Source organism: Limanda limanda, chromosome 8 (assembly GCF_963576545.1).
Source record: "Limanda limanda chromosome 8, fLimLim1.1, whole genome shotgun sequence".
NCBI classification, from domain to species: domain Eukaryota; kingdom Metazoa; phylum Chordata; class Actinopteri; order Pleuronectiformes; family Pleuronectidae; genus Limanda; species Limanda limanda.
Genome location: NC_083643.1, coordinates 12,653,687 through 12,773,227, shown reverse-complemented (window position 1 = coordinate 12,773,227; position 119,541 = coordinate 12,653,687). Strand labels below are relative to the sequence as shown.

The following is a 119,541-nucleotide window of genomic DNA, read 5'->3' as shown; positions in this document are numbered from 1 at the left end:
AACAATCCGCCATGAGTCAGATACTTTCACTGGAGCGCAGCACTAATCTCCTCTTCTCTTCTTCTCCCCCTACCTTACATGCAACAAATCCACATATACTTTCTCCTGAAAGGCACTCACACTTCTTCTCTGTCTCTTCTACACGCACGCACACAAACACGCATGCCCGCACATAATGAGCAGCAGATGACTGGATGACCTTCACCAGTTTGAGCGCGCCACAATAAGCCCTCATCGCCACAATCTCATTACTGACTCTCCGAGCAAGAATCCAGTGGGTGTTTCTGAGAGCGAGGGCTTCTGCCCAGACGGCAGAAAATGAGAGAGAGAGAGACGCAGTTGCCCGCTGGCCTGCTCACATGAGGGCTGTCACCATTGGAGAGTCCTCACATCTGTGCCTGGTTATACCAGAAACTTCATATCTTCATACGGCTGGTCATAGAGGCAGGAAGTCCAGAAAGCGATGGAGATGATATGGAGGATGAATGAGTTGATACACAGAGCGAGGGCAGATGAAGAGCAAAAGTGAGAAAAGGGGGGGATTTACTGTAGCATGGATGTACAATACAGACCAGTGTGTTCAAGGCTGCTCTGTTTGGGTGTTGGGTGTATTAATAGACTTCCTGCAGATTTGTTTGGAAGTTTGATGTGTGAGTCCTGTGTTGTGTACCGTTATCCCTCCGTGCGTGTGCGTGTACACGCGTGCATACATGCATAATATGTGCAAATCTTCAGCTGCAAGATCTTAGTTGAGCTTCACTGTGACCTCTGCTGTTCCAGCCTCTCGTCCAGATTCCGTCCATATGACCTTATGCACCAGAGATAGAGTGAGAGGGAAAATGGAAAAAAGAGGTGACGGGAACAAAGGGCATGATGGGAGGGATGAGTGAAATGGATTAGGACTCAGAGTGGGACCACAGGGCAGAGGTGGCTCAGGTATTTCACAGTGATGAGAATAGAAAACATCTCTCAGACCAATTTTCAGGAAACTTCCAAACAGAAACGTTACATGATTGAGGTTTCTTGTAGTGAAGAAATCTCCTGAATAGACCTGACATCCACTGAGGCAACACAGACACACCAGCGATACCCCCCACTGAGTGTGTTGGGTTCAGTGATGACAGTGGCGTGGATAGACGCTGTAAACACAGATACTGTGTCAAGAGATCCCGGTTTAAACAAACACACACTTCCTGTTGTCGGTACATGCGGTTGCACTCGTAATTGAGATCTGGTGACAGTTACAAGTTACACAAATAAACCGCACATACGCACAATCTGTCCGTGCAAACAATAAAAAAAATTGGCTTCTCGGATAAAGTTGTGTAAAACCGGACTTTGTGTTCGTCATTGCTGTTCTGCACGTGTTCTGCCATGGAGTCATTTGGGTTTGTCATACTAAAAGAAAGCAGGAGAGTTGCCAGGAGACAGAAATGCAAGAGAGGAGCATAACACATTGTTTCATTATCATGCACGTTAGCAGACTGACACACCAACACATCCCTGAAATAACTGTAAAGATCAAAGGATCTTGACAGACAGAAGCCGCTCAATGTGCGATTGACTTTCCTCTCAGATAATTCACTTCCTAATAGCCCACAACTGGTTTTGACATTGCCAATAACCTAATGACATAATGGCACTTAATCACTTACAGAAAGTACAGAACAAAGTTTTGTGGATGAGTCATATGCATATTTGAAGGGTGGAATTAATTATATGTTTGGGCGCAGTGGTGCTGAGTACCACAATTTGTTTAAGCAAATCACTCTTGTTTAATTTGAACTCAGTATGAAAGAAAACAAATCATTTAATGTGACCCTATATATTCAATTTAGGTCATAAAACTATATCAGAATTTAATCTGTAACTAAAAAACAGAATTTATGAGTGTGATTTGACAGTTTTGTCAACAGCAACCTTGATAAATACAAAAATTGCACAACAACAAATCACAACATACAATGGCATTAACTTCTGATGGATGGACCCACTCTCTGTCACCTTAACTCAAAGGAAATGCTAACGAAACCAGATTTTGTGATTGGGTGTTTGGGATCTTTTTATTCAACATTTTTTTTTTCAGGGTCACAGTATTTACCAGCAACTTTGTAAACTCAACTATAACTGAAAAAATTATTGTATACTTTATGTTGAGAGATACCGACTCTCACAAATCACCTCACCTTGACAGAACAGGTCCACTTCAGTGCACAGTCCTCAATCAGCCTTTTTTCTGCCCCCCCGCCTGTGTTTATGGGTGTTTACATGAACATTGGAGACAGAGCGTTGGAACAATTCATGGCCTGGTTAGTTTGTATATCCACACAAACCATAACTGTTTAAATGACATATCCTTCTGCAAACACATCTTTGACGGTGGATGTCAGTCACTCAGAAGTGCACAACACTCAAACCAGCTGGATAATACACACAAATAGGTCATGCTTACATACCCAACCTACATTGCAACTGGGGACTATGGGCTATTGTCTTGCTTTTAGATAAAATTCTCTATTTCTGAAGCAGCCTTCCTGAACCCCATGGTATACAGTCATGCTTATAGTTCCCTCTGCAACCTGTAAATTACAGGTTTAGATTTATGACAATAAAATGTCTCATTAATCACACACAACCTGACATTTGTCCTCAGCTGAAACATCATGTGACTGCAGAAGAAAACTTTCATGGTCACAGAAACCAAACACTGCTCCAGGACAAGGGGAAAGGGGAGAGCAGGTCTTAGAATAGTGCCTCAACCTGTGTTTCCTCATTTCTCACACATCTGCTAACAGTCAACTCATGTTGTCTGCTGCTCTCTGCTAATTTACCCCCGCATGACTCACAAAGAAGTGGAGACGCACAGGGGTGGGAGGGGAGTCGGCAAAATTAAAGAACGGAGGGAGCGGGAGAAAAGCTGCTCTGGGGCGGCAGGTACATTTCATCCCACGTGTGTCTGTGTCAGACCTCATACGTGTAATTAACGGGTTGATGGTGAACATAGCGCAGGGCAGGCTTGACTGCATGCCGCCCTGGTCTTCTGAGCCCACCTGAGCGATTCTCCAGACGTGCATGCAGGTAATTTGAAGCATGGACACACACAAAGCCATGCATGCAAACGCAGACACACAGAGACACACACAGACGTGCTCTGTGAGGTCCTTAGGAGACAGCTGCAAAAGTTTTACCACGCCACCCCTCTCTTAGAAAAGTTGCGAGTGGAACAACAGTCAACCAAGATCTTTACAACCAGGTGACCTGAGTTTACTTTTCACCATCTCTCTTTCAATAGTCTTGTATCACTAGGAGGTTTTCTCACTTGTTGCTTCTACCGAGAATGTATTAATAGATACATACATTTTCACACAAAATATACTAAACGGATTTCCACGAACCTCGATTGAAGATTGGGACATAATGGGCTGAAAAAGAATGAATTGAATTTTGAAATTTTCACCAATATATAAGGGAAACATTAGTCACATTCAGGGGACTGGCATCTTTGAGAATCTGCAAATAAATATATAATGAATTTTAATGTGGTTTCATCAGAGACTGTTGGGGGTCGGAGCTTAAATGGTGCTCTACCGAGCACCATTTAAGTTTTCCCAGTTTTGAAAGACGATACTTGTTTCTAGCCTGGTTATCGCCTTTAAAAACATATATATATAGTTGCCTCTATTAATATTGAAAAAAAATGTACTAATATACTATAAATCAGTATTAAACTATAATGAACCACAGCATTGGAGTCACCAGGGCACCCAACCTCTTTTTACCAGGTGTTTATCCTCCTCCAGCTCAACTTTATCTTTTTAGCCAGCAATTTAATTTACCAAATTATTTATTGTAGATGAAAAACCTTGTATTACTAATGTAATAATATTTGGTGCTGCAGCTGTATGACATCTTCGTTATGAAACTACTTTATGACCAATTAAAACTGTGATCATTAATTGAGGATATCCTTGTTTTACTTGTCCAGAAGTTAAGTGGCAATTAACTACTTTGGCAGCGGGAGGAATTCTTGTGTAAATAAGAATAGAAAAAATGACTTCACAATTAATTTTTTTATACTTTTTACAATACATGTTTTTCTAGCAACTGATCTTAACTGTTTTATAATATACAACAATTCAGCAAATATCAGTCAGCTTTTATTTACATATAAGGTATCAAACTAGACATTTTCACCCCGATGTCTCTGTTGCAATATGTGTAATGTTCCTTTGTGAAGTTTTTAATGCAATGTACAATTTAAAATGATTTATTTATCAAATTTTCTTATATTTATTTCATCTAAATGTTACATTCACATTCCCTGCAGTGCACTTCTTCCTCACCCCTGGCACGTCTATGTTTCTTACCAACTCCAACGATTAATCAATAGAAAAACTAGAAACCAGAGGCTGCAACGTCCTTGTGCACAACGCAAACAAAAGGGGATTCGGTCATAAAACTCTGCTCCACTCCACAGAGTGTCTTTAAAACCAGTTAGTTCCAATGTAATTCACAGGTATGCGAGATATTTCATAAAGAGACTGAACAAAAATACCCGACTCTATGAGAATGACATGGACTCATGTTACGAGTTGATGTATGTTAGGCCTCACTCCAGTGGCGGAGAAAATCCACAAATCAACCGCAGTGTGGGCTGGAATGACGTGTGTCCCGTTGAGACTGTTCACCTGGACCCATGTTTCCAGCATCATGCCTGCCAATGGCACTCAACACACACGCACACACACACACTTACCAACTGCATGAAGAGGAGAGACAAAAACCAAGGTAGTGAGAACAGACAAGTGTGTGGTCATGTTTATAGGTTTGGAGAAGCCTGTGGCATTTCCTGATAACCCGTGCCAAATGTGTATTCCTTCCAACCCGCAGTTTGTGTCATACACCCACCCTCCCCTCTTCTCTCTCTCTCTCTCTCTCTCTCCTTCTCTCTAACCATTTAGCAAATCTATGTGAAGGTTTGCTTTGGCTCTCTTCGGTGCCAGATTGGGCGTGAGATTGTAAGAAAAGGTGCCAGAAAGTTACAACAATAACAGAGGAACTATTTGAAGCCTATTTAGAAACCTCTTCTGTGAGTAATAGCTCAATTGACACTATCAGTGTTTTCCTTTTGTGGCAATCCAAGTTTGGGGTTAAAGAGTTTGCGACATATACAGGAAAACACACAGTAGATGTACCCAAACAGCCAGTGCACCATCAATGCAGAGAAGGGGGTTGGTTTATCTTTTTTACTGGATGTCAGAGCTCCACTACTGAACCTCAGTGACCCAGTGCCCCCCCGCCCGCTGCGTTTTATGGTGACGGAAAACTGTGACCTCGCTGTCGCAACTTACGGTAACTTTTTTGTTTTCTTATTGATAGAAAAAAGACAAATGGTGCCAATTACAAATGCTGCTGCTAATGTAAACCACATTCTAGTTTCCAGATTCAGGGAAGTTTATTCAGACTTGGGTTGATTGCCCTGAGAGGGTCATGAACCCAGAGGCTGCTGAGAGTGTTTGGGCTAATTTTAGAGCTAATGGTAGAATCAAAGTGTCTTTGAGATCCAATACCGCTCTGAAAATAGCTTTCACTGGAGAAATTTGACGTAAATGGACGTCATCCTACTATCAAATAGATGTCAGTGAACTTCAGAGGGCTTTACTAACGCTGATCCCTGCAGATCAGTCACGGGTCATGTTGTTGATGCAGCATCAATCCCATGTGTCACTTCCTGCAATTAGTGGAACAAGACCAAAGAAGCCACACTCAGACTTTAACTTTATCACAGATGAGTCATATACAGGTCCAGCAAGAGGGTTATAGACTGGGTGAAATGCTCGCCCTTGGGGAACATAACACTAATGGTGTTTTGCAGAAATAGCTGGATAGGACCAGCAGTTCAATAGAAAAGCTACTGGTGAAGAAAAACATCTGTGTTTATAAGAGGCTTTTGGCAATAATGTTTAATAAAAAAAAGTACCTGTCATTCAAATTACAAAGCTTCATTTGTGTCTGCCGTCGTTGTGTTTGACGTCAAAACAATACCAGAGACAGCTGCATCAGCATCTGGAGAAAAAATTACCAATCTGAAGTTTTACATAAATCCCCAATTCAGCCCAATTATTTAAACCATAGATTTGGATGCAGAAACAATGCTGACATTCCCGAAAGATTTATAGAAGATTACATTCCTACTTTCAGTAAATCTGTGTGTGCACGCATCTGCTGCCCTGCCAATTTGGCAAGTCAACGTTAAACAATAAGAAAATTACAGGAAAAATATGGATGTTGAACAAACAGATTAGGTAATAGTTTCAATGTTCAGTTAAGGGTTTCTGTGCAAATGAGAGTATTTTAAATATCATGATAAAATATAGACTTTCAGCCAGTGCTCAGAGACACATGCTTTAACTGCAAACCCACGGTTTGATTCTGGCCTTTATTTTCAGGTCTTCCCCTCTTACTGTTGACTGTCAACTGTCTAATATAGGAACAATAAAAGGAGAGAATAGAAAATGGAAGTAGTTGCGTGTGCTGAATTGACTCAGTTAAGCCGTAATTAGCACTGTCAGAAATGAACTTGTAAGTTGTCATAATGACTGATGCTTAGAGCAACAGAAATAAGGAAGAGTGGAGTTCTTTCTCTTATTGTGGTTTCTTCAAGTATTCCAAGTAAATTAAGAAGAGCTGTAGAACTTGTCCCTGCTTTTACTTGCGTCTGTAACTTCTTAAGCCAGGCATGCTAAAGGCTATGACCTCGTCCTCATTTACAAGAGTATCCTGTTACAACCTCGCCTCTACATTATGGCCATATAGCACTCATACAAAGACCTCCCAGTCCGACACATCTCCAAGAAAAACAAACATCTTTATGCTCTCCACCCCGAACTGTGGCCATATTGTTTCTTAGATTACCATCAGATAAACACAAATACCACCAAGTCAAGCTTGCATTATGTACAACCACTCTGAGAATCTGGCGTCAGCATCTGGCTTTCCAGTGGCTGCTCTGGGCATGAGATGGCAGAGCTGTCTGTGTCGATCAGGCCTCCAGAGGCGTCAAAAGATTAGAAACAGAGGGATCCTCAGGTCCTGGGTCTGAACTCACAGGGACACACTGTGCCGCGCCGCATGGCGTCATTCATGCAGTTAATTGCAGTTCATTCGGAGGGAGCTTCAGTTGTCTTTCTGAATCATGTGAAAAATGCACGTGTTTGTGTGTAACAGTTTGTACTCCAGAGGACGAGGAAGTCCGCAAACAGGAAATAACTCGGCCATGGATTTGTTTTTTTAAAGAGCAATTAAGTATTCTACTGGGAGCCCGTTTCTGCTGTACATTAATGTTTGTATGTACTGAATGCACTCATGTCAGTCCAGGGGGTTTAGGACTGAAATAAATTGTTTATAATAACATCATAAGAAATGTGAATTTGACATTATATAAAGTAGGCAATAGATAATAAAAATTAGCAATTTCTGTAAAGGTCCAGTGTGTAAGATCTTGGACTTTTGGCAGAAATTGAATATAAAACAATCCAAGTGATGTTTTCATAGTGTGTAATCATCTAAATCATCATCTAGAGGACACTACAGCATGAAGATGTGCATCCCCCAGTCTGTCAATAACAATCAAAGCCCTGTTAGAACAAATGAATGGGGAAATATCTTCAGGGTCGGAAGACGCACAGCTTCATATTCCATAGCACTGGTATTTATTTATTTGAGTACACAGGACTACTTTGATACATGGAAATAGTCAGATAGATGGCCATGTTCAAGGCAAAGCCTGTGTAAATACATTGTGCTTCAGTAGCAGCTCCTCTGCAAAACATATTGTTGAACTGAGAAGCTAAATATTGTGCATTGAACAGATGTTGTAAATGCAAATTGATGTCAATGTGAATATTGTGCATTGAATAGTTAAGTTGCACAACTGCCTTTCTTTGTGTATATTTATGCTCCATACATTGAGCCTTTAACAGAAATTGCAAAAATAATAAATGTGACCCTCCTACGTGTTTTTTTTTGGAAGATATCAGGGTGGTAGATCTCGGCTTCCGTTTGAAATTAAGAAAGTGATCTTGGGCTTGAAAAGGTTTGGTGACCACTGATCAAAATCGTACAAATTGTTGTTTTCTTCACCCTGGAATGGGGCTTTTATATTTAAATACTTTATCTTTACATCGGGAGCGGGTTTTCTATTCGGAGGCCACCATGTTTTTCACAGTAGCCCAGACTTGATTAACTAAACACTTTTTGAGTTTTTTTAACTTAAGGCTATCACAGGTTCTCTGTCATGTCTGGAAGGGGAGGGGTATTCAGCTGCAACATGCAACTTCACCACTAGATGTCACTAAATTCTACACACTGAACCTTTAAAACTGTAACGATTCTACACTTCCATCTGTTTTCTTAAACCTTCAGCAGTAATCCGAATATACTCAACTTCAAATTATAACTTATCAATGCCTGCAACTTTTATTTTTGCGTAAGTGCCCCTATTCAACTTCTCACCTTCCTGCAGTGATGTGGTCGAGCACCTCAGAGTGTGTGTTGACATCGCTGTTGGAAGTGGTTACAGATGCAACATGGTGAAATCACACCAATCAGAGATGCTGCTGGATGTGGTCAGATGTGGCAATGGCTTCCTTCAACCAGTGTAGTGAAACACTGACTTTTAGCCTGATGTGAGTGGAGCTCTGGCTACAATTTATTTAGACATCAGCATGTTAAAAGTTGCCCATAGAGTTAAATTTTTTTTATTAAAGTTAAAAAATACATGTGGATGGTTAAAATGCATATAATGTAATAATGTATGGTTGAAATTTCAGAATAATGGATAAAATGTTGAAAAGAGTTGTTATCTCTGCAGTTTGAAGGTCCATCTATGGAGTTCAAGCAAAATAATATAAAATCACTCAAATACTAAAATATAATGTAAGAATCGAATAGGAAGCATAAACCTTTGTTATACCTTCTTAATTATACTTGTTAATAATGGTGGTGCACTGGCGGCACCAGCAGCTACACCCCATAGTACTACTACTCATAGCAGATTTAGCTTGATTGAATTTAAGGGGACTGTGAGGCCTTGGTCTATTGAGTGCAGTTTGCATATGTATTTGAGAATCACCCCCGGTTATACTTTTTATAACACAATGAGTTTTTATATCTCTCTGCAGGAGCGACGACGTGTTTGTTCTGCTCTCTCTGGAGTCAACTGGTCCAACGTGTGATAAAAATGAAGCACCTCAGGTCATAACAATACAACACTTTTATTGTGAATATATTGTATTTGCACAATAATCAACACCGTATTATAAACATTTTTCTTTTCTTTCCATTTTATCTTTTATACAGTAAATAGTATTAGTGTACAAATGTATACAAAATTTATTCAGGCTAGTCAAGTTCCACAAAAGAGTAATTCATGTACAGTATTAAAGCACAATCAGATATCGGAGGGACACGCACATGCCTGCACATAGACACGGGATCCCCGGGGTCAAACACAAGTCAACACGCGACTTTGATAGACAGGCATAACCTGACCAGTCCATGCCAGCAGGTCACGTGAAGGTGCGGTGGAGAGAACTCAACTTCAATATGTAAAATTGCAAAAAGAAACAAGAAAAACTAGAACACTTGTGTATGATCTCTGTGACTCGTGGTGAGGTAAGGCTATATGCAGAATTACTACTGGCAGTAGTGTTTTGTTCAAAGTTCTCTCCAGCACGCCCTGATGCTGACGGAGGCATGGACGGCGTTCAAACACAGAACAAGCTCATCCCATGACATTGCAGCGTTTCGACACTGAGCACTTCAGCATCTGCTTCACAGCACTTATAGAGAAACACAAATAAGAAACAAGCATACAGAGGGGAGAAGAGGAAAGGAGAAGAAAGAAACAGTCGTTTTGATATGCTGATCTCATTCACGAGTCATCTTGGCTCCTGAGTCTGGTGATCCGGAAAGGGAACAGAAACAGGACTAATAAAGAAGAAGTGATGGAAGTGATGGAGCTCAGGTCTGGTTTAGGTTTGTTTTTGAGCGAGGAGGGACAAATGACCTTCTTCTTACATAATCCCTATCACTGGCTGTTTCTACTGTTGTCATACATTGGAATAACTGAAGCAGATTGGACCCATTTCAAAATGTCTCACTCCAAGAGCTACACTCTGCTATAATGCAGCAAGCATCAGCATAGAAGCATATCATGATAAGAATGCACCTCTGATGCATTGCTTCATTCAAACAACAACACTTCTTGAGTTACTGTTTAGGCACTGGGAATCTGATGCATCAAATTGGAGACAACCAAAGCTGTCAGACCAAGAACGAACACACGTGGCATTGCGATTTCCTAATAGATTTCAATTTAACGTGGGCGATCTATCTATCTATCTATCTATCTATCTATCTATCTATCTATCTATCTATCTATCTATCTATCTATCTATCTATCTATCTATCTATCTATCTATCTATCTATCTATCTATCTATCTATCTATCTATCTATCTATCTATCTATCTATCTATCTATCTATCTATCTATCTATCTATTCAGCTAACATTCAGACTTGAATACTGGCAAACACCCACATCTGAGTAATCCCTTAAAATAGACTGGCCTGCAGATTCTCTGTAGTATGTTTGTGTTTATCTGTGGTCCTTGTGGAGCTTTGGTGTCAGAGTACCGGTGTTGTCTTTAGCTCTGTACTGAGCACATGCTGCTACAATACAACACCTAGCTATAGTCACAAAATGCTTGTTGATTTGGAAAACAAAACAAAACGAAATACATAAATAGTTAGGTACAATACATTTCAAAATCACTCGAACGAAAATAAATATTCTTCATACTGTCATTGCACGGGTTTGTCGAAATAAACAATCATTACAGCATAAGGATTCATACGCAATATATATAATAAGCAACAAACAATACTGACAACTACACAAATCAATGCTGTCAGTGAACATACAGTCTTTGAATGGTATTTAGTTGGCATAGTGGGACAACGCTTCACCCTCCACCAAAAAAATCAAGAGAAACTAATGAGGCAGAATTAAAGGGTTTGGTTAGCTCTTACTCTTGCACCATAGGAGAGTATTAAGGAATATATCATGGACATGAGTGCAGCTGAGCACAGTAGATGTGTCTCTGTTTTTGAAACTCATGAGGAGGAAATGAATGAGCACCCTTTGGCATTGTCAAATGGAAATGCTGTTATTGGTCGTCAGAAAAAAAAAGAAACGATGAAAGGAAAGTATTCTGCAATGTCCTCTTGTGAAATGAGATCTTGATCGACGTGTGTAAATGAATGTGTGTGTGTGTGTGTGTACATGTGTGTAGGGGTCATGAGTGTCGTAAAGACGTGAAGAGCCACAGAAGCAGCAGTTGGAGCCCGAGCATTGGCCAGTGACACGGGCTTAGGCAGGTCCCTCCTCCGCACTCAGAATCATCCTCCTGTTGGACAGATCAGTTGTCAGTCAGTCGATGGATGGATGAATCAGATAAATCACTTCTACAAACAGCTCTACCACAGCACTATCACCCCTTTTAATGCTAACAACAATAAGGGGTTCAAGATAATTTTATATTATTTATATAATAACGGGCTATAGTTGGATATTTTAGAAAAATAAAGTGAGGATATTATAGTTTAACACAAAGACTGAAAGCTCTCTGGCGTAAAAAAGCATATTTTCCAAATTGAGGAATTAATTTTAAATGCCCTTTTAGTTTAAGATGTGTTCCAGACCACATTCTGCTTTCTGTGCATATCCATGTCTGTGTGTGTGTGTGTGTGTGTTTGTCCTCATACACCTGGCTATGACAGTGAGCGACTCGTGTCTAATGGGAGTATTCAGGATATCCATGCATGACAAAGGAGAAAGGAGCTGGGAATCGTCTGTCCGAAAAAGGAAAGCCATTTGAAGCTTCCTCTGTTTACTCCGGTGACAGAATGGACTGGCCTGGACACGAGGAGCTGAGCTCAAAGTTATCGGACGCATGGAAAGAGAAAAAAGAGACGCTGCCTTCTTTTTCTCTGTTCATCTACTTCCTCTGCCATTCCTACCCTTCCTTTAGCTTCCCACCACAGCATAAACACGCAGGCACATGACCTAGTGGCCTGTTATGTATGTGATCTACGCCTTCACAACACAATCAAAGGCTGAGTCCACGGAGATATGGGCAATATTTTTTCTAAATATTTAGACGGTGTAAATTGTTCAAAGTTGGGTAGTATTTTGAATTTAATCTCATTAATGATTCATGCACTGGGCTCTTTAACTGATTTATCTATTTAAAATTTCCATTAGATCTTGTTTGCTGCTGTATATTAAGGGTTAATGTTGCATTGCGATCCCTAAAACACTTAAAGGTAACTCGGAATGTGCTTTCCTATTTCTGCACTGTGTTTATTAGGGCTAAATATAATGGGAGTTTATATATATATTTAGCTTTGTGCTGATATTATTTGAGTGGTTCTGGAGATGGTGCTACTATTGAAATACTTTAACACATTTAACTGCCAAGATTCAATCTGCTCTCCATCTGTCGGGGTGTAAAAACACACAAAGAAAAAATAAAAAGATAAATAAAAAATAAATAAAACATGCCAATAGAATAAAAGATGTAGCATTCTGTTAGGAGCATGAGCATGCAACAAAGAAATACACACAGTTATTTGTTTACTTATTGTAGTGGGCCGTTAATGATCAATGCTACAGAAATATACTGTAATATATATGTATGAGTAAATGTCACTAAATATCAATGTGATTTTAAGAGTTATTTAAGTTTTACGTGAATGCAGGAAGCTTGTATGTTTATGAAATAGTTGAAATGGATAAAGATCCAACTATTAAGTGTTAAATACTTCTATAATAGGTATTAGGAGAGGCGGTGGACTAGTGGCAGAAAAACTTGGACTACTGGCAGAGAAGGGGTCTCTGGTTCGATGCTGGTTCGACTCCACGGTTCGTCTCCTCGGAGTTTCGGCGGAAACTTGCCTGGATGGTGTAACGAACCTGGACCTGTCCAAAGTTCAAAAGGACTCTTCTCCCTACCCTGTCTAGTGCCCCTGAGCAAGGCACCTTACTCCCCCAACATCTGCTCCCCGGGCACCGTACCTGGCAGCCCACTGCTCTGCTCTGCAGTGTGTCCTGCACCAGATGGGTGAAATGCAGAGGACTAATTTCCCCAATGCATGAGTGTGTCTTTGCATGTTTGCGCATGTGTGTGGGATTAATAAAGTGTATCTTCTTCTTCTTCTTCTTCTTAAGTTTACATGATATCAAACCAACTGTAAGAAACCACTGATTCACCTTTGATTAGGTTAGTGGTTAGAGTCAGGGCAGAACAAGTGGTGAAGCTCCTACAGACACCAACAGATGAAGCAGAAACAAGACGAGCGGTGCGGAGCTCAGGGCAGAACCTCTGCTGATTGGACACAAGGGCTCATCCTACCAGACCAGAGCCGCAGCCATTGGGATGCAGAACCATAAAACAAGAGTGACAGATCATGAGCAAAGGACTCATAAAAATCAAGTGAACAAAACAAACAATGCATGCAGGAAACAAAACAGAAGTTCAAATTAAATGAATAAATAAAATCATCAAATATGGATCAGAGTGGAAGAGCAGGCAGTGGAACAAAGCTCTGAATCGACGACAGACAGCCTCAGTGCTGATTAAATCCAGGCCGAAAGTGACAGAGGCCAACTGTGAAGCCTCATCTCAAAAGAGATGTTTCCAACAATACTCTCCATGAGAAGGCCCATATGTAGTTGTTCCCTTACATTTTCATTGTTGTCAAAACACGCATCCGGCCCTTTGCGGTATCTCGGGTTCTGAGCCAGCTCGCATGGATCTGGACCTTCGGCTGATCCCACATTCTCAGGAAAATGGGATTTACCAACAGCAGTGCATATTTCACACATTTCACAACAACAGTCAAGTGACACGCAGACTTTGAATCAGTTCCAACCCTGGCTAAAACTACTGCAGATTTATAGTTTTCCAGATATTCCACGGTGTATAAACATAAGAGAGACAGTCATAGAAACACTTACTAAACACTTACTGCTATGCATATTGCCTTGTGTGGTCAATCAGCATATATCTTTAAATATTAAAGCCATATAAAGATGTCTTTATATATATTCCGTGGGCCACAGCAGTATATGGAAGTAGTGGTGTATTACTAACTGGAGGCCCCCTGCTGTGACCCCATGTCGACCTCCGATGATGACACCTTTACTGTTACACCAGCAGGAAGCTTCACTCAGTCCACATCTGTCAAACAGATATCCTGAATATATATACACACATTGTACATACACACAAACACACGCCTGCTCTTAACCTTAATTCAACCTGATGGCAGCACGCAGCCCGGATGAATTTAAACAAAGAAATTTAATCTGGGAGTAACCCGAGCCCGGCTTTCATATGCCGTGCATCTGGTTTACTGTTCACCCGTGAACATTCAGGAGGGACCTACTGCAAAGACCGTAGGTGTGTGTCCTTGTATCGAGAGTTTAAAGCTCTGCTGTCATATGGGGTGATGGATGGAGGGGCTGGAGAGAAGAAGAGAAGTGTAACTCTGTGCTTTTTTTTTTAACGAGCTGAGTGGAAGGATACAGGGTTGTTCCGCCTGGCGAAGCGGTCTGGGGTCACACGACAAACACGTCGCCTTGGCATCGGTGATCAGGAACACCAGGTTGGTGTTTGGCAGCTTCTCGGCACGATACATCCTGGAGAGACACCGGACACACAGATATACATGTGACAAATATATAGTCTGTATTCATAAAGTAATATACCCGTACATGCAGCTCCAGTTGACATCCAATATATATATTCCCCCACAGAAGATTGCATTTACATACAGAGTAAACACTACCCAGTATACATGTGCAGGTGTGCGGTGCAGCACAGTTGTATACACATTCGTACCTCTTCCCTGCTCCTAGGATTGTTTTTTTATGGTAGCCATGAAAGTTTCTGTGTCTGCAGTCGTTAACATTGGGGAGTAAAGCACCGGACACGTGGGACTCATAATACCCGGTAATTACAGCCATATTTAACCCCCTCAGACAGCACAAATTGACACAAGAAAGGAGGTCAAAGCAAAGTAAATGTGCAGTGGTCCGTGAACGTGTGTATTTGTGAGTTTGAAGTGCAGCCAGAGAGAGAGAGAGAGAGACGGAAGAGAAGCAGATAAAAGAGCTTTGGTGACTCCCTCTGCAATTCCGGTCACTGACAGATCAAGGTAATCTGTGGCTGATCAGAACCCATCAGAAAACAGCTGCCAGAAAACAGGCTGGAAAACAACCAGGAGGCCAGGAAACCAACACTGTGCTGGGGCCATCCCCACAGACCATTAAACAGGAGGATGTTCAGGAAGAAGAGACAGTAAGAGATGGAAACTCTTTAAACAATGCATTCACCACCCTAGTGGACAGCACCACTGAGATGAAGCATACACTGTACACACACGTGCAGAAACATGCACTTACCTGGAGCAGTTTCCACAGTCCAGGACACCTGAGTAGGATCTTTCATCGTTGTCAAAAAAGTACTGAGTCTGCTCAGTGATACAGCTTTCCTTGAACATGTTGTCTGATATGTCTTCATCTGCTGACTCCACTGAAAATGAGAGACAGATTCAAGGAAGGGAAGGAATACTAACAATGTGTGAGGAGATTATCTAAACTGTTTTCTTCCCAAAATGAGGCTGATGGTTGTGTTTTACTCAGTCACAGCTTTTATGGCTCACCTGCTTCCAGAAAGTTGGGGAAAATCAGTCCATAGATAAGGTGCTGGAGTATCGACCTACACCCAGCAAATTAAAAAAACAAAAACAAATGAGTCTTGTATGAGTCAACACACCATCTTTAACTTATTTGAATTAAGCAACCAAACACCTGCACCTCACATCTGTTTAAGGCTGATATCACTTCTTGGGAATAATAGATCATTAGATTCTGAAAAATGATTATATTGAAGCTGGACAGACACACCATAATTGATGCATGTTACATGTTGTGTAACTGCCCTTTTGCAACTCTGACCAGGCGGTCAGCTTCATCCCTCAACAACATACAAGCAAATGCAATCTCCTACTCTAATGCACTCACGCAATCCCACTCCCACCCACAAACACAATAAAAGTGAAAGAAACAAAAGGCAGCGCTCACCAGGCAGCAGTGGATGCCCACCAGCCGACACTGAGCAAGTCTGCAATGGTAGGCTGGAGAGGAACAGGAGAAGAAAGTCATGAAGAGTAAATTCCAAGATAAAACAGACAGGAAGGTACATCATAAATAAATCGTGATCTCGCTTTCGGGTCATATCCCATCCCTTGACAAAGTTCTATGGAAATCAGTAGTAGTTTTTGCGTAATCCTTCGAACTAACAAACAAGAAACTAGAACATAACCTTGTTGGCGGAAGTAGTTACAGTATTACAAACTTCAAGAGGTAATTGTTTTCTATCACAGTTTTTTTTTGTCCCGCCAAAGTAAAAGCTGGCTTATTCTATCCATAAATGTATAAATGTGAGTGTCTTACCACATAGACGGAGCGGGTTCCGGCTGCAGCCTTGCTGTCCTTCTCCGGGTCGCAGACCGACTGGTAGTCATAGGTCTTGTTAAAGGAGTAAAGGGAAGTGTTGACCAGGTTGATCATCAGCACCGGGTCCACCTCGCCAAAGAACTGACCTATCTACATGAGTTAATGCACAAATCAGAAAACCAGTCAATAAAGGCAATATAAGAGTCTGCTTGAACACAATAAATGCATCTTTGTCTAGCCACCACCATCACCCTAGCACGTGGAGAATTTGCATGTACACGTCAATCAGGACGAGCCCAGTGAGTTGTTTTTTCGACAGCCTGCCATGCTTATGTTGTAGCGTGTGCCACTGCCATGACCTTTCACCCTTAGATCAAGTAGATTAGGTGGAGCGGGGGTTCAACAGTGTCACCATGTGTTGATGTGATGTTGCTGTCAGTGTGACAGCCGGGTTTTCAGCTCACCGAACCATGACGCCAGGTTAAAGGTGAAGCAGAGTAAGATAGAAGGAAGATTGCCAATACAAGACTTGATGATGACAATCAGAAAAGGTCACTTCAAAGTTTCAGAAGCAGCTTCAGACCAGGATGAGCAATCTGGGGTTTGTGGATGCACTTTTTGACAGGATTAACTAATTTAAAAAATATATCAAATGGAATTAATCACTTTTTCTATCAAACTGCAACGAGACAAGTTTTTGAAAAAATGTGTTGGAATGGATATTTTACAACTGTGCGACCATTGTTTTGTATAATGTTACATTCTGTCTTTTGCTTTACCTATTTTATTTTACATACATTTTTTCTTTGTAAAGTAGTTTGTAATGAGTAACATGAGGGACACCACCTTTCTGAGACCGACTTAAGCCTCAGATGAATTTAGTTTTCACCGTGAGTCTATAAGAGTGTTTTTCAAAAACTTGATGCCCTGATAAAAGCAAAGGTCTTTGATCTTTTAGCTGTAGGTAAAATATAATAATATATAGCTGTTGTTATACAATAAAGGCATAAAGGCAGCTAAATATTTTTGCATGATCCCATTGGACCCAAAACGTATAACAGGATGTGAAAATGCGATAGGACGGGGCTTATTCTAAAATTTAAAAGAGCATAAACTCTATGCCAGACAATGTGACTGTTGGAATGGATCAAAGGGAACAGATGTCCTTTCTTCACTGACATGAAATGTTGCAAAACCCTCCGTATATCCTACCTCTGACACACAGGGGCCTCCAGCAGCCTGAAAAAGTGGAGGCAACACAGCCTCCCTGACTTCCCGGATACACAGGGGACTCGGCTCACTACAGCTTCCATGACTGACTAAAACCCATCAGAGCCTCTCCTTTGATCGTCCTCCAGTGGCTAGTGCTTTACTTTACTGGAGAAATGGATGTTCTGTCGTCCTACAGGAGCTTTCAAACCGGTCTGCGCTAACAGGCCATTCTCATAATTTAGCCGAGCCATGAGCCCTTTATTTGACCTGTATGTAAGATTGATGGATTCCTGTGAAAAAGGTAAGATGATCCAGAAGTGGAGAAATGTAAGAAATATGAATGTTGGCAAAGTCTTGATTTTGACTTAATGTTTTATTGACTGATGATTTACCGATTACTGCTATCAGTGATGGTTCAGGGAAAAAGATAAGTGGTGAGTACATTGGCTATGATGAGATAAAGAGAAGGGCTGAGGGTTGCTCACCAGAGAGATGTACTCATCCTGATTGGACATGAGAAGAAATCCTCCATCGTCCAGGATCACACAGTCGACATGCTGCCGGGGAAAAAGATGAAGGCTTTAAAAATGCTACAGATCCAAGTGGTCATGATGAAGTGGAAACTGAAAATCTGTTTTTTTAGAGCAATGTATCAGTCTCGTAATCTAAAAGTCATAAATTGTAGCCTTATACAGGTCATAAGTTTATTCCATTGGCAGATACTTGGTCCACAAACCAGAAGATTGGTTGTTCGATCCCCGGTTCACACAGTCTGCAAGGACACGGACCCTACACTGCCCCTGAGAGCTGTTCTGTCGCAATGTGAGGGATGTGTAACAAAAAAGTGCTGCTGTGTGAATGTGTGAATGTGACTTGCGGTGTAAGAGCACGGTCACACATATACGCGAATGAAGCAGTGATGAACCTTCGCCCCCCTTCATTTCTATGAGCAAGCCAGGTGGCCAATAAAACAATCGCTTACTGTAGTGAAGCAAATCTGCAGCTGGCTTTGCGTGGAGTTCAATTTTGGTGAACTAGACAAGTCACAGCCTTAAACAATAGCAGCTACTTGTTTGTTGTTGATCCCACTTGGCTGTTATTGGTTGTAGTTTTCATTGTGAGCAAATGAGACCCTGATATTGGCTGTGTGGAATCAGCTGCTGCTGGATGCTCCCTGACTGGTAGTGAGTCAGGAGACTGGCAGTGAACAGACATAGACTGAAGACGTATCAATAACAAAGACTATAGAACACACCACTGATTTCTGTGTGCATCACGTCCTGCACCGCAAACATTCAGAAAGCAACGATTCGTATTTCACTTTGCAAAGGCAATTAAAAATTATAATTGCATTTGTGTATCTGTGATGGTGTTCTTAAGTGCTTTGAGTGGCCATTAAGACTAGATAAGTGTATATAGATACAGTCCATTTAGCAATACTGTAAAAAGAGATAATATTCAAACTTAAATAAGAATTAAATTGCAGGCAAAAAACTTATCCCAACTTTTCTTATTCTTTATGCAATATGAAAGTCCTAATCGAAGCTGTTAGCATTGCATAGAGAATGGTGTTGATAAACATGTTCAAAGCAAAAGTTGAAAATAGATTAGTTCCAATGAGCTGTATTTCTTTACCTTGTCATTCTTCAGGCAGCCACAGATTTCATCCTTGCACTAAGAGGTAGAAAATAAAAAGTGAACCATTGGTAGAACAAGATTTTTCTCAATTATTGTCTGTTAAGGAGCCACAACTTACACAGAGGAGTCAATTATACATCCAAAATCCATCTCCTGATTCCATGTTTCTATTCTTGTTAACTCTAAAGCTTAGAGTAAAGCTACACATCATTGAACATACTTTGAAAATTGTTGCTTGTTCAAGCATATTGTGTTTTTCAAAGATGCTTGGAAATAAAACGTAATAAATCATCATATTCATTGTTAGTAATGTAAGTGAGTAAAAAAAATACTACTGACAGGACAGACCAATGTCATTTAGCCAAGGCTAATACTAAAGGTGTCAGAATTAGCTTATACAACACAAATCACCTTTATTAACACAACTTACATTCAGTTTCAGAGTAGCATTCATGAAAGAGTTCATCCAGAAGGAGACATTGAGTTTCACTCCGACCACTGCAGAACCAAGCACAAAACAGACAGTGGGGTGAATGAGCTGTTAGATCTTTTCATTTGTTTCGCACCACAAGAGAAACTCGGCCTGGTATCAGCCAAACGGACCTGCTGGTTTGAGTGTGACTTTGTCGATGGTGAGGTCCACTGATTTGCTCACGAGAATACAGGGCTCAGAAACAGGCTCTCTTGCCTCCGCTGCAGTTCAGACAGGACACACAAAGGAAGAGAAACAGCAATCATGACAATTATTCTGAAGTTATGTTGAAAAGTACACGAAGAGAGCCAGCAGCCCCAGTTGGAATTCGGAAAATTGGTCTAATCTATTTTGGGAAATTCCGCACACTTTTAGCCTCTTGTAAGTTATGCCCGTGGAGTGGAGAGTCTGTCAGGCCGATACATGTGTTAATCCAGTCATGTGTGGCTATGGCGGCGCTACACTGACATTTGCCGGTCCTGGTGTGTGTTAGACAGATCAGTGGAGATAGCAGGAAGAATACGGAGTGGGAGGAAGGGAGGGGCGGGCAGGGATGAGTGCTGAAAGACACAGCGGGGAGAGATGAAGGATTAAAGAGAGTGATATCAGAGGCCTGAGAGTGTGATCTCTGCCAGCAGGGTTGGGATGACGTCCAAAGGCAGGAGAGCGCAGGATAGGCTCGGTGCCAGACCACACTGAGGATCATCGTGCACGGAAACGTGCGCACACATACACATCCTTTGACCCCTTTCAAAAAAAAACTTACTGTTGAAAGCTGGAGCTGTGAAAATATAAATTTCATTGTCCAGGGTCCTTTTGTAGAAACTGGACTCGTACGGCTCATGATTCTCGCTCCACTCTTCCGCAGCACTGGAAACATTAATATAGACACATACTGTTATATACGGACAGTTATATGCATTAAAAACAAGAGTGAATGTGTTTGATCTATCTGAACACTTTATATTTTAATCTGCAGCCAAATGTTAGTCATCGAAGACAGTGCAGCTGATATATGACAAGGGCGTGATCCATTAAAAGCAAGAACTATTTAGCTTTTTTTATTGTCAGGAGGAATACACATTCATCTTCTGCTGGAATGTTATATTCTGGCAAAGGGGAGGCCCCCAAATATAGTTCAGACTCAAGCAGGAAATTGAGGAAAATGAGCTGCGTTTGGCTGCTGGATTTGTGGATTTGACCCACGTCCCGTACGGGCCTGGCAAGCTCCGGGGTTTCAGCTGAAAGTGTCTAACCCTCCTTGTTCTGGAAAGTCACCCAGTGGAGCAGGTGAGTCAACGAGCCAAAAGTGCTAAACCTAAGAGCATTACAGTCGGTGTCCGTTTTCATCTCACATCACGGAGACATTTGGACAAAAGTGGCTGTGCTATTAGAAAACGTGGGAGCTAATTCAAGATGTGAAAGCCGAGAGGCGAGAGAAGAGAGTACCTTCGTGGGTAGAGCCGCGTGATTCCTCCATCTGTGGCTACAAACCTGGCGACAATCCCATCCCTGAGCGCGAGGGGAAAACAACATCCAATCAAACATCAAAGTGAATCACGCAGATGCAAAATTGCATCTCTACATCCCCTAATGTTAACCCTGTGCACATGGTGTGCAAAGAGGCAAAGCATGAGAGGAAAGACAGATGTAATAATTGTACTTTCTTGGCATGTCTTGGCAGAGCTCCGTGTGTTTGGGTGTGATATAGATTTTGTGCTTTTGCTTTCATCGCGTTTCACTCGTCGGACGTGATCAAATCACACAGAGCAGAAAAGAATGAAAGAAAACTGGCTCAGTCATGAAATAAGCATCAGTTATGGTCATATAGGTAAAGCAGAATGCTACAGAGTGAAAACATTTGTTAATAAAGTCTGAGAATGACTCTTTGCATTGCAGAGACCAGAAGAAAGGATTTACACTTACACACTCTGCTCATTCCAAAGTTTAACCAGTTCAGCCGTCAGACCTGCGTCCAGGATCAGCCGACTCACCAGGGACACGTTACCTTTAAGACACATTTTACAACACCACAATGAGAGCGCTTGATAGAGAAATATGGTAATGGAGGCGATGGCAGCCTGTTGTTTAAAATATGGACGGGGCCAAAGTGAAAAACAAATGATGTGCTTTTGGCTTGCAGAGGGATTTCTGCAGTAAATCTGTTCAACGGCCAACAGTGGGAATAATGGGAAGACTAGTGATTAAGTGAATGAAGGTGAAAGTGCGGCTCTGAGAAAGAGCAGGTGTGTTTAACCAAATCCTCTCCTCAGACACATGAGGGGGGAAAATGATATTGTCAAGAAATCATAAAGTGGGGAGACGTGAAGAACTGGCTGTTGTAGCTTTAGGAGAGAGGTGATTACAGTGTATTGAATCAAATAGAAAAGTACTCTTAGGAGAATGATATGTGCGTATTAAGTTCAAAGTAGTTCCAACACATCGTCTTTATTGAGCACTGTTCATCATCTCCATAACTCCATAACTTTTCATGAAGACTCAACATAATGCACCGGCTGTAGCAAGAAAAGCATTAACGCCTGAGTGTAAGACTTGACCTTGGGTTAAAACGGATCAAGGATACCTCAATCCATTAGCTTGATGACGGTGGTGAGCCATACCAGGCGTGGGATCCATTAGATGATGATGAATCCAACATTGTGAGTCACTGTGTGGCATGACAGCATCAGGCTTCTAGGAAACCCGGTCGATGTGGCTGATGTCACTGTGCTTATAGACAACACTAATCTAATAAGCCGAGTCACGCTTTGACCTTCAGCTGTTGACCATTGTGAGATCAGGGAAATTCTACCGAGACGGTCAATAAAACGTATCAAGCACGAGTGCATACTCAAAAACTTCCACTGCTATTTCTGGACATATCAGAAAGCAACATGACTCACATGCTTCTGGAGGGGTTCTTTCGATGTACTCATTGAAGTCGAGGAGATACTGGGTGTTGTTGAGGGACAACTTCAGATCTTTGCAGTACTCCCTGAAGAAACATTATAGATCAGTTTCAATCCATGTCCCCAGGTAGCATCTGGCCTCCTTGTGGCCCGGACAGAATGCAAGTGAACCTAAAACAGCAAATGTGGCCCACGTTTGTTGTGGGTGTGTTTGTTTTTCAGCAAACATGCAGCGCTCTCTAGGAAAAGTGTAATCCTGATGTTAACCCTGAAGTGGCCCATGGGGTAAATAGTGAATACGGCCCAAATAGCACAAAACCTTTGGCACCTTTGGGTGACATGTATTGCTATAGCTTAGCTGTGGCCCAGATCTGGCAAAGAAGAGTGGGCTGCTCCTTGTGGTATATGGGCCAGATGACAGTGTGGCAGTGTGACTGTGTGGCCCAGAACTACTTTGCTTTGTGGGATCTTATTCATTCTCAGCATTTGTTCACATTGAAAGGGGGCTGTACAGTAGAGTAAGAGTCACTCACCTCGGAGCGATGTAGGTGTGACCAAATTCATCAAACCTATCCAGCTGCATCGTCTCCATTGCTTTTGGAAACACAGAAACATCTGGTTCAGGCTTATAATTGACAGAACTGTGAAGTATCCCACTTTATATCACCGCAGTGGGTAGATCACAGTGAGTGCAATAAAGACTATTCTCGATTTATGAAATGATACAAAAAATCCCACTGGTATTCATGCTGTGAGATTTTTCGGAGTCCAGGCTCACTTGACAATTAGATGGTCATATCAAATTTTAAAGAAAATGCAGCGTGATACATGGACACACGTAGTGCACATACTCTATCATACCCCCCTGCCCCCATACATGCATACATACACATGAACGGACACATACAATATTGGCCAGATATGAGGTGATGAATGAAGGTAGAGAGAGTGGATGGAAGTGCAGATGGGGGACCATGAGAGAATAACTGACTGAGAAATACTTGCCTCCTTGCCCTGTTGTGACCCCCAGGGAGAGCGAGATGAGGGGAGGAGAAAAGGGGAGGGGGGAGACAAAGGATGATAAAAATCCATTCATCATGTTAGAAGTGATGTCATACCTCGGAAAATCTGCTGAAACTCATGAATATTTCTAAAAACTTGTAATAAGATACTAGTCTGCAGTAGAAACACAATATATCTAAAAGACAAACATTAAATACAAAGAAAGATGGAGTGCACTTTCTAGGAACATTATAAATGTAATGATAAGTAGGGGACTATATTAGGACAACAACATGTAAACATAGAGAAGTAATAAAAGGAAATTACTACAGTCAATGCGTTGTCTGCCCTGGCTCTGGATTTCATTTAAAATACTGGCTGGTAATTCTTTTCTCGTAAATGACATGACAGGCACCGATGGCCATCAGTCACTGCTCTCTTAAACTGAAGACAGTTTGGACTTGGCCTTTAAAATATATGAAGTTGTGCGGTGCAGTCTGCAAAAACAATTACGGAGCACTGAGCTTCCTCGGGGTCATGGAAATCTGGTGCAGGATGAAACAATGTCCTCCACATAAAACATAACAGGCAGATTCATTGTCCTTCTGACACTAAAGACTAAGCGGGGTGTCGATAAGTCCAATTGCTTTCCACACCATACTCTTGCTCTCTATTCTTTGCTCTTTAATTCTCTGTCAGCGTCTCTCGACAACCCCAGTATCAGGTCATTTATTCAGCAAATACTGTACTTTAACTGTATGGGTGAGAAAAAGAAAAACAACCTCTAAGTTCATCCATCACACCCTTGGCTGAGGAACCTCCCTCATGTATTAGCAGGACAGGTGGCTGCAGGAAGCACCTACTGCAGGGAAGTGGTAAGATGGATGGAGGTAGAGGTGGTCTGGCTCCAGCCTGAAACTCTACACGGCTGCACAGAGAACTCTAGAGTCCCCAAATCCCTATCGGAGCAGTCTGTGGCAGCAAGGCATGGTGTGTTACTTTCTTTAACAGGCCTGTAAACGTTCTGACAGCCTTTATGGCACAGTGACAGACTCGTTATGGCAGAGAGGGAGTGATGCACGGGCCGGAGCGCTCAGTCACAATCTCATCTGCTGGAATAACTCCGCCATCAGGAGTGTAGGCTTTGTGGAGTCACATCAAAGTTATGAAAAATTCACTAAAGCCAGATGGTTCTGTGCTGAATCCTGTGTTTTTCTGCTAATTACAGCCCTTGATCAAAGCATCCATCCGGACTTCTATAAAGGCATCATTAGCATTCATGCTCCACTGTCGTCCATCACTAAATACTTTGTGAAATACAACCATGCAAGCAAGTAAAGTAAAAAATATGCTTATGCAGGAGAACAATTAGTACTTGCCCCAAGTAGAAGCTGTAAAATCCAGAGTAGAGGCAGCAGAGATGGGAAAATGTGGCATCAGACAATGCAGAAAAAGATAGAAATTGTGACCGTTGCATGCACAGCTCAGTGTGGGTGTATATTTTTCCTTGTGATTTATGAGAAAATATTAGTTGTGTTTTGAGCTGTCAGGAGAAGCACCATCGGTGAATCATTCAGCAAGACAGCCTTGAGAGCGCAAAGAAATAAGCTGAAGTAAAAAAGACAAAAATGGAGGGAGGGAAGAGAGATGTTCGGAGAAATAAAGAGAACGAGGTGAGGACAGATTTACAGATTAGATAAAGAGACAGAGAAAAGCAGAGACCCTGGCACAGAGAGAGAAAAAATCCAAAAGTTAAGTCTGTCTGTTCCCCCTGAAGATGAGCCTGAGGACACGGAATTATAGAGACAGAATTACTGGACTATACTGAAAAAGAGTGTAGGAGAAGATAAGAGAAGTTTGGTTCTGTAGGCAAGGCGATAACGAGCAGGGAGAGGAGGTGAGGGAGGTTTCGTCTTGTCCTGCGCCAGGAGGAGGGCCAGTCGACGGGAGTGAAGACGAAGAGGAGAGCGAAATGTGGACAAGATCAAAAGAGCCACTGCTTTGGGCAGGGTCGGGCGGGGGGGGGCATGTGGATGAGTGTGTGTGGGAGTGAGGGGCCGACTGACCAGCGGGTTACACTACAAAAGAAAAGCACAGTGGGGATCTGCTGATCTGAGCAGCGAACACTAAGGAGTGGCTCCGGCGAGGAACAAGAAATACAAAGCAAGTGGAGACACTCAAGAGCACAACCCAAAGACTGAGATAGCTGCACGCGTAGGACAAATAAAACCGGATTGATTTGTTGTACTCACACATGGCTTCTTTCATGTCTTCCCCCAGTTTAGCTTGAATGAAGTGTTCACTGTATTTAGGTAGGGCGAGAGCCAGGCTGCAGAAGAGACAAACAGTGAGAGTGATGAGGATGATGATGATGCTGATGATGGCATTTTATGGAAGTTATTAGAATTATTTATTTGTTTTGGACACTCAACTCAACTCTTCTCCAGTTCAAATTCGCAATTCAATATCTTCCAAAATGTTGTGTGAAGCACTTTAAAAAGTGATGATATTCTATTTCTAGTAAAGATGCACATCCAAAGTCCAGGATTGAAATGCAAAAACAATTTCTTACTATTAATGTTTTCCCTGTTAACCAAACACAGTCTGATGTTACAAACAAAAGAGCGCCCCCTGTTGGTTCAAACTGTGTCCTCCATCAGCAGCAGAGCTCTTGCTGCTGGCAGTAGGTCGTCCTCAGTCAAGCAGCCGAATGAAGCATTACGACATATTACAGACTTGGCTCCCTCACCTGTAATCTGTTCCATTGACTGGAGCCCATGTGTAGGTCCGGTTTCCTCTATCTATGTATCTCTGCCAGAGATAACAAAACACACAAGAACTGGCATTCAGAACTGATTTGTATTGCTAATGTCACGTCATTTTTTTGTATCATTTACTTTTAAAAGCCCCAACATGATCAGTATTTATTAACATATTTCAACTTTTATTTTCGATTGAACAATAACAACCCCAAACATGATCCATATATATTTTTTAATTAAATTATTATTTTTATTTGACTTTTATTCATTTTTTATCCATTTTCAAAAGTAGAAAACATGTGAAAATCTGAAAAGTTTAATTTGTGTTTTCTTTAAGTATATTAGTGGATGGTATTCTATGGTCAAGGCAAAAAGAGCTGAATTACAAGCAGCAGTGACCTGTTCTTAAATGTGGACAAGCACATAATGCTGGTGGGAAGAATAAGGTTTACATGTTTTAAATGTAGGTTTAATGATGACATTTTGGTTAAGTAAAAAAAAAACAATAACCTTAACCTGATAAATAACATAGGTTGACAAATTGGCAAAAACATTGCATTGTAGTTACAACACTATCTACATACATATTGATGTCAACCACAGTTTGTAGACTTTACAATATCAGAGAACAATTCTCCTGGTTAATCTGCATCTGCAAAAATGTGATAGGACACCAGTAAAAGATGAAACACTTATAAAGTTCCCCAGCAGCGCATTTTCTCTTACCTCATCCTGAGTTTTAACCAGAGTATGAATGGTTCGTTCGCCTATCTCCCCATCGATCATCATTTTCCTGATCTACAAAGAGAGACAGAGACAAAGACAGTTTAGTGTCAGTCACACTGGATCTGATTCACAGAGTATCAGCTGATTTGACAACATTCTGTGTCATCACTTCATCCAAACAAGTGAGGGACACTGAGTAAATCACTAGCAGAGACTGGACATGAAGGCTTTATTGGGAGACATGAGACATCTGGTACCTGTATACCTGCCTGATGTGTATCTTGCGTATGTGTGTGGGTTTTATGTGTGTGCATGTGCTGGTATGAAGAATTCCATATATTTGCATGCTCTACCTCCACTTTGTTGTCGTTTTCAAGCTCGGCATCCAGAAGGTCAAGAGTTACAGGTTCCTGGAATTTGGGATTCTGTAGAAAGGGAAAAACACATGACACGATTTAATACGACTACACGCAAACAAATCAAATGACACATGATAGGATTGATGCCAAAGAAAGAACCCTTTACTTAAGGCTGATCACGAGCCAAGTTTGACTGGAGGCAAATTTTATGATGTAATAATAACCCACATTCAGATCGCTCCATCGAAAGCGTGCTGAGCTGATACAGTAAAATATAAAATGCAGTGGACCATTTTACTCTTGTTATTCAGCGATGGGATTATATCATGGCAATCAGCCACAGAGAGCAATATCCATCAACAACTAATAATACCATTGCATAAAATAATGTGTAGTGGACATCAATTATTTGAGCAACAGTGTTCTTTTGTGTTCAATGCTGCATGTGAATCTAATCAAATCCCAGGTGTACAGACTATAGCGGGAACCACATGGCAGCTTTTTGACAACATATCTGTGACACCAGACACAGCCGATTTGGATTTGATACAAAGTGACACTGCACCCTATTAATGTCCCCTCTTAAAAACCCTATACGTCTGAGTGGGTTTATGGTGGTATAAAATGGTAGCAGTAATCTAGTGCCTCTCTATAAAACAGCAGTACATGGAATCTGATACCAGTCTGTCCTCGAAATGTGGAGTGATGCGATGAGAACATAGTGTTGGTTACTTTCAAGAATGTATTTTGTTGCAGGTTTGCAGAATACATGGCCTTAAATGTTGGTTTAATTCTGTTAGATTTTTGAAAGTGAGTTTTTTAAACAATTAAATGCTTAAAATGTGACTCTGGATGTGCCAAGTAGACTGAAGTGAGGCGTCCCTCTCATGGTGGTGTAGTCTGGCACAAAGGATGAAGAGACTTTTTCTTTACCCTTCCTTTCCACAGCATTATGTTACAGTAAAAAAAACTGTAAACAAGACAGAAATACAACTATGTGAATTTAGAGTTCCAAAGAACATTTGCACTTTGTTGGCTTGCCAATAATCCTCCTGAACTAAAAATAGCACCAGAGAAGTTGACACCCCCTGATTTCCTAAAGCATGCAAGGAAGCCGGCACATAAACTCAAAGGTTGCACTTCTCAAAGTTTCCAGACATTTTGGTTCAGTATGACGTTATGTATATATACATTATTGGACATCAGTAATTGGCCTAACCTCCCATGTGTCGAAAATTAGTTTGTCCACCCCCGGCTAGATTAACAGGCAAATCTGCAGTCAGCTTGCAATTTGACTAAAAAGGTAGCTATACGTATAAATACTATGTTACAACATTACTTGATTTCATTTTAAAAGGAAGCTAGAGCATTAACTCGATAAAGTGTGAATCGCTACAGTGCACGAGTTGAGTTCCTTACATTTGGTGGTAAGTGAATTTAAATGGAGCAGCAAAGGAAGACGATGACGATGATGCATGTCAACAAGGAAATGAGAAGAGAAGGAATGAGAGATCAAGCGATGCGGGGCTGACACAGAATGAAACATCAAACACACACAGGCAACACGGCAGGAAACGGGAACACTGGATGGTGTGAATTGAAAAGGGAAAGAGATCAAATGAGAAATATGGAGTGAGAAAAGAAGAGCAACAAGACTAAGAAGACAGGATGAGAGGGTAAAAAGAGAGGCTTGTCAGCAAGAGATGAGGTGAGCTGAAGTGTGAGATCAAAATAAAAACACTCCTGCAACAGTGGAGGTGTGTGTGTGTGTGTGTGTGAAAATGTGTGTGTGTGTGTGTGTGTGTGTGTGGGAGAGAGAGAGAGAGACCAATGAAAGAGAAATGTTCAAATTGCTCAAGGTCAACATCAGCATTCACAAATTCTGATTCACTAAGACAGCGAGTGATTGACTCTTACACACAACGGCTGTTGGTGGTTGGTGAGTGTTTTTGTGTGTGTGTGTGTGTCTGTGTGTGTGTTTGTGATTGCATAAAAGTGGCAAATACTATCGTCAAATGTTTAAGACCATTAGAAATGACATCCGGGTAAAACCTATGGAGGTGTCTATAGGTGACTAGCAAATGACCGGGGTATCTCCCAATTTATTTTAGTGTCAAACTTGCCACAATATTTTCCAACACAAACACAAATACAAAATTCACACACACGGGAAGTTCATCCAGAACCCCTGCAAAAAGTGCTGCTGCTGCTCTACTGCTTCTATATCTACAATGAAAAGAACAGCTATGGGGAGACGACACAGTCAATTCCACACTGCGACATTTAGGGATCACTAATCCAATGCACAGCACTGTACCTCTACTTTGTCTCACCTCATGGAAAGTGACAGCATACTTATCATTGAGCCTGAGCTTCCTGTTCCCAATCCTTTTCTGGGGAAATTATAGACACAGATTCATAGTGATGCATTTGAAAGTCGACAAATGTGTCGCACTGTGCTGTGGGAAATTATCAAAGCCTAATATCACAAACACAGCACTTATCACTCGTCTACTATCTTTTTTGTTTTTTCTCCAGAGAGAGAACTAGTAGCATATTTTCATAAACAACTAGTTCTGAACCAAGATCTAAACTTAAACTTGATTAACTGTGCTTTGATTGATTACATCGTGGAGGGTTGTGAAATGATGGATGGGACGTGAGTGTGTGTCTCCAGTGTTTCAGATTGAGGAAGGTGGCCGCCTCTGAAAATCATGACCCCCCCCCTCAGTCCTGGGCAGCACATGGCCACGGAGCGGCCTGTCAGAGTTTGCATTGCCTCGGGCTGAAGGCAGTGAGAGGGATTTACTGAGGGGTGAGTTGGAAAAGCTCTCATGGGGGTCATGGCTAATTTCTTACAGGGTTGCATCTTAATACCTGCCCGTGGCTAGTTGTCCCGCTGCATTCATGTGAGGAGTTAGATGACTCAGGGGGCTTGTGGTGGTTCAACACAGGCGATACAAAGTCACCAAAGTGGCAATTTCTATATTTCAAACTTTAATGTTGCTATTAATACTGTTGAAATCGTTTAACTGCTTGAAGGTGAGCCAGACGTCTCGTACAAGTTACTCTGAATAAGTGAGAAAATACCAACAGCAGTGCCTTGATATATTCTCACAGTGGAGCAAATGAATTTAGACGGGGTGTACTATTTTCACTTTAAAACACATTATCTCCACTATATGCCACTGTGCCTCTTTTCATCCTTCATTCTTAAACATATATGCCATTCTATTGCCAAGTCTGCATATCCTTCATATCTCTTCTACCCCGCATGGTAATGAGTGACCTTCTAGCTGACGTCTGAGGACTGATGATATCAGGTCCTGCTCTAACTTGGTAATGGTTTGTCTTTATGAAGACTGATAAGGTGACAGCACATATAAAAGTTTGAAAAGATTCCGCACCATTTGCTGGCCTGTGTGCTGTTCGTTAAGTGTAAGGAGTAACCATGTGGAATTGTCAGAATATTATATAATGTTTCCAGACATTGCCACACTGCCGGGCCACACAGAGTGATGCACCAGGCCGGCTGTCATTACCTTTGGCAGGAGGTTGGGGTGCAGCAGGACGTATCCATTGGGGTCAATGGCAAAGTAGTATCCATTTGGACCAATCTGATACAAGAGATGAACAGAGGAGAGGGAAATTCAAACTTTCTGTCCAAATAAACCACTTGATGCTTGTACATGTACTGTGCTGTACTGACAACGGGTATAACAGACAATAAGGTGTCTGTAATTCATCACAACCACAACATACAGTGTCACTGCAGTCGTTACTCTTGGAGTCACTGTAGAAGCCCTTCAGAGGATCTGAGAGGAGCAGGAACATGTAGATACTCTTAAACTAAATTAGAAACCAACCTGTTTAGTCAGGATTTTATGTGGTGTTTTATATGTGTGCAGTTTTATTATTTAAAGTTATTTGTTTATCACTATTATCTATTTTTATCTGCTTTGTGTCACAATCATTTCTAAATCTCTACATCTGAATGTTTTTAATTAATTTTGAACATTCCGATGTTTTGTGAGTCACTTCATTTCTATATAAATTAAGTTTGATTGATTCATGTGAGGTTGTCAGAAGACTATAAGAAGTTGGATACGTGTTGTTGTTTGCGAGCGTGTTCTCACACGTGGGTGTAAAACTCACAGTGAAGCGTGGCGTGAGTTTCTTGATATCATCCAGAGACACGTCGATCCCCATCACACCCAGAATCAATTGGTTCTGGTGCTGAGAGAATGGGAGAAAGAGACTGATAAAAACATTGTTATCAGATCGGCTGACTCCACCCACAATGTGTGTGTCTCAGAAGGTAGAGAGTGGGTTGTCCACTGAACAGAAGTACAGCGATTCTCCCCCGTTCTTCCCCGTTCCGTGTGTCCTTGGGAAAGATACTGAGCCCCAACTTAATCCTGACAGCTATGCCGGCCGTGTGGGAGTATGTGAGATAGAGAAAGTGCTGCTCACAGATGAAATGAGTGTGTGTGAATGGGCAAGTGTTCATCAAGACTAGAAAAACGCTGTGAAAAAACAGGTCACCGTACCTCGCCATGCTTTTCATCTACGGTCATGGTTCTATTGAAGACAGGGAGTGTTCCCGTGATGACCAGACCCAGTTCCTGATGGAGATAAAAGCAAACACACGACTCCTCAACTCGGGAATCTTATCACGTTAAAACAAAAAACTATATTTCAGCGTCATTCAGCTGTTAAATATAAACGAGGGGTGATTGATAAGTTTGCGGCCACAGGAGATGAGGACTACGGCTCTAGTTACGTGTTCAGAACTTCAACTCTTTGAGAGACATGGCAAAAAGTTTCAAGTTAATCATATTTAAATTTAATATTCATGGGGTTTCTGTTACGCCCGATTGAAAATGATGGGGTCAGCCTGCAGTCATCTGCTCAGACGTCCATGAGGACATGGTGGCAACAAGGGTGGGGGGTGTCCTATCTCACAGCATGGTGAAGAAGAGGATCTGAATTAAAACATGGGCTGAGTGTGATCACCAGCATTGATAAGATCTGACTGGATTAATTGTGTGGGTGTCTAAAAAGAACTGTGTTGGGTTTTCTAAAATTCACACGTTCTAACTGGTAGGTCATGAATTAACAATCACCCCTTGGGACTTAAACAGTGATGTCCTACCAGGGCATCAAGGTACACATTGGTCCATTGGATCTGTTTGGCCTGCTTGTCTGCCAGAACCATGGGTCGGCCCAGGACATCCAGGTACTCCTACATTTGACAAACAGCAGTGTTGTATTTCCCAGATTAAGGTTTCTGTACAAACGTTAAATCATGAATGAGGAAATGAATAAATCGTCTGCTGAACGTACCTGCGTGTTTATTCTGATGGCGCCAATAGAAGGAATCTCATAGAAGTAACCTGAAAAAATGATGAGACAAAAAGCTTCTAGAATGCAACGGATAACCAGTACACATCAAGGAAATGGGAAGAAACAATGCAGGATATACATTTGTAGTGTCGACCGCTGCATCATGAGGGTCAGGTGTAATCATATTAAATTCATTTGAAATAATTAACGAATAAAATCTAATACTCAGATTATCACTAATTGACAATAACACTCACTGATGTGTAATGTGAACTGTACCTTTGTTGGAACAAGCCATCCACTGAATGGGTCCTTTGTCATAGTTGTGTTGTCCAACTGAAAAGGTGAAGATCCTCACCTGGAGCACGAGATTCAATTCAACAACATTTCCTCTTACTACAGTAAAATATATACAGACAGAAAATAGAATAACTGATGTGCTTTTCTAAACATTTTTCCTCATTTACAAACTAATTTTAGTTTGATGCTAATTTTATCCTATATACAATTTTAATACCATATTCAACAGACAAATTATGATAAAATCACAGTGTGATGCATCATTGACTTCTGATTAACAATAATTCATATTGAATCAGTCATAAATAAAATGTCTCAGATATTTTTAGTCAATATGAATGCTTACATTTTGCCTAATGTGGCCTTTTAATATTCTGTCATTGTTTTCTGAAGTGTGTGTGACCTTCTCATATTGTCTACTTTGTGCATGTGTCAGCAGATCTTTGTTTTACACAATATGCAAAAAGCCTTGTCTGCCTCTTGCATAGAGTTTTGGGTAAAGAGGAAGTGCACACGGATGTTTCAACCCAATGGGAGCTCAAAAAGGCTGAGTCTCATAAAAACTACAATGGAGCGCATCCACATAGATAAAAGCAAACGATTCACACTGCAGTTTATGTCCGTTGTGTGTGTGTGTGTGATCTAGATACCTTTTTGTCAGCATTGTATTTCTCCAGTATGGCCGAAGCTCTTTCCTCTCCTCCATCAGTAAACAGCATGATGATCTTGTTGCAGTTTGCTCTGCTCACATTTTGCTAGTCGGAGGAAATACACATTGATATTATTGCCCAGTAACCATCTGGCACAAGGCGCATACTTTCAGTCTTTTTATACACTGGGATATGTACTGTATTTTCTCATTTCTCCTTTACTTGATACTTTACTTGATAAACACCCCACATTGATGGGTTTATAATGAGGTATCTCAAAAAGCGAAATGCAATATTCCCTTAAAAAGTGCGTATGCATAGTCCCCAGTGGATGAATCCTGGTTATTTTGTTGAGCTCCACAACTTTCCTCTCTGGTCGAGGCAGATGTTCCCCACGCCCTGAGTCTGAATCTGCTCGAGATTTCTTCCTGTTGAAAGGGATTTTTTTTCATCTGCTGCCAGATGCTACTTAGGAACTGTTGGGTTCTAATTGTGCGGTCTCAGCCGTACTTTATGAAGTGCCTTGAGATAATGCATGTTTTGATTTTGGTGTATACAAATCAAATTGAATATAATTATTCCATTGGCAGTTGAAAATTAAAGTAAGCAATAGCGTCATTCAGCTTCTTGAATATCTCGAAGATAAAACCTGTTATTTTGAAGATCCTACCACCTTTCATATCATGCCTTGTTTGTTCAAAAAGAATGTGAACATTGCAGCATCATGGAAACATCAGCAGGGCTCAGACCACACAGTTTCTATTCAACACATCTAACCTACTGTCTACTACTTTACTACTTGTATCATGTAAAAGATCAGGTTTTGAGTTGATTATACATTTATATTTAGGCAGTTTTGGTATACAACTCAGTTTATTAATAAGTCTTATTCGGAATGGTCATTCATCTGTAACGTCTTAAATCTTTTTAAGTGTGTGGACTGTTGAGTCAGAATAACGCATTCAACCAGCAGATGGCAGTGAAAGACAACACTCTGAAGATATGGAGGCATCACAAGTAACATGCAATCAGGAAAGCTTCTGCTGCACGTTCACACTTCCACAACATAACGTGTTCTTTCCTTTGAAAAACAGGAAACTATCAAATCTCACCACAGACAGCTGCTCAAAAGCAAACTCAAAGCCTTTGGTGTAGTTTGTTATTCCTTTAGCTGTGATGTTCTGCACGGCGTCCTTCAGCAGCTTCTTGTTCCTCACGTTGGCCTGAACCAGGTTTTCGAAACAGGCCGTCTTCTTCACCCTGGTGTTAAACTGGGAGCAGAGGCGAAGACGTTTAATCAGACGACCACAACATGTATACATATCTAGCAAATGATATAAATGCGGCACACGCACAGGCACACACACACGAAGCACTCCCACCTGGCCTCGGCTGTTATTAGGCAGTGGTAAACAGACACATTCATCAAACCCCACTAATTGCTTCACATCCTTGGAGCTCAACGATTTGGTACCCATGGAAACAAGATTCCGCTAAATAAGACTGAGGTTAGGCAGCAACACCATCTTTTTTTAAAGGTGAGACTTCCTCATTTCCCCCCCCCCACAGCACACATATGCACACTCTGACACACACACACACACACACACACACACACACACACACACACACACACACTTCACCCAGCATTGATCAGCAACACTGAGCTGTGCTCCAAGTCAAACTAATGCTCCATATTTTCCCTGTTGTTTAGTATCTGAACTGAAAGTTTAAATTTGGCCTGAAATGAACACAACGGACATTATTTAAAGAGCTCACAATGACAATAAGTGCAATTGACAGAATACATAATATTACAGACAATGTTATATAATAAGAGTGTGTGAAGGACACTGGACAGCAGTAGTAAAGAAGCACATCTATTGCGGTGCAGAAGTCTTCAAAAACAATGCTGCACCTCATCGATCTCAGCTAATCAATGTGTCTCTGTGAGACGGCCAGTGGGGAGGCTGGAAACACTGATGTGCACAGACAAGCGGCGAGGCAAAGAAAGCCCTCGCCATTTGTGTGCGTGGGCGCGTACGTGTGTTTCCAATGAGCCCGGCAGCCTTGAAGTTCCTTTTAGATTGACGGTAACAAACATACACATCTCTATTGAACTGAAAGGCCATCTCAGGACGGCTGCGGTTGGACAAAGAAAGGCGGAATCGAGGCGGCTGCGACGGCACGGCCAAACAAACACACATGTGCACCACATGCACACGCGCAGATTTAATGGAAGCTCACACAATTGCCCGTGTAGACCAGACGGGGTCCTTTTAACACATATTCTATTAAAAGGAGAAGAGAGGAAGGTGAGGTGGAGATGTGGGAGGGTGAGGAGCAGAAAGTGCGAGGAGAGGACAGAAAAAGAGAGGTGGGGGTGGGGGGTTGGGGGGTGTGAAGACTTGATTTATAAGCAGGACAATGAGAAGGTGTATCTCATACAGGAAATAATGAGCTCTAAGGCTACATGTGACACAATGTTACTATTTTTGTAGATAAGCCCCTTGGGACAAAACAGTGAAAAGAAAAACATACTGTAATTACTTAAAAAAACACATGATTGCTCAGTGAGATAGAGTTATTGGCCTTGCGCACAAATCTACTACAAATTCCACTGTTCCCCTGTGATCCTATTACAACAGCTTTTATATCCGTGTGTGTGTGATGGTCCAGGCCTTGGGAATGGATTAGCGATGACACAAGAGAGAAGGCTAATCTTCAAACCCTAATCCCACTGGACTTTCTGCCACTCTTGCTCGGTGCTCAGGCTTCGCCAACCGCAGCGACGCTGGCTAACAGCGCCGACACTGGCTAACACGGCTGATGGGGCTGGTTAACAGCCACGGCAGCTCAGGGAGTCGCCAGGTCGAGGAAGAAGCAAGAACACGAGTGAGAAAAAAAATTGTAAAAGGATGAGGATAGAGCGGGAAAAGCACGAGCAGACAGGAACAGACATCAGCATTCTTCAGAGCCGCCACAGCTGTTGAGGAAGTTTGCGTGAGCATCTTCCATGACCAAATGCCAACTAAGTCCCTGGGCCACTGTTAATGAGGAGGGATTTATGGGTAATATCAGAGATTAATGATTTAGTGTCAGGTTGCAACACCCTCAGGGCCAGACATAGGGCGCTGTGTGTGGGTTTGTGTGTGTGTGTGTGTGTGTGTGTGTGAGTAAGTGAGTCAATGACAGAAAGAGGAAACAGATATGGATAGACGGTGACGGAGAGAAAGAAATAATGAGTTTTGGCGGAGGAGGAACAAATTGACCGCCACTGATTTATAGTTTGCTGACTGGTAGATTGAGTGGTGGAATGAAGATAATTAAAGGATCAATCCCATTTAATATAACGTGTTAGTGTTTCTCTTATTTTTTATAGGCAGGTGATTATTACACTTTCCTCACCAGGTTACTCTGCTGACATCTGACAATGAGGAAACAGTGTGTAAAAGAAATGTCAAGATGGAGAAGGAAATATCAGCGATCACATGATCATACAGAATGTAAACGACCCACCAGGTTAATCCAATATATGAGAAGTCCAGAGTGAATATTACAAGTACGACTCTAACAATATCTATTATAAACACGCATCACATTTTATGAACCTTTCTGATAAATTATGCACTTCTGTTTACACACAGCTGTAAGAGCACATTGGTTCTTCTGGTTATTATTTTTACTAAGGGGTGGGGTGTGACCCAAGGAAGAACATGTTGAATTTCGGTGTGAATCCAGATCAGGGGGTGCCGATCCAGGAATGTGTTTTGTAATTGATTTCTCCAAGAATAATTGTTGGATCTTGATGAAGAATATTATACCCATTTGAGGGTTTTCTACAATGCTGAACGTCATTGATGTCTCTATGTTCACAGACCTCAGAAAAAACTTTTGTTGGAACCAATCCAGACTAAAACTGAAACAAAACTCCTTAGCACTGAAATCCAGTGATTCTCAGCATCCTTCTCACAACACTACATGTTACAAGCATCACACGCTTCAGATGAGGAGTTTGAAAACAATTCAAACAAACCAAAACGGTCAGAATTTTGTTAAACTTCATTCTTTTAACTAATCCCTCTCATTCTGTCTTGCACACACACACAGGCACACACACACACACACACACACACACACACACACACACACACACACACACACACACACACACACACACACACACACACACAGAGAAGCACAAGCACACAATGAGCTCCCAGATAATTGCACATCTTTGCAGAATCACAAGTCCACCGTGAAACAGAGTAAATTGCGTCCAAGACAAAAGGGTCCCAGGGGACAGGAAAAAGAGTCCGGATGACAGTCTTTGAGCAGAGAGAACCAAGACAGCTCCAGACTCTCTGTAAAGACCCATCTCAATAAACACCTCCACAAGCAACCAGCCACGCATCACACCATCCTCCTGATTGGTTCTCTCTGAGCTCTCTCTGTAATCATACGTGCGCGCGGCCTGGAATAGACGGTCAGAAAATGAAAAAGTGGAGAAATGGTGGGGCTGATGGAAGTGATTGGTGGGTGAGAAAAGTAAAAAGGAAGGGAAAGAAAGTGGGAGCGGTGAAAAGAGGAAAGTTGCAGCGTTGTGTACAGATGAGTAGAGGCACACAATGTACAGGGAGATCTTTCATTGACACTAAGAGACGAATGGAGGTGTGTGGTGAAACACTGAGAGGAATTGCACGACCGGGTGATGAAAGTACAAAGTGATGGAAAGATCAAGAGGGTGATGAATGAGTCGTACACTTTAATTCCTTTAGGAGCAGTGGGAGTGTACACACAGACACACACACACAATCACACAAAAACATGGGTTAGGGGGTGAGGTGGGGACATGTTGTGTTTTAATCTTGAACACCAAATAGAGCAGTGGGTATTTCATTAAAGGTCTGTTTCAGGGTGGCCGGACCTGAGAGAAATCCATATTTCATTACTTGTCATCCATCTCTCTGTCTCTCTCTAGTGTGTGTCTGTGTGTTTGTGTGTGTGTCTGTGGGCACGTGTGCAGCATCTTAGTGTGGGTGTGTACGTGCCCTAATTTGAATAAATCTGGATATACATGAATGGGCATATAAAGTCAAAAGCCCATTCATGCGCACATTGTGATCTGTCAATCACGCTGTCCCATTCCTCAGTGTGCATCAGGCTCCCCCCCCCCGCCTCACACAAACAGATCAGCCGGGAATCAGCAAGTGGACGGTTTATTAATACTCACATAAACTACATTGACGTAGTCGTCGTCAGAAAGAGTCTCCAGCATCTCGCTGACCGAGGTCCGGATCAGTTTGAGAGTCAAGCCAGACACACTACCGCTCCTGCAAGAGAAAGAAAAAAAATACACAACAGTTCCTCACTGCAATCTGTCTCCTCAGCTCCTCTCCTGTGAGAATTAACTTGGTGTAATTAGAAATCCCTCCGCCTTGGGAAATACATCAAATTATCTGGCAAATCCAGAAAGGCAAGCATTATAATCATGGAAATCATTACTGAAGGTTATGGATCATTGAGGTTAGAAATGAACTCACGCATCGACGAGGATTAGCATATCTTTGGGGGAAGCGGCTCCTTGGATGTACCTGGATGGACGTTAATGAATGAATAGACAAGCTGAAGTGAGACTCCCACTCAACAACACAGCGCAACAGAAATATGCTGGAGGCCAAAGGTTTACACACTGAGATCTACAAATATGATTTACACACTTTGAAACATATTTATTACAGCTGTAGGACTAGGAGAAATCTTTGACTGTTAATTCCTGATTAAAAATCTAAATAATATGTATAATTTAATCATATAGTAATTTTGCAATTCTACTGATAATTGAAAAACTGAATCGGATTATTGACCAGCTGTATAAAACTAAATAATTATATGTATTCACCTGAATACACAGGCTTTGTAATCTGAGGACTACATATCAACATTCAGGATATATCTCTAGCATCTGTATGTGTAGCAGTTTTCTCACCATGGCCTCCTGCGGACGTCGTACAGGTCAATTTTACTGGGAGTTTTACGAGCATCCATCCATGGAGAAGCTTCAGGAGGATATAAAATGTGTGTTTATCATGATGGCTTAATAATTAAGGTAATAAAACATTAATCTGGATTTCCCACACATCTGCCTGTCAGACCAAGGTTGAATATTAGTGTCATATTCAGCTCAGCAGCAGGCACTTGCTGTCAGTCACCGTTTTTTCTATTTTCACCGATAGAAAAAACGGACACATTCTGGGAGGGAATAAAAAAAACACTTCCTCACATTTCTGCCATATTAACTGTTCACTTGTTGGATAAAATTCCCTTCACAACATGTTTTACGCCAGCTGATATTGTTTGTGAAGAGATAAACTCAGATACGTCCACAATGTATCCATCGAGATGCAAGGCACAGAGCAGTGGTTTCACGTGCTTTGACAATGATCAGTTGCTTTCTATCAGCATGCAGTCAGCGAGGGGAACCATGAAAACAAACCAGTAGGAAGCTGTGTGACTGCCTGTCATGCATGCTAACAGTTAAAAAAAAAAGGAAACAAAGAGTGATAAATTCAGGGCTAATGATAGTTCATGAATATTGGACATAAACTTTTACCATAAAGCTATGGAGTCAATGATGAAAGGAATCTCATGAATAGAAATGGCTCCGAAGCGAAAAAAGCTTACAATAGAGAGCAGCACTACACTGATGCAGTTTAAGATAATGTGATGGTATCTATACGGCACCAAATATAACATCTTAGTAAAATGAGCAATAGAGATAAATTGATTGAGCTTATTTGTCCAGTCTGAACAAAGGAAATTGGATATATTCCCCTATCTGTTTTACCTTATTCACCAAATAATAATCAGCCCTAATTTGATAATGACAAACACAAACAATATGACATGATCAGACAGGACGTAGCCCTGGTGGATTCTAATGGATATTCAACTATTAATGGATTTTAAAAACCAGGGAGACAACAGACATAATCACAGCTTTAACAGTTTTAAACAATCTAATCGTCAGAACGCACACACCGGACAATTTGACCACGCACGTAAGATTTGAGATCTCATGTAAATTTGCGAGATCAAACGTGACTTCAGAAGAAAAGCAAACACGGAGGAGGATTGACGTTGTCAGAAAGCTGTACTTGCATGTGATGTGTTTTGCAGTGAAAAGCCAAAAAAGATTTAAAACATGTGGATGAATTAATGGCTGAACTTTCAGAATAAGCCTGGTTGACACATTTTGTTGTGCAAGCTGGAGGTTTAAATATGCTGAAGGCCAATGCTTTACACACTGAGATCTCAAGATATGATTTATACACTTTGAAAGAAATTCATTACAGAGTTAGGACTGGGAGGAATCTTTGAAATTATTAGTAAAATGTGTTTGATATATTCACATTCGAGATCCGGGAGGCACCAATTTTCAGACGAAGCAAATCGTATCAAAAATCCTCCCATTAACCCTCTATGTGCAAAAAAACCTTAGAAAGTGAAATATTAATTTTTTTTTGGTTGTTTTTTTACCTGGGAAGTAGCGAGCCAGGCCTGTAGCGCTTCCAAACACCTGCCAGAGAAGTGTCGGGTCGTCCTCTCTGTTCTTTCTAAACACGTCCATCAGGGCCTCGGTCCAGTTCAGCTCATTCAGCACAATGGTGGCTGGAAATCCACACGGACACAAACACAACAAAAGCACATGTGTGAAGTGACAAAAACACAAGAAAAGACTGAACTGGGACCGACTCGCACAAAGTGTTATGTTAATCAGATTTATGCGGTTTCAACAAGTCTGCAAATGTGTACAAGTCTCCAGTGTGTAATTATGAGTGCATGGCGCTTCGGGTAAACAGAGCATTGTACACTGTCAAAGGCATGTGGACATCCCAGATTAACACAATCATTAAGATTCACACAAGCGCCCCCTCAGTGTCGGCCCACTCGCCCAGCAGGACGCATGAGCAAATATTAGAGCAGCCAGAGTCGATATTTAGCAAGAGATGCTCATAAGCAGTATTCTGGCAATTTCCTGGTTTGACCAAAATCTGTTTGGTATCCGGCGTGTCTACCGTCCCAAAAACTGTGGAAAAAAACAACTCCCGCAATTTCAGGTCAATCTGACGAGGTCTGCTCAGATTTATATGATCCTTGTGGTATTTTGACCAAAATATGTTACAGACATTTCATTAAGACCCCAAGGAGCCATATCAACTGTGGTAAAATGGGCATAATATGTCTTGTTTAAAAAACAAAACTTGAAACCCCAGTAACCACTGTGTGTGTGTGTATTTGTGTGTGTGTGTGTGTGTGTGTGTGTGTGTGTGTGTGTGTGTGTGTGTGTGTGTGTGTGTGTGTGTGTGTGTGTGTGTGTGTGTGTGTGTTTGTGTGTGTATGACTGCATGTGTGTGATTGATAGTGTGTGTTGTGAGAGGCATCGGACATTATGGATGTAATGACACAGCAGCCAGACAGCTCAGAGCCACTTAACACTCACTGTGATGGATGAAGATACAACTGCCCCGACTCTATCTTTACAGTCTGCTCTTCCTTTACACTTAGTTTCATTTCATCTTTTCCCGTTCTGTATACTAATCTACTGAACATATGCTTTCATGTGACTGCGTGTGTGTGTGAGATAGATTGGTATCCTGTATTGAGTGTGACGTGGCTCATTGATGTGCAAAGCAAACACCGTTCATTTGCATGCATGCCTCCAGAGGGGAAAGTTAATGAAGCTTCAGATGCCAGGAGTGCATGTGTTTTTATTAGAGAAAGTGAGAACATGCACTATGTGTGTGTGTGTGTGTGTGTGTGTGTGTGTGTGTGTGTGTGTGTGTGTGTGTGTGTGTGTGTGTGTGTGTGTGTGTGTGTGTGTGTGTGTGTGTGTGTGTGTGTGTGTGTGTGTGTGTGTGTGTGTGTGTGTGTGTGCACAGTAATGTATTTGCCTCATTAAGTGAACAATTTTAACGGGAAGGAGGGAAAAAAAACACCAAAGGCCTTGTTAACCAATGGAGAAATTACAAACTGCTTTCTGAGTGAAGACCGATGAAGTGTGTAGATAGACCTACACACAGCTACATATTTAGATACACACACAACATGTACACATGTGCACAATGTGGAGCGGTAAACAAACATGCTAAAAACATCTCACCCTGTAGGAATATGGTTCTTTGTGCCCCTGAGTTAGTCATAATATTTAATAAGCTAAACTCCAGTGCTGCTTCATAAGAGATACAGCATCCTCCAGTCGACCATATTGCCTCTGACACTAATGAATTCCCAGGCTGCACTCAGCATAGCTTTGATGCCACAACATATATCTATACCCAGTGATGACTTGATCTCGTTGCAGATTCACTAACATATAAGACACACATAATTCTAAACATGAAAAGGGACATTATTTGCACTGCCCTGAAAAAATTGACCTTTTATCTTCTACTTACAATTATCTATGACTTTTTTTTTATCTTGCTAGCTCCTTAAAGGTGCTAATGTAGCATTATGATTCATTCATAGTTCAACAGAAGTTCTGGATCAAAATTTGTGAGACATGGTTTGGTTTTATGTTGTGCTCTTCTTTTGTTATATTACATATTAGCTGTCCCTAACTTTAACCAGAGGAATAGATTTTTATTTCACAATTTCATCATTTACAAAGACTTATAATGAAAATTGTGAAATAAAAATGTTGTTTTTTGTAAAAGCTGTGTTGACAACACAACAGGCTTCAGGTACAGTGGGATATAGGGAGCTAGAACTTCTGAATTTTCTATCCCTCTCCCTGTATCTCATGGACAGTGTCCTTCACTGGACAAACAGATGTGGCTTTTGTTGTGATCCCTCTGTCTGATTCCTTTCCTACGCTCCTCTCACACACATGCGACGTGCTGCTGTGTGTAGACGGTGATTTCATAAACTTGCCTTCCACTTCACCTAGAAAACCCAATTTACTCCAGCTGAGCAAAGGCTATTCCTGGAACATTTATAGGGTGGAGATCAAATTGAAGAGCTGAAACCTCAATAACGCATGAATCCCTCGTCTCTATTTTCACCAGACATATCAAATTCATACTCCTGCATGTGTGTCCATATGTGACAAAATGCACATATGACTTTGTGCACACTCAAACACCCACACACATGTTCTTGCTATTCATGTTGGCAGCACATTCATTTTACACCAGGACTATATGGACAATCTTAACCTCTCCTCCAATGCTATGGCCCAGGGGTCTCAAATATGTCACTCACAGCTTTCACTACCCTGTTTTAGAGTTACTCACCCATAGGTGCAGAGAATGTATTTTGTACAGACCACGGGTGCACAGCACAACAACAGTGAATTATTTGGATACTGAGGAAAAAACAAACCTCTGAAGGCCAATTTATGCCTCTCCGTTTTTTCTATTACGGACAGATAAGACCGCCCTATCCGTCGTGAAACGCCCTCTCCGAGTGCTTCGGACAGCTTTTCGTACTCGTCTGATTTTTCTAACTATCCGTCTTCATGTTGGAGACCCGACGGACCGCTCTTGGCTGTGATTGGTCCGCGAACGACATCATTTCCGTATGACGTCATTTCCATATTTCCGGACCTCAAACTTCCTGTTTACTTGTAGCAACAAACACGAACACAACTATGATTCTACGATTAATGTGACGTGTGTGTTAAGCCAGCGGAGTTGTCCGGCTGACGGTGGCTCGTTAGAGCACTGAGGGCATGTGTGCACGGTCACAGACGGTTATAACGAGCTTTCAAAACGGCACTAGCAGGCTAGCCACCATGCTAACTGCGGTGGTAGCAGTGCAAGAACCCGCCGTCACGACTTTAATTCCACTTCTATCATGACACTGTTTCTATAATACCGTCAGGTTAGAAGCAAACACTGGATAGTAGTAGTTAGTGTCGGGAGTCCCTGCTGACTGTGTGTGGAAGCTGGGGGGGAGCTAGCTCCGGGTAGCTTCTAGCTACATGTAGCCTCAAGCAGATTCAAGCTGTGGAATCAGCAACACAGTTCGGAAACAAGACCGGGGAACCGCTGCGCTAAGAAACGATTACATCAGCATCTTGACACGCTGGGTGTCACTTTATTTAGTTCTGTTAGTTGCCATGGTTCAGTGTGTGGGAGGCAGGCTAACATGTAAACAGAGACACGTGGACTTGTTCTTCCCAAATGGGGTAGGCTTCTCTGAGCTCGTCTTCCGTTGCGCCACCTATGGGTTTGGCGATGAATTTTTTCCGACGGACTGTGTCGGAGAAGTAAAAATCAAAAAGACTCTTTGCCCCCCGCTGAGACCTCTCCGAGAAATGGACACGTAGTAGTATATAAGAGCCTTGAGCCAGAGTTAGCTATATAGCTCATTTGCATCAGGATACTCTAAAAGCCAATAATTTACAATACAACAATACAATCTACAGCAAATACATGAATTCATTTACAAACAGTACATCACATTTAAATTAAGATACAACATATACATGACATAGTCATCACGTTAGACTATAGCTCTAAAGTTCAATGATCACGTGAATCCAAATCACAAATCCTGGAGTTATAAGCAGATTTATAAACTATGAATTTGTTATCCACATCAGAAATAATAAGATAATTGGATAGCTTGAGACACACTGAATCAACAATATGTGACTCATGTTTGTTTGTTTAACTCAATTGTTTTTTGTTGACTGTGATGATGTTTTGGTATAAATTATGATATTTGGATATTGATGTTTGTGGTTAAACATAAAAAAAAAAATCTAGAATGTCAATAAGTTTGAGTGTTTGTTTAGAATATGTGAACAAAAGTAACTAGTAATATAAGACAGTAGTAACTTTAAGTCACTTTTGTTTTGTGTAAAAAGTATAAAAATGTTTGGAGACCCCTGCTTAATCAAACTATTTTTTAACCTAAGTCCTAAAACCTTTAGGACCCTCAGACTGGGTCTCCATTATGGCCATTCATTACAACATGAGTGTGTAGTTTTGGGTTCACACACACACACACACACACACACACACACACACACACACACACACACACACACTTACACACATAGTTTCTGTCGACTTGCTTACATCAGACTTCAGCCATGGATAGTTTCTAGCAGCTCAGTATATATGCATCCTCCAATAAACAGCATCCTTGGAAGAAGGGGAGCGTGAGGACTCATGGCACGCAGCCCAGATGATGGCCAGAGAGAACAAATGACAAAGTCAGGAGTTCAAAAGCATGCTAATAAACCAGGCTTGCACTTGTGCTGATAACAAACCCGAAAATAGCATGTGCCCAGTCTCTCACTCCTGGCCCTGTGTGTGGGGTGAATGGAGATGTGAGGTGCGTAACCTTGGGGCCAGACGGTTCCCCAGCAGGCTGAGAGCCGTGCTGAGGGGCTCACTCAATTCTGCTGTCCCTCCTAGTCACTGCTGACTCATCACCTCCCACTACCCGCAAACTTAGGGATATTTAAACACATGTACACACACGTACAGATAGCCAGTCTCACACAGACACAGATAAAGACACAAACACAAGCTGAGCCGTGGAAGTGCAGCCTGGTGGCCGAACAACTGTCCTGCAACTGGTCTCCTGTTTATGCTCGTTCATTTTGATCTCTCCGTGTGAGTCACACTATGATAAGAGCATCACCCAAGTGCTTACAATGGAAAAAGGAAAAAGGAGACTGTTCGTATATAATGTATAATTCAGACCACAGTTGAGATATTCACCAGACCATCCTTAAGTCATTGACATTCAACTTCCGCTGCGCGAATGTCAGAGGGACTCGGGAGAATCAAATTATGCCGAACCACTCAAGGTAAATGTCACCACATGATGATGACATGGTCAGAAATGTACTTTTATAAAAACAGGGCAATGTTTTATTATATTCAAACATATAATGTCACACATTCTGCTTTAAAACAGTGAGGGAAGTTTACATTTAGCTAACATGGGTTAGGGAAAACAGCACATCCATCTTGTCTGATGTTGTATAAAGTGCTACAGATGTGTGTGTGTTCACTATAATGAGAACAAATGTCTGCTCTTGTGCTCTTGGAAGAAGTAGAAACCAGGACTTTGAAAATATATATATAGCTAAGTAAAGTGCACTGTATGTGAGGTGAAGATTGACGAATAGAAACTCATTATCAAGAGGTTTGAGACTCCCTGTATATCAGTGCATTTCATTAAGTGACCCTCGGTTCATCTAGGACACACTTTGCTAGGATACAGGAGAGGACGGGAAAAATAGCCTATTATCCTCTTTCACTTTTTCTTGTAGACCCTCATTTAGCTGTGAGTTCATTTACTAAAGGCTCAATCCGTAAACAACATTTTGTCATGTCTTGGTGTGGCAGTTGTATCCATGGTTACCACTGGGGTTTGTGTGTTGGTGTGCATGCATATGAGTGTGTATGTGTGTGTCTGTGTGTGTGCGTGCGTGCGTGCGTGCGTGCGTGCGTGCGCGTGCGTGCGTGCGTGCGTGCGTGTGTGTGTGTACAAGAGTGTGTGTACTCACATCCATCATAGATGTCAGTGGGGATGTGGACAGCCGTGTGGTTGTGATCAGTCAAACGCCTAAATGATGCGTCCTCTTTAAAGTCTGGTCGAAGCCGGTATTTTTTTCCCTCCGTCTCATTTGCATCCAGCTGAGGGAGGAAAAAGAAAACATCAAGACGCAGACACTAATGCTGTCGGTAGTTTTAAGATATCAGACGGAGCATCTTTCTTCTGCTGAAGCATCATGGCACTCATGACAGGCCTGACTCAGTCCTTCATCAACTCCAGTCTGACGTGATAATGTCTTCGCTGCAAGTTTTCACGCCCTCCCAACTTGTTTTTTGAAAATATAGCATCATCAACAATACGTCTTGCTTTTTTCCGTCTCTTTTTTTGTCATCTTCATTTGGGAGGAGGCAGCCACATTGTCCGGGCACGTTGTGGAGATTTATAACTCCTACTGTGGACGTGCCAATTTACATCAGAAACAGCAGAACAGATGTAGGAGATGGATGAAGAAAAGCATGATGAGATATGGAGGAAAGACTGCACGGTAGGGAGGGGAGTGCTGGAGAGGAGATGGAGCGAGGGAGGAAAAAAGCACGAGGGGGGGAGGGAGAGAGAGTGTGTGAACAGTTACTTCCTAATAAAGCAGCGGTGTAGCCAGCTCATACATCTCATCTGTCAATTAGAGCAGAACATGGCGGAAACCTCTTCACCTGAGAGAGGCTGGGAAGAGGGATGACGAAGAGGAGGCTACACAGGAAGAAAAGCCTGGAGAAGAGGCAAAAAAAAGCGGGAGGGGCTGCAGTAAAAGGCCAGAGCAATGATAGAAACTGAGAATGAGTAAAAAAAGACATGAACGTGGTGAATAGAAGGAGGAAAAAGGGAGGAAGTGATGAGGAAGGATGAGGAGGTGAAATCGAGGACAAGGGGGACAAGGGATCGCGCCGCAAACGTATTACCGGCCCGTGTCCGACTGTGACCTGTGTGTTTGCGGCGGCTTAAATGGAAGGAGAGCAAATAGGCAAAAGGAAGAAGGAGAGCACACTCACATTGTCCTTTGAGTTGTAGTAGGAGATTTCATTATCCTGCAAAGTAAGTCACACACAAGCACAAACATGACTTTGTGTCTGCTTCAGGGCGTCGCATGCGTAATCACAAGAATGCTTAATCCATTTCTAAACACTTCTTAATTTTGTTGGCAAGCAACTCCATTAGTTAATTCTCCAGTTCTATGTTAATGAGGACACTGGTCTGTGCTGCCAGTGGAATGAATACTGTATGAGTCAAAGTGAATGTGTGGAGTATTCCTCTTTTAAAGTCGGTGCCTGTGCGCCTCCAGCCATTTGCAATGCTCCAGGGTAGAATTTCCCTTCCATTGAGGAAGCAATATAGTAATTGACTGCTTGGATGCATATATAACTGACTGCGACTGCGAGTATTATTTTTTCCTGACCATCGCTTCCCTTCCCTTTTCAATTGTCTGCCACTGTGGTTCTTAGAAAGCAGCGCATGTCTCATCTGAAATGAGAAACCTGATGTGGTGGATTAACCGATGGAGCTGTAAGCACTGCAATAACACACCGATGCAAAGATATTAAAGCGACACAGGAAATAATTTATGATCAGTAAATCTAGAATACGTGCAATGTTTCTGTGTCTGTGCATCTCCCCTGTGTTTTACCAACACACAGTTAATAAAACACACGTATAAAACTTCAACATGTAGGTATTCAAGTGCACAAGCATGTGTCCGTGTTTCTGTGTCCTTTCGTTACCTCAAACTCGTCCTTCCACGTATGATCGAACTGGAATTGCTCAGCAGCCGCGGCAAGTTTCTGTGGAATGAAATATGACAGGGAATTGGATTTGAATCTGCACAGGGTATGTCTCCTTCACTGCATCGGTCTATTTATAGAAAACCTGAGCAGAAGAAAAGTATGTTAAAAGGCACGATGGAGACTTTCCCTATGATTGTGATGTCACCCGCTCAAACTACAGCGCTACCGCCGTCTTACAGCACTGTCCGCTGAAGGCCACGCCACTGAGCCACGGTGTCAAAATGAAAAGGTTGGAGAGTGTGTGTGTGTGAGAGAGAAAGAGATTGAGACAGAGCGTGAAAGTGAGCAAGAGAGGAATTAAGGGGAAAAGGAGGGTCAATAGTGTAAGGAATGAAAGCTCATTGAATAAAGAGCAAATGGATTACCAACTGAGAGGCTGTCAATCAAATTGGATCCTACGAAATAACAAGAGGATATACACGCAATTAACTTCACCACACACACACACACACACACACACACACTTACCCAGTAAAGGCAATGAAAATAGCAGAGTAAACTCCACATAATCATCAGAACAAATGTCACCTCTGTATATTTATAATAATGAAACATTTTTTTAGAATGAACTAAAATGGCACTCAGTCTTCCTATGAAACCTCATGTTAATTCACTATGACTGGATTTTTATTTGGATTTGCCCCAAACTTCACACAAACGCACAAATGCACACATGCACACGTGCACACACGCACACACGCACACACGCACACACACACACACACACAAACAAACAAATATCAGTCTTCTAAACATGCTTCATCAAACACCATGAATTATTCTTTGAGAAATCATCCAAATTGTTCAAAAGCGCCAAAACTCTGAATATTAAAGAAAGTTACAAAAATGAATCCTGGATCTACCCCCTGATTCAGATCTTAATTCAAAACATATATCATAATTTAATGGCTTCAGTCTTGAGTCAGGCCACACCCCTCCACAAACCTTCATGGATATCGACTTAGTAGCTTTTGCGTAACCCAGCTAACAAAAGCAGACAGAAACCTAAACTCCCTGATTGAGGCAATACTGAGCATGATGTGATATAAACACATATTGAGATATCGCTTTTTAGTTTCACATACGTTTTAATTGGCCTTCTTCATTGGCCTATCATGATATTTACGTTATCGCTCGATATATGGACATGACCACGATCAAATTTGCCAACCTTGATATTGCTCGTTTGTTTAGCAAAAAAAGGGTTGGATCCCGTCACCGCACAATTACCAGAGAGTGGATTCATTCATCTTTTCCACAGCCACACCCCCAATTAGTCAATAATCCAATCACAATCCCAGAACCCAGTCCTGCGTATTCTGAGCCGCTACACACGAGTGACTAGCAGGCTGCAGAGCAATGAGACTAGGGGTTGGAGAGGATCGGCTAAGTCACCTCATCTTTAAATTCAGTCAGGAGGAAATCTTCTGATGGATTGTTTATTCCCTGTGGAGCTCTCTTGGAGCTGCCAGCCTTGGCGGAATTAAAGGCAGACGCTGTTTACCCGAGTGACTGATGTTTATTTTCCTGAATTATTTGAGAAGATCCACAGTAAAACCTGGAGCAGACTTGTTTTTATTGTGTTTTATTTTTCCCTTGATTTAACTGGATTGAACTAAATTGTGTTTTTCTTGTGAGGGGGACTGAATCGGATATCTACATGCAGGGATTCACCCCTGGATGCTGAGAGTCCAGGGCACAAAAAGGTCTTAGAATGAAAATATAATCGATTATCTCCATTATTTCAAGGGCAATATATCCTTCCAAGAAAAGTAGTTATCGTGAGAGGCCACATTCTGCTGAAAGTTTCACCTCTATTCGCAGGTGCATTAGATGGAAACTGTGAACAGTGTAGAGAAGCCAAAACAAAGCATACACGCCTGCACAACTGTGTATCTGTTCACTGAGGTGGATCCACACTGATGGAACTTCAGCCTGGCCCTGACCTTCCCCTGCTCACTCTCTACTGGGTGATGACAACCCTGAGGAGGAGAGGTTCGCCCTTAAACACACGCACCTGTCTCGCACACTGACTTTCCACACAGCAGCAAAGTTACCACAGCTTCAGAGGAACTCCACTTCAGTGAGTTATTATGGAGGCAGCTAGAAATCACGAAGATAAAGTGTATTTATAGCTAAATGTCATTCTCACATCCATCTGTTGGACAGTCAGACGAGAGAAGCATGACATCAGGCATTCTGTGAGCAATGACTAGATTAGATGCTCATAGTATAAAGTTTGTAATCGTGCGCCCTCACTGAGTGTGGGTGTGAACGTGTGTGACCATGTGTCCACTGTCTGCAATTGTTCCTTTCCTGTTCCACAGTCCCATCCCTTTGGCCTCCAGCTCTGGGCTCGGTTCCAGACCCGTCTCCACCTCCTCTGCACTGGCTGTCAGCAGCTAAATATACACCCCCACTCCAGCCATAAACAGAAACTCACACACAACATAGCGATCAGGAGATTATTACGCACCATGTTTACTGTGAGCAAAAATAATATGTACTTACACATCATCATGTGCTGAATCATTTACAAACAGAAAAAAGAGCTTGACGCTGATTTTGGCTTTAAAAGACACTGACGGTGTTGAATGTATTTCAATGATTTTATCCAGAGATTAACATCTATTACCATAATTTACCTACTTCATCTTTTATGTGTAAACATTTAATTACCGCCATCGAGGAGGTTATGTTTTCAAGCAATTTACACCTAAAACATGAAGCATGGAATAAGAAAGAACCCATCGAATTTGGGGCACATCCACTTTGTTCAGTTTAAAGATGAGGTGATACAATCGTTTTCCCAAATCATTTAATATGAATTCGATTTTATTTTTTAAATTTGTAGTCTGGGGTGTGTTTTTTGACATTGGTGGAGGTCAGTGCTCTGAGTGCCCTTCTTGATTTACAGGCAATCCGAAAGTAGGCCCGATCAGAATCTCCACATCTTTGCAACAAAACCTTGCAAGATTGCTTCACCAATGTTTTACGGTGTTTTCAGACATTTCAGCCAAAGAACACTTAAGAGAAACCCAGGTTGAACTGGGTGGCTGTGTAAAATCCCATTAGATTCTTATTAATAATTAAATCCAGTGACACCTCGATGCACCCACCACGCTGTGAGAGCTTTCCAAACAGAGCCTTGGTGCTTGGTTGGTATTTTCATTCCGTGGTGGTTACAAGGAGAAAAAGAATAGATACAATTTAAGACTGTAATAATGCGACACTCAAGGGAGAGGGGGGGCAACAGTTCATATCCAAGCTGCAAAGGCCAACTGCGCGAGGTCTTGTCATTAAGCTTGTGTCAAATATCCCAAGAACATCACAAGACATTAACGTCACACATTGAGATAAGTAAGTTATAAATCCTGACGATCTCTTGAAATATCTTTAATGCGTTAAGTGCATATATGGGCTATAAACATGTATAGCATAATATAAACACGAATGCATGCCGAGGTACACACATAAACAGCAGCGATGGAACATATGGATATCTATTACAATTAGCTCCTCTCCTCTCATCCTGAATTTCTCTCTCGGCGTGATGTTGTATTTGATGTGATGCACACGTGTTATCAACAGCTGCTCCATACTTTAGACCTCATACGTCATCGTTTGTGTGACACAAATGGAGAATGGGACCATAGTATTTTGTGTCAAAATACCTCAACCTTACAGTATATGAATACACACACACACAGACACACACACACACACACGCTTACACGCCTCCTAAGAGAGCAGACAGGGTTGTTAAAAATTCATGACAGAGCTTTGACAAGGCTCCTTTCCCTTCTGGGAGATATGGGGGAGGTGAGGAGAAGTGTGTGAGGAAAGATACCTAATTATCCATCTCTCGTTCCTCTGTATCCCTCCCTCTCTATCTCTCTCTCCGTCTAACACATACACACGGGGAGGTTATCAGATTACCCGAAGAAAGCGACGGCACAGTCGAATCCCCTCTCCAGAGCCGGGATTTGACGAGACCGCTCCCTGAGTGACGGTTCATCAGTGCATCACGGAGCGGCTGCAAGTTGCCCTCGTGCCAGTTGATTAGAAGCCAGCGTTGCTCCGTTGAAACACAAATTTAACACTACAATGGTTCCCTTAATGGGAGGGTCAGATTGGGTGACGTCCAATTTCTTATACTGTTAAACCTTCTCCAAATATTCCCTCTGGATACAGCTTTACCGTTTGGTTAAAAGAAAATCTCACATTTTCAGGTTCATTTTGTCGATTTTATATGAAGCAGTGATGTGATTTCCTTGGTTAGAGCATTTTGAGCCGCACTACTTGTAAGAAAGGTGCTATAAAAAAATATAGTGGATTAATCTTTATATGAATAATTACACAGTTGACAAAAATATGATACATGTCCTAGTTTTAATCTCTGGACAACATCAGAATATGTAATGACATGGCACATCTATTAAACAAATCTAATATTTGAGTTCAAATATTGTGCATATAGCAACTTGTGGGCCATGTTTTTTTTTGTTTTTTTTTATCCTTCCACCTGATGATAATGTTTTAATCAATTATGATGCTTCTAATTCAAGGATATTTCTTTGATTACATTTTTCAGAAGAAGTTCTGCCATCACTTTCACCTCATCTAAAGCCGAACAGAAAGTGGTGCTGCCACACTAAAGACATTAGTTGCATGATGGTAATAAAACAGACACCATTGCTATTATCAAATATACCCAGTATTATCTTATTACCACCCAACCCTATGGGAGAGCATAACAGACTCTCCATTGCATGCTTGAACTAACCGCTCATTAGTCCACCTCTCGCTTACAAAGATACCTCTCGCTACACACAATAATAAGCCCACTCTATCACTGGGTGACCATTGGATACCTAAAGAGAGCCCCCTCTCCCCTGCAGCCCTAATAGGGAAACAAGTGATCCTGGAGACTGGGAATTGGCTTTATAGGGAAGTGGAGTGGTTTTAAGGAATGAGGTGCTTCAGAAAAGGGGAACAGACATTTGTTAAGAGTCATGAAATCTATGGCTGGCAGGCAAAACCCCTCAATACTATCCGCAGGCAGCATTTCTCTTACAACTTGCTGAGCTATATCTTAATCCCAGCTGAACATAAAAACGGTCAAATGATGACCGCAACAACAGCTGTGCCTGTCAATACTCCCAGAGCCAAACAGGACACATAATATAGTATTTCTCATTCCTTGCACCTCCCGACCTCCATGCACATTGACGTATGAGCTCATTATGCACAGAAACGTTCGGAGTGTCCCACCTGCAAACCTACAGAGACTCTGCCCTACTCTCACCAGTCTTAGTTGTCATACTGCCGGGGCAACACACCATGCATTTAGTGAGAAAGAGGAGCACGGCTTAAAAAATAGACAGCGAAGATGAGACAGGCTCTGCTAAATCTCACAGAGCTTCCCAGACTCTTTGTGTGTGGAAACATATATATATATTTATATAAATGTGTGTGTGCATGTGCATGTGTGTCTCCACAAGCCTGAAATCAATGGGCCATTCAGAGCACACTGCCTTCTCACCCAGACAACAATGTAATACTCACAAGAGTGGTAACAGTCTGAAAGATCATTAACACCCACATCCAGTCATATCTCTCTCTTCCTAACTTCTAACAGGATGCCCACATCAATGAACACTGGCCGTCTATTCATCAGAATGAGTCCAAACTCAAAGGGATGGTAAAGTTTAAAAAATAGGGGTGGCATGAAGGGTCAGTATGAGAGGCAGAAAACAGATGACTGAAAAGATAACAGGAAAAAACTTAGATGATGAGTAGCTGTATTAAAAGGAAAGGAGAGTCCAAAGAGGAAAAAAACATATTCAGGCTCAGCATGATCCCAGTCTCATTAAAAAAGTAGCTTGTGAAAAGGAACAGTGGGGCGATGGAGAGAGATATATTTATATATCCTGTGTGCATGTCTGATGAATACATTAGGCTAGAGCGTGTATATAAAGAAGAATAACAGAAGTAAACTTTTGGACTAAAGACTGGAAATGTAGAAGCGGGGAGACAGACAGACATAGTCGAACAAAGAGGAGATTCAAAAGGGCAGAGAAAGGTTAAGAGAAACGTCAGTGAGTGAAAGGAGGGGCTACAATAAGAGAAATCAGATGAGATAAAGAAAGGGTGATTTCAAATTTCAGGTTGACAGAGAACTGTGGCAAAAGGCCAAGAGCTGCACAAGGGGGTGTTACGGTGATTTGGAGGAGGCAGGAAGAAAGGCATGCATCTGGGCTGAAGGAGAAGGAGGGAAGGGAATCACTCCTATGCTCCCATGGTTATTAATATGGCACATAATGGAAACATGACTTAGGGTCCTGTGTTCCCAGGGTGCTATGTTCCCCCAGTGCTAAATACAGACTGGTGACATAATGGAGCTAAAACAAGATGCTGGACATTTGTGCTAGAACTATTTAAATGCCCTTTGGCATTGATTCTACAAGTCTCTGGAACTCTAGAACAACATTCTCCCTTAAGATTTCCCCTCATTTGATGGTTTGATGATAAACCCATTGGTCTTAAATCTTCCATTGTTATTACATTGGGTCTAAAAGAGACTTCCATTAAGGTGGAAACATTTCATCATAGGATAAAGACGATGATATCTATGAAATATATCAACATCAACACAGGTTGAATTTGACCTGAACATATGAGAAGGGTTATTTAGGTTAGGTTATTAACAGAATAATGAGATGAGGAACATAGAATGCCGGGAGCGTGGTTTCTGTTAAGAAATATATGTTCCCAGAGGGGGAGATGTGTGAAGGCATAAAGAGCGTGTGACAGAGCGAAAGAGCAGAAGTATCTGCAGCAGTAGGAGCCCAGGGGAGAGCCGTGCTGCTCCACATGGTTCCTCTCAGAGGCCAAACCCTCCAATGGGAACAGCACATCTACAGCTGCTCCCCGTCTCATCCCCTCTCTTTGACTCTCCCGCTCTCATGCGTGTATTTTTGAGATGTGTGCGTTTCCTGCTGTTCACACATTTTATGTTGTGTGTCAGCAGATCAAACTTCACAGGGCGTCTTTGTTTAAAAGGCTGAAACACTGAGAACTTCTTTTGTTAAGTATGTATACATAGTGATCCTTTTCTTGAAAGGTATTCTTATATATTGACTTTTATATTGTTATAACAAAGTTTACAAAGCTAGGATGACAAATTATTTTAGAGGTTACACCAATAATGCTTTATGGTAATAATGCAGGTAATCCAAACTCTTGTTTTAAGAAGCCACCATATGAATAACATCACTTTTTAAGATTATATGTCAAACTTGCAGGAGAGCGACATTAACATTAATTTTAGTGTCTTTCTTTGGCCACATGGCAAATGTTAATTCCAATAATCTTTCTTCTGCGACCTGTGTGTTTGGTCTCCTGAGGGAAATATCTTATTAATTAGTAGCTTAATACTTGTTGTTCATCAGATCACATAGGAGGTGCTAGGTCGTCACGCTTGGAGAAGCTTAAAGTAAATCATAAATACATATATTTGGCGAGAGGTGGATTAGCACAGGTCACCAGCATAATGCAGGGATGACATTCATAGTCAAACAACCATTTTTACTCACATTTACAATTCACATTGTTGTTAAGAAACTCAAACTGGTGTTAGGCCGAGCCTCTAATTATCTTCTCACATGTCAATTACTGTAATTATGACAAAATATTGACAGGAAAATGCATGCAAATTGTCACATTCTTTAGTATTGAATATCATTATTGGATATTAAAATATATATATATATACAGTAAATGTATTTAAATGTAACCATGTACCAGCACGGTATGTATTTTATTCTCCATGAATGCATTGACACTTGTCCCTGGCCTATAATTCTTGTTAGAATTCCCTATCAGCACTGCTCGCTCCGTCTACCTCAGACACACACACACACACACAAACACACACAAACACACACAAACACACACAGAGGAACGGCATCACACAGACGGAGACACATGCAGACACCTCTTGTCTATTTAGTATGATCAGCGCAGAGCGGAGATGGGAGGTTGAGTAACATCTGCTCGGGAGACCGAAACATCTCTGATCGTATCATATCCTCTGCTCATTACTGCCTTATATGTTGGCACACACACACACACACACACACACACACACACACACACACACACACACACACACACACACACACACACACACACACACACACACACACACACACACACACACACTCACACACATGCATGCCCATGAAAACATCATAAAGTCACATCTTGTGCTCCTTATTATAGCCCTGTGACAGCAGGCAACAGATTAATAAAAATATGGTCCAACACCTGGGCAAAGACTCTATTAAACACATGCACGAATAGCACATGAAACACTTAACATACACCTCTGAAGAGGGAAATTGACAACTTGGGTGTTGAGCATCACATATTGAACCTTAAAGACAATCACAATGTAAAAATAACCACAGGAGGATTCACTGCAGTTGTTTTCGTGGTTACAGTTTGAAATTGCATCTTTTACAATAGTAAAGTGGAAAGTGGAACGTTTTCTGACAAGAACATAAGTTCATTTGGAAAAACCTTGCAAATATGGTTGCTTTTTAGTAAGACGGAGTATTAGTGCTACTGAAAAGAAAAAAAAATATCTCACACTCTGTGAAGTTGTGATATTACCAGAATAAAGCTGTAATCTCAGGAGAATAACGTCGTAATATTAAGAGATAAACTTTGTTATTTTACAACAGCTCTAAGTTCTAAAATTACGAGAAAAACTGGCTAAATGTATTAAAAATAAACATTATAAAATATAATTTATATCAAATATAATTTTTTCTCTATTATCATAATATTAGGACATTTTTCTCATTAAGTTACAACTTTACTTTTGCAATATTACGTCTTTCTTCTCAATAAAGACTTCATTCTCGTAATATTATGACATTATTCTCTCAATCTCAGAATTTTCTTTGTTTTCAATTTGGCCCTAATGAACTATAGAGAGGGAAATTGCCACATACAATCTTGTGTTGTTTATGTTTTACATGGAAACACAATCGGCTAGCTGTCACTCAAAGGTGTCATCATGAATGGAAATGCCATGCAACAAAGAATCGAAACATTAATAATAATAAAAAAACAGTTAAGCTCCCTTAAACCTGAGCTGTTTACATGAAAGGCTTGACAGAGCTGGGGAATAGAGCTCATGTTGTTAGTGAAAATGAAGGTTGAACATCTAGTATTCATATTAAGTGTGAGCAATTTGTCAGTATTAAAATGCTTAAAAGGTGGCATTGGAATCATCTGTTATAGCAACAAATGTAATAGAAGATTTAATTGCACTTATTACTGACTGACTGTTTCAGAACATCTGTTGTGTTATAACAAGCTTTAACTCAATCCAGTATGATTATGCTCGTAAACATTTTTACATGCTGCCGTTTAATAAGGCTTGCTGCACAATATCATGGCCTGATCTGTGTGTCTGATGCATGTGCTTTACAAGCTACCACTGAATAAACCATATACCTCGCTGGGAATGATGAGACCTTGAATCTCCCTCAGTAAAGGGACAATGACAGCATCAAAAACACAAGGTATACTTAACCTCCTTTTTAGATTATATAAATTCTCAGTTGTTGCCTTGAGAGATGCAACTTATAAAAGTGTATAATGAACAAAGAGTGTCTATATTTCACTACTGAGAAATACCCTATAGTGGCAAAATGGATATAGGGCGCTTTTCAATGGGACCACTCAGAGCACTTTACAGATAGAAAGAGCCAGGCTTCAGTGTGTTGCTCAAGGACACACAGGCACACATGGGAGCTGCATATTGAACCAGAAACCTTACGATCACTTGATAAACACTCTACCTCCTGAGGCTGTGGTTGTGATTGACAGTGCCTCCACATAAATTGTTGGAATTGACGAAATGACAGAAATGATATCAAACATCGGTTTTCTCTTACTAAATGCATCACTTAGAGCTGGAGAGCTTCAATGGATGTTTTTTGTATTTAGCCATATAATGTAGTGAGTGTTTGGAACAAGATGACTTCATGCAAAACCGAGCAATGAATTCTGACATTGTACAAATGTAATAGTAATAACTGCCAAAGTCTGCGAGGCTGACGCTGTTTGATAGCTCTAATAATTGCTGTAATTTGTGTTATCTGTAAAATGGATTTCATCCATTAAAATGTTCTTACTTCATTTAATAAAGCATCAGGAGCACTCACTCATCATTTCGGTATTTTTTAATAATGGATGTAGGTTGCATCATGACGCAATCATGATGCCAGAACTGAAAACACAGGACACAGACACACACACACACACACACACACACACACACACACACACACACACACACACACACACACACACACACACACACACACATACACACGCACAAACATGCACATACATTCTTTCCTGGAGACTAAAATTATAATTTTCCACTATGTGCTGAGCCACGACCAAAACCCTGACATTAACCCAAAACTAAACCTGACCACGAACCAAAAGAAAAACAAAATATATTTTATTCGGAATGGGGACACTTATGTCTGCAATTGGAAAAGCTGTCCCCACTTGACTAGATTTAGCCTGAAAGTTGTCCCTGTAGGTAGCCTATACCACACACACACACGCACACGCACACACACACACACACACACACACACACACACACACGCTAATAGAGAGTCGTGGGCCACCTGTGTCCAGTAGAGTTTTAGCGGTGTTGGCTGAGGTATTACTCTAAGTAATGTTGTTGCCCAGCTCATTAGTCACTGAGCTCTTCACCTCCGACTGGAACTGCACACACAACCCAAAGTGCACACACACAAACACACAAAGTGGTGTCTGAGCCAGTGTGAATGTCTGTCTTCAGAGTTTTATCAGATGGCCTTTTGCCTTAACAGCATCAATAATTAGGTTTCTAATTACAGTGTTTGCAGACAGCAAGGCAGAGAGAGAGAGAGAGAGAGAGCAGGCATTGGAGGGGGAGGGGGAGGGAGGGAAATACTTGGATCTGGCTTCGGGTACAACACTTTCAATATATGGTCAACTGCTTGTGACAAACATTTTCAGATCTCTCTCCCCGGCTCCTGCTCCTTTTTAGGAGTAAAGTAAATATGTCTATATTAGTGTATGTTATTTAACTATGGATGTACAATGTCTACTGTCACTTCCTAGTCCTAGCCCTCCAACAATGGAAACTTAAGGGCCTCTGGAAATCCACAGTATGTGATCTGAGTTGACAGATAGAAACGTGATTGGAGGATCAGAGATGACAAGACACTCGGGGAAATGGGCTCTATTGTAGGAAAGTAAAATATGATACACATATGCCATAAGTGTGTAATAAAACACAAGGGAATATGTTAATAAAAGGAGCAATAAATGACAAAGCACCTCCCAACTCTTTAAGCAGAAAGTCACATCTCGAGAACCATTTAATCACAACAATGGCAAAGGCAACTGATTGTCCATTTCGGGGTTCTGGGGTCTGAGTCGAGCTTAATCCAAACTTTGGATAAACACGTGAACAGCCCTCTGTGCAGCGGCTAGTCTTTCCTTGTCGCAGCTCAGTTACTGCAGGTCACTTTTGCTGTTTCAGGAAAGAAAGCTTCAACCAGCATCACCACAGGCCAAGCAAACAACCCATTCCAGACAAGCTAATTTACAACCCACACTGCTCTATAGTAAATCAAAAAAGAAGGCAGCTCAATCTGAGAGGGGAACAGGGGAAGAGGCTGAAACCCTTGTAGCCGCTTTGTGTGCACTTCTCCCAGTCGTTGCTTAAGTTTGTGTGTGAGTGTTCCCCATTGAGATCAAGCCTCGCTTTACGTTGTAAAACCTTTGATAAAGCGATCTCTCCCAACAGTGTGACGCCTAGTACTCGTTAATAATGCATGCTACACTCTGCTGCACACTGATTTAAGGAAGCCAGCACAGACACACACGTGTGTCACACACCTGTGGCTGCGTAAACTGTGGCCTTTCAAAGGTCATCCATCACACAGAGGAGGAGATCAGAGACGGGGGGGAGGGGGGGGAGATGAGAGAGAGGATGGGGCTTTTGAAGGCGGTTGAAAACTGAGTGGTGTCTTGGGCTGTAGCCAATTAAATTGACATTGAGAATCACTCCAAGCCATATGTCGAAGGCAATGAACAAGCATGGTGAGCAAAAAATAAGCTTAAAGTAAAACCTTCTCTGCTGGTAAGTTTATACACATACAAGTTCTGATTTGCATTTGGCTTCCAGCTCCCCCACAACCCTTGAAGGATCAGTGGTATTTGCATTTCCTCTCACTGTGGTTGAGTCTTGAAGCTCTAGAAAGACACGGTGCAACAAATCTATTACCTCCTGACTTCTCACACCTCATCTCATCTGCTCTCATTGCACCATCCGACGCTCACATCTATCCTTTGCTCGTCAGTCCATCAATGCACACATCCATCATGTTTCGTGCGTTCTTCCCTCCTTTCATATCCTCCATTTATCTCCCCGTTCATACTTCTCAGGACAGAGGATCCAATATCAGCGTGCCTTGAGGTTACTCGTGGGAGAGGATGAGACGCAAAGACGCAATAAACAGGGAGAAGTGATCGATGTCCGGAGGTGGGATGGACTGTCAGCATCAGGCCAGCCGACCCCCCCACCCACCCACCCACCACCTATAGCGTTAACACCCACATACAAACACACACTTACAAAAGCCGACCTCACAGCTAAATCTTTCTCCTATCACTTTGCACTGGGGCCACTTTTTATCCTCGCTGCTCAAGAATCTCATGGCACCAGTGTTCGGAAAAATGATAAGGACACCGGGGTGTTTACTTAACATACAAAAGACAGACACTTGGCAGGAGATGTGTTTATGAACATTCATAAATACTCCCTCTCCATTCCTAATAAGACAACAATAACGAGACCTTATAAAGGCAGAGTAAGGGGTGCTGTGACCCAACTCCCTTTGAATCTATAAAAACAGCTCAGTCGGCTATTATAAATGAGCTTCTCTGACCCATTTATGTATAAGAAAAAAAGGAAGAGGGGGGAAGAGAGAGAGTCTCCCCAGGGTCGAAGCTCTCATCATCACAAATAAAACAAGGTCCCTGCTCTCTACTCATGTAGTGTAAAGGCTTCAGTTGGTTTTGCATAGAAGGTATATCATCTATATAATACTATTACAGTTATAAGTGAGTAGATCACCTCACCACTTATATATTGTTGCTCTTGCATGATAGTTTGTGACAATGTAAAAGCCTCCAGTGGGTTGTGACTGATTTAACTAACTCCACAAATTTCTTTCCCTCAGAAGAGACAAAGAGACACGGCAGCCCCCGTTCCTACAAGGTCAGTACAGTGTTTTGATTGTGTCTTTATCGATTTAAAGGACAATGTAAACCAACTCACATCAATCACACTTGGAAAAATATAATTATGGTTCAATGTGGCCTCAAGGGAGATAGTATATATGATTTATACCCCTAATTAGCTTTGGTCAGTCTCATGATGTTTGAACTTTAAAGATTTAATCAACTGAGCCTCATGCTATGTATGTGAATGTTATTATTGTATGTGTGGTCGTAAATGTATCTAATTGTAAAATATAATAATACATGCTAAACATTTTAAGTATACATTTAATCTTAGCACTTAGTACTTCTTCAACACTAAACTATAAAGCTGTCTTCAGATATGAACTCCATAATTGGTTCCCAACATTCTCCAGAGATCGCCTTGAACGCACTAAGAATGCAGCTGGAGTTTGTCTGAGTCAGACACGTTCACAACAACAGGAAAATCTAGCCTGGATATAAATCATTCAGGAGGAAGGGGATATATATTCTCATCTTCTTTGGCCTTTACTACATGTTTGCTACCTGTTATTCATCCTGAGATATTTTATATATTTTTTGTGTTTTGCATCATCAACTCCTGCTGTGAACTCTCCAGATAATCGGCTCACTCAGACATTAACCGGATTTGAACCAGGAGGCTGGCATGAAGAACTCAGGGGGGTGTCTGCAGCAACTGACACGGACATGTGCGTTCTCACACACAGCCCCTTTGGTTAATTTGAGATTATCCGGAGTTAAGTGCATGTCTGAAAGCAGTTTAAGATGTATTGTGCTCTGCAGCTAAAGCCCTCAGTGTCTGGGTTGTGGTTCAATCTAATGTCCTTTGTTGAAGTCAAACCTTAAACAATAGTGTTTCCTGTGGAAAGTTTGGACATTTACAGCTCCTTTCTTGGGGTTCGCCATTGCCAGCTGAACAACAGAGTCCATAGAGCAAAATCAAGTTATAAACAATGTGTCAGCAGAGATTCTCATGTAAGTCAAGAGTTTAAATCTTTCCCATTTCAATATTGGGGATGCTGTTGCTAGATTTAGTATAATCATGATTAAATGTCAGCATGTCACAGATACCTACAGCACTTAATTACGTCTTCAGAGTTTTCCCCACACACACTTTGGTTATTGAATATACAAACTCAAGTCTATGACACGAACGGATGGAAAAACTTCTCTCTGTCGCAATAAATATCTCTTCCTGCTCAACTTTCAGACCAACAAAGTGACAGCTGGTTCCTCTGAGTGGGATGAGTCCTACCTTCAAGGCAGCAGACCTCTTCCGCAGCAGCTGCTCAATGTTCCTGGCTGCTCTGGCCACCAGCTCCTCTGCGTCGTTTTGCTCCACAGAGTACAGGTGCTGGTTTCTCAGAAAAATCTAGCCAGACACATGGAGGAGAGATGGTGTGATTAACACATGCACGTGATTTGCGTTTGTATTGAAAAAATTGCAAATTAATGACCTTAAAAAGGAGCAGTCAGATTCTCAGTCCAACTGCATATTCAAACCAGTGTTGGATTTTGATAATGCATGCGTGTGTATGGTTGAGGTGTTTCTACCTGTGTGAGGCTCATCCCGCCTGTGGCCGTGTCTGCCAGGGTCACCAGCTCCTTCTGCATCTGATCCACCCATTCTTTAATCCTACGGGACAGAGCAACGCACACGATGAATCAGATGCAACCAGACGACACATCGCACACATTTCACGTTGTAATTAGACTGTCAATCCACCTTTCTCACGTCTTCTAACAAGAACCGTCCAGCTGCACGGCTTCAAAACAAACAGGGCCAAAGGGAATCGCTCTAATAGGTCAGGCAGAGTGTCAACCAATCACACGCGCATCACCGGGAACAAATACAATGCCATCTAATCCAACACGTGTCACTGGGTGTCAACCAATACGATTACTTTGTGCGAGTTCAAGCGCGATGTCAACCAATCGCACGCGTGTCAGCCGGCGCCCGGTGGCCGGAGATGGCGATGTGAGTGGACAGGTGAGAGGCAGGAGGTGGCCTGGACCGGTGTTCTGCTCTGTGTATCAAAGAGCTCCGGGGACATGAGGGCCAGCCTGCTGGTGCACACATTGGATTATACCTCCCTTTCATCCTCGTCCAATCATCTTGTCAAAGCACAGTAAGCTCACATGCATTAAAATATACTGGCGAGGTCCATCCCTCCTTGAACACAGTGTTAGTGGAGAGAGATAAGGTAGGAGAGGAGAATGACAAAGACCTAACACCGTGTGCATTAAGTGACACCCTGAATAATCAGACTAATAAATGGGGTTCACCTGGTATGAGAGGCTTGCAGTAACAAAATACTTGTGTGCATGTCGGTGCATAAATTCCCCATATAGTCTGCATCCGTGCACACACATTCACACAGACACAGAGGCGGTCACATTAATATTGCATGAGAATAATAACAGGTTTGTATGGGATTCAGATACTGCTCTGTATTCACAATAACACAGACCCAGCCGTGACCTCCCCCTAATGGCGGAGAGGAAAATTATAGTCCCACAGACACACGGTGGAATAAACAGACACGTATACCCAGAAAATGTTCCCGGCAAGTGCAGCAGCGAAATGAAAGTCTGGCAAGTAGCAGTATTTGTGCAAAACATCTCCTCTGATGCTCAGCGCGGTGGAGGGAGTTGGTAAGATGCAAACAAAAAGAAGGCGGTACGGAAGATCAAGAAGAAGGTAAAGAAAATGGGAAATGGGCATCAGAGACACAAAATCCACAGCGGATGAGGTGAATTCAAAGTAAGAACAATAGCGAAGGAAGATGAGACTCTTAGCACGAGAGACAGACGGAGACGATACCAGAGGGGATAGAACACAGTTGGAAACTGTTTAGGAAAACAAGAGAGAGTTTGTGGGCTTTGGGTCAGACTCGACTCAGCTGCTGTCCCATAATTCCCAAAGCCAGATGCTTTAGAGATTGTGGGAAAAACGACTGACTGAGGCTTGGTAGAACTTTTTGAAATTTTGAAACAAATTTACATAGATGCCAGATTGATTCAGTCACCAGTCCTATAGGTAGACTCCTTGTTTACCTGCCAACTAATGCAAAAGGATCAGTAGAGCCTGATGGAAGAGGACTGGAGCTGGCCACTGGTTAAACTCACAACCTTTAATGAAGCATGAGATCTGTTTTTCTGTCTTATTATCCAGTTCTATAACATTTGAGGAACGCTAGCGGAGAATATTGCCCCGATGATAAAGTACTTTTAACACTGATACCGACAGAGCGTTATGTGTTAGTCTTACTTGTACTGTGCACTCATATTCACATTCAGGTTTATTCTACTGATACGTTTCACATCATATTTAATACCTTAGGCTTAGTCTGTCTGATTTTGCTTTTCAGTTGGCTTACAATGTAAATCCAATGTACATTTGAGAGCAGCCCACCCAGTCAGATTCCCAGTATGTGAACATATTTGGCAGATAAATCAAAGTCTTTCTGAGCATTTCTACATGGTGACGTGATGAGAAACTGCTTTTCTTCTTTTCTCCTCGTCTCACCTCTCGTTCACTCTCTTCTCCCATCTTGTCTTTATCCGCTCTCTGTCCCCAAATCTACTAACAGCTGATTGTATGGGATTTTAGCCTGAAGTGAATGAGTTTGTGTGTGTGTGTGTGTGTGTGTGTGTGTGTGTGCGTGTGTGTGTGTGTGTGTGTGTGTGTGTGTGTGTATGTGCGTGTTCCAGGGACTTGCTTGACATTCAGAGAAGCAGAGGGCCATCTCTCCAGAGTTCAGATTCTGTGAAATCTACAGCTATCAGTGTAAATCTCTATAACAAAATCTCCCAGGTGCTGACAAATGGATGAGTCAACCCAGACGGTGCATGTGTGCATGTCCAATATGGATGACATGGACTTTTCTTCAGTGCACTTTCTTCATATTTTTCAGAAATATATTTGGAACATTTTGTCAAAGCCCTTAGTGACGGGTCTCATCTGCAGATTTATAACTCAGCCTATTTCTCATATGTGATTGAATCTCTTGTGTGTGTATTAACTTTGTTATAGCCGAGTTTATCCTTTCACATATGAAGAACACAGCAGGTGATTGTCTTGGTTAGACTAGTTCACAACACCACAAAAGTGTCCGGAGCCTTTAGAAGAGGGGTGGAGCCTGGACAGAGCACACAGGATATGATATATCTGCTTTGTATATCATGTGCTTTCTTTAACAGCACATTCGACAAAAGCATCGGCACTAATCACCTAAACCTCCCAAATCTCGTTTGTCTTCTACGTGCATGGCATCTCTTCTTCACCCTAAAATATTTGTGTTCTTTTTGATTTGTATCCTCACGTTGGCTCACTCTGAAATTTCAACAAAGGGGCTTGAAGTTCTGGAAAATGTTTGCAGCCCTTTGCATTTTCAGGAAAACTTCTGGACTTCAAAGCATGTCTGAAAGCATCTTGTGTGTGAGCGCGAATATCAAACACTGAGTCAAAATTGCTGTAGAGAGCTCACTTGCTTCATTTCATCCAGTAAATGACCATAAAATAGAAAAAGTTATGCTCCTCACCAAAGTCCATTGCTCTATTCACAAATTTGTTACTAAATAGTCATTAAACAACCAGATGTAAAGTATTATCCAAGGACATGGAAAATCAATGTAATAAATCAATGAAATCCTCATCATTAAATCCCGCGTTGCCAAACATCCTTTGAGGTCCCGACCTGGTTTAGTGGCAACGCTTCATAAACACCATGAGATGAGTCCTGCTGTCGGTCTGCCGCGGTTGATATACGTTAAGTTGCATCACCACCTGAAATCGTGACTCACGCTGCTCATTTTAGCTCTTTTTTGATTCCAACACAAATTAAGTTGAGGGCAGTGCTTGTTATCTCCCCATCTGCCACACGGTTTTTCACACGCTTATATTGTAAACTCGTATCAATGACCAAAATAACAATTGTGATGATTCAGACACTTTGTAGTTTTGAAGTCAATGTTGCTGTGCTGAAGCTGCAAAATGTTTCTGCTCTGGTTGCTAGGCTTTGATTACTGCAGCCTCTAGTACACTGGGTAATTAAACACACACACACACACACCACACACAAATGGCAACTGGGTCAGACATTGCCCTACATTGTTTTTCAGACACAGGAAGAGCAAAACAGAAAGACAGGCGGAGAGACGATACAAGAACGAAAGAGAAAGAAAAAATACAGATGTGGTTGTGGTATCATTACTGTGGAACTCAACAAAGTAATGAGCTGGCCCACAGTGTGCACCTCGATGGGAGGCTGCGTTAAACTGGTCTAATTACAGAGGCAGAGACAGACGTGGTCCAGTCTGGACACGATGGGGCATGGAAACACCAACAGTGATGCGCCCAAACCACCCATGGTGCATGGTCATTAATGCCCAAGTGGCCAATTCCATCCCTTTCCAGTGTGGCTGAAGTTCTGAAAAGTGCCTTGATGTGGAGAGGATGGTTTCTAGTTTCATCATATTTACTGAAGTCATACAAAAAGTTTAGTGCCTTGAGTATTTACGGGTTCAGTAGATATTTGGGCAGTTTCACGCCTTTATGTTGGGGCCATAGTCCGAATGAAAGTTCTTGTATTTGTACAGTGTATTTTACATTTTGTATTTTACATTATACAGTGTTTACATTTAAGTCAGTTTTGTTTTCATGTTCAATATACAGAGCACACCTCAGAATGTTTTATGATCTGCTTATGTCCTGTCATCATCAACTACATGGGCGGCATGCGTTTGATGTCAATACCACGAGTGCATTCGCTAAGTTTTTTGAATAAAGTGCAGAGAATTTTTATTTTTTTCTGTTTTAGAGGAAGAATGAACCGGTTGACTCCCTTAATATCTATGCAATTATAAAATTATTAGTTATTACTACAAGCAAAATGAACGTCCTTGTCGTTTAAACATATCGTCAGAAGTGTACTCTACAAGTAACTTATGTGCCGCTTCCGCTTTTTGTTCTTAATTTATTGTGCAATGTTGTCTCAACTCACTGCAACTGGTCAGAAATGTCAAACTATCCAATTTCATACTGCAAATCAAACACAGCCAAGTTTGATCCGGACCAAGACAACCTCTCCTGTCCGTTGGTCCAGCCCACGGTCCGAGGAACCTGTTACTTTGGTTCTCTCCGATTTAATTGTAAGATGATGATCCAGGCAATAGATTTCCTTCTGCTGAGGACTGAAAGTAAGAGCCCTCCATAACCTGTCCACGTCTAATGGAAATTGAATTTAGCAACCAAACGCTAACCAAGAAAGGACATGGAAATATAAAGATAGTGACTCTATCTCATGGACGCTTGTCGACTTATATAATTTATTTTTGAAGCTATTTGTATTTTGTATGGAGCACCTAAAGAACTGGCTTTTCAAACAGATTCACTCACACCCTAAATACTTACTCACTCATTGACAAATCGACAATGAGCATCCAGCAGATTTAGTAGAAGGGGGCTTCACAATTACAGATGTTATTTGCCATCACTAATTGTGTGTTGACCAAAGGGTGCAGAGAACATACATACAGTATATATATATATCAGCAAGTTTCTCAGCAAGTAACTGCAGCCTACTGTATCATACTGAGCAGTATTTAGAATATTTCAGTAATATGCTCGCAAAAGATATTGGTAAGGTCTGACTGTTGCTTATATTTAGGTTTTGTCCAATGAACACATTTGAGTAAACATCTGGTAAAATGACTTACAGGTATGTATAGTGAAAATGTGATAGCATGCAGACCTAGAAGAATGAATATGTGGGATTTGCCGGTGTTATAATGCCTCATTGGTCAGCTCTCATATGTATTTTGAGAGCTGGTAAAATGAATAACATGTACGTACTAGTTATTAGTCAATGAAACCAATATAAATAAACGGTGCAAAAATCAGCTTACAATGGTTTCTATAAATTGGTTTATAACATTCACTAGGCTAAATATTTCCTAATGCTGTCCATGTTTCATACACAACATGTAGATTTTCCATCAGTGACACATGCATACAGCCGAAACTGAAATAGATGTACACTGAGTGGAGTGGCTGTGTTGGTATAACTTTTTTTGTTTTCATTTAGCCTGGAGGAAAAGGAGCAGGTGCGGCCCCTCCAACTCCTCCACAACTTCACGGTGGCCACATGCATCCCCCCGGTGACAAGCTGCTGATCCTGGCGACCAGCACGAACCAGCGGCTGGAGGCGAGGCGGCCACAGAGGAGCTGGAACCCCGCCTCACCCCCTGGACGACCACCACCGGTGCATGAATGAAACCTGCACCGCCCAGCCCTCACTCACACCCCCTCCGTGCGTGCACGTACCTCGCAGCCCGTGCACAGATAGTGGCTCATTAATTGAAAACAATCTAAGCGACTGCAAACATCAAATATCAAGATCTGTTACTTACATGAGCTGTGTTGGAAACTGCGATGCCAAACAGCCGCCGTGCCACAGCAGGAGCAGGAACACCCTGCAGGTATCCATTGGAAAGAATACAAAAATAAAAAAAAAGATTGGAGGCTGGGGGGCAATTCCCCGACGCACGTCAACACCAAGTGTGATCCAGTCCCCTCCTGCAGCCGGTGAATGGGAGAGGTGGTGAGCAGGAGCAGGAGGAGCAGCAGGAGGAGCAGGAGGAGCAGCAGGAGGAGCAGGAGCAGGAGTAGCGTGAGTGGCAGACTGTCGCTAAACCCCAGATTAACCAGCCCTGACACCTCTAATCTGATCACCGGCCATCCAGCGCCACAACAGGTAGTGGAGCGCTCTCCCTCTCTCTCTCTCTCGCTCTGCCACACTATCTCCCTCTCTCTCTCTCTCTCTCTCTCTCTCTCTCTCGTTATCGCTCTATCTCTCTCTGCCACACACACACTCTCTCTCTCTCTCTCTCCCTCTCTCTCTTTCACACACACGCACACACACCCTTGTCTCCCCTCCTTTTCAATCTATAGAAAAAGCATCACATATGCTCCACCTGTCTATGTGCTCCACTCGTTACCGTTGTTTTTGCAGTTAAAACTATCTATATATGCTCTGGTCTGAATGGTATATTAATGCAAAACATAACAAAGCAATAACTATTTGTTATTTTTATATATAAAGACTATATAAACCCCCTCCCTCCTGGTTAGCATTCTATATTGGGAACAACAAATTGTTCTTGACCTCCCTATATAATAAAACCAAATAAAAGAAATCCACCTGCTCCAAGGAGGGTCCCCAGTCTGACAGGTGCCAGGAACACATGCTCTCTGAATGCAGATGCACGTTTTGCTCTTTAAAATGCCCTCCAACTTTGCAATGCCTAAACAAACCTCAAGGGGGTGATTTCCACACCTTCATGGCACAATCTTTGCCAGTCACCATCAGCCGTGCTGGTAACAGGAGTGGCAGCAATCAGAGCAACGGTTGGTGGATCACTGCTAGAGTGACAGATGTTCATATTGATTTCACACACAGCCCATCGTGTAGAACCTTATGAGAAAAGTGCAGTTAAAAGACCAATAAATCACAGAGCCATCCGTCACATATATGTTATATATGTTTATATATATTTAAAATGAAATACATACAAGATCCCACTGCAGAATATGAAATCACAGTTTCTGTCATCATTTTAAATTAAGACAACATCAATACTTGAATGTTTCTGTGTGTGTGTGTGTGTGTGTGTGTGTGTGTGTGTGTGTGTGTGTGTGTGTGTTTGTGTGCGTGTGTGTGTGTGTGTGTGTGTGTGTGTGTGTGTGTGTGTGTGTGTGTGTGTGTGTGTGTGTGTGTGTGTGTAATTCAGGCCTGAAGGGAGGGCCGGGCAACACAAGCAGGATGCTTGGGGATTTGGTTATCAATCGTTGCCTGGCAACCACACACCATCTCGTGTGTCCCCCTCCACCCCCCTACCCCACCTCGCTCTCTTTGTCTCTCCCATCCCCAGCTCCCCCCGTCCTCTCACTGCACTGCACTGTGGCTAACCCCCCGCCCCACCCCTTAGTTTTTCCACCATCCCCACCTCTTTACTCAGCTCCACATCACTCTTTCCACATTCTTTCTCGCCACACACCTTCCTCGCACTCATTTCCCCACCAGCAGACGAACCGACGCACCTGCTGATTGGATGGAGAAAAGTAAGTGAACGGTGAGAACTGAAGAGGAGGCTCGGAGTGGAGGAGCATAATAGCAAAGAGCAGGGTGGAGAGGATGGAGAGGTGGAGGCCTCCTCTCCAGATTTCCCCATTCAGTAGTTTTTTTATTAAATGGGAACATCTCATGCTACAAAAGGACGAGCTGTCAGACTAATGACTGCGCTGCTAGAAATAAACATTGGTAAAAGGGTAGAATAAAAACCAATAGTGAGGCAGTGTGTGTTTGTCTAAAGCCTGAGACACATGGTCAAACCATTATTACATAGTAAACATTGGTTTGTTGTATGTTCCTGCATATTTTCTTGGGTAAGTAACCAAACAATGTAAACATAATTATTTTTTTAAATGTGAATGTATCCTAAATGAATGATCAAGCAATATCCTTTGTAACTAATAGGCTATACTATTGTCGACCTGTCTGCAGAAGGGAAATCCACCTGTAGATCTCATTGGTAATGTGTAGTAATGTGTTACACCACTACTTGTTATAGAGCAATTATATCATTCAGTTTAAATTTAGGTTATTTGATAGATGATACTGCCACCTAGTGGTAATGCATTAAAATCACAAGATCTGCTCGATTAAAAAACAATAATTTTCAAATCAAATCAATGATTATTAACAGTGATTCATTCTTTGGCTGCTTTGCTTGACTTTTAGACTCATTCTTGCTGATTTTGCTATTTTTGTTCTATTTAAGCTGACAACACAGAACTGTGTGTGTCAAAATTATTGTAGGATTTCTCTATAAGTATATCTTAATGAGAAGGCTACAAATTAATTATTATTATTTGAGTTTTTTTTAAATTGTCTTTTACCATCCACTTCTTAAACGTAAGGGAAAATCTACTCTACAACAGCCAAGTCTCAAACTCTATTATCCTGAGGCAATGCTGCCTCACAGTGGCCATGTCTCCATATCACAGCCAAATAAGGCATCAACTTCCTCACATTTCAAACCTTCGACTACTCAGAGGAAATCTGTGACATGTTAGTTACAGGCTGCTACGGTGGCCCTGAGGGCTCAGCGCACTGCAACTCAAGACTTTGAAATCAATACAAATAAAATTTAAAGTATGTAAAAGCACATATTCTCAAGAATGTTTGTAAAACCAGATAGACAGGTTAATGTTGAGGATAATTGCATTAAACAACATAACGACAAAATTGGCCAATTACAATAAATGAAAATAGACAGAAAACTATACATCCCTGCTCTCCGATGAGTTTTCATTGATTTGAGGAGCAAGAAAACGTCAGGAAGCAGAGAAAAAACTATAAGATGCACATGCCTTTGATTATAATAAAATATTTAAATAATATTATATAATATAAAAAAATGTACGTAACAAAAGGAATGAGGTTTTCTTACTTTATAAATGTTCTATGTCAATACAACCACATTGAATCGCTTTGGCACCACCTAGTGACGGTATCCAGAACATGCTGTTGCTATTCTTGCAATGACGAGTCAAAATGTCAGAAACAAACCAAGCTCACATCCACATGTGTAATATAGCTCTTCTTAATATTTATTCTTTAGACTCGGGGTGGGGAGGGGAACAGCTGATTTTTTTTTGCACATTTTGCATAATATCTCAACACATCCTGTGTACAACCACAAAACCATAACATTAGATTCTTTGTTTTTACACTGAAGTGAGCATAATTCTTTACAGTCAGCATACAGGTCAATCTATACATATTCTGTCTCTTTTAAACATAATCTTTAGGCAAAATATACAGACAAACCATCAACAGAACATGCAACATCCAAAACATAAAGTCTCAGATAACTATTGAAGTTGAGTTGATATTTTTTTTTTTTCCCCTTTGTGTTGTTTCAGCCGTTTACAGGACGTGGTTGCACAGACAGTCATTGGTTGACAGCACATGTTTTTGATTACACAGTCAACTCCCCTTACACAACTATGGACACGCATTGCTGTACAATTATTAAGTCTTTTGTGATTTTCTTTTTTTTCCCGACACTCACATGCTCAAACTTTGGACAATATAAACATTCAATCTTTGTAGAAAATAAACACTTTATGTACACATGTCACATTCACACCCCTCAGGACAACAGCAAATGGATGGATTCACAATTACAGGCAACATCTGATCTGAACAAACAAACAGCATTTAGCTCGAGGAACGTCTAATGGAACACGAGGGGCTAAACAGTCATGACTGAGCACTGAGGGAATATCTCTTTATTTTTTTTTACTGTACTTTGTACATCGACTGTTCAGACTACAAGCGTGATGTGGGGACTTCTCCCCAGTTTGTGCATCGTGTATAGGAACCCCGACATGTTTGCGTATTTTTCTTTTGCCACGTGGATAAAAAATGGACACCACAATATTCTCTGCCACCACATACTCCACTACTCTTTTCATTTCAGTGCAGAAACACAAAACACATAATCTTGCATGTCATGACAGTTCAAAACGAAACAAGAAAAATAAACAATATTTAATAATAAAGTGCACAAGCTCCATGAAGATATTAACAGCGGTTAACATCAATATATATTAAAATCAGTTAAAAAAATTATACATTTACTTTGTATTCAATATTTTCTCTCACTGATGTATAAATTAAAGTCATTTTCTATAGACATATTTTAAGATTAAATGTTGACAGGTAAATCATTTAATTCCAAAACAGAAATGCATTCAAACACATCTATGTTGCATAGAAATACTTCAAAAGAACTAGTGAGTCTGGAAAAAAATCAGAAGGTTGGCACAACAAAATAATCATCTGTAAAATCCACCGTGTTCCCTTCCTAAATCCTCTTTCTGTTTTCCTTTGCTGAGAGATTCAAGTGACATTCTGTTCTAAGTGTATTTATTATTTCCTCTTTTTTTATATTTAATTCTAAAAAAAATTGCATAAGCCCTGTGATATGCCTAAATACACCGACAAAGGTTCACTTGATTTCATTCTGCAGCTATGGTGGCAAATCATTTGAAAATGAATACACAGGTCACTTGCTCAAACAATAGCACTGCGACGTGGCCCCACGTTTTCTCCCCCGACTCGATATGACTGAACCCCAGTGGGCCTGAGTGAGCGTTTTGGTCACAGGCAGTGAAAGAGGCTGGTTCACTGACACAAAACAGTACAGTGAGTTTTACAGCACAGCCAGACACACAGAGTAACCTTGACATTTGACTGATAAAAACAATGTTTCTTCATTTTATTTAATTTTTTTTGGGGGGGGGGTGCAGGGGGACTCAGACCAGGGATTTTTACTAATGCACGAAAAAAAGCAGAGCTGTCAAACCGACAGTTGCAGGTTCGACGCATGGTTTTGACACAACGTGTGTGAATCACAGCTACACAGAAAGAAATATTTAGCATACTCTGAGCACAACAACAGCCTTAAAAGTAAAACGCAGCACACAACGGATGATGTGATAAATCCTCGTCATCCTCAACAGTTGGTTTGAAACATTCAACACAATGTGCTTTGGGCTTCAGAGCACAACGATTCGTTTTTAATGTGATTCTAAACTGCCCTGCACGGTAACATGCCAGTGAAACAGCAACATGTCGATGGACGTTGACCTTGACCGTCCGGCTGAAGATCTAGTGGTGCGTCAGTGTGATCTCAGGACCAAAGGAGCCATTTACTCACATAGGTCCACATTCACATGGCAGTCGACACGACTGCATACGCCATCGACTAAAGTAGCCCAGTGGATTGTCAGTGCGCCACCCACAGCCTCAATCTAGATCATAGATAGAGAGATCATAAGTGTATATCTTATCATATATAACCTTCTGACATTCTATATTATATAGCGTATTTTGATATATTCTAGATCTGATATCTTTGTATACTACATAAACATCACACTGTACAATGTGATTCTCTGATATGTTCTGTAATCGGCATGTGTGATATCTACATCTGAAGTGCTGTACATGTTTATCTTCATCCCACAACGAAGGTCTACGTAAAGGCTCTGTTGTTTTAGTTTTTTCAGATTTTTCCATAAAACTGACGATCATACAAACACTAAGCATTCCTCCATCATTACATCACGTCACAAGCATCATGTGGGCAGTACAACGATGAATGTCACAGGACAAAACACACGAAGCTCATTCAGGTGAAATTCAACTTTTAAATCATGTCCCCCTCTGATATGTTAACTCAGTGGCACAGCACCGAAACAACAGTCTCTAATGTGGATCATGGGGTTGGAACTATGGTGGGTAAAGACATCACTGCTCTCAAAAGCCATATTGCTGTTGAGTCTGTCTCAGTGCCTGATGTGGCATTTGCACGTTTGCATCCTACGAGCAAAGCCCACAACCGGCAGCGACTTGACATGGGAAGAGGTGGACGTGTGCTGGCAGTGTTGGACTGATTCAATTCTTATGGTATTAGCATTATTCACTCCTTCTTTTAATGTATCAACTGAGGAATTACATCAAATTGTTTGTTTTTTAAATTCCTCTTCCTGAACACTTTTTTTTTTTTGCCTCATCCATTTTTCGTCAAAATTGGACCTGTGACATGGGCTTCACCTGTCGTTGAGCTGATATCCCTTCGTCTTCGTCTTCTTGTTGCTGTGGTGCTCAGGGGTTGGTCAGAGTGGAGCTGACGAACAGCTTGTGCCAGCTGACCGCCCTCTTTCTCATGTCCGCCTTGTCCAGCCAGATGTAGGCTTCTCCTATCAGCGTCTTCTTCATGAACTTCCCGCCGTTAGACACCAGGAAGAGCTGGAAAAACATCGGAGAGAGTAACACATTCGTCATTCTGCTGCTTTCTAATCATTGTTTTCAGTGTTGTTGTTAATGCCAGCTCCTTCTAATATGCACTTGTAAAAGCATGTTATTCCCCATGAGTAATTCAAACTCTGATTTACTGAACGATATATTTAACCCATTGAAAAAGAAACAAACAAGTTTAACCATTGAATTATGACACAATGGATTTTTTTTTTTTGTGTTGTTCTTTATTACTTTCACCAAGGAGCTTACCATTACATTGGTTTTGTTTGTCTTTTAGTTAAACAAAACTACTGGACGGATTACCATGATACTTGGTGGAAGGATGCCATACGTATAATCACTTACATTCTGGTGCAGATCTGTATCAGGGGCAATCAGATTTTTTTTTTTTTTTGAGAACGTTGCAGGTTTTAAGATGCTTTCACTAATTTCCCAGGGAACAATTATTGGATTTTGATGAAAACAATCAGGTGTATTTAGGGGACTGATATCTCTGTTTGTGTACAGTTTGGTGCAGCTTGATTTGATTTAAGGTGACTGGAAACTCAGTAGAGAGCATACCTCAGCAAAGGCCCACCAGTCCCCTTAAACACCACATTTAAGTTCACTAGATTTTTATTTGGTCAGGTAGTCAGAGAGCTCCTGAACACAGGCATATCAGTCTCTCTCTGAACTTATTGAGCAAAGTGTATACAGTACTTTGAAGTATCCTGAAATGATCTATTTTCTACAGTGATAATCCTGAAATGATCTATTCCACAGTGAAAATGTTGGACTTTACTTTGAAAAATCTCCAAATCTATCCTGTAAAAATGTCTGCTTTTCTGTACCGATCTTCACACACTCACATCGGTCCCCTAAACATGCCTGATTCTTTTCATCAAGACCTATGAATTATTTATTGAGAAATCAACAAAAACAACCAATCTCTTCAGGTTAAAAAAAGTGAAAAGTAAATCCTGGATCCCCCCTATATCTGGATCCACATCAAAATATGATGAATTCTTTCCGGACCCATCCTGCATCCTTCCACTAAGTTCCATCGTTATCCATCCAGTTGGTTTGGTGTTATCCTGCTAATACACAGACTGATCAAATAAAAGCATGATCTCCTTGGTGGAGATAATGTGACGGACAGAAACTTGTTAATGTTACAAAATGCATATTCCATTTAACACTGACTGTAAAAGATTCTCAGCAAGTATGAGAATGTTTTATCCTTTGAGAAGTCACTCCCGAGCTACTTTTAGCTTGAATCCCGCAGCCCCACAGTTGGGGGTAAATCTCCCTGCTGCTTCCCGAGGCTGCAGACCAGTTTATAAAACGTATGATAATCAGCGTTAATACTTGTTATGTGAGATATTACAAGCTCTCAATGTTACACTGCAGTGAGCTGTTTTGAAGGTTGTTTCTGTCGACAGTTACTTTCTATGATTATTAGGCCAATCAGTAGAGTATAACAGCAGAAAATATGCCACAATAACAAATGTAATGTGATGAAAGTCGGGCATTATGACTCATTATGTTCGCCATCTGGACGGAGCCACAGTTCATAACATCTGTGTGTTCACATCTGTCTGGTGAGGGTGTGTATTGTACTTGTATGGCGTGTCCGGTCGGGTTCAGGGGGAACCTGAAGGTCTCGTTGAAAGACGGCTCCCGGTCATGGCGACAAACTCGGGTCTTCTTCTTGATGATCCTCTTCTGAGTGGCCACATTCACCACATACAGCTTCACGTACAGGTCTGAGGGAAATTACCAGATCATTAGACAAATGATAAATATGGATTGATGAATGAAACACAAAATTACAAACGCACACAGCATAATCGCACACACACAGACACAAATGTTCTGACCTGGTAGGTGATCTGGGCTTTTGAACTTGTACGTGATGTTTCTGCATTGAAGGATTTCCAAAACCAGTTGGTCTCCCTCTGGCTTCACCTCCTTCTTCAGAGCGACCTTGATCTCCCCTATTACTTGTGTTTTACCTGCTACACAACAAGGAAAGAGACAAAAGGGATCAGCTCCTCAACCTGCAGTGCGTGACTTCGGCCACTAGGGGTCACTCAATAAAAATAATACAAACAGAACAAGCATGATGACGTCGTGACTCCTGAAGCAGCTTGGGATGGTGGGAGTTGTTGTCTTAATGGTCTTCGCCACCATTGACGATGGAAATCCACCGGATGTGACGTGACCCACAGATCAGGTGATGAATTAAAATGTTATTCACGTTCTGCAGTTTAAGTGGTGGTGAATAATTCGATCCACCACAGTGACCAATGCAATCAGTGGGAGGGAAACACAGCTGACTAGCTCACAGGCTAACTAGCTAGCAGTGTGTTTTTCTTCTTCTTCTTCTCTAGTGCATTTTAAGCTTTATTCTTGCACTGTTTTCACTTTTTTGGAAATACACTTTAATCAGCTGTATTACAGGCTTGTTAGTCTAATGCACAACTTTGTAAAGCTTCATTTATTTATCTTTAACTCTGTTTATATTACGTATCAGCACTCAGGCTCTGTTACTTGTTTTTGCTGTACTCTACTCCTCTTCCCTTAGATTTCCATTCATCTATACTTACTTATATATAAATCCGTATTGTCATATCTCCATTAGCACATCCTCCTTTACAGTGACAGCTTTTCTGGTGGATGGACTTTCTTCTCCCTGCAGATTAAGTCTACTTTATATTATATTATGTTCCTGTGTTTGCTACTGGAGACCTAAATTTCCCTCGGGATCAATAAAGTATCTATCTGTATATATATATATATAATATATTTATATTAAAGTTGGAGATTTCTATATATAATGCAGGGCTCAGGGTTTATATTTGTACCCTGTACCCATCACAGGCAGGATTCTACAGTTCCACAGAAATGTGAATACTTGCAGTGTCACTGAAGCTTATTTGAATTATTTAACAATTATGCATCGCTTAACCAGGGCTCACTGCAGAGTAAAACCAGGTCAGAGAACATTTCTGCAGTGTCACTCTCATGTGCTCCTATTGATATTTAAGTGAAAGGGGTTCTGCTGAGACAGGGTCGGGGTAAAACGTGTTAAAAGAGTCTTCAGGGCTCCATGGAAATGACCTCCTCACCCTCATCTGTGTAACAGCTGTCAGGCTATGGCCTAAAATGACCTTGGGCTCTTTGTTACAAATTGAAACTAGAGATGGACGAGAGGCATCATGACACCTGAGCTACATGAAACGTAGATATAGTTATGACAGCGGGTCGTATAGTGTGACACCCACTTCTCCTCCACTATCCAGAGTCTCGCGTTAAGTCATTATGCCGGCTGAATATTGTTAATTGACAATAAGCTCTTGACTCAGCACTCCACTCCAGAATTGAATAGTGTCATTATGGAAACATGGTTTAGGGGTGGTTAAACAAGTGGTTAAAATAGTGTCGTTATTCAAAATATCCAGCAGGTGGAGACCTACAACCAAGGAAGAAAACTACATTTTCTGTCATAGCCTCAAGAACACAGGTCATTTCTAGAACTTGCCTTCATTTTCTGGAGTTCCCAGTTGGTTTTTGTCGGTGCCGTTGGGAACAGTCTTACCCCTGTGAGGAATAAAACAAAATTATGAGCACTGCTTTATTCGTCAGACACCATCTTTGTGCTTAAAATCAGCCACAAATGTCCTACATGCGTGGCACTTGGAAAATGGCACTGTCAACTCCAGTGCCCGCTCCCTCTTCCCCGTCCAGACCTCCGTAGGCGTCTCCTATGAGACTCGGGGCAGACAGCACCACTGACCCTGAGACATCCCCCAGCCGGTGTCCTGGTCCTGAGGGTGGCAAGAACAAGCGTGCAGGTGAGGATATCTATCTATCTATCTATCTATCTATCTATCTATCTATCTATCTATCTATCTATCTATCTATCTATCTATCTATCTATCTATCTATCTATCTATCTATCTATCTATCTATCTATCTATCTATCTATTTATCTATCTGTCTATCTGTCTATCTGTCTGTCTATCTGTCTATCTGTTTATCTGTCTATCTGTCTATTTACAGGAAATTGTTTGCCCATGAACACAGTACAACTCCACTGACACAGCTTTTGCCACACATGCATGCGTGTCCAGCAGACATGCTGAAACACTGGAGACTAGCAGCTATCACTCACTCCCTGACAGTGACGCTGTGACTGAGCATCACATAACAGTGTATCCCGGGAGGAACAGATCATCATATGACTGTTTGTCCTTGAAATCATCAGTACAGTGCATAACCTCCGTTAACACTCAGCAAATCCCTTCACTACAAATAAATGAAGGTCACAGAGTTTAATTCACATATGAAAATGGACTGAGAGTCAGATAAAATCATTGTTCTTTCATAGACTTAATTATTTGGTCTTGGCTCCTGGCTGCCATTGAGCTTTGCTCATTCTATACAGTATGATAGAGCTGGATTCGTTCAGGGCATTTGTGAAAATGTTTCTGTCTAGACTGGGTGGATACATTCTTTGCCTTTCACATTGTGCTACACCTATATGTGCTTTAAAATGATGACATATGGTAATTATATTATGTTTGAAATAAAATATGTGACTCAGAGGCAATAGCTGGGAATTCAGTTCCCAGAGTCATTAAAGCACAATCATTTCTGACAAAAGTAACCACAAAAATATGCACTTGCACATGCTCACGAGTACGTTCACAGACACACACACATGAAAATCATTGAATGATAGACAGCTGGATTCATTTGTTGCTTCAGTTATTTACACATTTACTTATATGAACTTCATTTTGTTCCCTATTTATGTTTCTTTAGTTTTATTGCATTAAAGTTAATACAGTAGGATTAGTTATATTTATTTATCTTATGTTGTCTCACCTTCCCTTGACATCTCTGTTCCGCTCATGGATAGCTGACCGCTTTACTCTCATGGGCCGGTGCGTGCAGAGTGAGCATCCATGGTGACTTTTGAACCTCTCGATGTTTCTGTGTTTCCTGGTTTGACTGGTTCAGTCTCTCATTTGAGTCCCCTTTTGTTTTAGGTGGCAGGAATGGAAAAGGACTAGGGTAGGGGTGGGGATTCTGTGTGCCATACCTGTCTGTGTCTGAGTAAGTTTTATTGTTTTTTTTACTTTATGCATATGGCACATACACAGACAGACAGCAGCGCCACAAAGTCCTTGGTGGCCAGGGAGCAGTAGCCAGGGGGGAGCTGCAGCTGCATGCTTAAAAAGCTCTCACACTGGACTAACTTATCTCAGAAAGGGAAGACAACATAATTCTCCATTTTGAGGGCATCACACTAAAGACTGTGCATTAACATGAAGGGGTGTTGTTAATTAAATCATTATGGTATGGTATTAGACGTGAGGGACAGCCATCCCAGCTTGGTTTCTATACTGGGGTTGGATATCTCCACACTGGGGGTGTGCAGAAACCATATGCTTGGGACTGGCACATGCACACAACATGACACAGTGGGGTCTGAGGCTCTAAATTTGGAGCTAATGCAAAACATGTATTACTTTATTAAATAAATCTTTGCAGTGTTAATAACTTGCATCAATATATCAACCTAATGTGCTACTTGATATAACCAAAGACTAAAAACTATTTAGTACTACATTTTATATTAAAAGATAATTAAAGATTAAAAGATTGAATAAAAAAAGATTTATACAGAAATTTAGTTTTTTATATACAATACCTCAGTTTTTTCATTTACCATATGTCTTGGATTCTTTACTTTTAAGATAAACTTGCCTGAGGCTGAATACAACTTAATTTGAGGTCAGAGGAAAAAGAAAGAGCTGAAGGTAAAAATTGAGGTGATCACATAGCAGTTCAGGTTTTCATCAAACAATCTCAACAGAACTTGCATGCTGAGGAAAAAAGAGGAAGCAAGTCCCAGGAAGTGTATCATGGGTAGGGGCACAATTTACTTGGTTGCAGGCGGGACTGATGGACGGCGGCCTCGGCGGCAGCGATGGCTATCCCGGCGTCCTCAAGGTGGGCCTGAGTGACACTGCTCTTGCTTTGGCTTCGGGATGGGCCGTGGGAGCGCAGCTGGCCATCAGAGGATGACTTGGAGCTGCCCGGGCTGCTGTGTGACTTTTCCAAAGGGATCATCTGCATGTCTGCAGGAAAGAGAAATTGATGTTCACGAATGACAAGAAGATAAGTGGAAACGGAGGGTGAAAATAAGCATGGTTTCTTAAATGCACCTTCAATTTTCTGCTCCACTGAAGCCCAGATTGAACCATAGAGCGACTGGAGTGTAATTATAGTTGTCAAGACATTATTAGCATTTTGGTTTCTATAGTAACAGCCTCTTTTTCTATGAAAACTAATTGACCACATTTTAAATCACAGCTTTTGTCACAATTTGGAACCATTGGAACAATGTTAAAATATCAAACTAGTCATATATAATATACAGAATAATTGAAACTTATTGAAACTAAGAATGAATATGTGGCTACAACAGATACATGTGGTGTGTCATTTTACCCTTAGCTGGATCGGGAAAAATTCCATGACTTCTGCTCTTGATTACAGAGTTTTTAGGGGAATCATGAATCTCATCTCCCAGTCCTTGAACCTGTCCCATAACATGCCCAGACCCAGACACAGGTCCTGACATGTGTCCTTGGCCATGTCCCTGATCAGACCCAGACCCCGGTGGGCCTTGAGCAGCATGGTGGGCTCTGTTGTGCTCAATGCTCTCACTCTGCTCCATCAGGGGCAGCCAGCGAGGAGTGTTGTCCAGCTGGGTGGTGTTCGACAAGTCAATCAGCACCTGAGACACAATAAGGGAAAAGAACGGGATAGAAAAGAATATAAGATGAGAAATGAGAAGTTTTGCAAAACAGTAGCAATGCTCAATATAGTTAGCATTGTCTGAAGAAAAGGTGGTCAACAGAAAAAAACAAACAGCAGGAACCTTTTGTCCTGGTTAAATACAAAATGTATTTGACAGCTTCTGCGTCTCGATTCAAATTCCAAAAGAACTTACCTCTCCAAGGAAGTCATTGGAGGAGGTTCTGTCATAGTCCCACACTGTCACCTCCAGTGTCTTTTTCTTTAACTGGATAGAAAGAATGGAAAGAGGTGTTAGGGGCACAGATTGTGTTGATAGATCTCATGTGAAGATGTTCGAGGGAGAGCTGTGTGTGTGCTTGTGTTTGTGTGCATGTGGGTGGAGGAGAGAAAAGAGTCCGGGCACACTTTACATGCAGTAATCAATGCGAACCTCAGAGGGTAATTTATTGTAATGAGTAAAGACATAAAAGGTTACTTTTGAAAGTGAGTGTGTGTGTATCCCTGTGAATGTGTATCATATGTGTGTGTAGTATTGGAAGTGGGTGAATGAGTGAAGCAGCAGCCTTTCTGAGATCAGCAGTGAGACGTGATTAACCCGAGGCCGCCCCAGAGGAGCTCACGAAACCACCGGCTTCACAGGCCTCCTTTCTATGACCACTAAAGCTACACCGCATCTGCACTCATCCCTCACAGCTGTAATCACTGTCTGGGTGGTGTCTCAGTCGCGAGCGGCACATACTCTTCGCAAAACACAGACATCCGAGAACAGAGCACGCGCCCAAACACGCGTTAACACCCGAGCTGAGAGACGAGCTCACGGGGGGAATGATTACCAAGTTTCTGCGACTCTTCTCTGTTCAAGTGTCTCGCAGTTAGGCTTTCAGAGTGGAGGGTGTGTGGGAGCAGAAATGATGGTCGTTAAGTTGAATCTTGGGAGTGCTGAGAAGAGGTTGCACGGGGATACTGATAAACAGCCCCGGGGACAAAGCATGAGGACTGAATCCTAATAAGAGTATAAGGCATTCACTTTTCCCTTAAGTGGCCTTTAGCGCATTCAGTAACTACACAAACAAGACACAGCGAATGCCTGTGTGTGCATGTGTGTGTGTGTGTGTGTGTGTGTGTGTGGTGGGTGGGTGTGTTAATGTTGTTCCGCACGGTACCTGCTCCAAATGAATGTTCTTGTAGATGACAGTCTGGTTCCATTCAGGGTTCATCGTCTTCTGGGCATACTTGGTCCTTCTCTTGTTATCAGCACTGATAAGTCGGGATATTCAGAATGATTGTCAGCATGAAAATTAAAATGTGTCTTCCTTGCATGACTCAACGGTAAAACATCACCAAACTGTGATATGCTGAATACATGTGGACTGAAGAGGTGTTTGTAAAATGGTCCTCGTGTTTGTGTGGAGACGTCAGAAACAAATTTAGATGTAAATTAATTTTTGTATTGTCAGTTTGGACTAAGATACGGAATCACAAATCACTTCCGAGACTGGAGAGCTAAACGTGAGAGGCATGGAGAGAAAAAGCAATGATAGAAGTGTTCTTAGACACCATGAAGTAGAGCAGAAAGTTGGACAGACAACAAAGGCCACAACGAAAGGGTGGAAAACCACTTTGGAGACATGGAGTAATTTACACAAAGTAAAAAGAAAAAAACGGAACACCAACTAAAAGCAAAAGATCAGCACCACACTACCTTGCATTCTGGACAACCATGACTTGGCTGAGGGAGTCCAGAAGAGGAAGAGGAGGGCAGATATCACAAACAAGAAAAGCAAAAACACAAAAAACAGTCAGAGAAGCCCAAGGAGCTCAAAGTAAAGGCAGTAGAGGATAGAGATCTGAGGCAGTCAATATTCGACAGGGTGTATCGGTGTTTTCCTGCCAGAGCGATGTATGTGACGCAAGACTCCGGAAAAACCCCTCACGAAGATTACACTTGGCTCATGGGTGATTTAATAATTCACTATTCTGAACTGCTGTTGGGATACATGGTTGTGCACTTCGCTGCTGGGGTCAGATAAATACATTATGAAAATATTCTTCACATGAAACCAGAACAAATGTGATCGCCTACAGAGCTTTAATTTCTAACTTACAGTGGGGGTAGAGGGGGGGTATAATCGCATAAACAGGTCTGATGGAGTCATTATCTACGAGCAGATACTGTTACACAGTCAGATAAAGGTTGTATCGATCTCTTCTCTGGCTCTTCACAGGCTCTCGTGAAGCAAGCCAGCGATGAGAGTAGGAAGCCACGGACCTTTTAACGGGGGAAAGTACTTCCCTCAGTCAAAAGGGCGCAGAATATGAAGAGCTTGTGACTCCAGCACAGTGTATGTTTGCACACACGTAGTCTATGACCAGGTCATCTGACGCATTGTAACGTAGCAGTATGGTATCTCCTGTAATAGCTATGTGTAAGGTGGAAAAACACCCATCCATCGGTTTGTAAAGACAAATCACACGAATAATGACTGCCTCATATCATGTCCTGTCTCATTCTCTCATAAGAACTCAAGTAGTTAGTAGTCGTAGTTTCACACAGCACAGTCGATACAAAGTCAGAAAGAAATAGGGGGAGAGTAAACAGGACAGACACAGAAGCAGAAAGGCAGGGACACGGACCAGACATTACCGAGAACTCAAACACACTGAGAACTCACCCTCTTCCCGGTAAGAGGTAGACCTTGACGAAAGGGTCAGAGTAGCCGTCGTTGTCCCTCGGGGCTAAGTTTCTAGCCTGCAGGACGTGTACGATCAGGTTTCCTAGGTTTCTGTCATAGTTGATCTGGAGCTGAAGGGTAAAAAAGCGAGGTGGAGGCGGCGTCAGAAAGACCAGAGTCTTGCTGCAGTTGAATTTTCCTTTTGTATTCTTCTTTTACCTGAATTTCTCCAGTGATGGGGTGAGGCATCGTCATCACCTCAGCTGGCTGGAAGGGGAAAGTATAAAAGGGCGAGGGGCAAGCAGTAGTTAAAAATCGGATTGGAATAGTTCAAGAGACAAAATTGAGGGGCCTGACTTGACCACCGAAGAAATGTTCATGATGGACTTCAGCCATTACCCTGGGAATTGCTTGCAGTGTATTGGACTCTCGTAGAATGTATATATCATATTGTCAGCTACAAGATGAATGGGTTGCAGAGTAAAGATTTCACACTGGATCTACGAGTCTCGAGAGAGAAAAGTCCTCCATTGAAGTGGTAGAGGGTTAATCTATTATTTGAGCTACTTAACCATTATAGAAAAACAAACTCATAGGCCTAATGCAACTACTTTTTGTATATTTTAAGAATCAAGCATTGGGAAATTTGCTCATAATATATTTCCCTTTGCTGTATGAAATTGCATTCCATCTGTTAAAGCCCCCTAAAGCCAGGGTCAGAACCTGTACCACACGGTTTTCTTGATCTATTGTAATTGGGCTGTCACTCTTTGATGAACACCGTCACACCGTGTGACCTTCAGATGCAACCTCCTCTTTGTAGTGTTGCGTGATGTAATACTAATGGAATCTCAGCAGCCAAGGACCATGACGGATCACACGAGGTTCCTCTGCAGGCTGATACAGACCCTCACCATTATTCATTCAGACTCATACCGTACACAAACATAGTTGTACACTACTTCTATTTATGTATTTTTTGCAGTAACTGAACTCTTCGCTACTAAAGAGCCTGAGATGAGCCAACAGCACCGAGCATCCATTACCTTGTGTCGCTGTTTTTTGTTTATGGCAGGGGAGGCGGGCTGGCCAGGGCTTGGCACTCCGCTGGAGGCAGCCGATCCAGTCCCCGAGTGGAGGAGGGTGGAGCGCTCCAGTGCAGAGAGGACCCCTAAGCTCCCGCTCAAAACCCCTGTTCCTGCCAAGCCCGGACCCTGCTGCTGCGACACCTTTTGCAGCTCTGCAGCCAACTGCTTAGGATCCACCCCAGGGGAGCGCTGCCCACCTTATGAGACAAATGTGTACAGTGATGCGCATTGTGGTCATGTGAAGTAGGTACACAGATACATGCATGCATGCAGACAGAACAACAAAACCTTGTACATACCAGCCTTAAGCTGGACATGGTGCTCCAGGGCTTGTGGGTGCTCAGGGTCAGACAGCATATTAAGGTCGCTGTTTGGATCCATAGAGGAAATTTGTAATGGAATATAAACCAGTGTAATTTAGCAGTCATCAGTCATTGAGTGATATTTGTCAGACGAAGGGGTGTGGGATGAGTAGCAGAGAGAGGAGAGGAGGGGGGGTGCAGAGTCACCATATTGCGACTAAACATGTAAGAGTTTCAGTGGGATGGAGGGATAATGATGACAGATGTAACTCACAGTCTCACGCAGAGCTCCGCCTCTGCACATGGCTGGCCCACGATGCACTGCACTTCTTCGTAAGTCTTCCCCATCAGAGGGACTCCGTTCCACTCCAGCACCTGCATTCCTGTGGTGTGATGAAGGCAGATTCAGAGACAGAATTCCCAGACAATATGTCATCGCCCGTGGGCAAATGTATCTCACCACATCTCTAAATATGAAACATGATTAGTTCTAGTGCAGCCTATGTAGTGCTTCAATTTATTGTACCGCCAGGGGAAAACAAATCAATTATTCAGGTTTTTTGTTGATTTTGATCTTATACCATTGCACACACACACACAAACACAGCACTGCAAACAGCTTATAATATACTCAGTGCACAGCAAACTCAGACTTCCACTGCAATGCCAGAGCTACACGTGGCCTCACTTACACAACTGAAACCTGGTCCTCAGATTAGACCTCTGCTTCTGAGGCAACTCACAGGCTGCTGTGACAATAAAGGCTTGAATTAGTATCTCCATTCCCTTCTGCACGAGCCAGCGCACATGCTCTCACCGTACAATTCACCATATCCTCCCCCCGCGTTATTTGTCCTTGCACCTGAAGGCATGTTCCCGCCGCCATTTTCTCTCAGAGAAACATAAACATCACATTTGCACAGCTTCAACGTAAGCTATAAAATAAATGAAAATAGCTTCACCACTGTTATAATTTCTTCATCCCATCTTATAATAACAAAAAGAACCCGGTCTAACCTTGGCCGTCTAAGTATTAAGAAAAATGAATTACAAGAGTCTCAAATATACATTAGCTGATCTGTCCTTCAACCCCCTCTTTTAAGGCAAAGTCATGGCTGTCCCCATGGTGGACTCGCCACTGAAGAAAGAGTCTAGAACCAATCTTGTCCTAAAAATATCTTTAAAGAGTGTTAGAATTACCATTAAAGTCCCATTTAATCTCTAGAGATCAACCATTTGGTAATTCTAGCAACTTCAAATAAGAATTGAATGGGGATTTTCAAAGGATTATTGTTGTCTGTGTGTGTTGGACTATGCGGATGCCTGCTTTTTGTGTGTTTGTGTGTAATGATGCTAAATATAGCCTAATGACTAACACAGCCCAGTGCTGTGGAGGCGGAGTTGACAGGCTTTTTTCCTGTGGTTGGATGTAAGAGGGAATGAGACATGACAGACCACAACACAGCAGGCTACAGCCGCCTTGCACAGCTCCATCTGGAAATCATTGATTCATGCAGAGACTTTAAGTGGAGGCTTTCGCTGCTGCTCGTATTAATGACAGTTAAAATGTTCGCTTTTGCACCAACAATGTCTCTGGCCTTAGACATCATCTGTCTTACTTTGTAGAGTCTCACACCAAGCAAACTCAAATGAATGCATTTCCTATACCTTTACATTTGAACAGTGTATTTTTTCCTGTTGAACTGTATCACGTTTTCTTACAATTCCAAACTATTTCATCACATAGTTGAAAGTTGTAAAGTATAAAAATAATAAAGATTTCCTTTATGAACTCCTTTTCTTATCCTTCTCTTACCTTCTACAACCTTTCCTGTCTGTTCTGCCACACCCCCAGGGATGACCTTGGCAACATAGGCACCGATCTCTCCTCTGCCCCCCGGAATGTCCTTTCCACCCACTACGCGAATTCCGAGTCCATTCCCTGAGGGGAAAATAAACAAACCAAATCCCAATCAGTAAAACAAGGATTTCAAATGATTGTGTTGATAATCTTTGCATGATATGTGTTTGCTCTTTGTTTGCCGTATACCTGACACACTGGTGTCCTGCAGGTCTCTCTTTAGCGTGACGCAAGTGTGAGGGTAGGCAAAAGGGACCAGTGTCATCTGAAAGAGATATCAAAAATTTAAAGAATGCAGTACATTTGTTCCCCATAGGTTTTCATGTTTTCAGGAAGGAAAGAAAATCGTATAAAGCAGTGTGCTAGCTTGGATCTCACCTGTCTTCTGTCTGACATGCTTCCACTTGGCAGATGCCCTTCTGTCGGCTTGTCAAACCAGTCTGTGTCTTCTCTCCTCAGGTGGTAGGCTAGGCAGGGAGAGGTAGTGGTTACAACCATGTCCACACAATCGCACACCTTCTCTATCCCTGATAGCTTGATACATTTCTGCTTTAAACATGTTAATAGCTACTTGGGTAAAGATCAATCTTGTTATCATTCTTTGGAAAGGGGTCATGTGCATCCCTGGCTGCTTAAAGGGAGAAAGATCTCTGATCTGTCCTATCAGGACACCTGATGAGTGAAATATAGTATAAACTCTGCTTCCCCCTATTAATATCGTCAGTGGGATTAAATGATGTCTGTAAACTCACTTTCAGGAGCATTTAAAGTATGCCATGCTTTTGATACCATGCAGCGCTCCGTGCTCTGGTTGTGACGGCTTTTCTGTCCATATTTCCATCGCTGCTGTGTATGAAACATTGTTGGTGAAAGAGGCCCTAGAAAAGTCTGTGTTAGGGTATTTAATAATTTAAGTCAAAACACTGCAATTGGAATTGTCCCATTATGTGGTTTTACTCAATAGTTGTATTGCTTATCATAATAAACGTAATTTTATTTGGACTTATTTGTTCCGTATTATTTCTTACTATGATACTCTGTGGGTACGGTATAAGTCTACCTCCTACTTTAGCTTATGACATAGGATCAATAACCATATAACTGTCAAATGTACTCTGTATTTATGTACTGTAAGTGCAGTGTAACATTGCACCTCACAGAGCTTATCATACAGACAATCTAATACCTTTTTGACAATGATATGTAACATCTAAATGATTTTTTACCCTCATTGTTGCAAAGCTCAATACATGGAAATATTCTACATTAGATATGTGAGTAATCACTTTAGTGTTCAATGCGGTACTTTGTCACTAAGGATAGAATGTGCACAGGTCTGCTGAATGTCTCTTTGAATTATCAGTGATCTAATCTCCCCAAGAAGATGCACCAATAAAGAGGAAGAGAAATGGCCTGATGACCATTTATTCTGAAGGTAAATGTTGCCTCTTGCCCACGTGTCTTAGATATAAAGATTAGAACAAAATGATCAGTTCTTGTCAGTGTTAGACTTTTCTGATCTAGAATCAGTCAACAGTGGCAGCGTGAACCTGTAGAATTTGGGTAAAAGGTCTAACATGTATGCACTCAAAAGCACATGTATATCATTTTATGATATATTTTTTGTGGGAACACTTATACATCACACAATATACACATAGTGTTTTGAAAAGGTGCATGAACATGAATGCATGAATGCTGGGAATGGGTCTGATGTGCTTACAGAACCATGAGCAGTCATTCCAGAATGATGTGTAAATCAAATCACTACAACACAATATATGACACATAAAAGATTTCTAGTGGCATTAAGATGGGATTCATTCCAGAATGGATTGGACATGTCAACTACTAGAGATCTGCTAAATTACATGTATTGTAGACTACTGAGATGTGGGTCATTCCAGAATGAGTCTGGTTTACAAAATCAACCAGGGAGGTGGATCATTGAGAACCATGATATGCGGCATGGAGGCATACAGTCTCTATGTAACTACATGGGAATCGAATGCTGTCTCACCTTCTATATTCCAGTTTGGGCCTCCAGCTGGGATACAAAGTTGTATATATGTTTTTTCAAAATGCGTCAACATTAAGGGAATTCATCTTAACAAACTACAGGAACTGTTCTAAGACTACTGTATAGTGTGTATACTTCAGCACATGCACTGAAAGCAGTCAATGTAAGATGCATGCTTGAAATTACTGAGTAAAGTCTGACATTATTAGCCTGCCAGACAGTTTACAAATTTAAGCATAAAGCATTTTTACATATAAAACATGTAAAATACACTTTAGTTATTAAGCCATCTATCAATTCATGTAAGACTGAGCCAAGTCTTAGTATTATAAAATACTCTACCGTGTCTGATACTTTCATGAAAGATTCTGGCATCATCTCTGTTCAAAGCCAGCATGGACTCACTTAGTGCTGTAATCAAGGCAGATGGACACTTTTAGGTGTTGTTAGGACAAATGCCACCTTATCAACACTTTAAGTATACTGATTGTTAAATGGTCCAGAACTTGATTTTAACATATTTGTTACCGCTATGCATTGCGATACTTATCTGAATATCAAAGCAGATTACAATTAAGCAACTAAAATGATCCCATTGGCCTTAATATTTAGTGTCTAACTTTACGAGTTTCTACTAAATGGAGGTAAAATATCTAAATTAACTAGAAAACATATCAACTACTTTTCTATATTTAATACTGATCTACCGAAAGGGAATAATATAACCTAATGGAACACTGCCAATCCCAACGAATGTAGAGATAATACATGTCAATATTTTCTGTCAAACACCGGGGGACATGGACATCTCACGTGGCAATGAGACATCCATAGCAACAAGCAAAAAACATTCACTTTATTAAAACGGAAATGGAAAACATGAATTGCACAACATGCCAGGATGCAAAATTGGGTACAGATAGAAAATTAAAGACATATAGAAACACAGACAAACAGTTAACACAACATAGATGAGACACAATCATTTGGTGCCTAATGTATTTCTTTCACAGATCACAGATAGCTGCATGAAAGTCCTTTAAAAAATAGAGTGGACATAAAAATATTTCTCCTAACTGAATTGCTCTTAAATTGATATCTGTTTCACTGACTTGATCAGCGAGAAACAACTACACAAAGGGAAACGCCATAAAAAATACTTAAGTACATCCATGATTCAACAGCTACCTGTCAAGTTACTGCTACTAGTAGTTATTCAGTATAGCCGTAGAACAGTAAGAACATGTCTTTCTGAGGCAATGATCTAACAAAGACACTGTTTTGCTCTGCAGATTGGTGGTGAGGGCTGGATAAAAAGAGAGCGACGATCCCTAGACACTCCTTGTCATCATGTAAAAATCATTTTTCGCAGCTCCGACAGCTTCCAGGTGGTCTCCAAAGCATCCCAGACATTCTAAATGCTTTCAACTAAACATTTTCAAACATGTTCAGTAGATCGCATGTGTAGGTCATTTTTAGGCTGATTTAAGTTAATGAGGCACTTCACATATGAGGCGATGTTTGAATATTACATTGTTATATAACAGTAACCTACAAATTGCAAATATAGGGCTTTTTTCTAAACACGAAGCAGATATCTTTGTTGTTCTATTTAGAAAAGATAATCCAACTCCTACTACCCCTGCCAATAGGCTTTTCTCATGTCATTACACACCACAATCTCTCAAAACATAAATATTTATGCAGTATTTTATTTATACTACAACTGTGGATGAAATCTCTGTATATGCTCACTGATACTTTGCTCAGAGGTACAATAAAATATGTTGCTCTCTAGGAATAAGGCAGCTGTAATATGGAGAATATGTATGAATATGTTCAAGGCCATACAGTTTGTGCGAAGCAAATTTGGTACCACTGGGCTTTGAGTAACTGTGAAGGAGTAAAGCCAATGAGGAATTAAAAGAGAAAGCATGCTGATGAAATCATAGAGCAGAAATGAATATAACTGATTAGTGACATACATAAACTCAGGCCAGGAGTATTATGTACCGGCGAGCATGCAAACAAATAATGTGACATTTAGGGAAATACAGTTACAGACAACCAACAACAACTTGATCATGCGCTGATAATAAAGGATGAAACAGTCAATGCAAAAAGTCAGTGAGACCACTAAGAATTAGCATGCATGACTAGCAAGTCCACACAGTCGAGTTGCTGCAACAGTCTGAGGCTCCATTTACCTTCGCTGTCAGACATGGCACCTTGCAAGTCATCCATGATGAATGCAATGTCTCGATCATAGCCACGCGTTCGAGATTCCTCCCTCATATGTTGCTGTACCTCTGGCAGGGAATGGCTAGACCCAAATTGGTCCCTGGAGTCAGCAGAGATGGGAGGGAGAGGTCCAGCTGAGGCTCTAGCCATGCCCATAGGCTGCCCCACTGGGCTCAGAGGGCTCTCTTCCTCAGAGTTCTGAGCCACAATGGGGATGCGGCCCCGGCTTTGGCTGATGGGTAAACTAGTTGGCTTTACTCTGGCAACCCCAGGGGCAAATGCTGCATCCAAGACCTCTCCCTCAGTTTTAAGTCTAAGTGAGGAGCTGGATAGGTCCCGTTTAATAGATAGATCCAAGCCATAGACAGAAGAGGGCCGAGAGGAGGGGCGGGATGAAGGTCGGGAACGACTGCCACTTGGGTAGGTGCCATCATCCTGGACAGTGGCTCTGATAGTAGATCCCAATCCAAGGGACTGCCCAAGATTAAGAGAACCAGCTAGGTTGGCCCCCAGAGAGGAGCCCAAGTACTTTTGCTGCTCAGACAAGTTCTTTCTTAGCCCAAATGTAATCTCATCCTGAAGCAACCTAGCCCTAGCTGCCAGATTGCTAACAGAGGAGGCTCCAGACCCCATGTAGCTGCCATAGTCAGGCTCCAGGTCCCTACTCTCCTGAATTGGGGAGAATTTTGTGATTGCTTTAGGGTCTATTTGGGCCTTTTTGCTCTTCATCTGTTTTTGGTAAAGCACTGCTGCTGGTAGTTGCTTTGCAGCCTGTTTTTCAAGGGTGAGCCTGCCAATGCTATATTTCTCTCCTTTAGGAAAGCTGCGAAAATTGCTATCACTGGGGAGATACTGGGGTAGTCCCAAACCTGTTAAATGTTCTAGCCCCTCAGTTCCTCGCCGGAACTCTTGCTTGATTTGCTGCTTCAGTAGTTTAAGTTCATAAGGCTCTTCCATAGTGTCATCTTCTCCTTTACCATAACCTTGAAGACGAGATGAGCCTAAAAACTCTGCCACCTAAAACAAACAACAATAGATATAGCACATATTTAGTGTTAGCGAAGCAGACATTTAAATTATTTTCAGTAACATATGTATATGCATGATGAAGGTTAAAATAAAGGTTGCTGTAACAGCATAGTATTTACCTCTGCTGTCCGTCTGACTTCTGCTGCTCTTAGTAGCCTGTCTGCCTTGGACAACTCCTTATCAGGCAGGCTGAATCCCGAACCCATTCCAGTGCTGCTCAGCCCGGTTGAAGACTTGGTGAGCTCCCCAATGTCGTCTATCAAAACATAGTTCCTGGCATTGTGGTGGTCAATATCAGCATAGAAAGAATCAGCAGAAATACTAGACATGGGACTCGAGGCCATGCTCCTCTCCTCTATCCCTAGCCTCAAGTCCAGGTTGCCATACTTGCCCCCTAAGTGAGCAACTCCATAGCCACTTTCTGTGGAGGCTGGTACAATGAGCATAGGTTGGCTGCGTATTACTTCATAGTTAGTACTGATCTTAGGCTCTAAATCTGACAAAGTGGTTTGTCGCTGCTTTGCTTGCTGCAGGAGCAGAGCATGTTGGTAACTATTCGACTGAGCCTGGGCTTGGGAGAGGGTTAGAGTTGAGTAAGGAGACACCTGTTGGTGGTAGAGGGACTGCTGCTGGTAGAGGTTCTGTTGGGTATAGGGACTGGTGGTTTGGGTCTGGGGAACATACTGGGCATAGTGGGAGTAGGGACTAGTAAGTGTGTTGTACTGGGAATCAGCTTCTGTCTGTGGGGGGATGAATTGGTCAAACTCTGATTGGGGAGCGGTCCGTGGTCTCTCCTGGCCATCACCCCTACTCTCTCTGAGGTTGATAACCTCACTGTCTGACATGTAATCTCTTTCCTCTGCCACCCCCTGGAGATAGGCCCTCTCTCTCTTCTCTCTCTCTTTCAGCAAGGCATCCTTACGTCTGTTGATACCCATCTCCAGGTACCTGATGGGCAAAAAAAGACATATATCTTTTTACACTTTAAGCACCGACCATACTATTAACATTACAACTAAAGAGTCCAGTTTCTCACACATTTGTACCTTTTACTATGTGTGAATGTGGAGAGGTCTCACTGAGTGAAGTCAAGGCAGCCTTTTAGCCCATAAGCTATCAAGGTGAGAGGGGAATCATCGGATGCATTAGGAATAATGATTGCAGGAGAGGGATGAATGCAATTATATTGGTTATAATAATGAGTTACTAACATTATTTGCTATTTTATTAAAGTCCCAGGGTCTGAACAATGGCAACAACCAAAGAGTGTATTGATGTTAAAGATGCAGCATCTCACCGAAGCTTGGCATCAATTTCTTTTTCCTCTTCATCTAGCTCAGCCTGTTTTTTGCGTAGTTTAGAGGATTCTCTTTCCACCAGATTGAGCTCCTTGTCAATGTCCTGCAGGATCTTTGCCCGAGCCATTGTTGTGCTGCGGGCAAGACGACGACGTGCAGAGTTGCTGCTGTAGCCTGACCTTCCTGACATAGAGTCATCCTCAGGAGGGGGGTCTGGCAGTGTCCGTTTTACTTTCTTTCCTGTGCCAGAGGGAGAGCCTCGTCCCTAAAACATAAAAACAAGTAAATCTGACCATCACTGAACAATACTTTACACACCACAGAATTCCTTTAAATTGAATTTCACAGTATACTTTCCTTTAATTTTTGTATTTAAACCATTTTCAGCATGCTTAAACAATTGTTACGCAAATCATTGTAATCAGTTAGGATGTTTATATTCTGCTTCGACTTACTGTATAGCTGTCTGCATTGTATCCACTCATCCTGTCCTCCCTGGTGGGACTCAGGGATATAGGATCAGATAGAGACTTTTGACCAGTCTTTAATATCCGAGGGCCAGAGGAAAACCTGGTTGGGTCAGCAGTTAGCATTCTCTGCCCTCCAAGTGACTTTTCTGGGGACAATGGGGAGACTGCAGTATAGAAGATTTTAGTCTTGGTGGGAACATCCGCTGTTAGGTGTGTGCTGTATCCCACCTCAATAGGTGTGTGCCTTCTATCTGAGTCTGTCTGACAGCTAAGACTGCCACCTCTCTGAGAGTTTTCGGGAGCTGAGATATGTTTAATAATTTCCACCTTCGTGTCCATCTTCACAGTGGGTCGTTTGAGTGATCCAGAGTGGTCAGTCTGGACAGATATCTCTGACACTGTCTGGATGGCAATGCTAGCGACCTTAGAGCCATGTTTCCCTTCACTGCTATGTTTTCGAGAGCGCCGTCGAGCTTTTGTGGGGGCTTCCCATTCATCTTGGTCTTCTTCATCAGTCTGAGCTGAGCTGTCAACATTTCTCTTATTCTTTTTTCTCCTTCCCACAGGCTGCTTTTCTGCTGAGTCTTCGTCATCTGTCTGCACTCCACTATCAATAATTCTTTTCCCTGTGTCATGGTCAGCTTGCAGCTTATGTCCTGAACTAATATGGTCCTGGCTTTCCTCTAACTGTGCTGTAATTAACGGAGATGTCGACTCATCTTTGACAGGCCAGTACTGACCACCGTCCCCTACTCCTGCATATTTAGCATCAAGGAGGTTTCCTGTGGTACCAGTGCTACTGTAGTGCTCATCTAGCTGGCGTTGGAGCTGAATTTGGAGTTGTTGGATTTGCTGCAGCTGCTCTGTCTGTTGGACATACGTCTCCTGCTGGGCCACCATGTGAGCGTGGTGCTCTTCCTCTTGCTGCAGAAGAAGCTGCTGTTTCAGAGCCTGAAGTTCCTCAAGCTCCCTTTGGACCATAAGCTGTTCCTGCTCACGGTAACGCTGGATCTCCTGCCTCTCCCACTCTAGCTCCTCAGCAAGACACAGTTGCTTAAGTTTCTCTAGCTCTAGAAACTCCCTCTCCATCTGATACTGGACCATCTTAGTATTGTCTAAGCCAGGGAATATTGGGGAAGAAGCCAAGGCATCCAGAGAGGCAGCAATTGCTTCCAGAGTGGTGTCAGAGTACATTTCTGGATAGCCTGTTATAATGTCAGCTAAAGCTGTGGGTAGAAGCTCCTTAGGAAGGCCTGTGTCATAAGGAATGATCTGTCCCGGGTCTGTAGTGGGAATTAAGCCATATGGATATGGCACAGACTGGTTTTGGACTGTTGATGTAGGTGTAAAGGTGGTGCTAAACACGGAGCCTGGTTGAGTTGTAATTGCATACTCGGATGGAACTGGGGCAGAGACTGAGGAGTAAACGATTCCATCTGAGGTTCTTTGAGCACTATTAACACCGAAACCAGCTGCAGGGATCTGGGAGTATGGATCAGAAGTCATCCCAGGGTAGCCTCCAGTAGTATTGTGAGTGAAGTCTAGAGCTTTACCTGCCATAATAAGTCCAGAGATATAGATTTTAATTTAGCAAATACATTATACAAAGTCTTAATGTCTGAAGATGAAGGTCATGCAGCATTGATTAAAAAGAAATCCATTGCACATGCAAATCTGCAGTCATTTTGGCTAGCAAGATGCAAAACCAAAATATTGAGGGAGAACACGCAGGCACACACATGCATCTGTATCAAGAGAAAAGAAAAAAAGAAAAACAAGCAGCTGTTAATATTAAATGAGAACATGCATATCAAACAGCAAAGCAAGTTAACTAAGGAAAGCATGCATTCATATGGAAAATAGCCACACATATCTTCAGTAAGCAAAGTCTCGATCTGTAACACTACAGGCAAAGCCACTTTGTACATACAAGTTTCAAATCTATAAAATAAATCGAATGCAAACACCAAATGTAAATGGAGCATGGCAACATGCATAAATACCCAAAAATACTCACCAGGAGAAATTGTAGCTGCAGTGAGGTCTATAGCACCGTCTGAAGGTCCACTGAGATAGTCATAGTCATTCTTGGAATCATGGGAGAAGAGTCCTGCTTCTGTCAGGTTGGTCTCAGACATTGATGCTTTTATACCATTCATGCCTCTGATACCATACACTCCAGCATTGTCATATTGGTAGTGGTCATCTCTGTAACCAAAACGATTGTCAGGCTGGGTTATAATCGGTGGCTGTGTTCTGCAACTTCCTGTAAATGGTAGCTTGTAAATAACATCACAGCATACACTCCTCCGACTATTTGTGAGGTCGACTGGAGTCCCATCATCTTCTACAACAGTGGTCACCACTCCTGGGCTTGTGCCAGACAAAGCTACCATAGCTCTCACTGGTCTGTAGTTTGACAGATCCATTGCCCCTGTAGCTTCTAGGGAAAGCACAGGACCTCCATTGCTGATGGCAGCTGGGGTTGCAGTCAGTGGCTGTTTGACTTCTGAAGATACAAGTGCTCCAAAAGAAAGATTAATGGGAATATCCTGAGCTGGAGATGCTACTGCACTGACCAAGGGATGAGAGTTCACAGGTCTGTATACAATCTGTGCAAGTGGTTCAAATGGTTTGCAAGTGGTGAGAGGCAGAGGTGATGATGTCACAGGGCCCTGCAAATCCAGAGGTTTCTCTGCTGGAGGGTTGTTATATGAGGCAATAGTTGCTGTGCATGTGACTATTGTGATGCTGTCAGTGACAACCGACAATGTGGTTGCAGGGGTGATGACTGAACAAAGATTGACTATCTCAGGCTGCACTGCTGTGATTTGTCGCCCACTAGAGTCACTTGAGAAAGACTGTCGACGTGACTCAGGTTGTGACAGGTCCATGCCTTGTTCCGTCATCCTTAGGCCAACCTTCATAGTGCGTAAATCGATAACATCACCAGGATATATTATCTTCCCATTCTGTTTTGGCAGAGATTGGACTTTAGACATGTCTGGCTGTATAGTGATTGCTACACTGGGTGGAGGGACCTGTGGAAGTCTTTCATGAACAACAGAGACAGTGGTCCTCTGGACTTCAGTCGTGACCACCTGAGTGACCAGGCTGGGCAGGCTTTCAGGGGGTTGACCTGAAGTTGAAATTGAAGACGAATACATGTGACTCAAACTTGAGACCAACTTTTCTGGTCCACGAATCTCTTGGCTCTCAATAGACTCTTGCTGAATTTTAGTTATGGTGACTGGGGTCCCAGACACACCCTGTGGAATGTCCTGTACATTGGGCAACGAGGTTCTCCTGCTGTATGCATCAGTGATTATCTCCAGAGGCTGATCATATTTCGATAAATAAGTTAACACTTGTGGATGTTGTTCTGTTGAAGGAATGGATTCTCTCCTGTAGGGAACCTGAACACCATAAACATCAATGGGAATATCTTTTTCAGCTGGCATGCTTACTACCTGTGCCAATGTTAGTGGTTGATGCATTGTTATGGATTCTCTCCTGGTGGCAGCAAAGGCATCAGTTGTAACCACCTGGGTGGGAATATCATATTCCACATGATAGGGAAATATCTCACTTGATGTGTATAGCGGCTGCACCGTGGATGATATAGATGTCCTCCTTCTACTTGTGGTTTCCTCTGTTGTAATAACTCCAACTGGCACAGTTGATGGTATTGAAGCTCTGCATACATCAACATTCCCTGTTATAATTTCTGTGGGTGTGTCACGTTCAGGCTGCATTGCAATGACCTCCAGTGGTGGCATTGAATGTGAAATGACTGAGGATGTAACTGCTCCATAGAACTGTGGTATAATAGGGGGTACTTCTGGCTGGACTGCCATTTGTTGGACTTCCATCAAAAAAGGTGATTGTGTTTGTTCAGGGACTGTGGGAATCATCGTTCTATCAACTGTGGCTAATGGAATTAACATAGTTACTTCAGGTGTCGGGATGACTTCAACTGTTACTTGTTGAGTTTGTGGTACTGAATATGCTGTTGTTGGTATTCTAATAGCAGAATCCATTGTAATAACCTCAGTGAGTGATTCAAAATTGGTAGGGACAGTGACCACATCTGCTTCAAGCTGTGGTAGCTGCATATATAGCTGCTCTGTCACTATGGGTAAAATGTGTAAAGGCTGAACAATTGGTGGTACTGATGTGAGTTCAGCCATTGTGTGAGTATCTGCTGGAAATGTTTTGTCTGTCACCGTTTCAACAACCGCAAGTTCATCTTCAGCAGGAATTTGCTGCCTCACTCCAGGTATCAATGATCTTATAAGGCCATCAGTTACAATGACATCAACAGGCATATCCTGTGGCATTTCTATTTGAGTTTCAATTTGTGAATAGAGAAACGTTGTGGGCAGTACAGCTGGTCTATCTTGGAGAGCCATTGTATCCAAAGGTAGCACAGACTGCAGTGGTACAACAATAACCTCTTGCAGTGGCTGTGGTTGCACAGGTACAGTTGGTAGTGGGGCCTGTGGAACTGGAGTTTCATTTGAAATATGTGGAGGAGCTGTTGTGACCTGAGCAACAGATGGTATAGACTGTGCTCTTGCTGTACCTTGGACTGTTAGTGGTTGAAGAACAACCTTTGGCTCCGGGGGCATTGTGATGACTTCAAATGTTGTTTTAGGTGGTGGTGGTGGCTGGGTAATTGCTTGTTGTTGTTGCTGCACATAGGGTTTCTTAATTGGAAGAGGTACACTATATAACTGAATGGATGTGCCCTGATCTGATGACACTGTGATGACATCAGCCACAGATGGTTGTATTACAGAAGATACAGAGTGTTCCTTGGTTTGCTCTTTAGCATTCATAACCTCAGAGATTGTGACCCCCTCTAATGACACTGTTGGTGATGTGGGTATTGGAGGTGGATGCCTTACAGTGGGGATGGTGGTTCTTCTCACTGTAGCCTGTGCTGAGAATGCCTCAGTAGGTGTTTTCTGCTCTGAAGGTGTGGTTTGTACCCCTGACACTCTTGCAGATGGAACAGACCCTCGTCTTACAGGTGCCTGGACTGTTATACTATCTGTAGGTGAGCCAGGCTCAGATGGAAGTGTTATCACCACATAGGTTTGCAAACATTTTGCATGTCTGGGAGATAGGGGTGACTTGGGAGACGTTGCACCAAACTTAGAATCCACAGGTCGTGTTAGGCTAAGTGACAGAGCATTTGGAGGTTGTTTGGTCCTGGGAAGTGTTGCGGCCTTATGGGCTACAAGAGGAGGTGGCTTGACACTTTCTCCTGGCTTGTGGCTGAAAACCAATCCAGCTGGAATTGATATAGGCTTAGGTGGTATGGGTGGGGGAGGCTTGGCAGCGTGACCATGACCAATTGTTGTATTAGAAACATGTGGTCCTGGTGTTGTGCTTTGCCATACAATTGATACTGGAGTGGGAACTGGTGGCTTTGGATGAAAAGTTGGCTTGGGTGATGTAGGAGGAGGAGTATCTGCTACATGTATTTCTACTGTGTCTACAGCTGTGGCTCCTACCACAGGTTTAGGTGGAAGTGGTGGAGCTGAACCTACTGGCACAGATGACTGATAAGTGGATGTTGAGGCTTTAACTGCACTGGGTACATCTGAAACCTGGTCTGTGGCTATTTGAGTACTCTTTGGCAGAGAAGCAGTTGAAGTCATTGACCCTGTACTAGCTACATTTTGTGGGGTTCGTCCAAACAGAGATTTGTTTTCCCCACTGGGCACTATGAAGACTACATGCCCTTGCCTGGTTTGTGTCACTATATGAGGTACATCCGCACTATCTGATGGTATATTTTCCATTCTTGGTTGTATATCCACAACTACAGACTGCATAGGCTGGCCAGCTACTGTGGTTTCCATAGCTATGGTAGTGGTCATAGCAGGTGTAACACGCTGAACAGTCTTTACAAGTGGCAGATCTATGTTAGGTTCCGGTAATGACACTGAGGTAGACCGAGGGGGTGGAGGTGGTGGGACCTTCTTTTTGACAATAGCAGTTGATGCCGGAGCAGATCCAGGCAACTGGGCTGTTTGACTAGGAGCTGGGATGACCATTGGGCTCATTGATGGTACAGCTGGTTGTACAGGGACTGAATGTACCACTTTGGCTTGGGCTTGAGCAGGGGTTGTTACAAGGGCTGAAACTGGTAGTGGAGTCCGTGGAGAGATTGGAGATGTAGTTGAAACTAGGTCAGGCATCTGGACAATGACTGGCCCAGGGCATGAGGCCAGATTGACAGAACCGGACACAACATGAGCTGAAGCTAGAGTAGAGAATGTTACAGGTCTGGATGTTACTAGGTCTGTTGGTCTAGCTGAGACAACAACAGATGCTGGACTTGGTGCTGAAGTCTGTATGACAGCTGGTGCCTCCATCGGCAACTGAGATGGAGATGAAACTAAGTCTGGCATTTGGACCACAACAGGTACAGGAGACATCTCCACTGGGATTTGAGTTGGTAATACATTTGTACAAGGCCTAACTTGAACTTCTGCAGTTGTTTGAGCTTTGGAGGGATCAGATACCACATCTGGTATTGTAACTATTGAGTCCCCAGACGGTACTGCTCCAATTGTGGCAGGCGATGGTGACGAGACCTCTGCAGGTGATTGTGTGACAAATGCAGACGGAGGTGTTGGCGTAGACAGTGGAGTTGAATCTGATGAAGGAGGGGTTTGAGCTTGGAATGGGGAAGAAGAAGTAGCATTTGAAACCAAACTAGAATCTGGAGTGGCTGGTGAAGTTGCAGGTGACGCTGGTGATACGGGGGACGGTGTACTGCTGAGTTCAGGGGCTGATATTGGAGTTGGAATAGGTTTTGGCTCGGGAATTTCACAGACCACACATATAGCCTCAACATCAGTGGTTTCAGACAAAGTTGGACTCGTTGACAGATCTTCTTTAGTCTCAGAGTCATCACTGGGGGTAATGTCAGAGGAAATGCCGACACCATATTCATCTGCAAGACTGTCATCCTCTTCCTCCCCAGATGAACACTGAGTGATCTTGAGGTCTGGTATGGGGAACAATGATTTCCTGAGTGCAGGATCTTGAGGAACCATAGGCCTAGCAAAACCTATAGACAAACTTACACTTGGAGTACTGGTAACAAAAGTCATGTCAGCGCGGTTAGGCTGTTCAGTGGGGCGGGGTGGAGCTGGCCGTTTCTTTTTCTTTGTTGTTAATTGATTGGAAGTTTCAGTGCCTGTAATAGGAATATCAATTTGCTCTGTGAGGAATGTTTCCTCCATAGGCATAGTTACCACACAGGTCACAGCAGCTGATGGAGTCCCAGAGACTGAAGCCCCTGTAGGAGAACATTCCATGGCAGTCTGGGCCTGCTGAAACTCTTGCTCTATCATCATCAATTCTCTTTTTTTCTGCATCATCTCCTCATAAACGTCTTCTGGTGACCTTAGCTTTTTGTTAAATTCAAAGTCAGTATTCTGTGTGGGTTCTTCCTCTTGAGATTCACTCAACTTAATATCAGGCTCCTCTACCAAGGATTCATAAAGATAGTCCTCAATTGCCATTCCTCCATATAGTGGCTCAATATCAGGAGGACTCTCTCCTGGTATTGCTGTTGTCTTCTGAATAATTTCCTCATATACTTCTTCAGCACTCTTCAATAATTTTGAAAAGCCCTCACTGTCTTCAAATGGATCAGTGGGAGTGTATGGAATCACTGTCGGGGAAGGCTTACGTCCTCGCTGTACAGCTTGTCGAGCTTCTGCTTCTGATTCTACGCTGGCATAGTACTCAGAGCTAGATGGTCTATTGGTTTCATCCATTATGGTGACCTGTCTGAGATCCTCTGAGGAGGAAACGTATTCAGCGGGAGACAGTGGCTGACCATGTGCTCTAGGTTCATCTTTATCTTTCCCAAACTTCTCTTCTTCAGATGAGTCTTCAATAGTTGAGAGATGCTGGGTTGGTTGCCTGTGCTTACCTTTTCGATGCCGTTTGTCCCCACTGACTTTCCTGTGACTAGGGCTGCTATCACTGTCCTCTTCAAGTGATGAGGCTGATGTAGGTGAAGATCCAGGAGTGAAGCTAGATACCTGAACACTAGATGATCCCTTTGACAGAGATTCTGTGATGCTCTCTACTTCTTCATCAGTGCTTTGTCTCTGTTTCATGAAAGGAACGGCTTTCCTGAAAGTACTGCTGGGCAGTGTTTCAGGAACATCTTGAGCAGTTGCAGTGTCAGTTTTTGGGAGAGATATTTTCCTTGCTCTGTTCTCCTCATTGTCAATACTTCTTTCTCTCAGCAGTGGTTTGGTTGTCACTGTAGTGTTATCAAGCTCTGATTCCTTGACAACTCCCTGATTTGCAAAATCATTTCCTTTCTCATCGTCTGAAAGAGACATTTCCTCTTCATCAACCATTCCCATTATCTGCTTGCGGATGAACTCTTCATCATCATCAGAGGAATCAGGGCTTTCAGTTTTGATATCCTCACTGCTGGATGAAACATGTGTCACCTTTAGCCTCCTCCTTTGGAACGATTTTGAGGGTGATGGTGTGAGGTCACTTTCACTGCTCTCATTGATTGCTTGGAAACTTAGACGCCTTCTTTCAGCTTTAAGTTCTTCTTTTACTGGCATGGATGGTTCTGTATTTTTATCATTTTCCCTTGTGTCACTAACCACCTGCTCATCCTTTACTTCCTGTAATATAGGTAGAATCTGGGGTTGATCGTCATCATGCTCCTCTTCTTTAGGTTTGGGCTTTGTAGCCATTGCAGGGAGAACCTGTCCAGTCGTTAGGGAAACGTTTCTTTCTGTCATTGGCTCTTTTTTGGTCTCATCTTGGTCCTAGAAAAAGGAATACAATTTAAAATAAATACATTTTCTCGATTAAATAACTATACCTTATGGGGCAAAAACGACCAACAATTTTATGAAAGGCATTTTATCAGGAGTAATTCTGAAAAATTGTTTAATGCAAGCAATGGAAAATGCAAAGGTTCATTACATGGTGCATTTTAGTTTTTCTCCAACAGCAGTCCTCCATAATGTTAGAGAAAATGTTTTTATTTTCAAGAGGACACTGATATTTAATCTTTATGCAGACTGTGTTAAATCATTAATATATATATATTTATTGGGTAATTTATCAATAATTGTTTTTATAAAGATGACCTATACTTACTTTAATAATGATGCTCTTTGTAGATACTGGTGTCGTCTCTGGAGTTGAAGTGACAACAATCTTTTCAGCCAACGCATTAGCCATTTTCTTGATGTCTGCCTCTGTCACTGGTTCTGCCTCCAATACCAACTGTGTTTCTTGTGCTGTGTCTGGTTCCACCTCAATTTGCTGAACAGATTTGGTTGGTTCTGTCTGTTTGACATCATCATCAGGCTTTTCTTCCTTAATAATTGTCTCTGGAGCAGAGAAAGGGGTTGATTTTACTTCAGTAACTGGAACTCCAGGCAGAGCATCCTCTGCAGCAAGAGGAGAGGTGGAAACAACTGTAACCTCTGTCACTAGGGGTAAGGAAGCTGTAGCGACACCTGCATCAATTTTGACTTCTGGAATATCAGGTTCAGACTTTTCAGATATGGGAAGTTCCATCCCACTGAGCACCATTTTCACTTCATCTTCTTTAGTTTCCACGGACAGAGGTTTGACGATATCTGCACTTGGCACTTCAGCCTTTTCTGGTACATCTGTCTTTATCAGAGTTGCCATAGTAGGTTCTGCTTTGAATAACACTGGAGGCTGTTTTTCTTCTGTAACAGGTGAACCTTTTGTTGCTGTGGGTATGACTGTGGTCTTGTGCTCGATTTGAGTGAGAGCTGCTGGAGGTGTTGTTTCCGTCTTGACTGAAGTAGGATCCATCTTTGGGCTTGGGACCGGTGCTGCCTTGAGGGGGGTGGGTTTGGCCTGTGATTCTGTGGCTGCAGGTGTAGGCTCTGCCTTTTTGATTGCAGGTGTGGCCTGGGTCTCTGGCTTCGCAGAAGCAGGTGAAGGCTGGGGCATTTTTCCTGAGTCTCCAAGTTGTCCCGACAAAGCCCTTTGAGTCTGGCAGTTGAGACACAGCCATTCCTTCTGCAATAATACAAGCACATCATGTAATTAGGTAACACTCTTACCAAGATCAACATTAATCACTGTACAAAAATTAACAGTTTTTGACCTGTGTTATATAAATAAAATTAACTCTCAGTTATATTCGGTTGATGCTAAATCACCATTTTGCCAGTTTTATTATTAGATCTCATTTCAAAAAATGCCAAGAGGGTATTTCTTGAAGAAAGAAAGTAATTAAATCAACCTAACTTATAGCATGCATTGAAGAATTTAATTGGTTCTGCAAGAAAACCGAAGCACTTTATTAGCCTTGCAGAGCCCACGTCCTGCTACTTCATTCATTCCCAGCCACTTGGCTACTTTTCTCCATTGTTTTAAGATAAATACCCTCCTATGGTGTTTGGTGCTGCAGCTCCCTCTACAACCTTCTTATCTGTTGGTATTGAACATTTGTATTTATACTTTTATATTGTATACATGCATTTTCTCTAATGTAGAATTGTGTATTCATGTTGGAGAAACATTACAGTGGAATTTTCCAGACACTAAGGGAATGCACTTTGCTCAGAGGAATCTGCAATGACATGAAAGGACTGCATTTACACAGTGCTTTTAAACATTCACAGGACCAAATATCTCTCATTCACCCAATTAGAAAAACATTCATACACAATTCCACAATGATGACACCACATCAGGAGCAATTATGGGTTCAGTGCCTTGCTCAAGGACGACTGCTTTAACTTTGTGAAGTACCACACATTTTCAATCCTGCTTTTATAAATATTATATATAAACAAACACTCAACAAAATCAAACCTATATGTATTTGTCTGGTGTCTATTCAAAGTTTTAAAATGCCACTTTTTGACGTGAGTGAGAGCATGCTTCAAACATATGGGGCCCCATTTAGATAGCTACATCATGTCATGTGTGCCACTGAGGTATTACCATGTGTGGCAGTGAATAAAACTCATAGTTTTCATTGTAAAAGGTTGTTTAAATCTTTGATTAACAATGTTACTGTGGAGCCCCGTCCCCGGGCCACAGACAACAGGTTTGCGCTTTCAAGCAAAGGACCAAGAAGCAATTAACAATGTATAAAAATAATTTCATTTTATTTATCAACTAAATGGTGAAGGTTGTGACACTAAAGCAACTCCGAGCTTACATACAGGTCTATTACCTTAATATACTACAATAAACTATCCTAGTCATGGAGCCCCCTCACAGCTGCAGGGGTTAAAAAACAAAACAAGGCAGTTTCTCACTAGCAACTACGCTGCGGCTCCCTGGTCGAATTTCCTCTACACTATACATCCATGCTCCCACAGGACACTGGTAATAGCAGTCCACCAGCCCAACTGGCTATGTGTTAAGGCAAGACGCATCCCCCGACACTTGGCTCTCCCCCAACACAGCAACAGCATCCGAAGCAACAGTCGGCTAGCCACTGGCCACTCTGTCCACCTGCCGCAGCAAATCCAGAGAAAGATGCTGGAATAAATGCAGCCAAACTTCACACACAACGTTGTTAACGCCAAAACGACCACACTGCATGCAGCGTCTCAGCCCCCCGGCTGGAAGACAAAGCCCAGGAGAGAGTCACCACAAAACACCATCAGGAACCTTTTTTATCATCAAATCACCGCCCGTGCACTCACTTTCTCATCCAGCGAGATCATCACAGCATCACTTCCACCTGTCTACATTACAACAGCCAACTTTGCTGATAAATACCATAGAATTCAAAGTAATATAAATTCAGCCTTCACTACACATGGTCATTGCTGGACAAATTAAATAACCAAAGCAGCTACACCGGAATCTTATCATAAATAACATTTCAAACAAAGCTTGTGCTCCATCATATCATCATGCTCACTGCTATTGCACTAGAACTTAAAACGGAACTAGTAAGATAGCCATAAAAATGCTTACCTTGCAAAAGAGCTAATCACATTTTACAACCAATGCTACTACTTCCAAATTCAATTCCCTATAGCCACATTTCTTATCACATCGAAGCTCCATTAAAGAACAGCTAAGGTGGAGAAGCATAAGCTGTCAACAGATGAAGCGGTGTATCTGTAGCAGCCTAGCAGACCAAAGCACAGCAATGCGCCTGCCTCTGCAGAGCCCGGCAGAGCAGGTCTGAAACACAGGGCAGAGGAGGAGAACACATCGCATACATATTCTGTTTGTGAGAAAACCTTAAGTTTTAATTGGTTTATCCATGAGATAAATTATCAGAACAAATTGTCATTATGGAATCAGAATGGCCACAGATGCACACTTATGTGGAGGCACTTTATAAACAAGAGGATGTGTCCCCCAGCATACACATTATCTTGGAGATTAGCACTGGTTTAGTGACGTAAATAAATCATAGTTCACAGGCGCATGTGCTGAGTTGAGATTTAATAAGTGATGTAATCTACCCTCTGTCAAACGCTGGCTTAGGGTGCTTTTACAATCCAGCTGTGCTGGACATTTCCTCTTGGTTCCCATTACCAAGCCTAAAATATCACACTGCTGTCACATCTGTGATCATGATCCTAAACAGAAAGGCAAGGCTCCAAGGAATATTTAAATATACTCATTTAAATTCATGTATTTTATACCTACTAAAATACCAACTAAAATTGGGTTGCATATATCTACTGAAAATGCAATATGATTGAAAATATGTTTATTTTCTACCCTGAGACTGTTGACAGTAGAATGCTAGAAAACCTTCAATGATTTGCTGCATTGCTGTATATATATATATATATATATATATATATATATATATATATATATATATATATATATATATATATGTGTGTGTGTGTGTGTGTGTGTGTGACTGTGTGTCTGCTTGACTTGATGCTTGCAGTTTGACTTATAGTTAGATGCTTCTTTTTAGTCAGTTGGAGTTGTGGTTTAGTCAGGAATATAATAATCCTGTTTGTTCCCCACAGTAGTAAACAAAGCCTCACCAGCATAGTGCATGGTGCTGATAAGCGTGTAAACCAATTAACCATTTAACCCCCCATTCCCTGTGATCTGATGCAAGCTCAGCCCTAAGCTCAGTTTTATAAGTTACACGGTTTAACAGTAAAGCTAAATCTCCAAGAAGGTAATTTATTCTTCCCTGTATAAATGTAATGATGCCTCTGTTCATTACAGAATAGAATTCTGAAAGTACTTTATATAATGGTGCAAATTATTCTGTCCCAGAATTCAGCTTTTAACATTTGTCAAAGTTATTAATTCCCATACATCCTTCCACTTCTCGTCCTCCGCCACGCTTGCAGGATGTAATCCTGGCTAACAAGGGGCTCCTGTGCATACAAATGATAATCTGCAAAATCGAGTCACTACCAAGGCCACGGACAAATGCTTATCACCTGTTATATTAGTAATCACATACTCCAGCGCTTGGTCCTTTTTCTAATCATCTCACATGCCCAGCACAGCCGCCTTATCAGAGACATCTCAAATTAAGTGATGGTATCTTTATAACTATTAAAAGGAAAATAAATGAAATGTAAGAAAGATTGCCATATTGTAGGAAAGGGTGTTTAAAAAAGATATGCTTTCTCTGCATATAAACATCCAAAGCTGGCATTACCATAACGTTTGGACAAAATGAAAACAGCACACATTTAAGATTATAATTCTTCAAAGTGATTGATGTTTAAACAAACATAACTAGCATGTTTTAACATGTGCCATAAACCTTACTTTCCAAAACAGATTTTCAGCCATTGAAGATAACTGCACACGAAAATTAACATATAAAATATTCATGTTTACTTAAGTCATTAAACTGTGTGCTGTCTTCCCCACTCTAATTCTGCTTTCCTCTGAGTGTTCGAGAGAATAAAGACTGATAGAGAAAGATCAAACGACATTGTTCACAGATTGATGAGCCGTGCCAGTATATTCCTGAATGTTTTTACTGGTCTATTATACTCCCCCTCTCCTGCAATCTCACTATGACCCTGCCCCTCACACCGCTCCAGTGGCTGGTAGAGCACAGGTCCTTGTCTCTGCAGGATAGCTGACCTTATTTCAACCCCAGCTATGAACAGATGGACAGAGGCAAAGTAGTATGCAAATGTATGTTGCATTTACAATGTTTTATATGCCAACACACTATCTGATAACTCATTCAATGTTTTCATTCTCAACCAAACTGTAGAAAGAAAAATCCCAGTCATCAAAAAGACCTAATCCCATCACAGTCTCTTTCAGCACTACCTCAAAGCCACACAGTCCCAGAGCCATGCATCAGAGCCACAGGGTTTGGAGAATGGCCATCAACCTTTTGTCTAATTAAATCTGTTTTATGACTAGAGAGCAGGAGTTCCAAGCAGAGAGCTGTGGGAGCGGCTGCTCCCCACGATTAGCCTGTGAGCTGGTTACTAGACCTTCACAATGACAGCAGTCAAGAAAACGATGCTCTTGACACACAGTCATTCTCCTTCTGCTAAGCTTCATGACAAAACAAGCAAAATACATTCTTTAATTCATGCATCATTTATGCATTTGTGCAGGAAAGGAACCAACGCAGGGCACAAATTTCATTAAAACTTTTTATGATGCCATATTTTTTTTTTATTACTTCTATCGGAATTACACAAATATATTTGTGATATATAAATAAAGATATTAGCATTTGTGTCCCACATTTGTTACACCTCACCATGAATTATGGCTGACAGGTATGTGGTTCCAGAAATGGATCAATCCAGTCATTTGTCGAGTATTTTTTGTACAAAACTTTGTGTTTCTAATGCAACACCAGTCTCTGGGTTTCCGACTGGTCCTGTAATTCACATTTTATGATCGCTAGACTGAAGGGTGGCCTTTTGTCTGTGGCCTGCATCACAGTTTCTCAGCCCTTCTTCGTTACGTTCCTGCTGTTGATACTGGAGCTAGTAAGTTTCTTATTGATTTTCTGGCAGACGCTTTTGGCACAAGCTGTAGCTGGCTAATCTACTTGGCTTTCAGCAGCCCCCACAGTGCAGAACCCTTCATAAATCAAGCCCCCTGATAATAGAGAATGTTGACCTACTAATTTGTAATAAGCAGAGTGCTCGGTTCTAAAGACAAGGAAATACAGCCCCTGCTTTTTCCAGTCTGACAAATGGTGCATCAGCGAACTTTCATTCGATGGCAGGGTGCTATGGGCAAAGACTGGGGAGGAAGAGAGAGTGGAGGGTGTGGTATTAATGGAAAGCAGACATAATATGGAAGACACAGGGAGGTACATAAACAAAGCTGAACCTCTTAAGGGAGGTCCTTTTCCTTCTCCTCTGACAAGCCACGTAATGTATAAAATAGCTACGTGGATCATTTTCTCATAAAGAGGGAGATCATTGGAGCTTGGAGGATAAGTGTCGTAGCCTTCAAAATATCATGACACATGAAAACATCCTATATCCGATCAAGGACTAAGTGGAGTAATGCAATAATATGTGCTGAGTAAGAACTGAGAGCAATGGAAATACATAAATACAGGGATAATTCCATTATTCAGTCTGGTATGAGCATTTCAATATGTTTTAAACACAGCATCAAGACCAACGCATATCATCAGTTTAACCACTGTTAGCCCATTAAACGTGGCTGTGAGAAGACGCAGCAGGCAGAGTGTGGTTGGTCTCAGAATGAGAATGTTTCACTGCACTATGTGCACTAAGGGGCGTCTTCCCTAATCATGGATCAACAGTTTGTAGTCTCCTGATGTACAGCAGAAATGAGATAGAAACATCAAGGCTGATTACAATGTTTGAAGTGAGTCGTGTTGATAGTTTAAGGAGAGTTTCTGCTTTCGTTTCAGACGTAACGCATCTTGTTAAGCATCAGTCTCTTGTGGAAGCTTTGCAAAATATCTTCAGTAGTTTTTTCCTTTGATTGGTTTGCACAATGTATCCAATGGAGCTTACAACAGACTAACATTCTAGGGCAAAGTATGAGGAAATATAAACACACGATTATTGCTTTGTCACAGAAAGACTAAGTAAACGGAAATGTATAAAAAAAAACGGAGGCAACGTCATTCATACTGTCTCGGAGGTCACACACGAAGCTTTAGCTGGCAAAGCACAAAACACGTGTGCCCTAGTTATCAGACAACAGTAACTCCCAGGCTTTTGATGGCATCAGCTGAAGTGGAGCGGGCAAAAGGAAAAATGGATAGAATTGCTGCAAGCAGTCACTTTGCCTAAAGTGGCCTTCTCTTCTTTCAAACCTTACAAGTGCTTTTAATATTTTAAAAGGAGTCATCTCCGCCATTCTGAAAAAAAAAAATGTGTTCATGGTAGAGAACTGGCGACCACGGAAAATGAATACTGTAGGGCAGCAATAAGCACAGTGGCTCATCCTATCCGGTTGCGTTAAGGCCGAGCTATTTCTGTTTGCCTCAGTTATTATGAGAAATGAATCCATGTTGTACACACAGCCGCAATCATCCATGTTTGTCCCTTCCCCCATCAAACATCTACCCTCGGGCTCCTCGCCTGTGTGGTGTCCGCGAAAAGAGGAAAAATGTGAGAAGTGTCAATTACATAAGTGTGACTGGGAAACTGGCATAAATAAAGAAATGGGGGGGGTAGTCAACTGAGATGCAAAAACGTTATCATACAAACAACTGTCAGGCACAAATACTTAGTCTTTCCCAGAATGCAAGACTTAAACACACGCATCTGTTGTGTCTTCTACTGATTAACAAAATATCTTGCTCTAGTATTAGGAAAGCATGGCCATCAAAATAATGTTATTTAAAGACATCAAGTGAAATGACTGACACTGGTGTTTGCAATGGTACATGCTCCAATTACAATTGCATTTTAAATACTTGCAGCTCAGTGTTTGAAATAATTCTCTACTGATCTAAAAAAAAAAAAAAACAGTTACTATGACCCAAAGGCAAATGTGAGCTGTTTGGGCAAAAGGCTGATGGACGTATGAGTGCACCATACATACAGGATCTTAAATGACACACAGCTATTCCATCAATGACTCACGTAGGTAACTCACAAAGCAAGTACACATGTGTTTTACTAACACCTACATAATATGTAGGAGAAATTGTTGAAGTACAGGAAGCCATCTGTTGTTGCAGATGGTTTGGAAGGCAATGTCTGCTGCTCTAATGTTCTCCGACGTGTTGTGTTGGACATAATCCATTTCCCTCCACTGTATTGGCATATCAAAGGGCTTTGCCATCTAAGACCTCTCACGGGGACTAGAGATTCCCTGGTCCCTGGCCTGCTACGGCGGCAGATCCCATTCCACTAATGCCGTTGCACAACGCTCAATCACTTTAATACATTTCCAGTGCTGCTGGTCTGCTGGAGCACCCCTCTAATGAGCTGTTATGTAACAATTCTGGCCACTTGAGTGGATAGATAGCCACAACAGTCAGCCACCATGTAGCCTGCATTGTATTATGTTTATTTTTATTTTAAATCCCTCAAAGTAGGCCAATAATTAAAATACATTCCATTGACTAAAAACACACTAAACACTGTTTAAAGTCAAGGTCAAAGAAAATCAATGGAGGTCTCCTATTCTGCGACATCACCATCTGGCATTCAACAACAAACATAATTCATATTCTTTCATCAAGAAGATCAACTCAACAATGGAACAACATTTTGCCTATTGAGAGCTGTTTTTTAAGTCAGAACACCAAGCTCAGTTTCACATCCTTTATACTGCAGAGGCATATTCCAAAGTATTAAAAAGACGAGCAAAAAGACGAAGACCTAAAAACAAATAATGAAGCCTACATACTCCAGCTAAAATATGGTGTGTTTGATTGCATTGGAATTTTACAATAAACAGTTAAAATAATGATATTGCTCTTGATCTCGACCAGCTAACTGATTTTTTCCTCTAATGACCAAAACTAAACCTCCAAACATTTCATGTCAAAATGCTGCAGTGTTCTCCTTGCATTGTAAACCGGAATATATATGCTATATGATGTATAGTTCAATGTAAATACTGATATCCTCAGTCTCTGGATGAAGTTGAAACACAAGCAGGACAGAGAGTATACGAAACTGAGAGTTGCTCTTACCGCTGCTGTATGAGGCATGGGGTTAAATCCACAGAGGTTGCACACCGAGTTCTTGCATCCGGTGCAGGTGTTGTAATTTGGGGGCTTGTTGGATCCTATGTTGAGTTCAACCTTGCAGAGTGGACAGGTAGACTGTTCTTTCTTAGGAGCAACATGGGTCACTTCCGTAGACTTTACCGGCGTTGGTGGAGCTCTTTCTACTTTAGGCTGTGCAGCAGGTGGCTTGGTCTGCTGAGGTGGCTCTGACTTCTGTGCAGCAGGTGGCTTGGTGTCCTTTGCAGGGGGCATCTTCGGAGAAGCTGGAGGTGTAGCCTTAGGAGAGACAGGGCCTATAGTGGACATCTTACGTGGAGTAGGTGGTGTAGTTTTAGGTTCCTCCTGACCAGCTGAGGTTATCAGTGTAGATGCAGAGCTGAAGATAGAGGAGCCAAAGCCAAACATCTTCCCAGTGACTGACTCAGCAGACTTCGCAGCAGCAGGTTGTGTCTTGGGACCGCCAAAGCCAAAGAAACCTCCTGACTCCTGTTTAGCAGGCGGGGCTGGTGGTGCTGCGGATTTCACAGGAGGCTTCACAGACTTTGATGGCTGTTGTGGTGGTTTCACAACTTCTTGCTTTGCAGAAGCTGCCTTTGCTTCTGGTTTTGTAATTTGAGAAAGCTGTACTTGTGGGGCATTTTCAACAGGCGGCTGTTGAACAGCTAAATCCTTGCCCTGTCCTTGCTCAGTACCTGAAACCACCTGTGTTTTTTGTATAGCACCTCGCTGTGGTGCGTTTGTTTGGACTGCAGTTTGCAGGGGGGTCTCAGCTTTCGAGTCTTCTTTCTTGTGTGGAGTTGCTTGAGTGACCTCTTTTTTGACTGCTGTAGATTCCGTGGATTTCTCCTTCTGGTCTAATGTTGGCACAGTCTTCTGTTCAGACAAAGGAGGTGTAGAAACCTTGCTTGGGGAGGGCTGTGGTTTAGCTACAGGAGGTCCAGTGGGCTCAGATATTCTTAGGGTCCTCTGCACCTGGCAGTTCAGACAAAGCCATTCCTTTACCTATAAAGAAATGTATATAAAATTGATGAAAAACACGTGACAACATACAGTTTTGATAGACAAATCATGAGCAAATATCTTACAGGACCGAATTGCAGTGATTTAATCACTGACAACTTTGAACATATGCTCACATAATATATTATCAAGACTACTTTAAAAAATATTGTATATGATTTTAGATAGAAATAGAGAATAAATCTGCTATATGAAAACTATGGATTCTGTCAATATTACTGTTTTTGTTCTGGTGCATTACCTCTGCCACATTTGGCATTGGATTGAATCCACATTGGTTGCAGGCTATCATCTTGCATTCTGAGCAAGTGTTGTAGTTGGAAGGATCTTTGGAGCCCATGTTCAGTTCGACTTTACACAGTGGACATAAGGACTTGTCTGCTTTTGGAGCCACTTGGGTGTCTGCCTTGGGGGGTACAGATTGAGCTTTATCCACTTTGACTTGAACCGTCTTGTCCTGCAGTGGTTTCTCTGGTTTCTTCTCATCAGCTTTCTGGACAGCAGGTTGCTTGGTGTCTTTTTCAGGTGGCATTTTAGGAGACGGTGGTGGTGTAATTTTAGGAGAGACATGGGCTGCAGTCGACAACCTACGTGGAGTTGGTGGTGTAGTTTTAGGTTCATCCTGGACAGCCGATGTTATTAAAGTGGATGCCGAGCTTAAGAAAGATGACCCAAAACCAAACATTTTCCCTGTTACTGACTCAGCAGGTTTTGCTGCAGCAGGCTGTGTTTTAGGACCACCAAACCCAAAGAAGCCTCCTGACTCCTGTTTTGCAGGCTGAGGTGTTGGGGGTACAGATTTGGCTGGAGAGGTCCCGGCTTTTGGAGGCTGCTGTGGAGGTGGCTTTACCGACCTTATATCTGGTGGAGGAGCAGATTTAGTGGTAGAAGTCACAGCCTTTGCAGGCTGCAGCTGGGGTTTACCAGGCTGCTCTTTTGGTGTCTCCCCAGTCTTTGTTATAGTTGGAGCAGCTTCAGAAGCAGGCTTTGCTGGACCACCAAGAGCTGGAGATTCAGTTTCTTTGGTGGTGACAACAGTGACAAGCTCATTTTTGGTTGTGGGTGGTTTAGGGATGTCTTCATGAGTAGCTGGCGTTGGGATTTCTGTCTTCTGGGCGGTAGCAGGGAGATTTCTGCTTGGTGAAGGTTGTGGTTTTATCATGGGAAGCCCTGGAGGCTCAGAAGCTCCAAGTGCTCTCTGCATCTGGCAGTTGAGACAAAGCCATTCCTTCCCCTAGAACAAAGCAAAAAACATGAGCGACAATCATTGTATTTGCTCACAATAGATCACATTAGGTACTGGAAGTGACAACAACCAATATTAGAAAGAAATAACTAGATTCCAACAAAGGACACCAGAACAAGAAAAATGTGTTCATAAATAAGCGAAATGATTGCAATGAATTATACATGAAGTAAAGTATTTAGTCAATTTACTTGCCTCTGTCACATTTGTCATAGCACTAAATCCACATTTGTTGCAAACATTGCTTTTGCATTCAGTGCAGTTGCTATAGTTGGGTAGATCCTTGGAGCCAATGTTAAGTTCTGCTTTACAGAGTGGACACAACTGGTCCACGTTAGTGGAAGCTTGGAAGGCTTCTGGTTTTACAGGCTCTGATGGACCTTTGTCGACTTTGGTCGGTCCTGATGGTGGAGCCTTGGTCTGCTGAGCCTGGTCTGGTTTCTTTTCCAGAGGTTGTTCGGGGGCAGCAGGAGGTTGGGCCTCTTTTTTTGAAGTCATCCTTGATGAAACTGGCGGGCTGGACTTCGGAGAACCTGACATTTTGTCTGAGCCTTGCCCAGGGGCAGACATTTTGCGGGGAGCTTGCTGTGTTGTGAGGGAGTCCTCCTTACCTGCAGATGTTATCAAAGAGGATGCTGAGCTGAAAAGGGATGAACCAAATCCCATCACCTTCCCAGTCACTGCCTCAGTAGGTTTTGAGTCAGCACGCTGAGATTTAGGACTACCAAAGCCAAAGAACCGCCCTGATTCTTGCTGTGTTGCTGCTTGAGCAGCTTTGACATAAGATGTTTCAACAAGGTTTGATTCTTTGTTTAGGGCTTTATTGGGCTGTGCTTCCTCAGATGACTTTAATATTTGATCACTTGATTTCTGAACTTTTTCAGCTTTCTCCTCTTTCTTTTCCGACACATCTTTAGTTACAGGAGTTGCTAGAGTGAGTTCTTTTTTCTTCTGGGCAGTCATTTCATCATCTGTGCTGACAGGGGAAGCAAGAGCAGGCAGTGGTTTCTTGAGGTCTGAAACTACAGCATCTGTCACTGTGGTGGGAGGTGCAGATGTTGAATCAGGTTTCTCCTCTTTCTTTGGAGCTGAAGCAGTACCTTCAGTCTCTTTTACAACTGGTGAGGCAGTGGTTGGTGTTTGGTCTATGTCCATTTTAATCAGGGGTTTGGTTTCTTCTTTTTGTGGTGCAGCCGCTGTTGGGATGTCTTTCTGTTTCTTGTCTAGCACCTCTGCTTTTTGTGTGGAAATAACATCAGTCTTTAGATGAGCAGTGGTGTCTGTTTGGGCAGCAGCAGGCGTGGACACTTTGTTAGGTGATGCCTGGAGTTTCATCGGTGGAAGCTCAGCAGTTTCTGTTGCTGTGAGAGCTCTTTGCATCTGGCAAGTGAGACACAACCACTCTTTCATCTGTGAGGAAAAAACACATAACTATGAGTATGTATGTTAAACATTTACTGTAAATTTGTTTGCTAACATTTAAGTATCTCACATACAACTGACAGCATGTTGTAGTGTTTTTACAGAGTGCATTTCTATATTTGTGTATGATGAAATACCATATGATCAGCTTATACATTGATGTAATATATTTGTCTGTAAAGTTAATACAATAAAAATGTGTATATATGGAATACAAATTGTTGACACAAATATCTTGAGTGAATCTCACTTACCTCTGAGACATTATGCATAGAGTTAAATCCACACTGGTTGCAGACAGTATTCTTGCACTGGGTACAGTTGCTGTAGTTCGGCAGATCCTTGGACCCGATGTTGAGTTCAACCTTACAGAGTGGACAGGTAGACTGGCCTGGTTTGACAGCTACTTGGGAACCTGCTCCAGCCTTTGGAAGCTCTGATGGTGCTTTGTCCACTTTGGCCTGTGTTGGTGGGGGTGTCATGGTCTGCTGGGGTTCTTCTGGCTTCTTCTGATCTTCTTTCCTCTGGGCAACAGGGGATTTGAGATCTTTTGAAGTCATCCTTGGAGAAACTGGCGGGCTGGGCTTTGGAGATCCTGCCATTTTGTCGGAGCCTTGCCCAGGGGCAGACATTTTGCGGGGAGTTTGCTTTGTTGTGAGGGAGTCCTCCTTACCTGCAGATGTTATCAAAGAGGATGCTGAGCTGAAAAGGGATGAACCAAATCCCATCACCTTCCCAGTCACTGCCTCAGTAGGTTTTGAGTCAGCACGCTGAGATTTAGGACTACCAAAGCCAAAGAACCGCCCTGATTCTTGCTGTGTTGGCTGTGCTGCTGCTTGAGCAGGTTTGGCGTCAGATGTTTCAACAAGGTTTGATTCTTTGTTTAGGGCTTTATGGGGCTGTGCTTCCTCAGATGACTTTAATATTTGATCACTTGATTTCTGAACTTTTTCAGCTTTCTCCTCTTTCTTTTCTGACATGTCTTTAGTTGTAGAAGTTGCTAGCGTGAGGTCTTTTGTCTTCTGGGCACTCATTTCATCATCTGTGCTGACAGGGGACGCTACAGCAGGCAGTGGTTTCTTGAGGTCTGAAACGACAGCATCTATCGCTTTGGTGGGAGGTTCAGATGTTGAATCAGGTTTCTCCTCTTTCTTTGGAGCTGAAGCAGTACCTTCAGTCTCTTTTACAACTGGTGAGGCAGTGGTTGGTGTTTGGTCTATGTCCATTTTAATCAGGGGTTTGGCTTCTTCTTGTTGTGGTGCAGCCGGTGTGGGGATGTCTTT

At 42.0% G+C, this 119,541-nt stretch overlaps 1 protein-coding gene across 1 annotated transcript; it reads right to left on the bottom strand.

Annotated features, from left to right (window-relative positions):
• Positions 1 to 10,543: 10,543 nt before the first annotated feature.
• On the bottom strand, positions 10,544 to 70,193 carry LOC133008916 (voltage-dependent calcium channel subunit alpha-2/delta-1). The gene is made up of 39 exons (XM_061076295.1): positions 70,117 to 70,193; positions 64,258 to 64,339; positions 63,959 to 64,075; positions 49,264 to 49,323; positions 48,538 to 48,573; positions 47,502 to 47,631; positions 41,504 to 41,635; positions 39,954 to 40,023; positions 39,508 to 39,558; positions 39,198 to 39,297; positions 35,077 to 35,235; positions 33,965 to 34,069; positions 33,294 to 33,372; positions 33,015 to 33,064; positions 32,824 to 32,913; positions 32,219 to 32,293; positions 31,824 to 31,904; positions 31,211 to 31,285; positions 27,663 to 27,734; positions 27,310 to 27,381; positions 26,571 to 26,632; positions 26,074 to 26,150; positions 25,197 to 25,212; positions 23,353 to 23,418; positions 22,814 to 22,905; positions 21,837 to 21,918; positions 21,360 to 21,422; positions 20,677 to 20,780; positions 20,042 to 20,131; positions 19,869 to 19,936; positions 19,436 to 19,474; positions 18,286 to 18,357; positions 16,586 to 16,738; positions 16,214 to 16,266; positions 15,793 to 15,848; positions 15,533 to 15,662; positions 14,655 to 14,767; positions 13,811 to 13,893; positions 10,544 to 11,471 (listed from the first exon to the last, which is right to left on the bottom strand). Exons 1-39 carry the CDS (start codon positions 70,191 to 70,193, stop codon positions 11,361 to 11,363), a joined length of 3,243 nt encoding a protein of 1,080 aa, XP_060932278.1. The 3' UTR covers positions 10,544 to 11,360.
• Positions 70,194 to 119,541: the final 49,348 nt, after the last annotated feature.

What these genes read in the sequence shown, in the direction of transcription:
- LOC133008916 (XM_061076295.1), bottom strand. Translation starts at nt 70,193, where the DNA reads ATGGATACCTGCAGGGTGTTCCTGCTCCTGCTGTGGCACGGCGGCTGT. An exon ending in AAAACGACAACAAAGTGGAG is followed by an intron (nt 27,382 to 27,662) that starts GTAGAGCATGCA and finishes CTCTCTTTGTAG; the next exon opens with ATCAGGAAAATGATGATCGA. An exon ending in GTCAATGGAACAGATTACAG is followed by an intron (nt 26,151 to 26,570) that starts GTGAGGGAGCCA and finishes TCTCTTCTGCAG; the next exon opens with CCTGGCTCTCGCCCTACCTA.